Here is a 144,179-nt window from a genome sequence, read left to right as displayed (position 1 = left end):
TCTACAACAGTGTGTGTGTGTGTGTGTGTGTGTGTGTGTGTTTAAATATTTTGGTTGATGAAGGAACCAAGGTATTGGACAAGGGTAGCAATGTGATTTAGAAGAAATGTTCATACTTACATGAAACAAGAGAGAAGAAGAAATGGACCCTTGGACAGGTGCCAGTACCACAGCGCGAGAGGAGCCGTAAGTGGAGCAGCTTCTGGGACCACGGTTATGACTGCACAGTCCTGGGTGAATGCCCTTTGAGATGCTTAGCTTCTGTCTTTCAAGGCCCAAACAGATTTTGAAAGAGCCAGTGAATCCTAAATAGACACGGACAAAGGATGGGGCTCGATAGAAAATTGTTCCTGGGATTCTGCTTTACACAGGTTCGTAGGCTCTCGCATTAAAACTGTAGATGGGACACCTTGTCATCGAGCTCAGGTTGCTTCTGAAAAAAATTCATTAGAGGATGTGAGATGACTCAGCTTTAAATACGTGCATATGAGGATGTGAATTCAATGTTCAGAACCCATATCAAAAAGCCAAGCCTAGTGGTACCCTTATGGTTCCACAGCAAGGAAGGCAGAAATGGCTGGGTCCCTGGAGCCTACTGGGCAGCCAGTCAAACCTTCTTGGCAAATCCCAAGCTAGTGAGAGGCCCTGTCTCAATAAAGTAAACTACCCATTGCGGAATGACATGTAAGGTTGGACCTCTGCCTCCCACATTCATGTGGACCCACACACATGTGCACCCATGCATATATAAACACACATGTAGACACAATATTTTTTGAAGACTAAAAAGTTTCTGTGAAGCAAACAATTTCTGCTATGCTGGCTTAATATAAGTAGAAAATTGGAATTTAGTTACTATGCACTGAATCTGTCCCCTTGCATTTAACAGGCAATCAAATTATGCCTAGTGTATTGTCTTGGTGCTCATCTTTGTCTTGATAGCTATATAGTGATAAATACCCCTGGGTGTTAATATGAAATAGTTTAATATCTCTAAAAGATGTGATATTTTGATGTGGAAAACAAATTATTATGGTAGAGGGTTACTACTGTCTTTTCAAATATTGCATAATGCCCACCCTACCATCTGTGGTTTCACTTCCTTCAGTTAGCTCAGTTATCCAAGGTCAAACACAGTCTAAAACTATCAGATGCAAAATTCTAGAAGCAACAATTCATAAATTGTGCATTGAGTAGGGTGATGAAATCTCACTTCATTCTTCTCTAACCTGTCCAGGACACAAATGATGCTCTTGGTGGACACGTCCAGGCTGCAGGCTAGCTACTTACTAATTATTTATCAGCCTCCAGTCGTCAGGTCACCTGACACAGTATTGGGATGCTAATATTCAGGTGACCTTTCTTCACATATAGATTTTATAAAGTACCAATTAAGGTGTTCAAAACAGACACCCTAATATGCTTACTACCCAAAAAGGGGAAAAAATCAATGAGAAGAGGAGAATGTGTATGCTGAGGTTACTACAATCTCTGCACATTATAAGAATGTATTTTGAGAGACCATATTCATAAAGCTTTTATGACAGCATGTCATTATAAACTCGCTGTTTACATTTAGCTTGTTAACCATGCCTAACAATAAATTAGATGTTACCATGGGCACGCACACAGGAAAGGGCAGGAAATGCACATCTCAGGTCTGTGTGCTTCCTTTAGGCATTTTCCAGATCCTTCCAACAAAGCTGCTAGAATAGGGGAAACTGCTGTATTTGTCTCTCAGCTGCATAATGAGTTTTACTTTATGAAGACAAGTTTTCATTTCATGACTGAATGTTTGAGGATTGTTTTTGCAGTTTTGTCTTTAGTAATTACTATTCCAAACAGTAGTCAAGTCTTTTCTTGAATCCTGCCCTTTTTATAAGTGTCGTTTTATTGGCTACAATTTTTGTTTTGTTTTGTTTTTGGAGACAGAGTTTCTCTGTGTATAGTTTTGGAGCCTATCCCGAAACTTGCTCTGTAGACCAGGCTGACCTTGAACTCACAGAGATCCGCCTGCCTCTGCCTCCCGGGTGCTGGGATTAAAGGCGTGTGTCATCACCACCCAACTAGAACCTAATTTTTCAGCACAGTTCCCAGGTTCTAAACTGAAGTCTAAGCTGTGCCATTTTGTCAGTTCAGTACAATGTGCCTGCACGCTGAAGTGAGCCACGGCTCACCTTCCCGAGCTCTGTCTGCTTACCTACAGAGGGAAGGTCTTCCTGGATGAGCTGTCCTGGTAGGCTCCTCACAAGGTTGACTCCATGCACAAAAAAGACTTTGAATAAACCAGAATCATGTTGATATTTTATCCTTTAGCTTCAAGTTACTTTCTTAAAACATAGCAAGCTTCACACCAATTGGGAACTAAAGTGGTTTAAATAGAAATATCTTTAGTCATCAACACCTTTTATGAATTAAGCTTCTTTTATGGCTAGTTTTTATATGGTGTGTCTTTTATAGACAACACACTATAAATGATATTGATAACTCTACTATGCGTAACCTAACAATACATTCCTAACAAAATGATATTTTGAAAACCATTCTGGGCCAGGGAGACGGATCGGCAAGTAAAAGTGTTAGCTAGCCATAAACACCAAAAGATCTCACTTCAAACCCTTGTGCCCACATGTAAAAGGCTTGCAGTGGAGGTGGGCACATGTCCTCCCAGCCTCTTCCAGTGAGAAGGGACATGGGAGACGGGCATATGTAATCCCAGCCCCCTACAGTGAGAAGGCTCTTCAAAAGAGGAAAATAAGCTGAAAGTCCAAGAGATCATGGGTCAGCTAGCTTGAAGCAAGCTGTTCAGCAAAATGAGGAGAGAGATCATGCCTCAACAAGGTAGAAGGCGAGAACAGACTCCCCAAAGTTTTCCCCTGACTTCCACAGAGGTGCCATGGCATTCTTTCCTTCCTCATCTCAAAAAAAAAAACAACAACCCACAAAAGCCCCCAAATTTTTAATAAAAAAATTAACCAATAAAATTAGGGTTAGTAGCCAGGCTATCTACTGGTATGGAACGTTCACTGGGGGCCTGTCTGGATAGGCCTTTCCTTGGGATCTTTGTTGAGAGTTGCCATCACTCTCTAGTTTTTCCTTTAAAGTCAGCTCTAATCCATTCTTTAGGTTCCAATTTACACGTCACTTCCCTCTAGAAGTCTTCTTTGGTTGCACGGCCTAAAGAAGTAATTGGCAATGATTGAACGTTTTCCCTTGGATTTACTTTTGTGTTATTATTTTCCTTCCTTCCCCACCCCCATGTAACTGACCAGGGCAGTGGATGGAAAGACACAGATTGAACATGGTGAGAGGGTGAAGCCAGCTCCTGAAGGCTTTGCAAGAGACACCCTGTTTACACTATGATGGAAGAGATATCTTTTCGTCTCACCCATGGTAGCTCATGCGACCAGTGTGACCCTTCGGGTAAAGGACAGCAGTTGGTCATTTGAGCCCAGGTTCCTCTCCCCTATTTGTTTTGTTTAATTGCTGCCCATTTGCCAAATCCCATGCTTTCCCTAGGTTGAACTGATTCCTCTCCTCTGCTAAAATACCATTCAGGTTACTAAAAAGTTGTAATTACCTACACCTAAACTCCTCTTAGATAGAGTGCTCCAGGGTCTAAGTCAAACCAGACAGGGATCACCTCCTGTACTTCGGAGCCTCCATCCCCTCCTCAAGCCTATCACTTTGGACACAGACACATCGTAATGAGTCTGTCTCACTGCTTTTATGTTCAACCTTTTGCTCGTATTGCAGTCCTAACAGGTGCGTGAAATCATTGGAAGAAAATGAGCTGTTGTATACATCACATACATGAGCAGGTGGAGCCATTCAACAAGTAAAAGGCTGGTTGTCTTCAAATTCCAAGAAAGAAGAAATAGCATCAGAACACGGTATCATAAAAAGCTGGAGATGTTGCTCGGTACTAACCCAGCATGCAGGAAGCCCTGAGTTCCTCCACCAGCGCTCATGAACTGCTCTTGGTGAGACACGAGTCTCATCCCAGCTCTCAAGGGATAGAGGTGGAAGAATAAGAAGTTTAACGTCATTTTCACATACATAACAAGCTCAAGTAACTAGGCTACATGAGATCCTGCTGTGGGATGATGCTCTTGTACACGGTAAAGATTTGTCACTGGTATTGGTTTAATAAGATGCTAATTGACCAGGCAATTAGTAACCAGGCAGGAAGTATATAGGTAGGGCAACCTGTGACGGACTAGTTTAGTCGGAGCATTGGGATGGATGGGACAGGGTTTTAGGACTAGGTGGGTAAGGAGTTGACAAATCAGTAGTAGTTAAATTTGAAGGGTTTTTTAAAATTTTTTTTATAGGATATTTTATGTATGCTCTTAGCTCAAAATGAGAGGTTTGGTTTTGGTTTTTTTTTGGCTTTTTTAGCAATAGCACATTAGCAGTAGTGAAAAATGTAAACAAGCCTGGCTGTATTTTATTTTATTATGAAACTGAGAGTGACTTAATTAGCATAGGTGTTATTCATTTAGGAGTGAATTATCTTTTTTTAAAGGCTCCCCGAGAGTATTAGGCATATATTTATTAAATCTTTGAGAAAAAATTTTAAATATAATGTATAATTATAAGTAGGATTAGCTATTAAAAAATTATATATTTTTCCTACAGTACCATAGGGCTGTAAGAGTCTTTTGAAAGTCATAATTAAGCCATTTTGGCACTGTGACCAATGAATTTTAATATTGGCTTTTATTATAATATTTTTGTAAACTATTTTTTATTTTTAATTTTTTAGATATTACAAAAGGATTATTATAATTCTATATTTTAAGACCATTATTTTTAATTTTTATATAAGTCTTTTTTGTTTTTTATTAGTCAATTGGTTTGGGGCTTTAATTAAGAATGTTTCATAATTTAATGGCAAATGTCTTGGAGAAAATTTTTTGTTATAGAGACATATATAAGAGTAGGATTTGACATTTTTTAAGAAATAATATAGGATGCTAAATGTGTATTAGAAATGCTTTTTATTTTTTAATAGATTATAATTATTTGTGGTCATTTTAATTATGTTATTATTTTTTAGCTCATAGAATAAAGTATAGATGGGTTTGGAACATAGGCTTATTTTTTTATTTTTTTTGTGACTAACATTGTCTGGGTGGTAAGAACAGCAAGCATAGCAAGAAACATATTTTCAGCAGTAACAATTTTTTTTTTTTTTTTTTTTAGAAACCATAGCTTTTTAAGCTGAGTGTGTGAGCTTTTTAATCTGACCCGAAGTAGGTGGTGTAGCTTTTCAGGAGGAGAAAGTTGAAGCTTTTTAAAGTTTTGTTTTATTTTTTTATTAGTCTTTGTAGTTTTCTTTCTCTTTCTTTCTTTCTTTCTTTCTTTCTTTCTTTCTTTCTTTCTTTCTTTCTTTCTTTCTTTCTTTTTCTTTCCCTTGTTGAAAGGTTGGATGAGCCTGTCTGGGATCTAGATGGGTGACTCAGCATCCTGTGGAAACATATATGTATATATGTATATCCTCTTTTTGAGGTTATTAAGACATTAGGCCTTTTTTAGGTACCTGTTAGCAAATTTTGTTATTTTGTCATAAGTTGATTAGTAATTTTTTTACCCCAATGTTTTTGCATAGGTGTTAAACCTTGTTTGTTGGTATTTAAATGATTTAATACAAATAATGCATGATTTAATGTTTGATGAGAATAATATTGAGTATTCTCTTGTCTTTAAAACTGACTCTTTAAAGTTTGATGTGTTTTTTTTTTTTTTATAATTGTTTGACCTTGAGGATTATATGGGATTTTTGTAACATGTTTTATTTTTTAAATTTTTTAGAACCTTTGAAATGATTGGGACGTATAAGCGGGAGCATTATCTGTTTTTATTTTTGGGGGTTTTTAAAAATACTTTTAAAGAAGCCAAAAGTTGTTGAATAACATCTTTTATTGCTTCTCCTGTTCTGGAAGTTGCGTGAATTGCATGGGAAAAGGTATCAATAGTTACATGAACATAGGTCATTCTTCCAAATTCTGATATGTGCAACACATCCACCTGTCATAATGTTTGTGGCTTTAAGCCTCTTGGATTTACTCCCATTTTCTTTTTGGGCATTATTTATAATTTTTAACTATTTGTCTATCTTGGTTTTATTTGAAATGTGAAACTTTTTTAATGCTAAAGCATTTTGATGATGAATTTTATGACTTTGTTTAGCTTGTTTTGAAATATTATTAATTAAATTATTCTTAGTTAACAGATCTGTTATTATATTTTTTGGACACAGGACCAGGTAGATTAGAGTTTCCTCAGATGTGACCAATGAAAAAAATTTTTGGTCCTTCTTTTGTATTAATTGTTGTAATTTTTGTAACAAAGAAATAATTTTACATTGACCCAAAATCAAAGCTGTTTTTAAGGCAGGAAATAATTGACTATATATTTTAAATTTGTATATAAATTTATCTCTTGAGAATATTGCTGTACAGAAGCTATGACTGCAATAATTTTCATTTCTTGAGCCAAGATACGTGGTGACCTTTTTATTATAGGAGGTTGATTGGGTGTATAAATTGTAGAGTTCTTATTTTGAAGAACCATTTGAATATAGTCAATGTTTCCTCTAAAGACACATCAGACACTTTTGAGGGGAAAATTATTTTTATCATTTTTATGAATTTTAGCAGAGGATGTTGGCGACATGATATTTAATTTGACCTGTATAAATTAACAATGCTAAACTCCAATAATCATCATTTCATAATAATGTTAAAAATTATTGTTTATTATAAGGAATAATAATGTTATGTAGTTTTTTAACATTTGGGGGGTTAATACCCTTTTAGATTTAGGATTAGAATTTTTTAATGCTTTAAATAATATATGCAATTTACCTGTAGTTATTTTAAATTGGGTCATACCCAATTAATATTTTAAAATAATCTTTGAAAATAATATTTTTAAATTATTAAACCTAATAGTTTTTGTGACATAATATAATTATTATATATAAACTTTTTAAAGGCCTATTATCTTAAATTTTATTAGAGGCTATAAAAAGATCATTATTAGGTAATTGCTGTATTATATGTATATGTTTTAACTTTTTTTAGTTATATTTTTATTAGCCAATAACATATCATCAATTTATAGTGAATTATATAAGAATGAGGAAATTTATTTTTAGTAGCTTTTATAGCTTGAGTAACAAATTTTTGACATAAAGTAGGTGAATTTTTTTATCCCTTGTGGTAAGACTTTTTATTGCTTTTTTTAAGGTCTTTGTAAATTACTTGAGGGTAGACTAAAGGCAAATCTTTGGGAATCTTTAGGGTCTAGATTTATTGTAAAGAAACAATCTTGCAAATCAATACCAATTATATAATATCCTTGGGGCACAGCTACAGGTGAAGGAACCCCTGGTTGAAGCGCTCCTGTATCATGCATAGTTTCATTAATGGCTCTCAAGTCTTGTAAGAGCCTCTATTTTTTTACTTTTTATTATAAAAATTGGTGTATTTTAAGGACTATTGAATTTTTTTAATGACCTTTGTTTAATTGTTTTTGAACTACAGATTTTACAGCCTGCAATTTTTTGTTGTTGTTGTTGTTAGGGGCCACTGATCTATTTATATAGGCTGATTTTTTTATATAATGGAATCTGTATGTTCAATGTCAGCGCCCCTATGAAAATGTTTTTAGACTCAAAGAGTCTGATGTAATTAATTTTACATCCATTTTTATAATATCTCTTTCCCATAAGGAGAAGGGTAAAAAACTATTATATAAAAACAGAAATATTTTTGTAGGTATTTATATTTTTATTTTTGTATTTTTACTATATTATTTGTTATTTTTAATCCTAGTAAGGAGGATGAAGTTTTGATAACAGGCCAAGCAGAGGGCCAGTCTTTGCCTGTTATACAAGATCTATCTGTTCCTGTATCTAAAAGGCCTTTTATTAACTTTAATGACATTAAAAGGCCCTTTTTTGGTGATTTTTTGTGTCCATGCAACTATTTTTGTAAAACTAAACCCTTTTTGGCCTTTATGGTTTTTTAGCATAGGGTTAGGCAGTTTTACATAATTTAATAACAATATTTACGCTATTTTTGTTTTTTATGTAACTGAATAGTCTTTTTAATGGTTGAATCATTACTTTTATAATGCCAGGATAATCAACATCTATTACTCCTGCTGGAACTTTAAATTTTTTTATAATTAGAAATTTTGTCAGTGATTAATCCTACTAGCCCATCAGGCAAAGGTCCCTGCCAATATGTGTCCATTAATTGGGTCCCATCTATAGATATAATCTTTTACTACAGCAAGATCCAAACCTGTGCTTTTAGGTGTGGCCCTAGGTAAATCAAATATAGTAAAGCTAGGTGCTTTAGGATTAAGGCTGAGGACCTCTGCTCCATACACCCCCTTTCTTCTTCGGGCTGAGGGCCTCTGCTCTGTACACCCCCTTTCTTCTTCGGGCTGAGGGCCTCTGCTCTGTACACCCCCTTTCTTCTAGGGGCTGAGGGCCTCTGCTCTGTACACCTCCTTATTTCTACGGGGCTGAGGGCCTCTGCTCCGTAAACCCCCTTATTTCTACGGGGCTGAGGGCCTCTGCTCTGTACACCCCCTTTCTTCTAGGGGCTGAGGGCCTCTGCTCTGTACACCCCCTTTCTTCTTCGGGCTGAGGGCCTCTGCTCTGTACACCCCCTTTCTTCTAGGGGCTGAGGGCCTCTGCTCCGTACACTCCCTTATTTCTACGGGGCTGAAGGCTTGCCTCTCTTCTCGTTTTTTGCATCATCAGCTTCTTTGTCAATGACTTAACAAGTTGTCTTTCTTATTAAACTTTGATTTACTTTTTTTTAGTGCTTTTCTTTTCTGTATCTAGGGCATAACCATGGTAGAGCTTTATTTGTAATTTTTGATGAAATGTTTTATTGTTATTGATACAGTTTTTACTCATGTGTCCTGGTTGGCCACACGAGAGGCATACCTCTCTGACTTGGGGTATTTTTTTTATTAAGTCCTTGCCTATAGGTTCTATTGAACATTTGTCCCTTAACTGCTGCAGTATAGGCCTTGCCTTGAACCATTGCTGGTGAGGCATCAGTACATGCTTTAATATAATCTTGTTTCATCCCTGTCTTTTTGATTGGTCTTATAAGCTCTTTGCAGAGGGAATTGGCATTTTCCTAAGCTAATTGTATTAATAACATTTTAGATTCTTCTGAAGGAGGAAGCATTCTCTGCAAAGCTTCTTCTAATCTAGCCATAAAGTCCTCATTTGGTTTGTCTGCTTTTTGTCTAATACCAGCGAAGACTGTGGTCTTGCCTTTTCCTATTGGTAACTTTTTCCAAGTCGTAACAGCTAATTTTGAAACTTCTTTTAAAAATTGTTTTGGTATTTTAGTTGGAGCTTGTAAAGGAGTATATTTTTCTTTACCTGAAGGATGCCCATAGTTGGTTTTGCCCCTCTCTTTAGGAGAGATTTTTGGGCTATATCCCGTGCTCCATTTTTATATTTTGTTTTCCAAATGACATATTGTCCTAGAGACAGGATTGATTTTGCTTTCTGATGCCAATCATATGGTGTTAACCATATACTTCTTATCTCCAGTCCTCCTTGTCTCTTGCATCATTTTCACAAGCCTACAGCTGGAGGCAATGCCCTCCTTCTTTCTGGTTTTTTATTATAAGGAAGGGGAGCAGAGGCTAGTGAATGGATTCTTGGAGGATCCTGATCATGAAAATGGTCTCTTTCTCATCACGCTCATGATATCCAGCTGCCTCCTCTTCTGAGTCCCAATCGTCTTCCTCATCTTTATACCCGTCCTCCTCAGGATTTGCTTTAAGCAAATCTGTCTTACTACCTGTATCATTTTCAGACAAAGGGTTTTTACAAGCCCTTTTCTCTTTCTCTTTGCCTTTAGGATTCTTATTAGACTCCTTGTCTTGCTCTGAAGGAGCTTCCTCAGCTAAAAACTCAATTTCTGGTTTATCAGTTAAAAATTTTTTTATCTGGACCGAAATAGAAAATGCAGGGTAGGGACTTCCCCAGGGCCATGTTCTTCATAATACCTTCTTATTTCTTTTCCAGTTTTGCAGAGAAAGAGTCCCCTCTTCAGGAAACCAAGGATTCATTTTTAAAATAATATCATAAAAGTCATTTAATGAATTTTTAGAAACTTTTTCTCTGCCTTCAAGCATGTGACTCAACACAGAAAGCAACAGGTTTTTACTTTTGGAATGAGAATGCCCTATGACTTTATTTGTTACCTATTTGCCATCTGAAACTTGTGATCTTTTATCAGTGAGCCTGCAGCGCTCTGGCGAGGTCCTATCCTGATTTTTTTTTTTTAAAAAAAGAGGAGAGATAGCTTACCTATCCAGAGAGATGTCTGAAGAAAGCACAGCTTTGGGTGTCACCTGTGATGGACCAGCTCAGCCAAGGGCACTGGGACCAATAGGACAGGGTCTCGGGAATAGGTGGATAAGGAGTCAGCGAATGACAAACAGACATGAGACTTAGAGGAATTGTATCTAAATGTGTCTTTAGTAGGCATGAGGTACATTCTTTATACAGAAAAGATTGCTTGACAGCATGTATTGTTTATTCGAATGGTACAGATTATTCTTAGAATCATTATACAAGATATATGAGAATAGATTTTCATCAGACAGATGTCCCCAGTGTGAGTCTTTGGATGGTCATGCTAGTCATGGTTTGGCATTAGTTTTGATATAAATTTTTAGTTAGGCTATGAATTTATGGCATTTTGAGATAAGGGCAAGTGATTGTGGTTAACAGTTACACAGTTTACAGTCTTTTTTATTTCTGTAATCTATGCAGAAGAAATTCTTCATTTTTTTCTCCTCCATATTTTTAACTCCTTTTTAAACCTTCCCCCAAACCAATCTCAAGAAGATACAGACTTTTATCTCTCTCCTTTATCCTTATCCCATCTTTGCTGAATTTGTCTTAATGACTTAATTAAGTTTGCATTTTGTTTTTCATTTACTAAGCACCAGATTAAACCTGGAAACCTTTTTCCCTTGACTGTTAACCCATCTTCCTCCATTAGCATCAGCATATCGCATCAACATGATGGCAATGGCTCATCAGTAGGCTCTAGAAACTTGAACACACTATCTTCCCTTCCAGAAGAAACCAGACTCTATTCCTTAGAACATAAGCAGGTAATGCCAAAAGTGCAAGGGTTCCGATGCAGGAAGCATAACACACACACACACACACACACACCTTCTCTGCGGGCACTCTTCCTTGAAGCTTGTGCCACATCTTAGGTGAGAGATCACGAAGACTCCACAGGAGGTGGTGTGACACAACCAGACTAGGAGAATTCTGGGAAGAGGAAAGGCAGAGATGCAGTCACCAGCCAGAAGCCGAAGAAGCAAAATGAGAATGCCTTACTGAGAAAGGATACCAAGCTGCGCATGTAAACATAGATAAGAATTACGAGTTAATTTAAGTTGTAAGAGCTAGTTAGCATTAATCCTGAGCAATAGGCCAAACAATTTATAGTCAATATAAGCCTCTCTGTGTTTATTTGGGACAGAACAGCTGCAGGACTGGGCAGGACAAAAACATCCATCTACAAGATCCTATAAAAAAATAAAGAATACATACACATGCATGAACACATACATCACTTGGTTAACTATGAAGTATTCACAGGTAGTATGGACTTAGTTCTCATCAGCTCCTGATCACAATGCTGTCCTTTCTCTCAGCCATTGAGTGATGGACCCATCCCCACAGTGGCATGTCAACTTGTTGCTCCAGCCAAGTGAGTCAGAGATGATAACATCAATTTATTTGAGCCAACAAATATTAGTTTCATTCTGGAAGAAGAAAGTATGATGATAACTTCTCTGAAAGTAAATATATCATTATTTGTACTTCCCTGGATGTGAACACATGAACAAATAATACAGCTCAGCTGTTCTCAACTATTCTTTAGTTCAAGGTTGATCCTAACACTCATCAACACCCTCACAACAGGGTTTACAGCCTGCTGCAGAGCAAGATTCCCAACAATGACAATAAAAGAGGGAGGAAGTGAGGGAGTGGGGAAAGAGAGCAAGAACAGTTTATATCAAGTGCTTCCTGTCTAACTGTTTTTAAAAGCTCCATTTGTTCTTCTCATGGAAATGATGATGTTGCCCAATTAGGGCATGTGCTTATTACCATAAACAGCTCATGACTTTCCATCCGTAAAGAGATGTCATATGACTTCAGTAAGCTAAAACTTGTCTGAAACAAGGGAAAATAAGATGAATATTAACCATGGTTCCAGACCTGATATTTCTCAACATATCGCTTATCTATATTTAGTAATTTTGATTAACTACAGGTTTTGCAGCCCCTTATCCTATTGAATGCTCTCCCAGGATACAGTTGTGTCTCCCCATCATGTAGGTATAGAGCACACCTGACAAATGGAGCTCTGACTTTAAACAGTTAAGTCTCCCAGTTGTCAATGATTTTGTTTTCGTGAGATAAAACCTGCCATCAACCAACACAAGTCTTTTCCTTTAATATGCTCTATAGCTTTCGATGTTTAAGTATTTCTCCATAGTTTAGATTTTACAATGCTCTAAATGGTATGTGTCATGTTTTGTTTTTCTTTATTTTGCTTTTATATTCATTTATTATTATTATGTATATGTATATATGTATATATATATATATAGAGAGAGAGAGAGAGAGAAAGGGGGGTTCCATATGTGCACAGCTTGTACATAGAGCTCAGAAGGTTCTGTCCTTCTACCTTTACGTGGGTTTCAGAGATCATACTAAGATTTGCACTGCAACCTCCCCCTCCCTCTGATTAAGGTACAGCCACATGTATCATTTATCTATGCAGCCAAATGACTTTGAGCTTTCATCTTTCTGCCTCCAATTCTTGGGATTTGTTGGGATTAAAGGTATGCATATTTCACCATCTCCCATTTATGTATTGCTGGGAATTGAACTCCAGGTGTTGTGCATACCAGTCAACCCCTGGACCAGCTGAGCCATATTCCAGCCCTCAAATACCTCAGTTCTGAGAGGTAATAACCTGCATCTTTAACCTAGTGACTAATGGGTCTCAGGCATTTGACTAAGCTATATGTGTATGTATGAGGTCATTTAATCTTAATAACATTCTGAAGTTGGGGATATTGCAACACTTCACAGCTCACTCCCCTTTCCTTATTTTCTTGTATTTTTCTTTATTCTCATTTCCATTACATGTTGGTTTAAAAGTTATTGACATAGAAATAACAACACTGCTCTTACATTGATAAGCAAATTGTCTGTGCCCCCTGGGAAAGCGAAGGAAACCATGTTTCGAGATCACACTCCACCTGCCATTATCTCTGGGAACATGGAAGAGGTGACCGGGTTCCCACCATAGAGCAAACACTAGTGCTAGAGGGACAATTTCTGGTTTATTTGAAATTTCCTGAGGAAAATGCCAAAGAGGTGAGTGTGATTCCTTGATTCCTGTTCTTCCTGCATCAGTCTAAGAAACTAGAAGTTACGGCAAATACACAGGGCAGAAAGAACTCAGCCCAGGATACTGTCACACGAAAGATCAGAGAAGCCACACAGGCTTAAGGGAGACAACATGAGGGAGGTGCTGCCACCCCTGAATCAGACGTAAACGGGTCATCCCAGGAATGCTGGGACTGGGAGGAGGATCCAGCCCTTGTCAGAGATGCTGCTCCGTAGATACACACTAGGGCAGAAGAAGCCTGGCCTCCCCCACTTGTTGCTGCCCTCCCTCCTTCCAGTCTCATTCATTGCCCGAAATTAGCCAAAGCAATGGCATGGAAGCTGAGAAGGTAACCTACCCCATCACCCCACCGTCAGCCCCTCTGATTCAGAGCCAGCAGCACTGGAGGGCTAGATCTGGAAGTAATCAGGCGATGCTCATACCAGGGACTGAAAGCATTTGCATACAGCTCACCTTGCTGTCCTCTGGTTGGTTCATTCTTTCTGCCCCCTCCCTCAGGGTGTTTCTCCGAGCCTTGGAGAGGGCGGTGTTAGTGACCCATTTCGGATCTAAGAGCACAGTTTCCTTATTCTGGGCACTGCAGGCAATCACGAGTCTTTTCATTGACTGCCGCCCCTACAATAAGAAGAATCTGTGACCAAACCTGAGGGCAGAACAAAACCATGGATACAAATCTGAGTGTTTAGAAGGCAGTTTGAGTGCATGTCCATCTAGCAAAATAATAGTAATGTGTTCCCTGACAATGGCCTTAGCAACCAGCTTGTGGTAAAATTTGCAATACAAGGCCTGAGTTCTCTCCATTGGAAAGGGTCTCAAGTCTTAACAGGAAAACAAATAATTATCCCTGTAAATCCATGTCACCATTATTGTAGAAATGAACACACAGTTCTCCCCTTTCCAAAATCTTGTGTGTATGTATATGTGTGTGTGAGAGTGTGTTGATTCAGTGTGTGTCTGTGCGTGGGTGCGTGCGCGCCCACGCGTTTGTGCATGCTCACACAAAAGCACACACATGTGTGTCACTGTGGAGACCAGATACTGATGTCTGGTGTCTTCTTTATTTTTTGAGACAGGATCTTTTACTGGACTGAGAGCTCACTGATTCAACTTTCTATTTCCTGGTAAGAAGCTTCTACAATCTTCGTGTCCATCCCTTTCCCCTCTTAGCAAAAGGATGACAGATTTATATTTCTATGTTGGGATGGGGATCTGAACTCAGTTCCTCACACTAATCTGGAAAGTTTCCTTATTCCCACCATCTCCCTGACCCCTGTCAAGCCCTTTTACAGCAGAATCTGAGCGTTCAGAAGCCAAACCCCTCACAAGGCAATCACCTCCTAAAAACCACACTTGGGTTGCATTGGAAGTTAAATATTGGCATGAATTTCAAAGGGGCAAAAACATTCAAAACAAGGCATCTGCAATAGGATTAAATCAAACTGATGCTTCATTGTAACTAAGAATCTCTTTCACAACCAGACATAATTAGACAGACTTGGTTACACAATAAGGTTAACTAGGAATAAGTAGAGAAAATTATAAACATCTGTATAAATAATCTTTTTAAAGTTCTAATAATTTATTTGAGTAAAACCATTTAGTTTAGAAACAAATGAAAAACTCAATGGTTGAAAGGCAGAAAAACTTGGATATTGAGGTAATTATATTCTGAATTTAATTTCTGTTATTAAATAATTATGCCATTGGAATACTATTTGTCTTGTGCAACCTTGTAATTAATTTCTTATAATGTTGAGAGAAAACAGAACTAGACTAAGCTGTGGAAGTTCTTCTATATCCACCTCTTTCTGAGTCTCCACAATGGAATTGTTGCCCATCATATACTTGAGGTATACTTCATTCTACACACACTTCTATGTTAACATGGATGTACACACATGTTCCTTTTTATTTGAAAAAGGTGAATCATATCACCTTTCACAAAAAAAATCCCACCAAGATTTATGCCTTGATTTAAAAGTCTTGATCTCTAAAAAAATCTCTTTTATTTAACTCTACCACATGTACCTTTTAATGCTCTGACTCTAAAATGCCCCTTATGACATCGGATCCTGTTTGTGCTCTTTCATGGTCCCCTCCCCGGGATACAGTTGGGATCCTAACAGCGACACTCTGGTGACAGAACGCTGCTTCCACAGCGAGGTTACAGAAAACCTTCACTCCCCACTCACTGCAGCTCCCACCATTGCTGCCCTATCTTTCATGCTGTAATGGAAGCTGTTCTGCTAGAGAAGGGGTCCTCCAGACAAAAAGGAACTGGGGTCCTCAGCCCAGCAGCCCATGGGGACTGAACCCTGCTGATGGCCACATAGACTTGGAAATGACACTTCCACAGTCAAGCATTCCCTCTTGAGTGACACTTCATCAGTTCTGTAGAGACTCTCGTACAGGAGCCCAAGGCACACATCCTGACCCACCGGGACTCTGGGGTGGACATACATGCTATTTTATAATAGCGATGTTGAGATGGTTTGATCCTCAGTAGCACATACCTAATACATGGATATTACAAAACTTAATAGCATTTCCCACTGTGTTAACCAGAGCCAGAATCACTACTAGTACTCATCTAGACAATCTTACAATACTTAAAACTTTTAACAACAATCTGTAATAAGCGTATCTGATATTATCATTTTTATCAAAATTCTCTGATGCACAAATTGTGTCCAGATCTTAGAGTGAGGCTACAGAGGTGGCTCCGTAGGTTAAGCCCTTCCTGCAGAAACCCGAGGGTCAGAATTGGATGCCGGGTGAGGGTGCTGCCCAGTCTTTGATTCTAGCACTTGTAGAAATGGAATGCAAAGTGGCTAGCTAGACTAGACAAACAGTAAGCTCCAGATTCAAGCAGGAGACCCTGCATATGTACAAGGTAGCAAGAGCTTGAGGAAGACAAGCGATATCAACCTCTGGCCTACATATGCTTACAAATGCATGCATACCTACACATTTACACATATGCATTTACACATGCATATGAATACCCATATATACCACACACATGCCCCAAAGAAAGGTCTTTGGGTTAGACAGAAGTATACAGACTCACTATGTGAGTACCTGGGAAGAAAAGACAGACAAAGTTACTCCTGCATTTCTGTTGAGTTATATCAGGTAATGGTGCTATTTACAACTTCCATAAATTCAAGCACCTTAATGTTAATAAGATTTTATATTGTGAAACCTATTGCTTATAAAAAATGGATCTGAAGATCATTACGTGTGCATCCCTCATATCTTTGATATAGCCAATAAGGATTGCAATGCAAGACACTCTTTACCAGGAAGAATAATCCATGCATCCACCCTATATGTAAAATACTGTTCATCACTCCTCAAAAATACCTTCATGTGACTGGAAACAACAGGGTCAGAACTACTGGGAAGGACTGACTCACATCTGAGAGGAAGAATGGACTAGAGCTACGATGGTGGCCCAGTGTGTGAAACACTGTCTGTTCGCTTGAGGACAGAGTTCAGATACCAGAACACATAAAAAAGGTCAGGCTGGCGTGTAATTCCAGATCTCAGAGGGAAAGCTGGCCAGCTAGAGTAGCCATAGGGAGAGACTCAGCTTGTAAGCAAAGTGGGGAGGGATAGAGGAAGACTCCCAACACCAACATCTGGCCAGTAGACACAAGCACACACACATGTATGTGTGCCCTCACACATGTTAACCTACTTCCACATATACACACGTACACACATAAAAGTGAAAACAAAACCCAGATAGATATAAGGAAGTGTATATTTCACTCAAAAAGAAAATGCAATCCTTTTCTGAAAAGGGCCGTGCACTAACTATTCATGGTTTGCAGATCATGACAGGGCTTTCACGATGATTCAGTTCCACTGTTACAGCTAATATATAAATGGAAGCTGTGGCCATCTTCTAATAAAAGGCTACCTTTAGTTGGGCATGTGTTGTCCTCCAAGGATGAATATGTGGAAGTGTTGAGATGGTAGGCCTATTTAAAGCAGGGTGTCTGTAGGTCATTGAGGATGTGATCTTAAAAGGAATTGTGAAACCCTAGTTCGTCTCTGTTTTCCTGGTTCAAGACATAATCTATTGCTGTCTCTCACACACTTTCTTCATTGTCATCTCCCACACTATGACACCATCAATTATTGTTATCTATCATATTACACTCTGCCCTGTAGAGAGATCTCTGTACCGCAATTATGCTGATACAGGCATTAAGCCCTTGGCCCACCCCCAAAACTATGTGCAGTGTTTCTTCATAGTAACAATGACAGCAACAACAAACCTGATGAACACAAATTTAATTTACAAAATTACTTGGCAGACAGATTGTCCAAACGCTTGGCTGACTTTGCTCACATGCTTGAATCACCATAATTTGGTAAAGATAAAGGGCTTATGAGGCTGAGGCCTTTCAATCTGGCACCCAATTAAAAGCATGCCCAGATGAGAAAACATCCAGATGCCAAGAAGAAACTCCGCCTCTCATGGTGCCTTTCTACCTCTGCTTCCTGGGTCTACCGAATCGACCCCACTGAGGACAGTCTTTCTTATTTGAATCACAATTTTCACCTGTGTCTATATTTATGAATTTTTTGTACCTCTAGAATTTGAGTTGAAGAGCTGAAACAGAGCCAGCCATATGTTCTTGCATCCTTTGGGTAGTGGAAGAGCCAGCCATATGTTACTGCATCCTTTGGGTAGTGGGCTAAGCACTTGGCCTTGTCTTTTGCCTATGAAGATAACACTCAGGATAGAGGCCAGGACCATAAGAATCAACAGCTGCCTCAATTTGTTAAAGCACTGTGCAAAATAGTATGTTTTATTTTTTAAAAAAATAAGTGTACTATGTAGAATTTTTATTGTTTTCAAAAAATGGAAAAGCAAAATGCTTTTCATTTATTTACATGCTAGCCATAACTACAGGAGTTCAGTGAGCTCTAATTTTCTCCTTCTAATGTCAGGATGCCAGAGGTATAAAGCGGATTCCTGAGAGACAGAACTTGATCAAACAAGACACGTTTGAAATCTTCTTGGAGATTAAAATGCCACAGCTTTTGTCTGAAGCAGCTCCCCATAAACAAAAATAAAGATGAAACCCAAGTCTGAGGAGCTGCAGAAATGGCTGAAAGCAGAAAAAAGCCACTTTCTGGCCCAGCCTCCACTTCCTCCACAACCCAGATGAGTGGGTGGGCCAGCCTTGCCAATGAGGAGCACTGAAGATCTTTAAAGGCTGTGCTGAGAACTCTGGCTAACCCCTTGGCCAGCTCTGCCAGTGAGGAGCATGGAAGATCTTCAGAGGCTGTACCCAGAACTCTGGCTAACCCCTTGGCCAGCTTTGGATCCCCAGACCAAAGTCTCCCAAGGGTCAGAGGATACTGAACTCCACAGGAAAGGGTCAAATGCTAGCTCCCAACCAGAACAGCTTCTGGCCTAGCCCACCATTTCCTCTAATTATGGTTATCTCCCCATTAGGGTGGGAGAATGCTTTAAAATACTTCAGGTTTTTTAGAATTTACCACCAACACAATATCTGATCTGGTAACCAAATCCTAGTTAGCATATTAGTAACATCAAACAGTTCAGAAATTAGGAAGCAAAACACAGTTGCAAATATTCAAGTATGTAATATGTAAGTATGACATTTTGGTCACATGACTTAGTCCCATGAATCTAGTGACAAAGGTTTTAAACTCAAATCTGTAAATGATAATGTAACATCACAGTATTGCGTTCATTAGGACAACATCTGCCTGATTGATGTCAGATCCTGAAAACAAGGGAAACATAGATCTTAGTCATGTGATACCTCAACCATGGTCCACAGTCAGCAGATAACCTAAGACAGGTTTTTGCCACTAAGCTCCCCAAAATATGCTTCCAAATCCCCCCATTTGGACAAAAGGTGAGGAAAATACAGAAGACAATTAGGGGTGCTTCTATCTGAGAGTGAGACACATCACATCTGGATGCCAGAAGCCTGGATGTGTGGCCTTGGAATGTTGTCACCTCCCATCCACTACCTTGAGGAGGATGCAGCCTTGCTAGAGCAGCAGCCACTGTTACCACTACTGGCTTAGATACTAGAAGAGGTTCGAATGTAGTAATTCAAGATTAACTATAGAATGTGCCTTTCTCCATGGTACATGTCAAACTATAAACAATTCATTTGTAATTTGCGGGATTGAGAAAAGTATTCAAGGCCATTGCCCTATGCATTCAGCATGCAGCTGATATCACCCCACGGTGTGTAAGAGTATGCTTCGTATTGGTTATCCCCAAAGCGGTACAATGACATTCTCTCATGCTGTGTGGCTCATGACCCTTGCAAGTCATTAGCTTTTGGGGTGACATATGTTGAAAAAAACAAAGTTTTTCATTTGTATTAGATACGAGCTTGTCAGACAAAACTATTCACTTTCTTTAAGATTTCTCTCATCAACACACACATAATATACATACACATATAATGTAGTATGTGTTGTATAATGTAGTATTGGTTGTATACACACGTGTTAGTATGCAAGCATGTGGAGGCCAGAGGACAACTTCAGGTTTTATTCCTCTTTTGCTGTCTATATACATTTTTATTTCTATCTATCTATCTATCTATCTATCTATCTATCTATCTATCTATCTATCTATTTACTGAGGCAAAGTCTCTCACTAGCCTGGGACTCACCAGGCAGTTTAGGCTACCCAATGAGTCCTGAAAATTCACATGTCTCTACCTCCCCAGGGCTAGAACTACAAGCCTATGCAAGCATACTTGGCTAGCTTTGTTTTTGTTTCTTTTCCCTTTGTTTGTTTTCTTTGTTCATCTTTCTTTCTAGGGAGGATTCTGTGTATCCAGTTCAAATTTTTGTGCTTAAAAGGCAGTCTTCCTTGACTGAACTATCTCCCGATCCCTGCAATCTATGTTCAAGGAGTGAGTAAATCTGATAAATAGAAATGACTAGCTCCTAGTGAAAGAATCTGAAAAATATTCAAGTTCTAAATGCCAGATTAGGATCGTTGTTAGGACTAATTGACATCATGCACACTTAAACATTCTGTACAATATGAGTCTCACAAAACATGTCAGTTGTCGGTATTGTAATTATTATTTTGAATGTCTCGGTTTTGAACAAGCAAAGGTGGGTTTGTGGTTGCTCTTTCTCACCACAGAAGTATATGCTCAGAGCCCTGTGATTATGGGGAAATATTTATAGAAAGAATAGCAGCACAAGTTGTTTTAAGGGCAGCATGGGTAGAAAGGGTCGAGCATTTGGTCACAAGATTTTATTCTGTATAACTCTCCAACAATCTCATTGGATGCAAAGTGAAATTAAAAGGTTGTCTGGACATCACATCCACGAATGCTTGGAAATGAAGAGGATGTGAGCTTGGAAAACAAAATCTAAAAACGTCTCAGATTATGGTCAGGCTTGATATGCCCGATCTGTGTGGCAATAAAACTGCCCCCAAAGCCACAGACTCCCTTTTCCAGGAAAGAAACAGCTAATCTGTTTGGTTTCGATCTCCTACTCAGGGTGTGACAAAATCTGACCCACACTGAGAAAATGCCCCCAGAAAACCTATGTTGTGGAAGACCAGGAGAGTCATTTCCAGCACATGAGAGACTGACAGTAAAGCCATTTGTTGAATGAGTTCATGCTTCTAGAAATACGGCTTAGGGCCTGCGAGACGGCTGAGTGAAGGTAGACAGCTCTTGAGGAATAACACCTAAGGTTGACCTCTGACCCATTGTGAACCACACACACACACAACACAGACTATGTCTTAAATGAAATAAAAACAGCTTGATTTTTACCAGTTTAATAATGTTTGTTTATTTTTATCTTTATTTAAAGTATAGGAAAGAATGCATGATATTCTGCTACAGATAAACATCTCAGCCTCTCCACTTCCTGCAGGCTCTTGTTCTATCCGTGACTCTACTAGCTGCTGCTATGCCAGCCACCTGATGGCTTCTCCTGTTGTGATGCCAATATTGTACTTCCCAGGAACTTAAACACAAATCATAGAAGCTTAAAGCTGATACTGACCTTAAAATAAGCCAGATCGACTCTATCAGAGAGCAGAATCCTGTAGGAAATGGGGAGAAACGTAAGTTACTTTCAATGGTGTTGCAGGAGCTCCTTCCGCTCCTTCAGCCAATAGCCGTTGAGAGACCACGCCCATTGAGGCTATTGGCTGAAGGAGCGGAAGGAGCTCGTGCAACACCATGGGATCTGGAGGATATGGGGATTTATGAAAGAAACAGAAAAAAATGTCAGGAGCCATTTAACCTGCCTAAGAATAACAAGTGTTTATGGTAGCAGATTAATTTATTCCTTCACTGAATAAATGCTGACACCTAAGCTGAGGAAACATAGGAACTTATATTTTACTAAAGATTCAAGAAGAAGTCAAGCTTGTGCTGTAAGTTATTTATGTCGTGTGTGTGTGTGTGTGTGTCATGGAGAGGGATAATAACGCCAGGATTCCTCAACAGTGAACAGCAAGCAAAGTGGGGTTTGAAATATCCACCTTAGCCTCTCTCCTCAGGCCCAGCTTTGGTCTCTTTCCTTTAGTTTTCTTCTTTAGCTCTACACTGAAGTCTTCACACTTGTATATCAACGTGTCATGGATTGTCTCCCCAAAATTACTTAAACATCAGATTTTAACAAATATTCCCATAAGTTGATTTCATAGAATGTTTCTGTCCCTTCATACATTCTACAAAACATCTGTCATTATTGCTTATTGTTACAATTAGATTTCTGCACAAACGAGGAGCAGTGGGGAGCAGTGCTGTCCTCTTCAGAATTGCTTTGATTACCAGTGCCTGCATCACTGTTGCTAGAGGTGTAGATTTGGACGCTCCTTTGATGGGTGCTAGATGAGAAGGAAAACTTTCTGTTTGAGTCCAATCCCACAATGCTCTTTGACTGAGTCTCTCAATTCTGGAGTCCCCTTCTCAGCCATGCCCCCTAGCTCCAGTGACTACACAAATGTCAAATGTCTTCATTTATTTTCATGCACAACCAGCTCCATCAGGACAAGAATGATGTCATCTGAGAACAAAATGAATTAGATCTATTTTAAAGGGCCTGTCACTTAAAAGAGGTTAACGTGTCCCCCATGTGAACAATGACACATTAATAAATAAATATTAGAAATTGAAACTGTAGCTTGGTGGTAGAGCATGTGACTATTTTGGTGTAGAACAGGAAGCAAAGCAAAAGACAGGGCTGACTGGCTTTAGTTCCTTGGGTTCAATCCTAGGCACCCTTAGAAGGATGAGGAGGGGGAGAAAAGGAGTAAGGGGAGGGGGAGCAGAGGGAAGAGAAGAAGGGAGTATGGAGAGAGAGAGAGAGAGAGAGAGAGAGAGAGAGAGAGAGAGAGAGAGAGAGAGAGAGAATGAAAGATGAAAGACAGGGCTTAACTACACTGGTAAGGTGGAGCAGTGCAGGGAAAAGCCTGCCCCTCCCCCAGCACCCAAGCTGAACTGCCTACTGGAAAGGTCTTTTAAAATAGATTCCTGCTGAGTCAGCAATAAGGCAGCCCTAGAGGTGAATCAGCTCCCTCCCTCTCCGCACCTCTTTCTGGGAACCTAAAACAGGTATCTGGGAATTAGACTCTGGAATCTGGCTGTAGAATACTTCTAAATAGAGGGGGAAATCTGAGTTGCAACTGCAATGTTCTGTGAGCTGGAATTCTGGGATGAGCCGTAGGCTGGAGCAGACCGGAGAAAAGCTGAGTGTCCTCACTTCACCCTGTGAGGCCCAACATAAGCAGGACCTGCACCCTATCCTGCCTTCGTTGTAAGAGATACACAGTACCTGTCCCACCCCAAGGGACCACACACTGGACGCCACATGTAGGGTCCAAGAAACCAAATACCATAAAGCCACATAAGTCAGTCGATAAATAAATAATGAAGTAGACATTTCTCAGAAGGCCAAATGCAAAAGGCCAATAAACATATAAAAATGTGTGGCTGGCGTCTTTAGCCTGCAGGAAAATAAAAAGTGAAACTACGCTGAGACCCCATCTCACTCTGGTCAGACAGCTTCTACTGGGCTAGAGGAAGTGGGGGCAGAGAGCTCTTTATCTGCGCCTGGAGAAGTGCCATTAGTTTAACCATTTCACTACGGAAATCAGCATGGGCCATTCTAAAAAAGCCAGCAAACAACAAACAACAAAGAGAGCAAAAGGAAGCAAACTGATCCAGGAGGATCAGATGGCAGGAAATAATCAAACTGAGAGCTGAAATCAACAAACTAAAACAATACAAAGAATCAATAATACAAAGAGTTGATTCTTTGAGAAAATCAACAAAATAGACAAGTCTTTATTTAAACTAAATAAAAAGGCAGAGGTGAGACTATCCAAATTAACAAAAACAGAATTGAAAAGGGGGACATAACAACAGACAAGGAGGAAATATAGAGGATCACTAGGTCATATTTTGAAAACTTATACTCCACAAAATTGGAAAACTTAAAGGAAATGGACAACTTTCTGGATAAATATCACCTCCCAACATTAAATGAAGACCAGATAAGCAAATTAAATAAACCTATAACCGCTAAGAAATAGAAACAGTCATCAAAAGTCTCCCAACCAAAAAAACCCCAGGAACAGATGGTTTCAGCACAGTATTCTACAAGATTTTCAAAGAAGAACTAATACCAATACTCCTCAAATTGTTCCACACAATAGAAACAGAAGGAACACTGCCAAACTCTTTTTATGAGGCTACAATTACTCTGATACCCAAACCACAGAAAGACATTACTAAGAAAGAGAATTACAGCCAGTGGTGGTGGCGCACGCCTTTAATCCCAGCACTCGAGAGGCAGAGGCAGGCGGATCTCTATGAGTTTGAGGCCAGCCTGGTCTACAAGAGTTAATTTTAGGACAGGGCAGCCTCCAAAACTTCAGAGAAACCCTGTCTCAAAAAAACAAAAAAACAAAAACGAGAATTACAGACCAATCTCACTCATGAACATTGATGCAAAAATACTAAATAAAATACTAGCAAATAGAATCCAAGAACACATCAGAAAAATCATTCACTATGATCAAATAGGCTTCATCTCAGAGATACAGAGATGGTTCAACATACAAAATTTTGTCAAGTAATCCACCATATAAACAAGCTGAAAAATAAAAACCACATGATCATCTCTGTAGTATGAAGCACGGGGCCCTTTGTTCTGTCCTGCCTGGCTAGCTTACACCCGAAATAATAACACAGAAACTGTATTCATTTAAACACTGCCTGGCCCATTATATGTAGCCTCTTCTTGGCCTACTCTCACATCTTGATCTAACCCATTTCTATTACTCTGTGTTTTACCACAAGGTTGTGGCTTACCAGGAAAGATTCAGCATGTCTGACTCTGGTGACTCCATGAAGGCTCTTTCTGCCTGCCTTCTTTCTCCCAGAATTCAGTTCTCTTTTCCCCACCTATCTAAGTTCTGCCCTGTTAAAATGCCAAGGCAGTTTCTTTATTCAACCAATGAAAGCAATACAAATACAGAAGGACCTTCTACACCACATCTCATTAGATGCTGAAAAAGCCTTTGACAAAATAAATATCACTTCATGATAAAGGTCTTGGAGAGAGCAGGGATACAAGGAACATACCTAAACATAATAAAGGCAATATACAGCAAACCAACAGCCAAGATCAAACTAAATGGAAAGAAACTCCCAGCGATTTCACTGAATCAGGACCAAAACAAGATTGTCTACTTTCTCCATATCTACTCAATATAGTCCTTGAGGTCCTAGCTAGAGCAATAAGACAACAAAAGAAGATCAAGGGGATACAGATCAGGAAAGAAGAAGACAAACTCTCACTATTTGCTGATGAAATGATAGTTTAAATAAGCGACCCCAAAAATTCTACCAAGGAACTTCTACCACTCATAAACACCTTTAGTAATGTACCGTGATACAAGATTAACTCAAAAATATCAGTAGCCCTCCTTTACACAGATGATAAATGGGCTGAGAAATAAATCAGAGAAACATCACCCTTCACAATAGTCACAAATAGCATAAAATATCTTGGAGTAACTCTAACCAAACAAGTGGAAGACTTGTATGACAAGAACTTTAAATCTTTGAAGAAAGAAATTGAAGAAGACACCAGAAAATGGAAAGATCTCTCATGTTCTTGGGTAGGTAGAATTAACATAGTTAACATAATAAAATGGCAATCTTACCAAAAGTAATCTACAGATTTAATGCAATGCCATCAAAATCCTATAAAAAAACCTACACAGACCTTGAAAGAACAGAACTCAGCTTCATATGGAAAAGCAAAAGACCCATGATAGCCAAAACAATCCTGTACAATAAAGGAATTTCTGGAGGCATCACAATCCCTGACTTCAAATTCTACTACAGAACTACATTATTGAAAACAGTCTGGTATTGGCATAAAAACAGATAGGAGGATAGATGGAACTCAATTAAAGACCCAGATATTAATCCACACACCTATGAACTCCTGATTTTTGACAAAGAAGCAAAAAAAAATATCAAATAGAAAAAAAAGAAAGCACATTCAACAAATGATGCTGGCATAATTGGATATCAAGATGTAGAAGAATGAAAATAGATCCATATTTATCACCATGCATAAAACTCAAGTCTAAATGGATCAAAGACCTCAAAATAAAGTCAACCACACTGAACCTCATAGAAGAGAAAGTGGGAAGTGCACTTGAACGCATTGGCACAGGAGACCACTTCCTAAATATAACTCCAGTAGCACAGACACTGAGAGAAACAACTAATATTTGGGACCTCCTGAAACTGAAAAGCTTATGTAAAGCAAAAGACGTGGTCAACAAGACAAAACAGCAGCCTACAGAATGGGAAACAATCTTCACTAATCCCACATCAGACAGAGGTCTGATCTCCAAAATATACAAAGAACTCAAGAAATTGATCATCAAAAGAACAAATAATCCAATAAAAAAGTGGAGTACAGACCTAAACAGAGAACTCTCAACAGAGAAATCTAAAATGGCTGAAAGACACTCGAGGAAATGTTCAACATCCTTAGTCATCAGAGAAATGCAAATAAAAACAACTCTGGGATTCCATCTAACACCTGTAAGAATGGTCAAGATCAAAAACACTGATGGCAACTTATGCTGGAGAGGTTGTGGGGTAAAGGGAACACTTCTGCATTGCTGGTGGGAGTGCAAGCTGGTACAACCCCTTTGGATATCAGTATGATGATTTCTCAGAAAATTGGGAATCAACCTACCTCAGGATCCAACAATATCATTTTTGGGTACATACCCAAAGGATGCTCAATTGTACCAAAAGGACATGTGTTAACTATGTTCATAACAGCATTGTTTGTCATAGCCAGAACCTGGAAACAGGCTAAATACTCTTCGACTGAAGAATGGATAAAGAAAATGTGGTACATTTACACAATGGAGCACTACACAGCAGAAAAAAATAATGACATCTTTAAATTTGTGGGCAAATGGATGGATCTAGAAAATATCATATTGAGTGAGGTAATTCAGACCCAGAAAGACAAATATCATATGTACTCAGTCATAAGTGGCTTTTAGATATAAAGCAAAGAAAAGCCAATCTACAATGCACAATCCCAGAGAACCTAGACAACAGTGAGGACCCTAAGAGAGATATACATAGGTCTAATCTACATTGGAAGTAGTAAAAGACAAGATCTCCTGAGTAAATTGAGAGCATGGGAACCATGGGAGAGGGTAAAAAGGGAGGGGAGAGAAAGGGAGGGGAACAAAGAAAAATGTGTATCTCAATAAAATCAATAAAAAAATAAGAAAACAACTAGCAGGTCACAGTAACATGTTTAATTCCAGCAATACCAGCAATAGGGAAGCAGAGGCAGGCTGATCTTTGTGGGGTCCAGTCCAGTCTGGTCTACAGAGTAAGTTCCTGGACAGCTATGGTTGTTATATAGAGAAATCCTGTCCCCCTCCCCACCAAAAACAAAACAACCAAACAAACAGAAACTAAAAATAGAAGGACCATATGACAGAACTGTGCTACTTCTAGCTATGTGCCCAAGTCGATACAACCCAGCCCTATTCATAGCATTGACATTTTGGACTTAGCCTAGTTATATGTCAACCGAAAAATGGTTAAAGAAAATGTGATATGTGTATGGGATGGTGCTTTATTCATAAAAAAATTAAATTATGTAATTTGCAGCAAAGTGCATACAACTTGAGATCATTGTCCTAAACAAAATACACCAGACCATATATGGATCATTGGGTTTTTTTATAGATATGTAAGCCACATATAATAAGGATTCCAAAATGCTACAGAGACGTTTACATATCCAAGTACATTGTTGTACTGTTCACAAAGGCCATAACGTGGAGCCAATCTATGTCTGTCAATGGATGAATAAAGAAAATGTGTCATATATACACAATGGGATTTTACTCAGTTATCAAGAATGAAATTATGATAGTCATACAAAAATAGATGGGAATAGAGCTAATTTATGTTAAAAGAAAAAGCATGCTCAAATATAGACTTAAATTTGTATGTGTGTGTATATGTGTGTGTTCAAGTGTATTTGTGTGTTTGTGTATGTGAGTATTGTGAAAGTGTATGTGTGTGTGAGAGAGAGGCTATGAATGTGTGTGTGTGTGTAGGGTCTGAAAGTAGAAAGGGAACCCTGAGAGAAGAGGAAGAGGTCTAAAGGAAGCAGTGAGACTAGGGAGGGTGATGGAATTTGCACTACTTATTATGAAACCAAAAGGGAGAACTATTTTGATGACCAACAGGAGGGGCCAAGAGAATGAGAAAGACAAAAGGAGGAGAGAAAGAACAAAAACAAAGTTAAATGATGTGTGTGCGTGAATATCTCACAGTGAAACCTGTTTGTGTTCTAACCCAAAAATGTAAATTAAGATAATAAATTCAGTGAGCATGTTTTAAAACTCAGTAACATTTCTTGAGCGTTAAGGTGAAACTCCTTTTCCTTTGTCTCGATTCAAAATTAATGCTTACCCATAGAAGACCACTTTTTCAGGAGGCAGATTTTGTTGTCTATGTTATTTAACAATGGGATAAAAGGATTTGTAGTATTTTTTACTGGTGTTTGTAAAAGGTCTTAATTTCATGCCTAAACCTAAGAATCTCACCCTCCGATTAATAATGTCTGCTGTCTATAGACTGGGCTTCTGTCAGACCAGTCAAGCTGTCAAGAAAACCCCGAGACACCAGAACTTCTATCTAGGGACAAGAGGGACATTTGTATCGCTGAGAAAGCTATATACCTGGCAGGATCTAATTAGCATCCTCCAGATAAGAGTCAATATAATAAAATTCCCCTTCAACTTAGGTGACATTTAAGCACCTAACTTTTCCAATGATGTGGGAATTTTCATGTAAACAAGAGAATAGCAATATTTTTATATGCTTCTATTTAACTTCTTACCGTGTCTACATTTTAAAATTGCTAATCATTCTTTGCAACTCAGGTTCCTTATTTCCATTGACAAGATTTACAAGGAATTTGGGTATTTTAAACTCTTGGTCCCATCAACCAAAAGTTATATGGGAGTGAGACATGGATATACAAGAAACAGCACTCCCGGGTTTAACTTGTTTAATGTGTGAATTCTAACAATTGGAAAATCCCACTCAGGAAAAATGCCAGCAGCATATTTGAGTTCAGAAAGCAAAAGCACGCGCCTCCTCGAGTCAGAAGGGCACGTTGTCCTCCTCTGCTTGGCTGAATTGCTCTCAGTACAAACCGCCTCATCTTGCAAACCCAAGGCAAGAGGCACAGGCATTCTTGAACTGTGAATTCACAAAGCTGGACTCCGGGGCGTGAGTGTAGGAAGAGGGAAACAGATTGTGTCGACCTAGGATTGCTGAAGGCATCAACAGAGCAGAACAGGGGTGCTTTGGTTCTCAGGGTCCCTGGCCCTGGTTGTGAACCGGGTCACTGTTGAGAAATACTTCCTTACTCGGCGTTCTGGGAAGCCGGGTGTACACAGTGGGCCTCCGAGGATGTTTTCCCCTGCTGCGCTCAGAAAAGCAATGAAGCCTTTGCAGGGTGCCACCTTTCCAGAAATGCCGCCACCGTGTGGCACTTGGGCGATACAACGGGAAGAGTCCCGGGAAAGGTCATGCGGTTCAACTGGAAGTTAGCAGCTCCAGCAAAATCTATTCCTATACCTCCCTAATTCGTGTTGAGTCATTCCTGTGGACGCAGGACAAACTGCAGTGAATTCTGTGGACATCTTGTTGCCTTTAGGATTTGTGGAATTTCCCTTCACTACACCAAAAAACACAGCAGACTCATGTGGGTGTTGTGCTTACAGGGGGAAAGTGTTTAAAAGCAGAAATAAGAAGCCCGTTTTCACAACTTTATAACTGTGTGATTTATATTTTATAGTCGCAGGTATCACCTTAATAAAGCATGTGCTAGTTAGTGACCTTCAAATGAACAATATTCATAGTTAGTGACCTTCAAATGAACAATATTCATTCATTTTAAGTACACGCACCGAGAGATAACCCAAATGCTCAAAGCAGCTTTGCACTTCTTATTCAAACCCTGTAGAAGATGACTTAGTCTAAATTCATATTAAAAGTAATATTTGGCAAGTAGGACTGACAACGAATACACTGATGGTTTGATCTACCTTGACTCTCAATTACCGTGTGCCTCTTACAATGGAGACGTAATCTAATAAGGAGCGTGTTCTCCGTTTCAGGTAAGGGAAGAAAGGAAGTAATTGAAGAACAATATTAAATATTTAAAGCAGCTCTGTTTCATCTATAATTTTATCTGCTTTTAACTTCTCAGTAAAGTCTTGTTAATACAGATAATAAAAATTGCTTTTCTTATTAAGTAGCCAACTTTATAGATGTTGGAAAATAAAACTCAAAAAAGACAATTCAGAAACTTCAGTTCTGTCTTTAGAGATGATCCAGACTACTGTTTAATGTGTTCAGCTTAAAGATCTCTTACATCTGCCCTCATCCTGATGTAAAGGCATTACAAGTCATGGCTACTCGCCCCTGCAGAAGATTTCAGTAACAGTTAATGTACACATTCTTTAAAATGGGGAGGGGGGATTGGCAACCCCTCCAGTACTGTTAACTGTGAGTCCTGTAAAAAGGCTCCGTGACTTGCCCACGGTCACACAGGGCACTGGTGACTGAGGCCTGAAAGCCCCAGTCTGGCTCCTGCAGCTTCACTGCCCACTTAGGCAGCCTCTGTCTGGGGTAACTCACGCTCTAGTGTTTTACACACTGACACAGTTTATGTGACTATCAGCACCATCACCTCCCAGCTGCCCCAACAGTGCAACAGAGATTCACAGCTCCGAAGGGTGACCGGAGGCATGACTTCACAGGCACGAGTGGAATTTCGGGGTCACTGTGTGGTTTGTCTAAACTACATGCTCCTGCATGTTTGAAGTGTCAAAACTGAGCTCTGCTCTTGTTTTCATTTTATCTGTTACTGCTGTTTTCTATTTTATTTATTTTTTATGTGTGGGAGGGTCTCACTCTGTAGCTCAAGTTGGTCTGGAACACAGCACATAGCCCAGGCTAGCCTCAAACTCATGATGATCCACCTGAGTGCTGGGATTATAAACCTGAGCCGCTGTACCCCAGCCGATCTCAGCCATCAATACAAAGACAAAGTGGTGTGGTCTCAAAATCCTGCCTACAGAAACAGGAGTTTCCTAGTCTTCAGTGAGTCTGACAGAGACAAATGCTTATCCACATGGCCTTTACCTGTAACTTAGGTTGAAAGATTCTCCACCCCAGTTCCTTCCATTCCCATTGATGTTTATCCACTAATTCAACAACTATAAATGAAATTTGTGAGAATGATTAGCTGTTCCCTTCCTTATGAACCTACGTGCCCTTCCATAAATGAAAAGAGGAGTTAACGATGTTGTACATAAGTCATGTTTTCTGTGCTTCCTTTTCTTCTTTCTTTCTTTTTTTTTTTCAACCACAAAACCAGAGGGGGAAGTTGTGGGAGCAGGTGGGCTGAGCAGTGGCAAAAACCTCATGACACATCACTCCGCCTCCTGGGTTGGTGGAGACTGTCTGGAGCAGCCTTTAAATTCTGGGAGGTCGGAGCTGTCAGCAGCAGGACAGGAGGAGCTAAGCATCAACATCCCGGCTTTGCAGTCTCTCGCCAGCTGCATTCTCTGAGGAAGCCAGCCAAGGTAAGCTTGCAGCTGGCCAGGGAGGCCACACATTCTCCCGGCTGGATTCTGTGGGTGAGTCCAAAGAGTATGCTTTACCCGTAGCACTCGTCAGCCAGACTGCGCTGCTCCACGCTTTCTGAACAAGCAGGTTGGATACTCTGCAGGCTTCCAGGTATCTGCAAAGTCAGTTGAACATAGAAGTAAAAAATAAACTGAGTTAGTTCTTTAAAGGACAGAGAAAATTGCTACTACTCACACACACACACAAACACATTGTAAAGTTCTATGTCTCTTTGGAGCAAATTTCTATACCATTTTAAAGTTGCTGGATGACTGTGGAGGCAATTAAAGAAGAATGGTATTATATATTAATTTAAATCATTGATACTGTCATTTTTAATAAGCTAACTCATCTACGTGGGGTGGGAGCTTTCTCAATGTCTTGCTTCTGCACTGGCTTTTAAATCTTTTCACTAAGATCCTTGTGTGATAACATGTAGACTCATTATCACACACAGAAAAGCTGTTGACTGTTCTTAATGTTTTCATTGCAAATGGAAAATCTTAATTTCAAAGTTATTTTTCTTTTACCTTTATAGCATGGTGTTAACTTGTTAAAAAAAAAAGGGTCACATTTGAAATGCAAATTTGAAAAATGGAAAGCAAATTTTTTATCATTTAATTTTCTTTTTGATTTTCCTCCTTGGGAAAAGTACTGCCAGCATAGTTCACTGTTTTAATTACCAAAGTACTGTGAAACTGATCTTAGGTGTGGAGCGCTGGAGACATCACCTGGTGGTAGGATAAGCTCTGAGAGGCCAGACGTACAGTCTGTGTAAACAGAAGCCAGGGAAACTGCACCACCCTTGCCAAGGGCGAGAGATTGAGAGAAAGACTCAAAGCCTACACACTGACGTTTTCTCAGAGATGCAGAAAAGATTCCAGAATTTATCAGTGGCTTGGCAGCAATGTGGTAGTGCAAAGAGATATGCTTATGTTGAACTTGTCAAGATATCAAGTATTCCTCACAAAATATATTGCAGGACCAGCTACAGCCATGAGATTTGCAGTGATTTGCTTTTGCCTCATTGGCATTGCCTCCTCCTTCCCGGTGAGTACAACCAAATCTCAGAGAAAATTCTTGGAAGTTAACGGGCTTTGGCACACTCTCATGTATTTTTTTTCCCTCCACTTCTCTATCTTAAAGGTGAAAGTGACTGATTCTGGAAGCTCCGAGGAGAAGCTGGTAAGCACCTTTAGGTTGATCATTTAACTGAAGAATGTACACAAGCGTTGCAAAGGTTGCTAGAAACAGTACTTTATTTTTCTTCTTAATCAGACCTGTTTGTTTCAAAGTACTTACTGATTACATAGTACAGATGGAGACAGCACCAAACAGGGTATTGTTTTTTAATGAACAAACTCACTTTTAATTAGATTTTTAATATACTAAAAGCGTGTTCCAGGTACTTACATAAACCAGGTCTTAGGACCTTGAGTGACTCTCTCATTGAGTCAGCATGCTTGCCTAGAAGCAGAAAATCCCAGAGGCTGAATTTAGAACACCACTCAGATGTTCGTATGGCCATAATATTTACAATACTGCCCAAGATACGAAGCCCATCATAAAGAGAAAGTCTGTTTGTGCCGTTTAACTCTACTGGGCTTGTCAGCGGATTTTAGATCACATTTCCTAGACAAGAATGAAAACCAAACCAGCATCTGCATTTATTACAATTATTTGATGAACAGCCTTGGTTAACTGCCCCTCCACAATAGGTGAAGATGCACCAGGCAAACCCAGATGGGCCTTGTCCCAACTCTGGACAAAGAGGCATAGAGTTCAGTTCCTGATGAACAGAATAAGGGCCAGTGCAGAGTTGCCTGGGGCTACTGCAGCTTCAGGAAGACAATCAGGGAGGCGTTTGTACACGGGGTGTGTAAATGGGGTGGGTAGACCTGTTTGTTTTCTGACAGACTTGAGAACACAGGTGTTGAGTCATAATTTAACAAAATGGGAAAATTAACATTTCTATGAGAGAGAGGGGGGCAATAATTGCTACTTTAGAAACAGAATAAAAGAAATATTTTAAAAATATAGGAATGCATTTTTAAAAGATATAACAGTATAGTTCATCAAATGGTATTTAGGATATAGTTGAAAAGCTGAAGTCAGTTTTTTTTTTTTTTTTTTTTGGAATCTAAGAAACACAGAAGTAAAAGAAAATATGGAAAAGTGTTTAAGGATATGTCCCTGAAGGTGAACACTAGCCATTTATGTTAAGATAATTAAATCTTTTTTAGCCTATGTATTTTGATTACATATCTTCATAGCACAATTCTTTATATTATAAACGTAACATGTCACATGACAAATGTCACTTATACTGTGAAGTGACCGCGTGTGGCCAACAGAGCTGACCATGGACACTTACTTCCTGAGTTAGCGTAGTCGTTCTCCAGATTCTGTTTCCACCATTGGCAGCTTGGTACAATAGACCTTCTGTGCAATGACTGTAACGTTGTATTTACGGCTGTCTGCTAACCACTGACTCCAGAGCCTATTGAGTAATCAAACTGTGGCTAGTTCAGTGGAGAGATTTAGTTGTCTTGTTTTTTCATCTTAATTTACATTTAAATTAGCTATATTTAATTTAATCTTAACTTACATTTAAATAGCTACCTGTGGGTAAGCTCACCATCTTAGAAAATACTGCCTTAGGGAATTCCTCTTTATTCCTATGGAGAGAAAACAATGGGATCGATAGTAATAAGAGTGTTTACCTGAGAGAAAACCTCATCCATCAAAGGCAGACGAGGCAAACAAATCATTGACCAGTGCTGACAGTCAGGGTGCCTGAGCTTGAACGCCAGCTCTGCCACTGCTTCCTACTAGCACACTGTGGTGGAGTTTCTTCTGTGCTGTTATCAGGGAAATACTGATGTATACCTTGTAATGGACAGAAAGGACTGAAACAGTATTTATAAATCACTTTGAAAGAAGACCTGCCCCACGATTAATGCTATTTGGAGTGCCATTAAATGAATCAATAACAAAAAAATAAGTTATAAAAATGATCTCTGAAGTTTTGCAAGAAAGTGGGAATATATGTCATGCTTTCCCCTCAGGGAAAACCTCATGACACATAGATCCCTGTGTTTATGTTTTAATAACAACAATTGCATACTTTTTTAAATAGCTTTACAGCAAAGATACAGATGCTGTAGCCACCTGGCTGGAGCCTGACCCATCTCAGAAGCAAAATCTCCTAGCCCCACAGGTACTGTTATTCAATTTCTCAAACTGAAAAATAGGACTGGAGCAATGGCACAGCCATTAAGGGTACTGGCTGCTCTTGCAGAGGACCTGGGTTCAGTTCCTAGGGTCCAGATGTCAGTTCTCAACCTTCTGTTAACTTTAGTTCCAGGGGGGATTTTCTGACCTCTTCTGATCTCCTGGGGTACTGCATGCACACGGTACACTAATATAATGGAAGCACATTATATACAGTAATATCATACAAGACGCTTAACACACAAAATAAAACAAATAAATGATAGAACAACAACAACACAAATAAACCTTTAAGCAATAATAATAGACTGTGGCTAACCAAACCATACAGGCTACTTACTGGGATCTTCCTGCTTATAGGTAAATAGGTGTCTAGAAGACCAGTGCACGATTTGTCAGTCAGGCTGAAAAATGTGACCTGCTTTAGACTGAAAAGAATAGCTTTGCATTAGGCAGCTGAGCCTGTAATGTGCATGCTAATGTGTGGCCTTCCTTCCTCAGAATACCGTGTCCTCTGAAGAAACGGATGCCCTTAAACAAGAAGTAAGTTCTCACGTGCAATGGCATCCGCTGTGAAGGGACCTGGAGGAAGTGGCTGCGCCATTCGTTCAGACTTTCAGTCCATTAGCAAGTGTCCTAGCGAATCTCCATCCCAAAGCTTGCTCAGGAAGGAAATGCATTCATTCCTTGTCAAAATGTACAGGTTCTGCAGATAAGTTTAGTGTAACAGAAAGTATCTACTCAAGCCTGGTGCTGGAAACGTTAAGCCTCTTGTAAAGTATGAAAGGTAGTTTAAAGATGTTTTAACTAATATTTGATAAGCAGATCATCAGTGTTTAACAAAGCCATAATTTTATACTTTAAAATGTTGCTAATATTAAAAGATTATTTGGTAGGTCGGTGATCTTTCCTATTTGTTGAGCAAATAAATAAAATTTTCCTTAAGATCCAATTTAAATATACAAATGATCTCTGATTAGGAAAGTTACATTAAAAGAACCATAATATTTGCAGATTTGTAGTTTAGTAGTCTAAACTAAATCTAGATTTGATTTGGGCTATAGTTTGTATTCCCAAACTATATATGTCTTGCAGAGTCATGTATTGACTATCCTTGATAATAAAGAGGCAACTATATATAGAGAGAGATAGACAGAGAAAGAGAAAAAAAGATTTTAATTTCTATATTAAGGTACAGATGATCTGATATCTTGTGGAATTACATTTCAGATAAAAAATCAATCTAGCCATATTTATTCTTATTACCTCATTGAATTTTGTAAATTAATAATGTACACTATTTACAAGGGAAAATGCTAGCGATGTGAACATCATACTTGCTAAGATTGCTTTGAAATTATCTAAGGAAATAACATTTCATTAAGAAGTCAAAGAAGTGTCTCATAATGATATTTCATTTATTCTTGTGCTAAAAAGCAAGAGGCCCATTTCCTCATCTTAAAACCATGAAATGTACTATAATTGCAAAGATCCTGAAAGTAAATTAAAATATTTCAACCAAACTAGCACAGCATAAAACCCGAGCTCTCATTTATTGAGGCATCTTGGTTTTCGATTTAGACTCTCCCAAGCAACTCTAATGAAAGCCAGGACCACACGGATGACGATGACGACGATGAGGACGGAGACCATGCGGACAGCCAGGACTCTGTGGACTCTGACGAATCCGATGACGACGACCATCCTGACGACTCTCACCATTCCGATGAGTCTGATGAGTCCGTTACTGCCACCACACAAACAGAAATTTTCACTCCTGTTGTCCCTACGGTAGAAATCCCTGATGGCCGAGGCGATAGTTTGGCTTACGGGCTGCAGTCGAAGTCTAGGAAGATCCACATTCCCAGTGACCAGGTAAATCCTTTGTCAGACACATGGAATGGCTATGGCGTGAGCTCACTTCTAGGAAACCAGAGTCTACAAATTCACAAGCTGTTCACGGAGCACGGTCCATTTATTTGCAGTCTGCTTTTTGATCTTTGAATACAGAGCATTTTTCCTACTTTGAAGTCTTGTATGCTTAAAGTCTTCCTAATTTTGTCTATCTCACACAATTCTGTCTTTCCAAATCCAGTCTCTAAGCAGTATTGAACAACCATTTATGCTAGTTCAATAACTACTGCAGAGAGATTTTTTTGTGTGAGAGAAATATAATGGTCATATTTGGAAGCCAAGTGTGTGAGAGGAATTGTAAAAATCACAATTATAATGAGCGTGATCAAAGGGTCTGAATTAGACTCAGCCTTGTTATTTACTATTCAGTTTACAAGTTAGCTTTCAATGTCTTGTTCTGTAAGTCAGAGATAATGAGATGATGAGGCTACCCTGCAGGTTTTATTTATCACAGACATAAATGATAAGCCTAGTAGACTAGGAATTGCTGACATGATGATGACAGGCAAAGTACAAAGTACATGCTAGGGCTTTTTCTTCTTCAATCAAATATTTAAAATATTCAGAGCAGTTTGACCTGAAAGTTGGAGATAAAGGATTATAATGCTCTTGTCCTTGGCTGTTTGTGTAATTCTTCCATTTGTTCTGGTTCAGTTTTCTGACGAAATAGGTGAGGAGCTCGCCTCCCACATGAAGAGCAAGGAGTTGGATGATGTCCTCAAGGTCATCCCTGTTGTCCACCGTCTGAGTGCGCCCTCTGGCCAGGGCAGCACTGGCAAGACCAGCCATGAATCAAGTCAGCTGGATGAACCAAGTGTGGAAACCCAAAGCCATGAGCAATCCCAGGAGGATAAACAGAAGGCCAGTCATGAGAGCACTGAGCTGTCTGACGGGATTGACAGCAAGGAAAGTTCCAGAGCCAGCCAGGCACATCAGAGCCATGAGTTTCACAGTCACGAAGACAAGCTAGTTCCAGGCTCGAAAAGCAAGGAAGATGCTAACTCTCTGAAATTTCGCATTTCTCATGAAATAGAGAGTTCATCTTCTGAGGTCAATTAAAAAAGAGGCAAAACCACAGTTCTTTGCTTTTAGTTAAAAAGGAAAACAGGAAAAATATTAGGGCTAAGCAAGAATATTAACTGTTCATTTCTCAGTTTAATGGGTTTGTGTATGTGGAGAAGGAAATAGCTAATACTTGGGGTCTTTAGCTTAGTTTGTTGCTTCATGAAAAATCCTTGTAACCTAAAAGCTTCATCCCTTTGCCTCTGTTCTCTCTGTAGAGGAAATGCAAATGCCCATTGCACCTTAATGATTGTTACTCTTTTAATAAAATGTATGTAGACACAAGCAAAATGCCTTTACATGGTTAAAAGAAAACCTATGCCAGCCTATGTCACCACATCCTTTGTTTTTATAATTAGTGTATATTTTGTTGTGATTATTTTTGTTGGTGTGAATAAATCATATACCTTGAATGTAGCAGGTCTGGTGGTGTCAACTATTTCTTACTGGTTTCTCACAATTCCTCTGCAATTTCTAAAAGTACTGTTTCAATGAACTTGCCCACTTTAGTGAAAGCCACTTAGGGTTTTAGCGCTCAGTGGAACAAGGGCTACTCCCTGAGAGTTGTTAGTAGGCAGAACCACAAGGCTCTTCTACGGAGTATTCTTACCTAATCATAACATTCACCAGCTAATGTAAAAGCTAATGAAAGCCTGGATGTAATCAAGTCTACTTTTCTGCTTTCTATCATTATCTATTAATTTGCATAGTAAATTTGTGGCTTTCCTGCCTTTCTGTAGGTCTTCTAGCTATCATTCTTAGGTAAGAAGCAATATATATTTTTAATTAAAATAATTTAATGAGGTGAAAGCAAATTTGTGCTGAATTTCATTCAGATGTGAAATTTCAGAAGGACTAGAGTGGTACACACACCTTTTGTCTTTAAAACTAGATATCCCATAGATCTAATCTACATGGGAAGTAGAAAAAGACAAGATCTCCTGAGTAAATTGGGAGCATGGGGACCTTGAGGAGGGTTGAAGAGTGGAGGGGAGAGGCAGGGAGGGGAGCAGGGAAAAATGCAGAGCTCAATAAAAATCAATTTAAAAAACCTAGATATCCCATCTGGAACTCATGAAAACAACCTAAACACCCTTCAACTGATACATGAATATTATTCAGCTTTGAAGAATTCAGTCATGAAACTTGCAGGTAAACTAGAAAAGATCACATAGAGGGGGAAATCCAGACCAAGAAAAACAAACACTGCATGTTCCTACCTGTAGTTCCTAGCTCCAAATCTTCAGATGTGAATGTATAGTCAGAAGTAACTGCAGAAAACAGAACAGAAAAAAGGTACAGCAGGTTTCAGGGGAGCAGTAGAGATGAGAATAGCAGGGTATAAGTGATCCAAAGTGGAAAATGAATGAGCTTTGATTAGGGAAGGGGTGAGACAAATACAGAAGAGGAAAATAACAATGAGTTATCTGAAAAGGCCATAAGGAATCATATTATTATCTACCTAGCTAAAGTTACATGTAATACATATATGTCTATGCATATATATATAAATATAGTTTAAAGAAAGATTCCCATCTGGCTGACAATGCTCTCCACAAGAGTTATGGGATGTCTATCAAAACCACAAGGCCAATTATGAGATGCCTTCTTTTGAGTTGTTGGTTGCCCAAGAAATCCCCAAAACATTATAGGCTATTGTTGTTGCCCTTGGTTGCCTTCCAGAGGTTGAAGATAAAAGTCCCTATTGTTGGCGATATTGTTGGTGTTCTCAGACATAAGACCAAGAGGGTTGGAATTGGATCTGACCTGAAAACGTCCTCCCTGAGGACTGACTCTCATGGCCAGAAGGTGCCATGCAAGCTTCCTAGGGAGGGAAGCAACCAATTGTCATACCAAGCTATGATGCCTATGAACAAAAACAACAATCAACACGACATAATTCCAACTAAGGGTGCAACAGTGGCATGCATATCTTGGCAGCAACCAATAACTCTCTACTTGGACTTAAAACCCATTCTATGAGAAGGAAATCATGCCTCATACTAGAAATTTAGCCAGTTAACCAGGGCTAGTGAAGCCATGGATCTTTTAGGAGAACCTACAACTGCTACTTTACTAAACCAACATAATCCCTAACTACATTCTAAATATTTGTCCTTAAACCCACAGATAATTATAAATTTCTCTTTTCATCAAAGCAACATCTTCTTGGTACAGATTAAGACCTTATGGAAAACACAACTGATCAAAATGAAGAAAAAACATAAGATATTTGTCTTTCTGGGTCTGGGTTACCTCACTCAATATGTTGTTTTCTAGATCCATCCATTTGCCTGCAAATTTCAAGATGTTATTTTTTTCTGCTGTGTAATATTCCACTGTGCAAACGCATCACATTTTCCTTATTCATTTTTTGGTCAAGGGGCATTTAAGTTGTTTGCAGGTTCTGGCTATGACAAACAATGCTGCTATGAACATAGCTGAGCACATGTCCTTGTGGAACAGTTGAGTAGTATCCTTTGGGTATATACCCAAAAGAGGTATTGTTGGGTCTTAAGGAAGGTTGTTTCCTAATTTTCTGAGAAATTGCCACACTGATATCCAAAGGGGATGCACCAGCTTGCATTCCCACCAGCAATGCAGGAGTGTTCCCTTTAGCCACAACCTCTCCAGCAAAAGTTGTCATCAGTGTTTTTGATCTTGGCCATTCTTATAGGTGTAAGATGGAATCTCAGAGTTGTTTTGATTTACATTTCTCTGACGACTAAGGATGTTGACTATTCCCTTAAGTATATTTCAGTCATTTTAGATTCTTCTGTTGAGAGTTCTCTGTTTAGGTCTGTACTCCATTTTTTTAAATTGAGTTATTTGTTCTTTTGATGAACAATTTCTTGAGTTCTTTGTACATTTTGGAGATCAGACAGACCTCTGTCTGATGTGGGGTTGGTAAAGATTGTTTCCCATTCTGCAGGCTGCCGTTTTGTCTTGTTGACTGTCCCCTTTTCTTTACAGAAGCTTTTCAGTTTCAGGAAGTTCCATTTATCAATTGTTTCTCTCAGTGTCTGTCCTACTGGGGTTATATTTAGGAAGTGATCTCCTGTGCCAATGCGTTCAAGTGTACTTTCCACTTTCTCTTCTATGAGGTTCAGTGTGGTTGACTTTATGTTGAGGTCTTTGATCCATTTGGACTTGAGTTTTATGAATGGTGATAGATACTGATCTATTTTCATTCTTCTACATGTTGATATCCAGTTATGTCATCACTGTTTGTTGAATATGCGTTCTTTTCTCCATTTTATAATTTTTGCTACTTTGTCAAAAATCAGGTGTTCATAGGTGTGTGGATTAATATCCAGGTCTTTTATTCAGTTACATTGATCCTTCTGTCTAATTTTATGCCAATACCAAGCTATTTTTTAAACATAAAGCAAAGAAAACCAGTCTACAAATCACAATCCCAGAGAACCTAGATAACAATGAGGACCCTAAGAGAGACACACATGGATGGATCTAATCTACATGGGAAGTAGTAAAAGACAAGATCTCCTGAGTAAATTAGGAGCATGGGAACCATGGGAGAGGGTTGAAGCGGAGGAGAGAGACAAAGAGGGAAGCAGAGAAAAATGTATAGCTCAATAAAATCAATTAAAAAAAGGAAAAAATAAAGTACATACCAATTTTTTAAAAAAATGTATATGAGAATAGAATTTACACACATATATCTTCAAGGATTGTTCTGAATGACAATGGTGATATTGTGCTAGAATAAAATTATGGTGATTAAAAAATGCAGAAAAATAATTGACTGTGTGATAGCCAGGTCTAACTGATACATCTCGAACACAATTCCTGCCCCTTAGACTCAGGGATCATAGAGGAAGAGAGGGTGGGAAGACGGCAAAGACCAGAAGACCAGGAAATCTGCCGTGAGAACGTGTGTCCTAGAAATGTCAGAGAAGCTACATCCATGAAGCCTCGCCATCATGGCAGCCTAAACAAGACCTGAACAAGGACAGCACTAACAGACACACACACAGAAGGGGAAATGTCATGGTGCCTAAACTCTAAATGAAGAACCACAGGCCACTAAGGAATACAGAAAGCAAGAGAAATCTTCATCCCCAGGAAAGGCCCTCCAAATTAATTATTCAACATTAAGGGGTCAGTCTTGAAATAATAGACATATAAGTAACATTATAGGTTTTGAGCAGATTATACTTATACACACACACACACACACACACACCACTCCTATTTAAGAACAATGCAAGAAATAGAAGCCATGAGTAGTTAGAGAGAGAGAGAGAGAGAGAGAGAGAGAGAGAGAGAGGAGGGGTGGCAATAAGGGAAGAGCTGGAGGGAGGAAAGAAGAAGGGAAAATGGTAAAAGTGTATTTTAATTTCAAAATTAAAATTTCTGGACACCAGAAAAGTATTTGAATAAAAAGATAGGTAGCATTTTTATAGGACTTTTAAATCTTGTAAATATGTTGATTTCCTCTGAGTCATATAAAAATGTAATATGATTTCCATACAAAAAACAAAACTAGGGACCTGGGTTTGGTTCCCAGCACCTATACCAGGTTGGTCACAACCACCTGTAACATGCCTTCTTTTGGTCTCTGAAAATACTGCACATATATGGTACACATAAACATGCAAATACACATGTACATAACATTAATTAAAAAATAATAAATCCTAAAAATCCATAAGTAACAAATAAAATCAAACATTTCTTCTAGAGCTATGCAGGCTAACTTTGAAGTTTATCTAGAAATTAACACATTAGAATATAATGAAAAATTTTATTTTTTTATTTTTATTTTTTTTTTTTGGTTTTTCGAGACAGGGTTTCCCTGTAGTTTCTAGAGCCTGTCCTGGAACTAGCTCTTGTAGACCAGGCTGGCCTCGAACTCAGAGATCCGCCTGCCTCTGCCTCCCAAGTGCTGGGATTAAAGGCGTGCGCCACCACCGCCCGGCTAATGAAAAATTTTAAAAAGAAATAACAGCAATAAGGAAGGAAGGATTTGTCCTAGTTGCTCCCCTGCACACACTCATACATATACACCATCCCTGTGATACACACACACACACACACACACACACCATCCCGGTCATACACACACACACACACACACACACACCACATGCCAACCCTGTCATACACACACACACCATCCCTGTCATACACACACACACACACACCATCCCGGTCATACACACACACTCCACACACACACCATCCCTGTCACACACACACACACACACACACACACACACACACACATACACACACACCAGAAGCACTGCAGGACTGGCATACAAACATTCAGGAAAGAAAACAGTAAGGTCAGACATTAGCCCAAATGCATGTGGAAAATCACTGTACGATAGAGATGGTGCCCGACACCACTTAGGATACGAGACTACAACCCCATACCGCTTGTCCTTGCAGATGCCAGAAGTCAATGACAGTGACTCATAGCTGCCTGGTGTATTGCTTCCCTTGGCACACCATCGCAATCAGCCCCTAAGAGTCACGGTCTGTTGTGTCATCCCCACACGTCATGGAACTGAAGCAGCCTTTTCTGTTAGCACACACTGAAACCCAGGGGCATCTGCATCTTATACCCAAAATGACATCTGTGAGTGCTGGCACAGTTCCAAGACCATTCTGCTTCTCCGTCAGACGGGGGCAGAAATCACACAACCAATTCGAACAGGGAGACTATAATACAAAAAGTAATTATCAGAAATAAGGAGTTGATAGAAGACAAAAGGCAATATTAATGATAACAACAGGGATGGGGTGCCCACATCAGGGACAGTTTGTCCAGAAGGGGCTCCTCCCTACAATTCTTCAATAGAAAGGTGGCAGATGCAGTCCAGCAGAGGAGCAGACGAGTTTAGTGGGTGACTCCTGGTCGGGGCTCGTTGGCAACTGAAATTGCCTAACAATGTGCTTGTGAAGGACTTCAACACACTGAGGCCGGCAGGGCGGCTGAGGGAGAAAGACACTCCTGTGAGCTCTGCTGGATGCTCTGCGGATATGGGCCTCTTGCAGCCTTGCTCTAAGAGCAAGAACAAGGACACCAGGGACAGCAGAGTGAGCCAGTTCTGCAGTGTCCCTCCAGTGCCCTCTATTGACGAAGTGCCGCTGTGCCAGCTGGCAAAGCAAGAACGTTGCAGATCAAAGGCAATGGATTTGATAAAAGGACACTAAGCTGATAGCTGGACAGGATCGCCCGGGAAAGGTTAATTCTTGCTCTTGGCCAAGAAAGGTACAGAATGATCTGCAGCTTCCTTTTCTGTTAAAATGAAAACAAACACCTGAAGACGAGATGAGGTCATATGCACAGAGCCGAAGAGCAGACTTGAAGGGGTCTCCCGCGGGCCAACAAGCAAGACAAGGAAAGGGCTGTGGCGGCAATGGGTTTTTGAAAGCTGTATTGGATTAATACAAGCTGTATTAAATCTTAATGGATAGAGTGATACTGTTATAAATGAGAATTTGAGGCCCATAGGCACCTACTTAACTATTCAGGTTCTTGTGTCCCTGGGCAAAGAACTGGACCAGAGGTACGTGGTTAAAAATAGAAGTAGACTTTTTATTAAGAAGGGAAAAACATTCCCAAGGATGAGAGTGTGCTAGTGAGCCGAGAAAGGCATGTTCTCCCAAAGAACTGGGGTACAAACTTCTGAATCCTTTTAAAGAGCATTCTCTCAGTTCCTGCCTCTCATATCTTTGAAAACAAAAGAAATTTCCTGGGTATTTTTGTCTCTACTCTCTTTCCCTAATACTTAAAGACAGAGAAAATAAAATAAAAACTCCTCTTAGCAGGCAAATGCCCAACTAACAACACGTGAAGACAGAATGATAAATTTAGAAAAGACCATTTCATACATCACACCGTAAGAACTGACTCAGGAAATGGTATCTAATGGATGTTAGGCTCATTGCACAAGAGGTGACTTGTCTAAATACAATGCATCAGTTCTGAAAGAAAGAGGTTGCTGTTAACTGAAAAAGTGTGATTCTCCTCATTTTTGCCTAGCATTCAAATTCAGCTTCACTAACACATTCCTCCTACTGTGATGAAATACACGCATGCAGTTTTTCCCTTACCCAGCACACGCAAGGTCATAGGTTTATTCCTCAGCTCGCCCCCCTCCACACACACACATTCCTGCATACATAGGAACATACAGATAAACTGATTCTCAATGCTGAGGTGTAAGAGCCAGCTGGAAACACACTTAAGGTATTGGCCAACCAGTGTTTCAATTGATATAGTTTCTGTGTGATTATTTCAGGTCTGAACGGTCAGGGTTTTGTTTTTGTTTTTATGAACGAGTGGCTTCTGTCTACAGAGGGTTAGTCCACAGTCACCATGGCAGGGAATATGGTGGCAGGTAGGTTTGGGGCTGAGAACTTACATTCTCATCAGTAGCCAGCAGTCAGAGAGAGAGGCTCGGCCTGCCATGGGCTTTTGAAACCTCAAAGGCCACCCCCAGTGACACACCTCCTCCAACTGAGAGCCCCAGGCCCCCACAGATTCAGTGAGTCTGTAAAGTATTTAGCTTTAGCACAACCCTGAGCAGCCTGGCTCTGGGTTCAGAACCAGGGAGGGAAACACACCCTGAAGATGGAGCCAGAGCCAGGTGAAGACACACTTTGAACCTGAACCTAGTGCCAGAGAAAAGTCCCCAGACTGTGAATCTAGGACCAAAAGAACGCACTAAGCCTAGATTCAGAGCATACCAAAGATATTTGCCCTGGTCCCAAGATTAGAGTCAGAAAGATAAAAAGAACCAAAGGAAGAAACACAGTTTGGCCCCAGAATTAGAGCCATCGCTGCCCCTGACACAAAACCAGCCAATACCTGAGCAAGGGAAATGGACCAATCACTAAGCCCTTAGAGTCTTGGAATTCTTCTCAGGCAGTTACTGGCAGTTGGGAATTCCCCGCCGTCCTGGAAATCCTCTTATATCTTAGGGGACAACCAATCCCACGCTTGGAATTCTGGAATTCCCTTCACCCCACTCAGGAGCAGCCAATCACAAACCCAGGGGCTCAGGGTCTCTGCTATGCTGTTCCTGTCATAGTTGTTGCTGCAGCTGCCTCTTTGGATATATGGGGGAGGGGATCGGATTAACTCGCAATAAAGACTCTGGTTCTGCACCAGATACAGTCTCATAGTGATGTTCTGGGGACCTGAACTTGGGATGTAGCACAACAAGGCCACACCTCCTAACCCAATAGAGCTGATGAGAGAACACACGTGCAGACATGTGGACCTATGGAGGCTATTCTTGCTCAAATTACCTCATTCCATTCCCTGACCCTCATGGGCTTGCAGTCATATCATAGTGCAAAATGCATTCAATCTGACTTCAAAAATCCCCATAGTCTTCCACAATCTCAAAAACATTTTAATGTCCAAATTTCACATCTCTTTTGAGACTCAAGACGATCTCTTAACTGCAACCCAATATAAAAGAAAAAGGCAAATCACAATCTCTGCCTTGGGTAGGGTTACAATTCCTGCAATGAAACACAATTAGCAAAAGCAGCTTGTGAAAGGAAGGGTTTATTTGGCTTACTTATCCAGATATCATAATCCAATGGGGGAAGCCAGTGCAGGAACTGAAACCAGACAGGAACCTAGAGGCAGCAGCTGATGCAGAGGTCATGGAGGGTGCAGCTTACTGTTGTTCCTCATAACTTGCTCAGTCCGCCTTCTTATAGCACCCAGGATCACCATCCGAAGAAAAGACCCACCCATGGTAGGCTGGGCTCTCCCACATCAATCACTAATTAAGAAAATGACCTGCAGGCTTGCTTACAGCCCAGTCTTACAAAGAGACTTTTTCTCAATTGAGGTTCTCTCCTCTCAGATATATCAGTTTGTGTCAAGCTGACATAAAACCAGCCAGCATCAGTATCTACACAAATACATCTCAAACCAAATCTTAAAGTCACAAGATCCAAGACCAACATCAATTGAATTCCTGTATTCCAAAAAGGAGACAAAAATCAAAAGTGAATTCCATTTGCCATTACCATTGTTCCAAAGAAAATTCCATAATTAGGTATCCTCACCTCAGTGAAATGTGTGCAGAAACTTAATAATGAATGTTGTAAGAAGAAAACCAGAGAGATATGAAGAGTCAGTATAGTAGTCAGGCCAGTTCTCCCCAAATTTATCTGAAGATCAACACAATTCTTACTTTGAACTCAGCCAGAATTTTTGTACATATGGTGAAACTTATTCTAAAATTCACATGAAAATATAAAGACCTTAAGACTCACTAGTACGAATAATAAATACAATATTATTATAATTTTACATAATGTAATATAACAGAAAAATAATATTATTGTAACTAATAGCATTTTAATATTATTCTAATTATTTTAATATTCTTTTAACTAACGCTTGGTTTGTGCTCAATAGCACCACTTCTCATGGTCTTAAGCTTACTACACAACAGCAACGATCAAGGCCATGTGGTGTTGGCCGACAGACAGAGGTACAAGTCCTGCAGCAGACTGGAGGCTGAAGAAGTAGGTCTTGATAAATGGGTGCAGGTACTTTTGACAGTGGAGTAAAGTCACTGCAGTGCAGAACAATTGTCTTTGCAACAGTGTTGGAGCAACCGAACATTCATAGGACAGAAAAAAAAAGCAACAGTAACAAGAAAGATGGTGTCCAAACTCTCACACTTCACAGAAAACACAGAGCAAACAAACAAGGAAAAACCAAACCAAACCATATATACTCCAAACTCCAATATATATATATATATATATATATATATATATATATATATATATATATATATATGTATATATCCATAAAATAAATTAGAAGAGAATATTCATACCTCAGACTAAGCAGTTTTCTTGGGCTCAATACCAAAAGCACAATTCATAAGAAGAAAGAATTATTAAGTTGGGCCTCTTCAAAATTTAAAACCTTGTCCTGCTACTAGGATGAAAATACATTACAGACGGGGTGAAAACTTATCCATTACCCATCCTACGAAGGAATCTAGAACACAAGGGCCTAATTCTCCGTCTGTGCAGCTGCCGTGCCATGAACCACTTCTCTCACTACAGGACAGCACGTCTCGCTCGGCATTCTTAAGTTCCGAGTCTCCATGTCATGTCCAACTTTGCCATATTCACACCCAATAGTTCGATGGAACGACTTACAGAACTCAAGAAGACATCTATGTGTACTGATTTGCTGCAGAAACCGCTAAATGGCATGGGCACATGGGGAAGTGTGGGGAGGGTGGGTATGGAAAGCTTCCCTGGAGCACATACACTGGAGTTTCTAAAAGATGTCTTATTGTATAGTCAGGATTGAGTCAATCATTCGTCAGTGCCAGTTGAATTGTCCCCAGAGCCTCCACCTTCCTTAGAGGCATAGTAGCACAGCTGAGAGTTCTGATCCCTCCCCATGATTGGCTGCTCTGGCAGCAGCCCTATCTCGAATCTCTTCGGGAACCCCAGATAAGAACCATCAGTATTCAGTAATATTCCTTGTCAGAGTCAGGGTCACTACAACTGGGATGGACACCATGACCAAAATCAACTTGCGGAGGAAAAGCTTTATTTGGCTTATACTTCCACACACTGTCTGTCAAAGGAAGTCAGGACAGGAACTCAAACAGGGCAGGATTCTGGGGGCAGGAGCTGATGCAAAGGTTGTGAAGGGGTTCTGCTTACTGGCTTGCTCCCCATAGCTTACTCGGCCTGCTTTCTTAAAGAATTTAGGACCATTAACCCAGGGATGACCTTATCCCAAAGTGGGCTGGGCCCTCCCTCATCGATCACTAATTAAGAGAATGACCTGTAGCTAGATCTTAGGAGGAGTTTTCTCAATTGAGCCCCCCCCCCACCTCAGATGACTCTAGCTTGTGTCAAGTCAAAACCAGCCAGCACGCTCCTATCGCCGAGAAGAGCCCAGTGTTTTAGAAGCTGTGTTTCATGAATTACAGACCAGAACTGATTTTTCATTATTAATATACTATAGTAAAGAACTCTAAAGAGTTAAAATTTTAAACAAATTCAACAGTGCAAGCAGAAAATAGACAAAAGTTCTGCCCTTTGGCATTTCACCAAAGGGGATCTACAGTTGGTTAACACATGGAAAGACATTCAGTGACATTTGCAAATATTTGGGGCTGTAACCCAATGGCCCAGCATTTATGTGCCAAGCATGTGCAATGCCCTAGGTTCAATCTCCAGCTCTGCAAAGAACACACACACACAAAAACCTACAACAGTACTCAACCATGAAACACCTATAAGAATGACAAATATAATACTAAAAATTAAGACGATGTCAGAGGCTGTGGAGGACTGGAGAGAGTGATCATGCAGAGCTGCTGCAATGTAAGATTATACTTCTTCTCAGAAGTAGTTTGAGCATTGATGCTTATGTGCACTTTCCATATGACCAAGAAAAAATACCAGGACAGTTGGGAGGTGGTGGTACACAGTTTTAATCCCAGCACTTGGGGGGCAGATGCAGGCGGATCTCTAAGTTCGAGGCCAGCCTGCTCCACACAGTGAGTTCCAGGACAGCCAGGGCTACACAGAGAAACCGTACCTTGGAAAACCAAAAAAGGGAAAGCTATAGCTTCAGAAAGTACTGACTCAGGGCCTCAAATGGTATCAAAACATCTTTCTCAGCATTCTTATTTTGCTTTTTTTACCATGCAGAGTTCTATGACCTACCAAAGACAGAGAATCAGAAATCCTCAGAGTTAGACTCTGGGATCTGCATTTTTAAAACAAGACGATTTCCTGGAAGAATGTCATAAATATTAAACGTTGGTTAAATGTTTCACTCCTGTGGCAACCTAATAACAAACTTACTGCTGGCACCGACAGCCCTTCTGACTCATCGTAGCTGTGATTGTACTGATGGACGCTAAACAAGCCCTGTGTAAAGTCTGCTGGGCCTCAGAAGGCTGGGATCCTTGCTCTTGTTGGGTCCAGAGGTATTTGAAAAATGATGCAATACACTTTGGGAAAGTCTGGACTGGTGAAAGTATAGCTTCAAGTCTTTCAGCAAGCACGCCCAAAGAGTGCTAGTAACTTATTATATATTAGAGCTAGTTAAGATGAAAGTCTTACACAGTAGTTGAAATAGCTCTGTTCTTAGTTCCACCTTGAATAAAGGTACAGATGATAAAAACAGTACTCGACCAAACTAGGAGATGGCGCAGGACGAGATATCTGTTTTATGGCTGGATGAGGTGCTAGTTTGGGAGAGTGTTGGAATTAAGGGCATGGTGGTGCACACCTGTAATCCCTGAGTTCAGACAGTGGGGGCAGGGGTATCAGGAGCTCAAGCTACATACTGATTTTGAGGTTAGTGTTGTGATATTTTACTCTTTTCACTTTTGGGGGGCCACCACCCAGCTCCCAAATAAATCACACATGGAGGCTTATCCTAGCTATGAATTCCTGGCCTTAGCTTGACTTGTTTCTGGCCAGTTTTTCTTAAATTATCCTGACTACCTCTGGGCTTTTTTCTTTCTCTATTTCTGTATACCTTACTTTACTTCCTTCTCCGGGACTGGCTGGGTAGCTGGGTGGCTGGCCCCTCTTGTCCTCCTCTCCTTCTCTTCCTCCTTTCTCTTTTCTCTATTTATCCTCTCTGCCTGTTAGTCCAGTCCATCCTTGCTCCTGCTCACTATTCAGCTCTTTAGTAGACCATAAAGTATTTTAGACAGGCAAAGAATAACAGCTTCACAGAGTTAAAAAAAAATGCAGCATAAACAAAGATCACACACTTTCAAATAATTTTCTAGAACATGTCAGCTTGGCTATGTGAAATAAGATGGTGTGCATTCGTACGCGTGTGTGTGTGTGCATGTGTGTGTGTTCTATGATAGCCTGGCCACCCTAGCATTAATTTGGCTTTGGTTTGTTTCTGGTGCTCACATTCTGTGTGAAGAACTTTTAGTGTATGTGCTCTTGGCTCCACTCTCCCTGAGTGAGTATCAACACATTGGCTGCCAGCTTGTCTGGACTTAGAATTATAACACAAATCCAGCAGGCAAAAAAGGTTTCCTTTTTAATACTTGCTGAAAAATAACCCACATTCTGGCTTGAGTACCACTGACCAAATTTGGCCACTGTACTCAATCGTCAATACAATCAGGGGTAAAGGGACTGGACACTCTGATTGGCCATGTTCGAGTGCCTGACTCACTTTTGGCGTGCTAAAGATGGTGCCAGCCACCTCTGAGTCACATCCACACTCAGAATAGGGGAGAATTATTGCTGCCCAGAAAGTCTGGCTACCACTGTCGCTCAGAAAGAGACAGGTTGCTGAGCTACAGACACCAACCAAGTAAGCCATGGTCACTACTTACCCTGGGCATGCATTTGACTTAGGAAGATGACTGACAGAGGGTACAAATGATACAAAAGTTTATATGGACTTGTCGCTAAGGAAGGCGCCAGGAGAAGTTGGTAACTGAGTGTCTGAGTCTAGAGAGACCGTAGTTCCTGTGAAGTATAAAGAGGGGACGAGAGCTGGCGAGATGGCTCAGCGGTTAAGAGCATTGCCTGCTCTTCCAAAGGTCCTGAGTTCAATTCCCAGCAACCAAATGGTGGCTCACAACCATCTGTAATGAGATCTGGTGCCCTCTTCTGGCCTGCAGGAATATATGCAGACAGAATATTGTATACTTAATAAATAAATAAATATTTAAAAAAATAAAGTGGGGATGAGAGCTATTTGAAGGGGCTTCCAGGTTGTCTGTTTTACAATTTGTAAACGGATTTACATCTTATTTTTGCTTCCCTGGTGTCCAGCATGGCTCTCAATGTCTTGGGAGCATTTGCTAAAAGCTTGTTGAATTTGTGAATATCCCATTGTTAGCATTCAGTCTGAATTCCAAAGAGGATCTAAAAGTGGAATTAAACTTCATTATTCTGAATGGGAAACTGAGACAGAGAGGTTAGGTCACTAAGTTAGCTCCTGGCAGACGCAGGCAGACCGATCTAAACCCAAACCAGACTGAAGAATGCTACCAATCTGTGCCTTGCCGGATGTGAAGTAAAATGAGAAATAAACTGAAGTTTAAAACAAAGTATTTCTCCTTATAATGGCCCCAATGTCAGATTTTCTGCTAATGATTTCAGATGTTGAGTGGTAACAAGTTTACCCTACAATGTTGTTAAGTAATTCCTTGGGGGAAGATGAGGGAAAACAGTGTCTGTTTGGTGAGTTGCTAAGCAACACCACACATGCCAGGAACTCTTTCTGGATTTCCTACTGAAGGTGGAGATGTCCAGCCCAGTGTGTACTTGGGTCTCTTCCTGTCTTACCAGTTCTCACTGGAAAACTGAAGTGACCCAGTCAACAGGTCTCCAACATCAACAGTGCTGGCACTGGGTGCACGGACACCTGCTGAGTTATTTACCTGGGCTCTTCTTAAGGCTGCTGCTTGCATGTTTCTCTGATGTCTACAGCAGCACTCAGACTAAATGTGGGATTTGTACTGTGTGTCCCCAGAAAAGCCCACGACAAACATAAGAAAGCAAACAACATCCATCCCCTATAGTATTAGATTATTGAAATCTTTAATACAATAGGATTGTGGAGGCCATTCTGTCCACAGGGAGAACAAGCAACAACAGCCTCAGGCCTTGCTTGAGCCAACACCAGTTGCTCTGTAAAGGATAAACCCATTAAAGTAAACACTGGAAAGAATGAAGACATTGGAGCAGGAAATATGTTCACTGAGGGGTCCTGGGCTCAGGAAAGCTATGACTAAAGTCAGATTCAATTCAAAAGGGGTCAAGCGCTGTTTGAGTTATAGTTCATCAAAACTGCATAGATTCTCTTATAATTACTTTTAAGGTAAACACACATCCAACTCTAAGCTACTTAGATACATTTTCAAGCAGCCCGGATTACTTTTAATGGTGAGGATGTCGTTTTCGGGAGAATGTTTCCCATTTTTTTTAAGTAATTGACACTGTAAAAACACACAGAACTATTACTAAGTTTATGAACTTGGTTATTTGTTTATCAGCTCTGAGACCTTCCATGATGTGGTCCTACTGCTTTTCCTACCCATTCTCTCTTGTGAATCCCCTCTTGACTTGGAAACTTCCATTTTTTACTAGATACTAAATAACAGTTCCCCTTCTGCCGTTATTTAGATTCAGAGTGAGTATCTCTCCAATGAGACTGTGGCTCCATGAAAGATCTGCCTACTCCATCCTATCTAAAATCATATTTTTATCATGCAGATTAAAAACATAGAATTGGACATTCAAGGTAAACAAAAAGTAACTGAATGAGTTTGGTTTTTCTGTTCTTCCCTGAAGAAGGCACTTTTCTCACCCATGCACTCCTGCTTAAAGCAAGGAATTTCACACAGACTAGCAAGAGATGCCAGGGACAGATGAGACAGACATACGCTCAGCAGTGGCCTACTGTCTTCTAGTTGGGAAAAAATTTTGTAAACCCGAGAGGCAGGATTTAGCACTATTTCCGTTTTCACAGGCACAAGGAATGTAACTTCCCCCAGGCTGTGCAGTCATCTGCTTCTAGGTGCTGATGATGAATTAGTGGGGTGTAAACCTAGCCTGGAGCAGCCATGAAGTCATCTGTTTCTAGGGTGCTGATGATGAATTTGTGGGGCGAAACAAAGACCCAACAAAGAAGGAGAGCACCGCTAAAATTTCTTCTAGGAGTGGTTTCTGGGTGATGTCATCACTGGGGCTGCAGGCTGAATTGTGTGAAAACTCTTTCATCTGAAACATAGCGTTGCTTCTCAAACTTAGGGTGCCAGAAGCCTCCAAGGAGATTTTTGAATTCCAGAGTAAAACTAGAATTTCTGAGTCAGTAAGATTGGTGTGGGGGATGCAAGGCCTCTATTTCTAAGCACCTTAAGTGATGGCTACAGTTCTTTGAATCACATTTAAAAATCAATGCACTGGCCAGGTGGTGGAGGCGCACGCCTTTAATCCCAGCACTCGGGAGGCAGGAACAGGTGGTTCTCTGTGAGTTCAAGGCCCGCTTGGTATGCGGAACGAGTTTCAGGACAGGCTCCAAAGGGAAATCTGTCTCGAATCCCTGCCCCCTTTTCTCTCCCCCCAACCCCCCGCCCAAAATCAATGCACTGAACCTACTTTCTGGTCGAGTCTGTGCTTTCTCCTCATACCTGGCTTCTTTGGGAAGAGGCCTGTTATGCGCCTATTCTGTTAGCACTCTGCAGGTGGGACAACTCAAAAACTGCCTCTCCAGAGGGAGATTGCTGCGCCTTTCTTTGTTAGATCCATCTTCTCTTGAGACCAGGGTCATTATTACACTCTACTTAACTTACCCAGTTCTTAATATTACATACGGGAAATACAAACAGGGTCAACAAATAATGCTGCACAGATAGATGCACGATAGGCAAACCATTCCAGAAAAATATTGTAGGGCCCATTATAACTGAAGTGTGTGTACCCGGGCCCCAAATCATATGTTGAATCCTAAGCTCTAGCATGTCAGGATACGACTTGGTCATTGGGTCTTTCTCATAACAACGAAATTTAAATCATACAGTTATGGTTGTCTGTAACCACTATGATGATGATGAGGAAGAGGTGCAAGAGGAGAAAGCATCCAAGGAAGGATAAAGGGGAGACACAGGCAAAATGGGCCGTCAGCAAGTCAAGAGAGACCTCAGGAGAGGTCAACCTATTTTGAGAAAACACATTTGTATTGAACACAGCGTGAAGTAGGTTGTGATAACAAGCCTAGCAAACAAATCTAGGATCAGATCGTGCACATTTGCTGAACTACAGAAATTAAATGTTATCATTTAAGCTAGAATCCCATTGACTCCTTTATGCATCAACGTGGCTGACCCTATAATCTGGAAACAGTGGGGACGCGGGAGAATACAGGGGCCATAGCACTTCTGAAGGCTTCCAGTCCGGTCTTCTCCCCGAAGCTAAGGGGAGGCTGGATTAGTGTTGGAATGACAGAGGAGAGGTGGAACTGACAGGAATCATTTGCTCCAGTGTGGGATGACACCGCTATCAGTGGGAATTAAAAGTGTCCAGTGGTGGTAGCTCACACCTTTAATCCCAGCACTCTGGAGGCAGAGGCTGCCGTATCTCTGTGAGTTCGAAGCTGGCATAGTCTACAAGAGCTTGTTCCAGGACAGGCCCCAAAGCCACAGTGTAAACCTGTCTCATAAAACAAAAACAAACAAACAAACACACAAACAAAAAGTAGAGGGTTTATCAGAGAGACCTTTGAGGGGGAGAAGTAACAAGAAAACCCTTGAGGGACTTGAGCAGAGGCAGATGAGAAATGTCCTAAGAGAAGCCTTAGAAGTGAGGGGAGAGATAGGAAGTCCCAACCAGGGATGTGAAATTTAAAAGAGATGGGGACACCATGGAAAACCGAGTTTGGAGCAGCAGGCTTATCATGAACCAACTGCAGAGCATTTGTTGGATGTGTCAGTTGGGCATAACAGAGGAATGAAGAGCTAAACCTAAGGCCTGAGGCAGGATTCCGTTCCCCAGAGCCTAGTTCTGGGTAGGAAATGAGATAATGGTGCAGACATCAGCAGTCCAAGAGCCCCAAAACCTAGTCCTTCAAATCCCCAGGACTTCTGGAGAGAAGAGGCAGGGGAAACCACCTAATTGACAGGAGAATCAGGAGGATCTGTTCCTGTTTTTAAATGAAGGGTAGATTTCTTTGTGCGCCTAGACTTCAGTTTAAGCAAGATTTCACGAGTCCACACTATTCCACGCGAAGGTCTCAGTTTTTACACTCCTCTTTGCGCCTTGGTAAACCTAGGCGGGGGATGGACAGGGCCTAAGCATTATCTCGAGGTCATGCAGGCTTGCACAAATCCAGGCCTCCTTTTCCAGAGGAGCTGGCCTGCCAAACACTCCCTCCTTTCGCGAACCACCCCATAGGAATGTGGGCGCCGCTCTGGACCCTGGCTCTACTTGGAACGCTGGCCCGGGGTGCGCGGGGCGTGCGCTGGGGGCCAGGGCCATTTCTCCCGGCCTGAGGCCAGCCCAGGCGAGGCCCGGCCCCGGGAGGCGGGCCGAGGGGGCGGGCGGAGGCGGGGAGCAGGCGACGGACCCCGGGAAGAAAAGAATATGGCTCCTGCGGCCGAGGGCAGCGTCGCCCCGGGGCGCGCTTGGCGCCAGTGACCGCGATGGTGAACTCCAACCGCGTGCAGCCGCAGCCGCCCGGAGATGCGAAGCGCTCGCCCGCGCCGCGAGCTCCGGGACCCGGCCGGCTGGCTGCGGGAGGCGCGGCGGTGGGGGGCGGCCTGGCGGTCCCCGGAGGCCTCCGGGAGCAGCGGGGCCTGGAGATCGAGATGGAGCGCATCCGGCAGGCGGCTGCGCGGGATCCCCCGGCCGGAGCCTCGGCTTCCCCATCCCCTCCGCTCTCGTCGTGCTCCCGGCAGGCGTGGAGCCGCGATAACCCGGGCTTCGAGGCCGAGGAGGACGATGACGACGACGAGGTGGAAGGGGAGGAAGGAGGAATGGTGGTGGAGATGGACGTGGAGTGGCGTCCGGGCAGTCGCAGGTCGGCCTCCTCCTCGGCTGTGAGCTCGACGGGAGCCCGCGGCCGAGCCCTGGGGAGCTACCGGGGCACCGGGCACCCGAGCGGGAGGAGGCGCCGGCTAGAGGACCAGGGCGCGCCGTGTCCCAGTCCCGCAGGCGGCGGGGACCCGTTGCATCGCCACCTCCCGCTGGATGGGCAGCCGCCCCGAGTGGCTTGGGCCGAGAGACTGGTGCGCGGGCTGCGAGGTAAGAACCGGACCGCGCCGTCCAGTGAGCGCGGGAGAACTGCTTGCCAGAGGCCTCGAACCTTCGTCCTCCACGTTCCCGTCTCCTCCCCGAGCTCCCTCCCTACCTCTGCAAACTCAGCCTGGCTTCCGGTACCCAGCATGGAATTCCACTGCTCCTTTGGTGCGAATTCGTCGGGCGCCTCCCCCCTCTCATTAGGAGCTAGCACACTTTGGAAAATAGGAGAAAGCCGTTTTGGGGGAGTATCTGGGGCTTGTAGTGGACAAAAAGAGAATATTCTAGTGCAACTGATGATATTTGGAACTATGTGTTTGTTAAATGTCACAAAACGAGGAGCTAATTTATTCCAGCTCCCATGATTTTCATTTGGCGGCGATGCATGTCCCTTCAGCCAGTCTAGGAAGGAACCAACAGTGCTACCCAAGTTTTGAGAGTGATGACCTTTTAGATGGGCACGATTGGTTGAGAGGGTAGTTGTTGCTGGAAATAACACAGTATGGTCTTTAGAAACGCATTTTTGACCATTTCTAACTCTAGACATATTTCTTAAACACTTGCAAAGAAAATATTACCCCCACCCCGCGTGGGTTTAAGGACTGAAAGTATGTTTCAAAGTAATGTTCTCCGCCATGGCAACAAGATGATTGCTTCTCCAGATACCAGCTGGTTAATGTGTCAGCGTTCCCTGTGTACAACTCACCCCAAGGCTGGAGAGGACGCAGATTTTCCAGTAGCACATTGAACCCCATGTTCTCAATGTTTTGCCACCAGAGGCATCCGAGGAAAAGTTTCACCAACTCTCAGCCACCTAGTTAAATAACTCTCCAACTTTTAAGCGTTCCCTCCTGGTATTTCTTGTTGTCATCACCCCCCTCCCCACCCTCTTCTTTGTCTGCAGTTCTCAGTGACGTTGAAGCAGTGTGGTTTAGACAGGTTAGGCCTACATTTAAATCCTGGTTCTCCTACTGTTTGACCTTGAACCTGTCATTTAACTGCTCCAGTCCTTGAGTTTGAGTTTTCTTTCAGAAAAGAAATGTCCAGTGTTGAAAAGAACTAAATGAGCAGACATCTAAAACGGGCAGCACGTTCTTGCTGCCTTGTGCTTCGTGAATATTACCCGTAATGAAAGTTCACTTAGGCCCTGCTTTTACATATGTGTGCTAGTTAATGTGATGTGGGGCATGGTGAGAAGCAAAACATCCCTTTGAGGTAACTTTAATAGATAGAAGAGGGAAACATTAAAGTTTATTTTAATGTCTAGAACCCTGTGAAACAGATTCCTTTCTTAAAGTATGTCAGAAGTGCTTTTAAAATGAATTCACCAATGTGAAGTACACATTTCTTGTAAATTAATAGATAATGGAAAGTCACATGGTTTTAAAATCAGCTTGAGCGATTGGTAATATACTTAACTTTGAACTGAATAATGGGAGACAATGAAATAAAAGTATACTTTTTTATTGAGGATATATATATATATATATATATATATATTTCTTTAAAGGAAGAATTTCAGTAAACTCACAGTGAGCCATACATAGTTGATCAGTGTGAACTTTGTCGAGGTCCTGAGAGAGAAGAGAACTGGAGAGGCCATGGCAGCTGTGAGTCCCTTTCCAGGGTCTTGCCCTGTGCGTCTCTGCCTCTCTTCCCTCAGTAATACCTAATAAACTCTAAAAATAATGATGGTAATAACAATAATAATAACATAATGGGATGGTGCCTCTATCAAAGGTGTAATTCACAAGAGAGCAAATGAGAAATTATTAATTACAGAAAATTTTGAGCATTTTATTTCTGTTAGGAAGAAATGTAGTTGACCTCTTGTGGCTTATTAAGTAAGCCCCAGGTATTAAATATTAAGCATGAAGACGGCGGGCTCCTAGCAGCTATGAAAGAAGATAAGTTTTAGTAGCGTGTTGCTGTTTCCAAAGAACGGAGCCCAGAAATGTGCGCGATAACTAACAGTGAATGAGACACGGGTTGTGGGATAACAGTAATGAAAACTGCGTATATAACATGTAAGTAATCCCCAAGGATTGGGACAGAAAGTGACTTTTGCTATATTCACAGATAGTGGGGATTATTAAAGGAGTTTAGTGAATCTAGATTGTCAGGTTCTCCCTGTCACTCCCCCCAGGAATAGTAGGTGAACAGCAAACGGTGTTCCCTGTGCTTTGGGCAGTGGGTGGACTCACCTCCTTAGCAGTGAGGAGTTGCAGGACTGTTGAAAGCCTTGTTCTGAGGTACACGGCATCTAACTGGGCAATTAAACGGTATCTCTAAATATTAAGAGGCAGTTGAAGGCTTCTCAGCTGCAGCTGAGCGTGCTAGATGAACGGGACTTGGCAGCTTGGCATCCTGGATGGCTCCCAGAGGCAGGTAGCGAGGCAGGGAGACATCAGCCAGGCAGGTGTGGCAGGAGGCCAGTGAAGAGATGCTGGAAGCCTGAACCAGTAGAAGCAAAGCACAGCTGAATGATTCCATGGCAGTGCCCCAGATTCCACCTTGGATACCACCCTTGCTTTGACTCCTGCTGCACCGGCAAATTCTCAATTCACATAACTAACAGTTCTGTCAGGAGGGCTGAAAATGTAATAGAGCCACATATCCAGCAGGGGAGAAATGGATTTTTGTCCACAGCTAGCAACTCCTGTCACATATTGCTAGAGCACAAATGAACACGAGGATTGCTTTTATTTTCCCTGAAACGAAGCTTGGCACTGACGTGCACCTTTTGATTAGTGGCTGCCACTGTTTTGTCTCACATTTAACTTGTGTTTCTCCTATCTTCCCTTCTGATGTCTGCAGAGGGGCGAATTCAGTTATCGGGAAGGTTATTGAGGTTTATAAAAGTCTGAAGGTGGCCGTACCAAACAGTACCACCCCAAAGTGATAACCAGTATGACTCTCCATTCCGCTTGTGATCATGGTGTGCTGTGACTGACCCGGCCTGGTTGGAGTCTCGAGAATCCACTTGTGCTTCATCACCAGCCTAGGTTATCATAGCTGTGAAGTTTTCAAGTGCGCACAGGGGACCTTTTGCCCCTTAAGGGATATTTGGAGATATTGGGGGCTTTTACAGGTGGGGGGAGGAGCACATGCGGAGTAGAGAGCCTTGTCACTTCTTAAGTGACAATGAATACCCACTGTGCTTAGCATTGTTTTGTCCTCGGGGTAGATGTTAGCCTCACACCATCTTCCTGATGGGGGAACCAAGGCTTTTATAGCTTAAATGACTTCCCCAAGGCCTCAACTTTTAGGTCCCCCCCCCCCACAGGGTTTCCCTGTAGTTTCTAGAGCCTGTCCTGGAACTAGCTCTTGTAGACCAGGTTGGCCTCGAACTCAGAGATCCGCTCAACTTTTAAATATTGGCACCAGGACAAGTACCTGCAGCGCTCATACCTGATTTTAGCCAGTCATTTTTCATATTTCCCTGCTTTTTAAATGTTGACTCATCAGGACATTTAGGATTAACCATATCAACTACTCCGGATATCCAGATCCCTAGTTTATCTAAAGTAGAAGAACCTTCCTCTTTTAAATTGTGCCAAAGTACGTGCAACATCACATTTACCTTTCTGGCCACAGCTGGGTGGGTATTAGATATATTTTTAACAGCGTGGTTCTGTTTAGCTATTTCCTCCCACACTCCACTGCACGTGGACTCAGAATCGGCCCTGCTGTGTGGCTTATTTTGTGTAGCCCATTTTCAAGCTCCTCCCTACAACAGTGTGCATCCGAACTTTGTTCCTGTAGATGACTGATTTCTATTTCATTGTGTGTTACATTTTGCATATTCATTATTTAGTTGCTGGACATGGTTTTTTATTTAATGAATATAATTTTTTAATATATTTGATGGGTAGGCTGTGCCCCCAGAAGACTAGTCTCCAACTGTCCTTTGTAGTGCTCCTTCTTCCCTGCTGTGTCGGTTGCCCCTCCAGATACTCCCATCCTGGAACCTTCCTAAGGGCCAGAGCCAGGGTTTAGCCAGAAAGATAGGGGAGTGGCTAAGCCCCTTCACTCGAGGGTATCAGTGTAGCCCGTGACACGTAGGACAGGTGTAATTCTACCCTATCATAGGGTAGCCAGTCTTCCTCCTCAGGACGGCGCGAATGGTCCTAATTCTGCTCAGCCTGCCTGGTAGAGGCCAAGAGACACCCAGCGTCCAATCATGACCGAGGCAGGAAACAAGATTTTTCAGGTCCCCATAATATTAACAAGGATATCTGAGGGCTGATCTTGGCCTTCAGCCCCAGATGCTGAGTAGAAAGACACATCCAATGGGAGGAGGGGTCTATTCCTTTGTTGTTTTCTTTTTTCCCCACCCTTCACATGGGGCTATGGGGACTTTCCCTTGGTCTAGATAGCAATGTCCTAAGTTTGATCCCCAGAGCCCATATTTAAAGAACTGAGTGTGTGGTGGCGACGTGGGCTTGCAGTCCCACCACTGGGGAAGCCAAACAGGGCCATTTGGTGTAGATGGAACGGCGGAGCTGTGTCCCGCCACCCGGCTAGCTTTACCCAAAATAATTACACGGAAACTGTATTAATTTAAATACTGCCTGGCCCCTGGCCCGTTATCTGTAGCTTCTTATTGGTTGATTCTCATATCTTGCTTTAACCCATATTTAGTAATTTATATAGCACCACGAGGTGTGGCTTACCAGGAGAGATCTTAACCTGTGTCCATCTCAGAGAGGAGAAGCATGGCGACTGCATATGGCATCTCCCCTATCTTTCCCAGAATTCTGTTCTGTTTACTCCGCCTACCTAATTTTCTGTCTCTTAAAGGTCCAAGGCAGTTTCTTTATTAATAATGAAAGTAACACATAGACACTCCTCCATCAGTTTGGCTCATTTGGTAAATTCCTGACCAGCAGGTGGGATTCTGTCACAAAACCAAGGTGGGCAGTGTATGGGTGGTTTTGTGTGTCAAATTTACACAAGCTAGAGTCTTCAGAGGACAGAGCCTCAGCTGAGGAAATTCCTCCATAAGATCCAGGTGTAAGGCATTTTTTCATTAGTGATTGATGGGGGAGGACCCACTCTAGGGTTGCTGGTCCAGGGTTCTATAAGAAAGCAGGCTGAGCAAGCCATGGGAAGCAAGCCAGTAAACAGCTCCCTTTCACGCCTCTGCATCAGCTTCTGCTTTTCGGATCCTGCCCTGCTTGAGTTCCTGTCCTGACTGCCTTCCGTGATAAACATCAGTGCTGAAGTGTTAGCCAGATAAACCCTTTCCTCCCCAACTTGCCTTTTGGTCATGGTGTTTCTTTGCAGCAAGTGAAACCCTAACTAAGACAGATGGTAGAGGAGAGGCTCCCGAGGTTGTCCTCTGGCCTCCTGGGCTCCCACATTCCGACGCGGAGACTTTCCCTTTAGCTTTAGCCCACACCTCCTTCCCTCCCCTCTTCCTCCTCCTTCTTTCATGTGCACCCACCTTTTGAACAGTTTTCCTTCTCAGTGCTGCCTTTGTCTTCTGGGGCTTGCTGGGTGTCCTGAAGTTGCACGGGTAACAGAAGCATGTTGTCAATAAACTCACGGAGAATCTCCCCTGTGATAGATCTTAGGCATGCGTGGATGAGGTCCCAAGTCTCAGACTGCTCAGATTCAAAGTCTAGTGAGGGAAACGGCTTCAAATACGCAGTTACAGTGCCGAGTCCTGGGTATGGGGGGATCTCAAGGAAGAGGTAGTCTGTCTCTCCCTGTGGAAGTAAATGAAGGTCTTCCTTCATAGGGATTCAAAGTGAGCCACACTTTGAAGTGGGGAGGGCAGATTCTGTCAGGGAGCAGTAGTAGGAACAAGGCTAAGTAGGCCTGAACGTTGCAGTAGGGAGCTGGTTGGTTTTCCTGTAGGGATTTGGAGTTATGGGGACTTCAGACATGACTAGTGTAGCCATACACAAGACTGAAGAGTGTAGAGGATCCTGGGAGTGATGGAAAGAGGGTGACCAGAATTGCATCTCAGCATCCAGGCTGTGACTTTACAGGCCTAGATTAAAGACAGAGTCACAGCTTCAGACTTGATGTGGTGGTGCATGTCTGTCTTCCCAGCACTCAGGAGGCAGAGGCAGGAGACACAGTCCAGGTTCAAGGCCAGACTGAGCTACAGAGTGAGCCCCTCTCTCAGCGCATAAAACAATTACGGAAGCAACTCCATGTGGAGAAGGATGCAAGGAGAGCTGTCTGTGAGATGGGCCTCAGATTTTTTGTTTGATTCTGTTTGCTCAAATAGAAAGAAGTTTCTAGCGAGAAAAAGGAGCATTTATTTGGGGCATGTAAGTCTGAGCCATCTGTGTAATGTGCTCCTACCTGTCAACTCATGAACCAGGAAAGTAATCTTCAGCAGGACAATGAATCTGAGGGGCCCTTGTCTCCTAATGTAGACCTCTCTATATATCCAGTGTGGGGGCGGGGAATTAACGATTTTAATATTTAGGAGGTAGGTAGGGTGATTTAGAAAAAGTAAATACATGACAGTAATAGAGATAAGAAAGGGGAGATGTTTCTTTTCCTTTTAAGGACTTGAACTAAATTGCCATAATTCATTGCAAATTTGACTTGAGAAAAACCTGACATAGTTTTCGTCTGTTTTTATTTAAAGGTCAGAGAATGCCATTTACATGAACTTATGTCTATTCCTTAGCGCATGGCTGTCTATAAACCATTGGGAATAATAAAATCACTGACTACGTAGCAGTAAAGGTGCTAAAGAGACTAGCAGTCACCATGTGGACACTGTGGAGCTGGCCTCCAGAACACTACCCAAAGACGGAATGGTCATACCGAGGCCGCCGAGCCTGATCCTTGACTGCCGCATTAGCCTGTCCTGTACCTTTCCATGTCATCTAAATTTGTAAAAAACCCTCGAATATAATAGGCTTGCAATGAATAAACATTCCGCGGGCTGCATTTCATCCGTGTGAGCGAATGCCAGCTCTTGGCAGCAGCAAGCCTGGTCATAAACTGTGTCCAACTTTCAGAGTGTGAAGCCTGTGATGAGTAACATGGTGTCCGTGAAGTTTGGATGCTTATTTTTTAAAAGGAAGTAAAGGAAAATGGAATATTTAAGTTTAATAGAGTAGAGCTCTTGTGTTGTTATAAGGCCTAAAAAGTGTATCAACCTTGATGATGACCTCATTTCCTCCATGTAAAGACCCTTATGCTGTTCCCCTTTCTCCCGTGGATTGTTTCTGGCTCACGTGTGATCTGAATTTGGGTTAATGATGTGGGTAAAAGTCTAGATTGAACTACAGGTAACATGGGGGAGCGAGGTTTGTGTCTGTTAATAGCCTAACTGGAAGGATTGAGAAGTTAGTGTTTGGGGGAAGATACTAAGGCTCTCCCAAGGAACCAGCATTCTGACTTATCCACACTGTTCATTAACAGGGGTTTGGACAGCCACCATGCTGCCTGCTGGCAGAATCCCAAACCAGTAATTCTCTCCAGCAATCTCTCCGAGGGTTACATCATCTCTCCTTCACCAGTCCGACACTTTCCATCTGCTGGAAATACACAGCGTGGTTGCTGAGCGTAGTTTTTCCCAAAAAGAAAGACAGAGGAGTCGCGGAACAGCTGCTGTTAATTTAAAACCATATTAATTGGCTTTTAAAACACCTGTTAAGCATAAACGGGCTAAGCGTGGTCAGTGGTCACTGTTTCTTATAGGACAAAGGGGAGCACAGAGTGACCTCTCTGCCACTGTGTTAGAAGCTCAGTAGATGTTTCCAGATGGAAATGATTAACAACTCGGATTTTGCACTGTCACAACGTCAGAGGTGGTTTATCCTGTGGTCACACCATCTACTTAGCCAGGCCTAGCAGGGAGGGTACCAGAAGTATCCTTTACCAACCAGAAGGAAGAGCTCTGTGATGCACACAGTTGCCAAGTCTTTTAAATTGCCTTAATTTCCCATCCTCCTAAACTTTTAACGAGATTTGCTAATGGTCCTAGAGGCTACAAAGATGGCTGAGTTGCCTGGGATCTTGTACTTTTAAGGAGGGTTGGGCATGGTGTATACTAAATAATTCACTTCCGAATCACGTGCAGTTTGCCTGCCTACATATTATGTGTTTGTATTTCCCTGTGAGAACTGGCGTGCTATTAATTTCATTTTCCCTTTTGCCACTTGTGAAATGTCTTAAGAAAGATGACCTTGTTGTGTTTGCTTTTCCTTGTTTTAAAGGTCTCTGGGGAACAAGGCTCATGGAGGAGCGCAGCACTAACCGGGAGAAATACCTGAAAAGCGTGCTTCGGGAGCTGGTCATTTACCTCCTGTTCCTCGTAGTCCTGTGCATCTGTGAGTACATGCTTGCCCTCTCTAGCGAGATGTTCTGAGGGTGTTTGGCCAGTCATTGCCACAATGGAGGAGAAGTATGTGAGCGCCAGGAGGTCAAGCCAGCAATTTTCTTCTCTGTGGCTTCTGGTTCAGGTTGGGATTTGGTGAAGTCCCCTGCTGGCCAGTTCGTTGTTAGTTGTGACAGATTTCAACATGAGTTGCACAGGAAACCTGCTGTCTACAAAAATCCCAGGCGTAGGGTTTGGATGTTAGCTTCCGTGTCAGTGAATATCACACGTCCATGCTGAACTCTCAGGTGACAGACTGCTCATGGCGGCTCCTGCCTTCCAAAGTCCCCTTTAGGATCCTGACAGTTTGGGTCACTGCTTTCCTTAAAGTGCCTTATTTCTCCCAAGTCCTCAACAATCACTAGACTCTAAAGGAAACCTAGCTGACCTAGTTCGTGTCCCTCCTCTCTTATTCCAGGATGCTCATGCATTCTCCAAGAAGAGAGGGGGAGGGAAGCCGTAGCTCAGAGCCCATCTCAGTTCTTTTCTTTTGTTTGTTTGCTTTCCAGTCCAGAAAAGTTATAGGCAAATCAGATATCCTGAATTGAAGCATGTTGAAGCATGGCTTTTTAAAGAGTGTGTGGTGTGTGTGTGTGTTTGCATGCATGCATGCATGCATGCACATGCCAGTGTTCTTGTGGAGGTCAGGGGACAACTCTGTGAAACCCTTCCTTTCCCTTCCCTTTTCTACGGGTTCCAGCTTGAACTCAGGCCATTAGGCTTGCTTGGTATATGCTGTAACTGCTGACCATCTTGCTGGCCTGGTTTCTGTTATGTCTTCTCTGAGGCTTTTTATGGGTACAAGGAAGCCAGTCTGTGCCATCCCCATACTCAGGCTTTTTACTAAATTCCTAAGAAGAAACCTACCTCTTCCATTGTAGACTGAGAGATGCTTAACAGCTGACAGCCACATAGAAAAGAAAACCATCACTTTTGTACGTGGAGAGGATCAGAATTTAATCCATAACTTAATAATGTTCTTTGGGTGGAAGATTGGAGAGATGACTCCAGTTAGGAGCAGCCTTTCCTTGTGTGTACCTTCATCCATTTCCTCATTTATACTCCCTATAATAGGCTGGAAGTGAAAAAGAAAAAAGGAAAATATTTTCTCAAGAGTATAATTCATAGGAGAGAAGACCCAGGAATGTTTGCTTAGATAAAAAGAGTCTAAATAAGTTTCATGTTATTACTTTCTGTTTTAATGACCCATTGTTTATTCCTGGTGCTTGGTAGATGTGCCACATTTATTAGATATTTAGCTTAATACCTGCTATGAAGATAATGGTCCCTCTGCAGCTCTGAACTGTAAGCACCTCGGGTAGCAAAGTGCAATGCGCCAACAGAAAATCCACAAAGTTAAAATAAATAACCACAATCAAGCTTAAAAATGATGCTAGTTTGTTTTTCTTTCTCCTTTGGGAGAAGAAAACTTTATTTAGGAAACAACTTTAATGAGATATACCTTATATGGCTTAAGATCCGTCCACATAAGCGTCTGATTTATTTTTCTAATGCACGGAGGTTTAACCTCCATGATCCAAATTTAGAGCATTTCTATCGTCTGTTCTGATTGTTTCAGTTGTTGGCTGAAGCCTTTTTCCCATCACGGTCTCTCAGCTTTTATATCACGGCATTCTGCTGACTTGGGGAGCTGTATCTTTTGACTATCATCACCTGCCTTTCCCGCCAGCCCTGGCAGCCACCATCCTGCTGCTATGAGCTCAGCGTATTGCATTCCTTCTGTACACAGTGCGACCTCTTTAAAGACATGCCTTCTAACACTGAAATGCGAAAGCTGGAACAATGTGCACATTACACTGAAGTTCAGGAAGCAAGAGATGGGATATTCCAGACTTTCATGTTCGGAGCCATTGGAGCACAGAACACCAAGGTTGGGTTTGTTCCCAGCACAGAAATGGCGCTTAAATATTAAACCACACTGGCTTCTGCATGAACCTGTCCATTAGAATTACTCAGCATCTTCAAACATTACATATGCGAGGGTAATTCTAATGCGAAGTACGTCTAGAATTTGAGCCATTATCCACACTGAGCATCGTTGCCGAAACAACCTAAAAAATATTATAGCTTACCAGATTTATCTAAAGCAGAACTAAACAATTTGAAGAAAAGTAAGATTTCAGATAGAGTAAGTTTGTGAGAGAGGCCAAAGAAGTAAACCTAAGACCGAGAGCTTTAGAAAGCTTACTAGCTTACTAGAGATAGACAGCCAGTCATGTGTTCTTTTTATTTTTAGAAATCTCTGTTGTTTTCACCATTTCACTATAACCACAAGTTTGTCTGTTTTTTTCCTACCAACTGCTACATTTTTTTTTTTTTTACTAATTAAGATTATACTTTTTAGAGAGAACATTGGTGTAAACGGTTTCTGACTCAACCCGTCTGACAGTATCTGGCAGCAGACAGGACAGTCATTGGACATTTCTTGGGCAGTGATAGAGACTGAGTCACCCAATCAGAGACTGAAGATGGTTTCTAGGCTTCAACTAGGGTGACAACAGTTTCTTGCCAAGGCTGAGTTTTACAAGGAAGAGTAGGCTTGACCTAGAATGTTCCGGAGCCTTACTACTGTAGGGCTAAGCAGAAAGAGGGTCCTTGTCACTAGAAGACAAGGTCAGCGCAGGAGCCAGGTCCAAGGAGAAGCTCCGTGGTATGTGCTGCAGTGGGACCCTCCTGTTTGTGCTATGACTCTGGGCCCACTCTGTCCTGTGTTTGACTGGTCCTCTGCATCTGTTCTTGAGTTGAGGGGCATCTAGGTTGTTTCTGGTTTCTGGCTATTAAAAATAAAGTGGCTGTGAACATAATCGAGCAAATGTCCTTGTGGTATGATTGAGCCTCCTGTAGGTATAAGCCCAAGGGAGGTATCGCTGCGTCTTTTAGGTACATTGATTCCCAATTTTCTGAGAAATGGCCGTATTTATTTCCATAGCGGCTGTACAAGTTTGCACTCCCACCAGCAATGGAGGAGTGTTCGCCTTGCTCCACACCCTCTCCAGCGTGAGCTGTCACCTGTGTTTTTTTTTTATCTTAGTCATTCTGACAGGTGTCATTCTTCCTTGCAATTTCCTGGAGGTTAAGGTTGTTAAGCATTTCTTTGAGTCTCTTGGCCATTTGGGATTCCTCTATTGAGAATTATGTGTTTAGATCTGTGCCCCATTTTTAAGGGGGATTATTTGTTATTTTAATGTCTAGTTTCTTGAGCTCTATATATTTTGGAGATCAGCTCTCTGTCCGAGGTGGAATTGGTGTAGTTTTTTTTTCCCATTCTGTAGGCTTCTATTTTGTCTTGTTGACCGTGTCCTTTGCTTTTTGTTTTGTTTTGTTTTGGTTTGGTTTGGTTTGGTTTTTCTAGACAGGGTTTCCCTGTAGTTTCTAGAGCCTGTCCTGGAACTAGCTCTTGTAGACCAGGCTGGCCTCGAACTCAGAGATCCACCTGCCTCTGCCTCCCGAGTGCTGGGATTAAAGGCGTGCGCCACCACCGCCTGGCTCCGTGTCCTTTGCTTTACAGACCTTTTCAGTTTCATGAGGTCCCATTTATCAGTTGCCTTTCTTCGTGCCTGTGCTATTGGTGTTCTGTTCAGGAAGTTGTCTCCGGGGCCAGTGTGTTCAAGGGAAGCCTGTGTTTTAATGTAGTTTGTTCTTACATCTTTTGGAAAAATGGAAAATGAGGGGTTAAGAGAAGAAATGGCAGGTGGGATATGTATACATGGTACGCAAACGCACTCTCTCTCACATGCACGTGTGTGCTCACGTGTGCGTGCACACAGACATTCATACCTATGCATTGCCTGGTATCGAATAACTGTGTGTTTATCTTCCGTTCCAGTCTCCATCTGAGTTTCTTTCACACGGTAGTGTTCTGTCGCAGTCACTTAGCGTGTGAGGAGCCCCTGCCGGTGGACTTCCTCCACTGGGAGTGGACAGCAGCGTAACTGACTCGTTTCTACTCCAGTTCACACTGTGCGGATGTCTTCCTTCACGTACATCCCTTCATGTGGGCTCCACAAAGAGCTGCCAGTGTTACTGTGCTCATTTTCACGTTCATGCTCAGGAAGGTTAGTTAATAGCTGTTCAAGATGTGGGGCGGCAGCCGCCTCTGTTGTGAGCCCGGAGGCAGACCCTCTGTGGGGAGCCTGGCTGGGGGTCTCCCCCAGACTGTCGGATGTTGAGCTGCCGCTGACAGGGTCTCACACCCCTCCTGCTCTGGGTATACTGGGTCAGCCGTATTTGGGCACAATTCAGAAATAGTTCATGGTGGCTGAGTAATTTTTTACCTTCAGTGCTAGAAGCATCATCTCCTGATGTCCAGCAGGGGGTGCTACACAATAGTGGAATTTTGTTTTCCTCTGAGCAAAGCCATGAAAGCTAATACTGATCTTGAGAATTTCAGCAGCAAACGCCAGTGTCTGGTCTGAAGAATAAAGGGAAACAAAGGAGACGCCTTTTGAAGGCGTCTATACCATGTTTAGAGGTTACAATTTCAACCTATTAACAAATAATATCCAACAGCAGCTAGTAGGTAAAACACCCCAAAATGTCCTATATTAACCAGTACCCCCAAAGTTTCACACTAATTGAAAGTAACCAACTAATCATTTATTTGACCACAAGGACTCTTCCACCTCACTCGTTTGTGTCTCCTTTGCTCCTTGTATTGACTGGATTCACAGGCATTGCGCCTCTGTCCATCCCTCTGTGTGAGGTGAGGTGGACAGACAGCCCCTCTGTCCATCCCTCTGTGTGAGGTGAGGTGGACAGACAGCCCCTCTGTCCATCCCTCTGTGTGAGGTGAGGTGGACAGACAGCCCCTCTGTCCATCCCTCTGTGTGAGGTGAGGTGGACAGACAGCCCTCTCTGTCCATCCCTCTGTGTGAGGTGAGGTGGACAGACAGGCCCTCTGTAAATCCCTCTGTTTGAGGTGAGGTGGACAGACAGCAGACTTTCTGAGGACATATGAGTCCCTCGTTTGGAGGAAGAGGTCACTTCTTGTTGATACTCGTGTCTAATAACTGTCCCATTGGATGGATTAGCATTCCAAATCCTTAACTAAGACCAGTCTGGTGTTGGAGTAAGAATTTGGCTGAAGAACATTGTTCTTATTCTATATATATTAAATCATAGAAATGCAGGTGAGGGACTGGAAGTTATTTAATATACTCTCTGCAGAACTGCACAGACTGTGGGTTTTCTGTTAATTTCTTGCTTAAGTAGTTGTTTGAGATGAACTCTCAAACATGCTCATATTGCATCATTATCACCTTCATTCTTTTTAAATAATCTTTTTAAATAATATGCTGCTTGACAATAGGACAAGAGAGACAGACTTATCGATCATTTAAGCAAAGTTAGTTTAATACAAGTTATTACAGAATCAAGAAATAATCATCTGCATGTTCATCACTGTGCCCGAAAGGTGCAGAAAACACATTCCTCCTTCTTGAAGCTTTTTGTCTTTAGCAGAGCATAGGAATTATTGCATGTTACACCTGTAGTCAGAATAACTCCAGCCTAAAACGGGACTTGCTAAAGTGCTAGACGCTTTAATTTTCATGATGTGTACACGGAAGCAGGCATGCCATGGTGCACCTGTGGAGGGCAAAGGGCTCGAGTGTTCTCTCACCTTTACCTGGATTTCAGAAGTTAGAATCAGGTCTCCAGGGATGTGTGCAAAGTGCCTTTACTTAAGCCGCCTTGCTGGCTCAGAAGTCCCCAGTTTCTAATAGATGTTTGTAGCAGACCAGTTAGAAAGGAAAAGTCACCAGGACTGGACATTTCTTCACTGCTATCCTTGCACTAAGTAGGTTTTAGTTATTTTAAATAAAGCAGGGTCTGAAGCTCGTAGAGTAAAAGCAATGACTCAGGAGGTAAGAAACACGTCCAGCAATGAGAATCTCTACTCCTATGAGCTGTCTTTGTGTCTCCTCCGTGGTCTCTGAACGCCGATAGTGGGGGCATTGAAGGTGCGTGGTTGATCGGCAGTTATGATTCACCAGACAAGCTTTAATATATATAATTCAGTTTTAATAAAGGAAAGGAAAAGGAACTTACAAATCCAAGGTTCCAGCGAGGAGGGCAGGAAAACAAAGAGCAGGCAGGCCGCATGCCCGCAAGATTTTATAAGTCAATATTAGCCTAAGAGGGACACGCCTTTAGACCAAGGGGGACACGCCTTTAAACCAAGGGGGACACGCCTTACAAAACAAGGTTTTGGGCTAGGCTTCCCCTTCAGGGCATCACTTGGATTGCAGTGTTCATACAGGATTTGGTTGGCATGTGGGAGGCACATAGCAATCCAATAAAGCAAATTAAACGAAGGGGCCTGTAAGGATGTGACAGGTTAAGGGGCCAGCAGAGGAAGGGGCCAGCAGAGCCCCTTGGGAAAGATTATTACTTGTAGGCATAGTGACCATGGAGGGAGCAGTATAGCTGTCGGTAAGGATTCTCCAACAGCTGTGGCCAAGCTAAAATATCCTTGCATCCAGATGATCAGTGGATGAGCATAGGGCGCAGAGATCTCAGGTATCAAGTCAGTAGAGGTTAACCCCAGGACTGTGAGATAGTAGAGGTTAGCCTCAGAGCTGTGGGTCAGTACAGGTTAGCCCCAGAGCTGTGAGATAGTAGAGGTTAGCCCCAGAGCTGTGAGATAGTAGAGGTTAGCCTCAGAGCTGTGAGTCAGTAGAGGTTAGCCTAAGGGCTGTGAGATAGTAGAGGTTAGCCCCAGAGCTGTGAGTCAGTAGAGGTTAGCCCCAGAGCTGTGAGTCAGTAGAGTTTAGCCTCAGGGCTGTGGGTCAGTAGAGGTTAGCCTCAGGGCTGTGATTCAGTAGAGGTTAGCCTCAGGGCTGTGGGTCAGTAGAGGTTAGCCCAGAGCTATGGGTCAGTAGAGGTTAGCCTCAGAGCTGTGGGAGGGCAGGGATGGAGAGCTGGTCTGGGAGAACGAAGAAGGGACTGGGGGTGTAGGGGAACAGACAGTCAAACACAGACTCAGGAGATGCCAAGGCTGTGTCGGGTTCTGAACCCAGCAACCTCAATAGCTGCAAGAGGTCATCTAGGGGACAGTAGGAGGTCAAACAGTACACACGTCGGAAATAAGTTCAGTACTCAGTATTTGGCCTGTTTTGTTCCCCACAGGCCAACATCGATGCTCCCTATTTCTTATGTAAGCAGAGACATAGGATAACCTAGAGTTTTGGTGGGAGAGGAAAGGCAAAGGGGAGAACTGACCTTATGAGCAGGAGCAATCCTCTTGGAGGCTGGCGGCTGTGCAGATGTGTGTTTAGGCTCCCCCTGGATGCTCACTTGGTTCTTTCTGTGTTCCAGTGACCTACGGCATGATGAGTTCCAACGTGTACCACTACACGCGGACATTGTCCCAGCTTTTCATAGACACCCCAGTGTCTAAAACAGAGAAAGCCAACTTTAAAACTCTCTCCTCAATGGAAGATTTCTGGAAGGTATTTATTTACAAGTGACTAAAATTCCTTCCTTGTCTCGGAATATTGTTCACTCGGCGTCGTAATTTCCATTCATGAGTGTCTTCAGTGAGTCATATAGAGTTCCTGGCCCTTTTGGTATTCATTGCGAACATTGGAAGCACTTTGCACAGATGTTTGACATGTTTATTAATTCCTAGAGCAATCTTATCGGGTACATACTAACACACGTGCCCCAGTTTGAAAAATGGGGTAGGTAAAATTCAGGGTGCTTACCTTTGTATGGTCACATGGTTGGAGAATAAAAGACCTGGATTTTTTTTTTGATTATGATTTCTGCTTCATCCCAGCTTTTTGTTCATGCAGTCATTCATGATTCTGTAAATGACGGCTGAGGATGTTCTCTGACACAGGTCCCATGTAGGCCGCTTGAGTGGTGTACACTGCTTTACTTTTAGGAATTCGTGTCTTTGTTGATAGTGTATGTGCCCTCAACTCCCAGACTATGTCCAGCTCCTAGTAAGACATGGACACATTTCAAAGGTCTCCTAGTGTAAAATTCACCTTGGCCTCCCCCTTAATTCTAAGCTCCAGCTAGCAGACAATAAGCCGTGAGAATGGTGACTAAGCCAGTCCAGATGGCGTGGTGCTCAGAACCTAGGAAAGCTGGAGAGGAAATTTAAACGGAAGTTATTGTTTCTCCCAGAAACAATATGGGAAATTCCTATTAAACCCTGGTCCCAGGCATAGAGAAGGTAACCTCCTTAATATGTAAGAATACTTGTTGTTAAAACCCACAGTTGTGCAGTACTGACCTTGGCCCTGCTCAGTGTGGCCGGTCTTTGTGGATGCACGGAGAAAGACTAGATCTGCTCCCCGTGGAGGAAGAGCCTTTTGAACGTGAACCTTCTCACCTGCACCCTTTCGTGATAACAAAGGCCAAGCCCCGAAGATAAGGGGCGGGGCTGAAGGACTCCACGAGTAGCAAAATAATCCAGGTAGAAAAAAGATCCAGCACGAAAAGGTTATTGGCACCCTTAACTTTTCATTCCAGAGTTATGGCTATGTGGGATGCTGTCTTTCTAGGGGAAAGTGAAGTTAATGGTCTTTATGTATTTATGAAACATGCCCATCTCGGTCGTTAGTCCCGGCATGTTGATACTGTGTCAGATGCTTGACCAGAAAAGCGTGAGTTTCCCAAATGTGGGAACAGCTTAGGGAGTCCTATGCAAGGGCCCACATCTGACAAATGACAGCAAGGTCCAAGCCCAAATATTTCTGACCACGTGGCCTATATGCTATAGCTATATGGGCTCAAAGACTTGGTAATGTTTCAGTTCTACACATATTCCAGGCAGAAGCCAGCTGGCCTCTGAGTGGACCCTCTTCAGAATCCTTTGTTTTAGTTTGCAGAAGGCTCCTTCCTGGATGGGCTCTACTGGAAGGCGGAGGCGGGTAACCACACGCAAGCCGATAACCGAAGCTTCATTTTCTACGAGAACCTGCTGCTAGGAGTGCCTCGTCTACGCCAGCTCAGAGTCAGAAACGGATCCTGCTCCATTCCTCGGGACTTGCGAGATGAAATTAAAGAGTGCTATGACGTCTACTCTGTCAGTAGTGAGGACAGGACTCCGTTTGGACCGCGAAACGGAACTGCGTAAGTGGCTGTGACGTATCCCTCGAATAGTCCTGGGTCAAGCTGACCTTTTCTCCTTGTTTTCTCTGACCTCTCTTCCCCTTTTTGTTTCTACACAGACATTTCAAAAAGACTGAATTGTTCGACATATAACCCAGGAAAAGGAGGAGGTCTGAGCCTTTAGAGGGTCTAAGATGCTTCGGTCTTATTTCTTTTTAGGGCAAACAGGATTGTTCCTTGACTCATTTTAGTAGTTCTTAGAAACATGTCTTTGTTCAGAGTGTGATTATTTGAGGTGCAGACTTAAGGGTCCTGAAGAGATGGCTTGGTGGTTAAGAACACATACTGTTCCTGTGGGCACAGGTTTGGATCCCAGCACTGCTCCCAGGGGGCCTGCAACCACCTGTACCTCCAGTTTCAGGGAAGGATCTTACGTTCTCTTTTGGTCTCTGTGGGTGCCAGCTTGCATGTGGCACACATGAACACACAGACTCTCTCTCTCTCTCTCTCTCTCTCTCTCTCTCTCTCTCTCTGCTTGCACGTGGCACACATGAACAGATTCTCTCTGTCTCTCTGTCTCTCTCACACACACACATACGTACACACAGACACACACACACACACACATAAATAAAATGAATCTTTAAAATAGATTTCTCCATCACCTTGTTTACATTTTGTTTTATTTCTTTGTCTCCTTTAATTTATTTTTCCTTATGTTTATTCTGCACCCTCCAGAATATGATTGCTGGCATGCAGATTCATAATTCCTTTTCTGGAATGTCACTTTGTCCCACACCATTGATAAGAGACATTGATAGATCGACTCTATGCCAGACCCTATTCATAGTTATATCTTATCTCCACCCTACAGAATCCCTCTAAGGCAGGTTTCCTCTCATGTCATAAGAAACAAGGGAGAGATAGTGAGTGACTTAGTGCACGTGTCCTTCTTGTGTACAGTTTTCACTGGGGCCTTTGAGGGATGTAAATATCAATCAGTCATCAGAAAAGGTACAGTGGGAACATGGTGCCAAAGGTGTCTGCTCTATGGGCAGGCAGGTCAAGACTCTTAAGCTCAAACACATTGGGAATAAATCATTTTAATTTACTTAATTTACTAAGCATCAGGGCCCTCCTTACCAAACTGAGGCCAGTAACTGTGAGGGTTCACTAAGAAAACAAATAAAAGCGTTTTTCCCTGCGATCATTTTTACATATTTTATCCCAGCAGGCAGCAACTATCTTCTGCTTTGTGACAAGGCTTTCCCTGGTTTGCCCTGTTGTCTGTTTGATTAGGTGGATCTACACGAGTGAAAAGGACTTGAATGGGAGCAGCCACTGGGGAGTCATTGCAACTTACAGTGGAGCAGGCTATTATTTGGATCTGTCCAGGACCAGAGAGGAAACGGCTTCTCAGATTGCCGGCCTCAGGAGGAACTTCTGGCTGGACCGGGGGACCCGAGCCACTTTCATTGACTTTTCAGTGTACAACGCCAACATTAACCTGTTCTGTGTGGTCAGGTGTGTGTTGTGGGCTGTAGCCTTCCTATTTCTAGGTAGTTACCTGTATATCCGTTTCTGGAAATAAACTGGAGAAACCCATCTTGCAGCTGGCTAAGGGGGGGTACCAAGAATCAAGGCCGCAGGTTTGGTGAGATGGATATTTGGAGAAGGGGTTTAAGATCCTGAAGTGCTATGATTTGAAAAGAACCTTAACCCTGGTCAGGTGTATCTCTTTTCTAGACTCTATCCAGTCAAAGCACTGTAGGGAGGTTTCTGTTGTTGAGTTGCTTGTTTTTACCGTTTTCTTCAGCCATTATAAGGATGGCTGCCCTCCATCACCAAGTCCTCTGGCTACCAAACCTTGGCTCCTCTCCCTGAGTGTCCCCACTTTTGTGGTTTAGACTCGTAAACGACACATCAGGCTCGAGGCATGGACGGTGCTGCTGCCATGGCCACTGTTGGAGGCTGTGACAAAGGTTCTGTTGCCTTGTCCCACTCTGCGTCCTGTAAGCTGCTCGGGGCGTATGGTGCCAGTTCCTGTTTCCAGCTATTCGGATGTGTCAGAGAACAGATCAAAGAGCCCTGCACTTGAATGTAGTGGGAGCTGCAGGCAGGCCTGCTTTGCATCCCGCCCGGCTCCTGCGTGGTTAGCTTTACACCCGAAATAACACAAACTGTATTCATTTAAACACTGCCTGGCCCATTAGTTTCAGCCTCTTTCTCACATCTTGATTAACCCATATCTAATAATCTGTGTAGCACCATAAAGTGGTGCCTTACTGGGAAGATTCTAGCCTACATCCATCTTGAGCTGGAGCTTCATCGCGTCTGGCTCAGAGAGGAGAGGTATGGCATCTGACTAACTTCCCAGCATTCTGTTCCGTCTACTCCACCCACCTAAGGGCCGGCCTATCAAATGAGCCAGGCAGTTTCTTTATTATCCAATGAAATCAACTCAGACAGAAGACTCTCCCACATCACTTGGAAAGCTTGCATTCAGCAAAGATAAACAAAAGAAACAAGTCGTGTAGTATGGTAAATTGTAAGTACCATTTAAAACCAAGGAATAGAGCAAGGCAAGAGTTTGTCCATGTTCACTCTCCATGCCACACCAGCACCCCAAGATCACGCCCATCAGTCACCTGCATATACATTTCCACAGGAAGTAGGAACGGATTCTCATAATACTAGTGTTTTGTAATAATTTTCACATTAAATTCAACTCTGATTTAACAGGTAATTAGGTTTTGCCAGTGTTTGTATTTATCAACTTTTGCTGAACATAATACTTCTTTAAACTAAATAGATCATTTAATTAGAAATGAATGAGATGAATGGGAGTTGATTATAATTGCCATTAAGCTTTTCATAACGATCCCAGTGTTGATTTGAAGAGGAAGTAGTCAGGCTACTCTGGCTCATTAGAAAACGTTTGATTTCAGGATGTCTTAAGTTTGTTGTTTTGTTTTTTATCTATTTACTTATTTATTTATTTATTTATTTATTTATTTATTTCCACATCGTCCCTAGAATTCTAAGATGGCCATCAGGGCAGTTACTCCACTCCTTTCTAAGTCCCCAGGTGGTTAACAAACCTGGAGCCTCAGTGGGGCAGAGGTGCTATGACGCACAGGGGCCTCTTGCTTCCCTCTTGCTCACACTAAGGCTGAAATGAGACCCATTGCCTTTAGAATGGTGCTCGACATCAAATAGGAAAATTGACAGTGAGCTGACAGGATTTCCCATCTTCCAGAGTCCTGACTTTGACTTGGGCTTGAGGTTTGGCCCCTGTTCTGTGGCGGAGGACATTGTGATGCCAGACACATGATTAAGGAGACATTCTACTTATGCGGAGGTAGTTCTAGTTATTAAATCACTGAGCCATCACACTGTGACACCTGCACAGTGGAATTTGTTAAGAAAAGTCCGCAGCTCAGTTAGAGATGTAGTAAAAACACAAAACAAAAAAACCCAAAAAATAGTGGCTAACTGTATTAATATAAAACAGGGACTGTCCTGTTCCAGACAGCAGGTGGGTATTGAGTCATAGACAACCTTTTCAAGGGAAAGCAGTTAGCAAGCTGAAGAGCTCATTAGATGTTATATAGTTGCTGAATAAATGAGCGACTCCAGCATTTTATAGTTCTAAATGCATGTCCTGTGTCCACACAGGTCATCCCTGTTTCCCAGCTTGAGGTAATTTGTTGTGGCTGTGGTTTTCACCTCACAGTGCAGGGACAGCGCATGCTTCCTTTACTGATTCTCCCCCACATTGCTATTTTAATTGTTCTTTTTGCAATGCAGATTACTGGTGGAATTCCCAGCAACAGGGGGCGTGGTGCCCTCTTGGCAGTTCCAGCCTGTGAAACTGATCCACTATGCCACAGCCTTTGATTTCTTCCTGGCAGCCTGTGAGATTATCTTTTGTTTATTTATCCTTTACTATGTGGTGGAAGAGATATTGGAGATTCGGATTCACAGACTACACTATTTCAGGAGTTTCTGGAATTGTCTGGATGTTGTGATTGTTGTGGTAGGTTGGAAAGAAATGTAGACATTACCGCTATCCCTCACTTCCTCTGTGGCTCCTAACTTCCCTGATGTCTCTCTTTGATTTTCTCTCTGTATTCTAAAAGCTTGTTCATTTGCAGTCTTTCATCTCAGTGTTGGGGATCTTGATATTTCTAGTAAGAATTCTAATTTTTTCTGTTATATTAACTTCTGTGTTACACCTTTTTATGTCTCATTTTGTATGAGGAACCTTCCTGATTATTATGTGGATGTTTTTATTGAACTCTGACTTAATTGAACACATAAGTAATTAAATTGGTCTTTGATATGTCATATGAGATTTGTAGGCTAAAACTATGGGGAAATTTTTTGTAATAATACTTTTATGCTAGTGAAAATTGAGGGTTTTTTTTTTTGCAAGTATCAATTTATGACAAGAAGAAACAGTCTGAAAATCTTTGTGTAATGCAGAAAACATCCTGTAGTTTGGAACTCCTGTCACACAGTCTAGAGGAAACAAAATTTAAACTGTATCCATCAGCCACATCCTTTGCTTTCTTCCAGAGCCCTTGGTATAAAAATTCATTTTTCTAAGCTTTTCCTTTTTCAATAGCATATAAACTTTTGTCTTCTTGTATTTTTAAGTTCATAACAGTATGCCTAATTATCATATATTTAAACTGTCTTTGACACAGCTGTGCCACGTTCCATTGTGTGTCCGATTCCCACTGTCTCACCATTCCACAGAGCTCTCTTGACATCTCACGAGGACTGCATTACCAAGGAGCAGTCTCCTGTCAGCCCTCTCCCTGACAGCATTCTTTCCTCATTCCAAGTTAAAGTTGCTTCACAGTTGTGACCCATTTATTAAGTTTTTATCAAGTATTCTCCACTAGAATTTGTTGGTAAAATACAGAGCATGTTGTTCATGTGTGAAGGAACAAATACTTAAGACACAAGAGGGAACCGTGTGGGCGTGCACTGCGTGGCAACAGTGGCATTAGCACCAATGATAACAACAGTAGGAAAATGGCTTAGGCTTTAAGACCAGTGTGCTTGGCACATGCCCAGACGTCTTATAGTGAAAGGTTTGTTCCAGCCACTGGCTCTCTCCTTTGATTGGCCCCCTCCTTACTGAGTTGTGTACTTGTGTGCTTCAGAAAGCGCTTCCACTTGAAATAGAAGTCCTTTCAGAATGCATGGCCCGAGACCCACCAGACGCTGGTGCCACCCCCCCTCATGGTGTTCTTGTTATATCACGGTTATGCATGGCAGGGTAACTACTTGAGCCACGTGTTACTGAAGTATTAAACCCGAGCAATGTTAGGAAAAAAAAATCAGTACTAAAGGAAAGGAGAGGCAACAGGTGTCTAAATTATTGTTCAGAATATTTCTCTATCAGTGATGGCAGAGTACAGACCACACACTTATTACATTATTACTTATTACTTATTATTACTTATTACTTATTATTATTACAGACACACACTTATCGAATTATTCTACAGGACAATGCTTGGAACCAGAATGTGAAAAATTGCCTTTTGGCTTATATATAATTATATTCAGGTCACGGAGAATAGAACTGTCAAAAAGCAAGTGCTATATGGAAATCAATTTCAGATTTCTTTTAAAACCAATACTACCAAAATTAGTCAATATTGAACATTTTAAATCTTGAATGCTGGTCAGTCAAAAAGTTAACTGTACCCTGATTTACTGAATGTGTCAGTAGGTATAACAGGTATAGCCATGGAAACAAAAACATGCATAGAATTTAAAGGAAACAATTTAGTAGAATTCTAGCTTTTAACATTCAGCTATATTTCTATTTACTATATAGACTGTAAACATGGATACTACATGTTACAAAAATACTTTTAAAGTCTATCTAGCAAGGAAAGTTTCTAGTATTATAGTTCGGTGGTTCATGTTCATATTTCATATCAAACGGGTTTGCTTATCGCCTATCCATACCAGTAATATGCTTTTAACCACCCACCTACCCAGAGATGGTCAGGTTTCCCCTCCTCCACCAGTGAACTGCATCACACACGCTCTGGAGACCTCTGGGCATTAGTTGCTGATATAGAAGTCAAAAGTGGCTTTTTTTTTCTCTCTAGAGCGATAGCATTGTGCAAACATCTCTTTGAAGGCTTATCTCTTCCAGCTTTTAATTTTACTTTAATCTAAGTGCTTCCAGTACTTAATTCAGACACTTGGGCTTTGATCAGGTTCATCCAGGTCTTCTTTGGAAGCTTTGCCGCCTACATAGAGGGAGAGGCATCCCTGCTGGCGCACCTGGGTCAGGAGTGCTCTGAAAGAAGACCATGGGTTTTGTTTTACCCAGGTGAAATTTAAGTCGACTTTAAAATTATATATACACTCAATATCTCGCAATCACACTGATACGGTTCCTTGTGTCTTTCTGTTCTGTTTCTCTGGCAAGTATACTGAAGCCTCCAGGCTTGGGTCAGTTAGCTGGCCGCTTGTCCTAGCTCATTATCTTTTGGAATTACTGGAAAAAAATACTTTAGTGTTGGGAGCAGTGAGACCCCAGATCCTGAATTTCTTGTAAACAACTTGTTTTCCCCTGTTCTGAGTGCCTACAGCTGCTCTGAGCATGAGACCTTCAGCAGTTCCTGATGGCAGGAGAGTGGTTTCTGGTGGGTTTGGCTGGGGCGTGACTAGCTCTATATAATCCGCCCCTGAACAAAATAAAGAGGCATTCTTGGGGAATTTAAGGATGACCCGTGTCTCTGTCTGTCTGTGTATGTTTCTGTATTTTAACCTCCAGCCCCCTTGCCCGAAGCTCGCGAACTGAGTAATAGCGCACCTAGCGCAGACACGGGGGCACGGTGCGCAACACTTTAGAAGTCTAAATCCAAATAATGTTGTTGGCTTGGCTTCACTGAGTGAAAACAAGTCATTCATTCAACAAAGATTCCAGATACTAAGCTGTGCTCTATCCAGGTCTTAGACACAGAGGTACACAGGCAACCAACCCTCTGCCCCTCTAAAAGTCATGTTTTGGTTTGGGAGGGGAAGGCCTTTTGTTGATAGAAGTGGGAAATACAAAAAATGTGAGTGTTCAAACAACATGTGTACTCGCAAAAACTCTCCTTTTCTCTTTCCCTATTTTGAAAGAAAACTCAAGGAAAGTCAGTGTGTTAAGGTGATATTGTTTTTGTTTGTATTAAAAACATCCTGATTGGATGATAAATGATCTGAGAGTTAGATAAGAGATTGCCGGATTTGCTCAAACAACAGAAGGGCTTCTTCACCCCTTTCTCCTGACATAGTCAGAGCATCCCAGAGTGTAAAGCAAGTATGAAGATCAGCAGGAGAAGACATAGGGCTCAGTACAGAGCCTTCCTGTGTGAGAAACAGGATTGTGAATCTGGTTCTTTAGCTGTGATGGGCAGCTGGGAGGAAGAAGGCCTTCCCTTTTGCATGTGAGCTTATTTTTGTATGATCTCCTCTGTGTACATACATGCACATACCTGTGCACATGTTTTCAGTTGATAAGGGAATGTCGGCTGTATGTTGTTTTCGTATTTTAGCGGATGACTTTGATGAATGCTATTAGGGGAGTGATATGGCCAGGCCTCCAATCCATATGGAAAACTAGTCATTTCAGGGGGATTATCTGTCTCTAAAATGATGTAGTAAATATAAACTTCTTATCTTCCAGTTATCCATAGTGGCTGTGGTAATTAACATTTACCGAATGTCAAATGTAGAGGGTCTATTGCGGTTTCTCGAGGATCAAAATACTTTCCCCAACTTTGAGCATGTGGCATACTGGCAAATACAGTTCAACAATATAGCCGCTGTCAATGTATTTTTGGTCTGGATCAAGGTAAGTTATATATCACATTCTTCATATATACACACACACACACACCCACACACATATAAATCACACGGGCCATTCTCTTTGGTGAGGTTGACCTGGCCGGGTCAACGTGGCCAGGTTGATGTGACCAGCCAAGGTTGTTGAATAGTTTACATCACGTAAATGGTGGCTTCTGTGAATCTTCCTGTAACTGTGGATGAGATGACGTTGACTGCTGGATTCTTTTCAGATCTGAGGAAGCTCTGCCTAGCTTCCCCACTCGTTCTCTGTGTAAATGGCAGGGCGTCTCATGGACAGTGAGGCCGGATTCTGGACAGACAGAAAACGTCAGCCATTTTGAGTTAGCTGCCAACTTTCCACCAGGCCAGGTTCTGAGACTGTGCCGTGCAAGCGTTAACTCCCGGTCACATGTCCAGTGCGCATTTAAACGAAGATTTTAATATAATTGAAGCTTCACTTCCCCTGTCCCCATAGCCACATTTTATCTATGTGCTGCTAATGGCAACTGTTTTAGGACCATCACAGCAGGTTCTCAGAAGCAGCTTCCAGAGAGGGTACTTACCAGCAGCGCTGACACTGCAAGGCCTGGGGCTAATCAAAGGCATGGACCTCACATTGCATTTCTCATGTTGTCATGCCCTGACTAACTGTGTAGGGTAACTCTGACATGGCAAAGATGCACCAAAACTATTTTCTGGTATATTTTTTGTTACCTTTTTTCCCCTCTTTCAGTTTAATCCCTTGGGGGACAGTATCATTGTTTATCAGTCACATTTAAGCTTGTTTTTATTGTATTGTAACTGACACAGGATGTGAACAACATGAGGCAGAAGCTTTGCTGTGCTCACTGTGACATTCCCAATCCTGAGGACAGTAGCTAGCATGGGCTAGATACTCAACAAATGCTTTATACTAATATATTGCTAGTCCTAAAGACAGTACCTAGCATGGACTAGGTGCTCAAATACTTGACACTGTTACTTTCCCAGCCATGGGGACAGTAACAAGCATGAACTAGGTACTCAAATACTTTACACTGCTACCCTCCCAACCCTGAGGACGGTACCTAGCATGGGCTAGGTGCCCAACAAATACATTTTATAGTAAGATAGATGTTCCTAGAGTTGAAAGAGACAAAAAGTAAATAATGTCTCCCCTGTTTTTTTAAGTATGATAAATGTAAATTACATAATACCATGTTCACCCTTTTACATGCTTGCTTCAGGAGCATGAAGTACCCAGCAGTGTTGTATCTATGACTACTGCACATCCCCAAACATTCTTGCAATCCCAACAGGAAATGCTGTATCCCAACTCATCAACTTTCCATTGTGTTAATGTCCCAGTGAATTTGACTGTTCAGAGTACCTCGAGTAGATGAAGGCGTACAACGTTTGAGGTTTTGCATCTGCCTTATTTCATTTAGCACACTCTCAGAGTTCATGCCGTATGGCATGACACATCACATTCCCTCTTATGGTAGAATAGTTCCATTGTATGTGTAGAGGACATTGTACCGCCCGTTCATCTACTGCATTGTATGTGTGGAGCACATTGTACCGTCCATTGACAGTTCCATTATGTGTGTAGAGCACATTGTACCATCCATCCATCTACTGACGGTGTTCCTCTGTTACAGCTCTTCAAATTCATCAGCTTTAACAGGACCATGAGCCAGCTCTCCACAACCATGTCTAGATGTGCCAAAGACCTCTTTGGATTCACCATTATGTTCCTCATTGTTTTCTTGGCATATGCTCAGTTGGCATACCTTGTCTTTGGCACTCAAGTTGATGACTTCAGTACTTTCCAAGAGTGTATGTAAGTATCTATGAAATAAAACAGAAAAGTTTTTTTCTATAAACGTATGAAAGTGTCAAATAATATTTTTAAAATTTATTTTAGGATAAGTTCAGTCAGAGCTGGCATAGCATTTCTACTAGCAAGCAAACGTTCTTGTCACCATCTGACTAGCAAATGTTCAGAATAAAGACACGTTGACCATCTGACTAGCAAATGTTCAGAATAAAGACACATTGACCATCTGACTAGCAAATGTTCAGAATAAAGACACATTGACCATCTGACTAGCAAATGTTCAGAATAAAGACACATTGACCATCTGACTAGCAAATGTTCAGAATAAAGACACGTTGAAACCTTCTTCTATAAGCGTTGTCCCAGCAAAGGGCATCCAGTGTTTGGAAATGTGGATTCTTAGGGAAACAGCCTTCAGGTAGGGAGACCGAGTGGGACCGAGTGGGACCGAGTGGGACCGAGATCTTCCCAACACCCAGCCCAGGTGGGAGTTTTAAATGGCCGTTTACAGGGAGGTGCACACGTGTGGAATGCTTAGCCCTGGGTTCCACCCTAGGGGTCTGTCCTCTCTCCCCTCCCTTCATATAAGGAGGCCATTTGCCTCCATTGTCATTCCTCTTGAACAGTGTTGCCTTGTATCTTAAATTTCGACTTCTAAGCGATAAAACACATTTCTAATATTGTAGAGAAACTAAAACCAGTTTATAAATCTTCAGTCTTTTTCCAGTGTCCCCAAATATATCAAAAAAAGTCATCAAAACGAAACAAAAAAAAACCCCAATATTCTGATTGCCGCATGTGCCGTTCAGAGTTACTAGGTGGTGAGGGAAAGAGTGGATCAAAACTGTGGAGCTGGTGTGGCTTTGGGAGGGGTCCCTAGTTAATCTTGCTTGTTGACGAAAGCCAGGAAAGGAAGTGATGTCCCTGACAACGTCTAGCCGCTGTGACCTCACTTTCATGACTGTGACAGCGATGGAGCTTTGAACTCCACAATTTTGTCCATCTTTCAATATGCATGTTTTCATCATTTTTTCGATATTTATTTATTTATTAGGTATACAATATTCTGTCTGCGTGTATGCTTGCAGGCCAGAAGAGGGCACCAGACCCCATTACAGAGGGTTGTGAGCCACCATGTGGTTGCTGGGAATTGAACTCAGGACCTTTGGTATAGAGCAGGCAATGCTCTTAACCGCTGAGCCATCTCTCCAGCCCCGTATTCATCATTTTTTGTTTAAAGATAATTTAACTTCAAGGCAGGCGTGACCATTACAAAGATTTGAGTTACCTGGTTTACCCAGATGATTGTGTATTCTTGCTACACAAATCATCTACTAATCAGATTTAGTACTGAGCAGAAATGACGTATGTAACATGAAACCATGAAACCAGATTGTGTATCCTTGCTATACAAATCATCTACTAATCAGATTTAGTACTGAGCAGAAGTGACGTATGTAACATGAAACCATGTTATTCTAAAAGGCTTCATCAACTGACAGTAGAAATGACAGACTTTCCCAACGAGCCGACAGTTTTCAGTTTCTTGGCAGCGATCTCACACTCCCCAGACGGTCCCAGCGTATGACATCGTCTGTGATAAGTGTGCATCCACACCTGGACCGGCTGGATTTGCATTGTGTTCTGTTTTTCCCGTAGCTTCACTCAGTTTCGCATCATTTTGGGCGACATCAACTTCGCAGAGCTCGAGGAAGCGAACCGGGTTTTGGGGCCACTTTATTTCACTACTTTCGTGTTCTTTATGTTCTTCATTCTTCTGGTATGTATATGCACGCACATGTATTTTACAGTGAGGTGATTTAAATCACCACCGTCTCCTTTCTCTCAGGCGTGACCACCTATCATTTTTAAATAAATACATGGAAAGCAGAAAAATGTTGATTTTTAGAAAACCTTTTATGTTCATTGATCTACAGTTTTCGGACATATTGTTTTTCCCGTGGTCTTTCAGTCATCTATATATGTGTGTCTAGCCATTATAAAGTAATTACGAGTGCAGGTTTATCAAGTTCCTAAGTGGCGCTTTGCCTCCCCAGTGGGACCTGCTTGCCTGCTTACACAGTACGTTGTCTCTTACTGCCACCTTCGTCACTTGCTGGTGTGATTTCTGTTCCCCCTTTTCTTTGAGAAAATAGGAATTTACAGAGCAACTTAGAAGTAGGACGTCAAGAGTCATTTCAATTCTTTAAAATACGTTCTGTGTACCTCACATGAGTAGATGATAGAATATGGTTTAAGTAAGTTGATTGTTAAAACTTGAAGAGCTCTTCAGAGTTCTACACAATAACATAAATGTTTTAAAAGTAGAAAACTATAACTCTTCCATCTGTACATAAATGCACTAATAGTTTGTAGCTTTTTATTGTCTCTTTGTAAAATATGTCAAAAGGTGTGTTCTGACTTCTGTTATGAAACATTTTGACCAAGCTCAACTTGAAGAGGAATAGGTTTATTTGCCTTACATGCTACAGCCCATCGTGAACACAGACAGTGTAGCAATCAGGGCCGGACCCGAGGCGGGAACTGAATGACACAGATCTGTGCTGCCCACTGACTTGTTCTCATGGCTTCTTCAGCTTGCTCCTACAGCCCAGGACCACCTGCCCAGGGGCAGTACTGGCCACGGCCCTCTCACACCAGTCACCAATCAAGAAACTGTCCTGCCCCCAGACTCGCCTACAGACCAGTCTGAGGGAGCCGATTTTTCAGTTGAGGTTTCCTCTTTCCAAGAGACTCTAGATTGTGTCGAGTTGACAACAGCTCACCAGCATAGCATGGTTTTGTAAGTGACTTAGTGGAGAAATACTGCTTCAAAGAGTATGAGCGCAAAACCTAATTAGTGACTGCGTGATTATTCAGCTTTGGTAAAACGGTAAACCAAAAAGGCATGTGTCAGTGTTTAGATTACTTTCAAAATGTATCTGAGTCTTATTCTTTGTTTTACGAACAGAACATGTTTTTGGCCATCATCAATGACACTTATTCGGAAGTGAAATCGGATCTGGCCCAGCAGAAAGCGGAAATGGAACTCTCAGACCTTATCAGAAAGGTAGGCTATGCCCTAATTCCACAGCTGTTTTCCTACATACAAAGGAACATTATTTTAATCAGCTTTCCAAATCAACGCTGATTCCCTGAAATTATTTGTAGGGTAGATCACCTTACTTCAGAGATAAGTTAAATGTTTTCTTTGGTGGGAGGCTTGATAGATAGGTTAGGACTTAAATTTTGAGGATCCTTTTATGATCTGAATTCAATTTTAAAATGATCTTTTTGTTCTTACTCAGTCCCCCATAGTCTTGAGTCACACAAACTGAAAGGGGTTGTGGCACAAACATTTAATTCTGCCCTTCTGTCTAAGTTAGCAATTGAGCTGAGATGGAAGGAAGGCAGACACTCTCCTCTAACCCTGGCCTTTCTGTGTAGTTAGCAATTGAGCTGAGATGGAAGGAAGGCAGACACTCTCCTCTAACCCTGGCCTTTCTGTGTGGAAGACCGAAAGGAAAGGTTCCTAGTTCCAGGCCACAGCTTGGAGTTCCTTGTAATTCTTAACGAGGAGGGAAGGGTAGAAAAGTGCTTTGTTCCTCTCTCTGTAACTTCCTTTGGCTTAAAATTAAAACTTACATAAAAATAAATATATGCATAGACACCTTCCCATCCCAATAGGGTGAATACTGTTTTTCTGTTCAAACCTAAGCCCTGTAGTGTGTGGATTCTGTTTTAAGCGAAAACTTCAGCTTCATAAAGTCCCTTGGACAGAACCTAAGTGCCTGTTGTCTTGGGTGTTCTACCACAGTTGATGGCGTTTTGCTATTTTTTAGTGTGAGCAAGAGCACTCCACACAGGAGACTTCTGATATTCAAAAAGTTCCATTATGGCATGGTTACATACCATCAGGCCCCCAACCATAAGGGCTCAAATTTATTTTATCACAAAATATTGTGGGACATGGTGCAGTTTGTAGAGGTAACATTCGAACTCTACTGTTAACTGTTTAGTCTACAGATGCCCACCTAAGTAACAGGTTGTGATCCTTCATTCTGTTCTGATTGGCCACGGGACAGCTCTGCTTTAGTTCACATACACAAAGCATGCGGCCTCGCCTTCTTGCCTCTCTGACAAATCCGTGTTTTCTATAGGAAACGAGAAGGGAGCTGCAGAGGTGTTTGGGTGGTTAAGAGCACTTGCTGCTTTATCAGAGGATTGGCGTTTGGCTCCCAGCACCCTCGTGGAAGCTCACAACTGGCTGTAGCTCCAGTTCAAAGATTTTGTCACCCTCTTCTCACCTCTGTGAGCACCCACAGGCACATGTGCATAATACACACGTGCATGCACACACATAAAAAATATTTCGTAAAAGTAAACAACCTGACTGAGAAAGAGAGAGACATGGTTGCTAGAAGTATTAGCTTACTGTGGGAAGGTAGTCTCAGCTGCCGATTGAAGGATCCAGGTAAACAGCTAAACAGTTTAGCGAAGATCTGTTTATCACAAAATAAATAATACACAATTTAATGAAAACATGTTAGAGGGAATGACTTGCAAATAAATGTCATGTTAAAGTAACTCTTAGGAGGGTGTCGCAGTGAGGAGACAGCATGGCCAAGGCAAATTGTCAGAAAAGCATTTAATAGGGGCTTGCTTAGAGTTTCAGAGGCTGAGTCCGTGGTCATTGTGGGAGCATGGCATCAGGCAAGGAGGCCTGGAACTGGAGCAGTAGTTGGGAGTTAACATCTCAGAGGAGAGATAGAGATAGATAGAAAGAGAGACTGAGAATGGTTTGAGCATTTGAAACCTCAAAGCCTACCCACCCCCAGGTTCACACCAACAAGGCCACACCCAATTCTTTCCAAATAGTTTCACCAACTGTGGACCAAGTATTTAAAGATATGATTTGGTGAGAGCTGCTATTCAAACAGAGAGATTTTTTCAGTAATAAATGAGAAAAAGAAAAAATGTTAGGAGCTGATCTGTTTGTAGAGAGGGTGTGACAATTCACCAACAGAGCAAGAGTGTTCAGCTCACACTTAAGGGTGTAATAATTCACCAACAGAACAAGTGTGTTCAGCTCACACTTAAGGGTGTAATAATTCACAAACAGAACAAGTGTGTTCAGCTCACATTTTTGTTCAGAATCCTGGATACGTTTACAAAGACATTAAAGACTTGTTTACCAAGCTCATAACAATATAAGTTTCCTTGCACTCAGTAAATATTGGACTTGGTTTTATGTTTCTATAAATATAAAACTGAATATAGAATTATAAATAAATAATTAATAAAGTTCATAAAACAATTAATTTTGTTCTTGATTATTCAGTCACTTTACACAATTCAGCCTTATAGCCCTGCTTATCATACCAGAGTATGTCTCTCTGCTTCACTTCTGCAGCACTGGGATGAGCCCAGGACTCCCACATGATTAGCTAATACTTATCAGTGGAATATTTCCTTAGCGCTGCCTCCAGTTTCTTGAAAACCCTCAGGCTTATTTCACTGACTTAAAAATTGTTTTTACCTCTTAGAAAATTCTTTGCTATTCTATGAAAAACGAACAATCCATAGCTTCTCCATAATCCCTTATATTCTGGGGAGTAAACAGCTATAGAATTCAAGGTGGCTTACATTTGAAGTATAAACATACATATTTAACTTTATATTTCAAATGTAACTTTTTATTTCAAATGTAAACATACACATACATATACATACATATAAGGAAGAAATCTTTAGTTCCTGATTTATTGAAAGACCCTGAGTTCTGCAAGTTTTATAGAAAACTGAGATTACATTTGTTACTCATTCACCAACACATTTTTCTTGAATTACCATCTTCTACCAAGGGCTGAACTTTCAATAGTTTCGCTGTAACTGACAAAATTCAAAAGGAGAATAAACAAAATCATGTCTTTTTTTTTTTCTTTTCAATAGGGCTACCAAAAAGCACTGGTCAAACTAAAACTTAAAAGAAACACTGTAGACGACATCTCAGAGAGTCTCCGGCAAGGTGGGGGCAAGTTAAACTTTGATGAACTTCGGCAGGACCTGAAAGGGTGAGGGCTGCACTGTAGAACCTGGGCGCGCCTACTGTACATGTTAATTTGCTGACAAGATGTTGTTTCTGCCCCAAGTACTGGTAGAGAAATGTTTGTCATTTGGGGAAGCAGGTATCTTTCTGGAGCATGCTGTATATCTCCCTTCCTTCTGCATTCTGATGTTTCGATGTTCAGGCTGGACCATGGACTGAATAAATTCACCTTAGTCCTCTCAACGCTTTCAGGAAAGGCCATACTGATGCAGAAATTGAGGCCATATTCACTAAATATGACCAGGATGGCGATCAGGAGCTGACGGAACGTGAGCATCAACAGATGAGAGATGACTTGGAGAAAGAGAGGGTGAGCACTTGAGGGGATGCCTGGACTCAGTAGCCCCATGTTCTAGTCCTTTCTCTCCTCATCCTCTCTCCTCACAGCCTCAACCTACACACTGATAGTCTGCTTATTCACCTTGTTTATCCCTGTTTTAAAATGTCAATCCATGAACTAAAAACTGGGAAACCGATCTGGAGCACACTAGTTTTCCTGTTGGTAAATTTTTTTGTGAGGTCTTGGTATGTTGGCCCCTATTGGAAGACTCCATATTCTTCAGGAGGACCTGGACTTGGAACACAGCTCTTTGCCGCGTCCCATGAGCAGCAGAAGTTTCCCTAGAAGCCTGGATGACTCGGAGGAGGAGGATGATGAAGACAGTGGGCATAGCTCCAGGAGGAGGGGCAGCATCTCCAGCGGGGTTTCCTATGAAGAGTTCCAGGTGTAAGTACAAAGGTTCCCCCGTTTCTGTTGACCAGGGCTGAAGTGAAATGACATGGCTCTCACGGCGTTAAACATTTGCCTCTTTTCGTGCTAATGTCATTTCTTTAAAATAGGTTTTAGGAGTATTTTTCTTTTAATAGTAGATCAGCATTATAAGAAATTAGGGAAGCAGAGATAAACATTAATATCCTCTTTGTTCCTTCCAACCAAAATATCTTTTTTTTTTTTTTAAAGTCTAAGTCCCATTTTATTTTTCCAAGGTGTTTTCTTCTGTCTCTACGAAGCCACTTTACATGGGCTTTGGTGGGGGTCGTGGTGCAGCACCAGCAGGTCTAAATCGTGGTGGGTGTGTTCGGTCCTTCCGAGCTTCCCGAGATCGATTCCTGACCACCTTGCTATGAATAGCACAGCTCACACAGTAATGCAGCTTGACATAGAGTTTGGGGAGCACATAAGCGTCGAAGACACCTGCTTCGGATATGTCTCTGACGGCAGCCGGTGACGATGTTCCGAATGACGAACTTCTTAATGGCCTTGTCCTTGGGCACACAGCGGGCGCAGTTAGTGCAGCGAATTGGCTGCACGTGGCCGCGGCCCTTTGTGGCACGACCGTTGTTTCTCCCTTTTTTGGTCATCTTGGAGCAAAGTCCCGGAAGACCAACCAAAATATCTTAACAAATTTTAGAGTCCGTGTGTCCTTTTACATGTATGTGTCAGTGCTTTTACATGTCTTACGGCCTAACACATGGTCTGTCCTTGAGGACATTAGACAGCTGTCAGTTCCTGTCCTCTATTTCCCTGTTGACTTTATGCTTGTTTACTTCTATCTGCTTTGGAGAATGAGGTAATCACATCTCTATTAGTCAATTATTCATTCCTCCCTTTAATTCTAAAAAGTTCTGCTCAGTGTTACATGAGGCTGCTAGGTGCATACATGTTCATAACAAGAAGTCTCGGTACCTCAGGCCTCCTTTCAGATATCTTTATCATAAGTGAGATGTGTTGCTTTTCTCATGAGAACATAGCTTAGTGACATTCTTCGTACATTATAAACCCTTATTTTTCTTGTTTTCATTTTTTCCTTTGTTTTTATCTTTCCTTCCTTCACTGTGTATGTCTACATGTGTAGCTCTAAGTTTATCCTACTTACAATTTTCTGAGTGTCTTGAATTTGCAATGTTCCTTGTCAAACCTAGGACCTAGGGAAAGTATTATTTGAAGAATTATTCAAGCATTTTAGATGTCATATGTTCTCACTTCTCTTCAGCTGCCTTTTTGATAAGTGGTTTTCATTTGTCATGTGTTCATGAGAAAATTTCCAGACCTTCAGAAGGATTGAGTTTTTAAAAATAATTTTGAATAGCTAATTCTCTCTCTCTCTCTCTCTCTCTCTCTCTCTCTCTCTCTCTCTCTCTCTCTCTCTCTCTCTCTCTCTCTCTCCTTTTCCCCCTGAGACAGTGTTTCTCTTTATGGTAGCCTTGGCTGTCCTGGAACCCATTCTGTAGACCAGGCTGGCTTTGAACTCACAGAGATTGGCCTGCCTCTGACTCCCGAGTGCTAGGATTAAAGGCGTGCACCACCACCACCACCACCTGGTCCTTGTTAGTATTCTTTACTATCCTTGGAAAAGTTGTCTCCAGGGCGTAGTCAGTGGCTGAATCCTAAGGAGAGGGGCCAGGGAGGGAGAATTCAAACTGTTGCCATTTGACATATTTTAAGACATATAAATATTTGTATTCAAAATAATGAGATGTTAAAAGAGCACACTGTTTTCTAACAGTTCTGTTTGCTTATAATTCTATCTCAGAAAACATGATGCAGCGCCATTTCTGGTGTCACCTTAGAAACCTACTGTATAGGTGAATTATGATTTATTTACATGATCTCCTACTAGTTGTTTACCATAGCCACTGTTCAGTGCTGTGCTATTAAAAACCAACTCTGTGTATGTGAATACATTTGTAATACAAAATTACATATATGAAATTTCCTTTAGAATTTTTCCGAAAAATGGTACTTGTGAATAAAGGCTTTTAAAGCTTCAAGCACAATTTTATTGGCAGGAAGAATGGAGGTTATCATCCCCACAAGCAGCCTGAAACAGTTTAAGTCTTGCAAATACTTAGAAAGTATTTCGTGCTGTCATGTTATCTTGGCATTTCCATGGACAGAGTCCTGTGGGCTGAAGGATATGGAGATGTGACTTCTGTGCTCGCTGTCGCCCCCTGCAGGCTGGTGAGACGCGTGGACCGCATGGAGCACTCCATAGGCAGCATCGTGTCCAAGATCGATGCTGTGATTGTCAAGCTTGAGATCATGGAGCGGGCGAAGCTCAAGAGGCGAGAGGTGTTAGGGAGGCTGCTGGATGGAGTGGCTGAGGTGAGCAGTCATGAGCTTAGGACGCTGACTGGTGGACAGGTCTTTATTGACAGGACTGGGGGACAGGTCTTTATTGACAGGACTGGTGGACAGGTCTTTATTGACAGGACTGGGGGACAGGTCTTTATTGACAGGACTGGTGGACAGGTCTTTATTGACAGGACTGGGGGACAGGTCTTTATTGACAGGACTGGTGGACAGGTCTTTATTGACAGGAATGGTGGACAGGTCTTTATTGACAGGAATGGACACACGTGACACTTTTCACTTGGAAATATTGCAGAGGAGCAAAAACTAAAGTTTACATTTACATCATTCACAAATACTGTTTTTCTATTCACTTTTATTTTCAGGATTTTCCCCCTTAAGCAGAAACATTCTTTAGTTCTGTAGAGCACAAAGGTAGTCATCCCATTTTGTAACTCTTAACCCGATTCCTGTCCTCCTCCTTATATAATCTTAGATCAAACAATCTGGAGGCGTGGCTCTTGATACCCCTGTTTGAGAGTGCTCCCAGCAGTGGAGCAAACTATTAAGTGAACAGTTATTCCACCATCTCTCAGAATTGTTATTGTGTTCTGTCTCCACCTCCAGTCTTACATAACTGCACCATATTTTACCTAAAACTCAGTTGCATTGTGGAATAATTTAACAGATAGCATGCCCTGGTTTCTGCTGTTTCTGTAATTTCTTCGTTAGGATGAGAGGCTGGGTCGTGACAGCGAGGTCCACAGGGAACAGATGGAGCGCCTGGTGCGGGAAGAGCTGGAGCGCTGGGAATCGGATGATGCAGCGGCGGCACAGACAGGGCACGGTCTGGGCACACAAGCGGGACTCAGTGGTCAGCCGCACCCCAGAAGCTCCCGGCCTCCTTCCTCCCAGTCTTCAGAGGGCCTAGAAGGCGGAGGCGGAAATGGAAGTGCCAATGTTCACGTGTAATAATCCGCAAGTGTTTGCGTGTGTGTTCCTCAGACACGAAGAGGTTATGTCCAGTATGGCAATGTTAATTACAATATTTATATGCCCGGCTACATGAGGCTGCTGGTCTTTATGACTAATTGTTATAATTTTCTGCACTTTAATTTATTTTACGTAAACTTTACCCATGGTTCAAGGAGGATTGTTTTGCTTTTTCTCATGTGAGAAATCTAGATGTAAATATTGAGTTCAGAAAACAAAACAAAAAAAAATTGAAAATTATGCCCAGTAGCTGCCCTGTCCAAGTCTTCAGGTGACAATGAAGAAGCCTTTAAAAGTTGTTCTGAGTTCATGTCCAGTCCCTGCATTTAGCAGTGGCAGCCCTGGACAATGCCTTAGGGAAAACCAAGCATTTCTTTTCACTCACATGGAACTGCAGAAATTACTGCGCTTCCTTCTAAGAAAGGAGTCTTACTTCACCAACCTTTCTCGGGTGAGCTTTTCTCACAAACGGAGTAGGAAAGAACTCCCGAGCAGAGTCCGGATACGGAGGCACTGCTGAAATGTGTATCAACAGTTGGCATCGATATTAAGTGCTGTCCCTTTTTTGCTATTATATTCCCAGTTTGTGGGACTAAGCATATCATTTATTTTTTTGTATTATTTAACTTTTGTTGGACACTTGGTAAGAAAAGCCGAAAGGATAAATTATAGGATGAAAGGTAGGAGAATTGGAAAGAGTCCTAATCTGTCACTAAACTTGACTTTTCAATTCTTTGTTAGCATAGAAATTTCTCCTGTGTGCCTCATTTGCAGCTGAATCTAATATTAAGATAACTAATGAGTAAGACAAACTTAATATTTTCGTATGCAGTGAAAGTTTTAATTCAGCAGATATGTACATATGAAGCAGTACTTTAAGGAAGTTCTTTTTTTTTTTTTTTTTTTTTTTTTTTTGGTTTTTCGAGACAGGGTTTCTCTGTAGCTTTGGAGCCTGTCCTGGAACTAGCTCTTGTAGACCAGGCTGGTCTCGAACTCACAGAGATCCGCCTGCCTCTGCCTCCAGAGTGCTGGGATTAAAGGCGTGCGCCACCGCCGCCCGGCTAAGGAAGTTCTAAAATGCATAAAAGCTTTATAAAAGTAAAAGTTTGGCTTATGTTTTATCTAAAATATAGTTCTCAAATATTCTTCATTTTATGTTTCAGAATGAAAACATACAATGCAAATTTAGTTCAGTTTCATGTAAGGGGCCTCTAATATTAAGGGGTTTTCCCTTATTAGAAGGGATCAGCTAAATGTTGCATATCAGCAATGGTTTCATTAGGCAAGGGTCTCTCTAAATCGATGGGAGAAATCTATTTCTCAATATATGTTGCTGTTGTTAAAGACTGGGTTTCACTGTCTAATCCTGGCTGGCCTCAGACGCACAGCTCTGTTCCTCCTGCGTGCTGGGATTAAGGACATGTGTAATCACACCAGGCTAAAATGATTGTTTTGAAAAGTGCCGAGTAACCTGGTCTTTTGAGAGCCAAGGACAAAAGCCACGCTGGTTGGCACTCAGCAGATAGAGACCAAGTAGAAGACTGCCCTGGACTTGTGCTGTTCTTGAAATTCTCCAGCATTCATTTAGTTCATCAGACCTGCAACAAACTGCTGAGCAGACAGACCTTTCTAGAAGTGTCTACAGAAGTGAAGCTTGTTGAATTTCCATAATTCTGATGACTCCCCGTCTATTTATCCTCTTTTAAATATGCTATGCTAATGTTTTTTCCCTGGGTATTGAAGTTTGCAGTCCAGGGGTATATTGTATGTATGTATTTACATATGTGTATCATGTTGTTACATGTAAACAAACTTCAACTTGAAGTGCATTCATTATGTGGTATCCATGTGTATTGACCACGTGCCATATATCTGTTATGGTCACTGGAACATCTTTATATGATGCTTGTTATTATACTGTTTCTCATTTAACTTGTAAAATTTTGCAGAACTCTTTTTTCCCTTTTCACATATACATTTATATATTTTTCTACTTTGGTCCTGGGAAGTTCAGTCCCAATCTCTTTTCTATTATCTTCCCCTCTGTAATAGGTATAGTTAAGATATATATCCAAGGTTCTTCTGACAATCAAGAATTTCCTAACTGTAATAATTTGTACATTACTTAATAAAGACTTGACATGGTCCCAAGGTATAAAAAAAGTGTCTGCTTCCATATAAGAAAGAGTTGCCTTTTATTGTGGCATAGACCCTGGAAAAGTACCTTCTTTTCTGTGTCCAGCAAGGACACAAGTAACACGTTTCTATGCTTTTTACACTAAATAGGCATTTAGAGGCTCCCAGTAAACCCATCTCACAGTCTTTTTTCTTCTTCCTCTCAGAAGTATAATCCAGGAGAGAGACTTCAGGACAGGTGACATTTAGGACATACGGGTCATAGGAATGTCAGAGTGTGAGAGACAGAGCAGGGAAAATGTCAGCAGAGGGTGTGTTAGTGCACTGTTGATGTTACTGGCTGCTGGAACACAGAAGCAGCGTGCTGTGCACAGTTCAGATTTACTCCAGCCTCCGAATGGCTGTAATTCTCCTGTACGAGTAGGAAACAGAGCAACCCTTCACGAGCTCTGGGTAAAGGGAAGCGTGTAGACCCGAGAGCTGCCACTCACTAGGCACAGTCCACGGGATGTGCCACAGAGGGCTTGCCTGCGTATGGACTGGGTAGACCATGCATGGTTCAGTCCCACGCTCTTGTCCCCTAGATACAATGCAGACAATGAAGGGACTTGTTTCATAGGACTTTTTCAATCACCCATATAGTGGAGGAGAAAATAGCACTTATCTTAGTTACTCTTCTGTTGCTGTGCTAGGATGGCTATCATGACCGAGGCATCTTTTAGAGAGTTTATTGTGGCTTACAGAGGGTGGGGAGTGTGGCAGCAGGCAGGTAGGCATGGCGCTGGAGCACTAGTTCACAACTTACATCTGGTTAATAAATATCAGGCAGAGAGGTCTCCATAGGAATGGTGTGTGCTACTGGAACCTCAGTGACCACCCCCAGTGACATAGTAACACCTTTTAATCCTTTGCAAATAGTTCTACCAAATGGAGACCATATACAAGAAACCATGTGTGGCCAATACTGCCCAAGAATCTACCACTTGCCAGGTAGTGGTGGCGCATGCCTTTAATCTCAGCACTCGGGAGGCAGAGGCAGGCAGATCTCTGTGAGTTAGAGGCCAGCCTGGTCTACAAAAGGGAGTTCCAGGTCAGGCTCCAAAGCTACAGGGAAACCCTGTCTTGAAAAACCAAAAAAAAAAAAAAAAAAAAAAAAGAAAGAAAGAAAAAAAAAAGAATCTACCACTTGATACAGCTCCATACCTCATCTGGCCAGAGGACTTGACATTGTTTGTGCTCAGTAATAACCACTGCTTCTCGAGTCACAATAGCTAATAAACGGAAACAACCTAAATGCCCTTCGACTGATGGATGGGCAATACAAATGTGCATATACACAATGGGATTATATTCAGCTGTAAAGAAAAACAAAATCATGAAATTTGCAGGTAAGTATAGTTCTCACCAAGCTGAAGGCATTAAATGGTTACCGGAGGAAGGGAAGTAAGTAATCCCCCACCCAAGTTCATGCATGGTAGGAGATTTAACTAAATGCAGTAGGCCACACAGAAAAGAGACATGAGACTCTGAGGGGCACTTAGAAAAGGGCAAGGAAGGGGAGGAGAATAAAAGAGGGTAATGAGGGAGACAAGGACTAAAGAACATCGTGTATGTGCATGAAATTACAAAAGAATTTTTAAAATTATAAGATTTCTGAGTGCTATTTTCCTGAAGAAGTGAGATTTAACTTTAAAAAAAAAAGTGCTCAGTTTATTTCACAGTGGAGAATGGCATCTAAATAAAAACAATTGCCGAGGGAATGTGCCACTTACGCAGTACCTACTGGTGTGTGCGAGGTGATGTGTTACCTCCTGGTGATGGCGGGTTAAAGGAATAGGTCCCTGTCTGTGCAGAGCTTACTTCTGAGACAAAAAAAAAAAATGAAAACAATAAAAAACTTACTAATGTTCAGGAGAAAAGATGCATATCTTACTTGATTTTATGCATTGTCTTTTATGACAAAGTAGTTGGATATACATACACATATATGAACCATGTGTGTGTGTGTGTGTGTGTGTGTATATATATATATATATGGCACACTAAACAGATAGCAATAAAAATGGTAATTTTCAGAGATAATTTCAAAAATGAGTTCAAATCTTAATGTGTTTAAAACTTAATGCCTAGCTGGGCAGTGGTGGCGCACGCCTTTAATCCCAGCACTTGGGAGGCAGAGGCAGGCGGATCTCTGTGAGTTCGAGACCAGGGTCTACAAGAGCTAGCTCCAGGACAGGCTCTAAAGCTGCAGAGAAACCCTGTCTCGAAAAACCAAAAAAATAAAAAATAAAAAAAAAATAAAACTTAATGCCTTTTTACATTAAAAATAGTTCTAATCTAAAGAAAAAAAGAACGTAGCTCTCACCCTTCATCAAAGAACCTTCTTTCATAACTCATGGAGACCATGACAGAAAACCACAACTAGTCAATAGCCCAGTTCCCCCATTATAACCGGCAGTAGCTTTGTAAAATACGTTCATGTTTCTGTAATGATGTATGCGTCCTTCAGATTAAAAAAAAAAAGAGTCTTATAGATAGGTTTAAGAGTTTGGTCGGGAGCAAATGTTGACAGCAGTGTCTACGCTGAACAACCACTTTCGTCGTGCTTCCCCAGCTCGTGGCCTGTGTTGTAGTATGGACTTGCAGAAAGTTCAGACTTGCAGAAACTTGCCAACTTGCAGAAAGAAACTGACTGCTCCCTTAACACACCACCAGGTATCGTCCGTCAGTTAAATCACCGCATCGTTTCCCGGAAGCTCTCTGGATCGTTTGAGTTTAGCAGTCTCCTTCATGAAACGGCGAGGGACCACACAGTCACCAAGGCGACCCTGGTGTCCTCGGCTGCCCAACTCAGCCACAGCTTAACCGTGGTCCGGCCGCGCATGCGCCCAGGGCACGCGAGGGAAACCGCTGTCGCTCGGCAGTGACGTCAGCCAGGTGCCGGGCAGCTCCGGCCCGGCTTCCCGCGAGCGTCGCTCCGTGGTGCGGGCCGCATCTGGTTGGGTCTCCGTCGAGCGGGCTGTGGTGGACGCCGGGCGGCGAAGGCCGTTCCCGAGCCGCGGCTTCGAGGCGGTTCCCGGTGGCTGAGGCAGCAGGGCACGGGCCCGACACGGCCGCGACCGGCGGCTGGGGCAGCAGGGCACGGGCCCGACACGGCCGCGACCGGTGACGTGGGCCGGGCGAGGAGGTGAGTTCGGCGGGCGGGCGGGCGGGCCAGGCGGGGGCAGCGGCCTCCATCCTGCTCGGCCTGGACGCCCACCGTCCGCGAAGCGCTTAGCCGCGGACCGGGCCGTCGCGAAACACGCAGGGAGAAGCCGTGGACTCCGAGTCTTTCCCGGACGAACAGAGGCCATTAGCTCTGGTGTCCTCAGGCGCTCTCTGAGCCTGGGCGTTTGGTGGCTAAAATGCCCACCCGACGGGCAGTAGGCGGGGTCTGACAGTGAGCTTCGGAGAGTTAAACTGTGTCCCAGGTGCAGTAAAATCAGGAAACGGGAGCGAAAGGGGTGAAGAGATTGAAAACATTACCGGGAATGGTTTCAGTATTTCTCTCACTGTTGTATTAAGTACTTTTCTGCCCTATTCTGAGGCTGCAGAAATGCTGGCAACCCGGGTGGCAGCGATTAGTTTAGATTCAAGGAAAGGACGGGGTACCAGGCTTCTAGGAGTGTGTATCGCGGTCTCTGGGTTTGCATTGACCCTCAGACATTTTAGCACTTGTAGTAGCTATTTTCAGGAGGATCACATTTGTAAACAAAATCAGACTATGAGCTGTGTTAAATTAACACTGAGCATTGTTGTTAATTCTTCGCCCAGTGAAAGAAACGTAGCCAAGGTGTTTAGACAGGAGCACTGGTTGTTTACAGTACTGAAAATACTCAGTGTGTGCTTTTAGCAAACGTTAAGGTCTGTCTCCTTGGTATGCCCAAACTTTTGGCAGAAATGATTCTTTTGGATGCTTTTCAAAAAAGTCTTAAAGACTCATACAAGTACACACATGCTTCATTTACTCTTAACAGTTATTTTGATACCAGCAAGCTCTGTAGTTCTAAGAGTTCTTAACACACGGGGGACGACTATTTTAGGGTCAAACCTCCCTTTGACAGGAGTCACCAAAGACCATCAGAAAACACAGATATTTACATTACGATTAATAAAAGTAGTAAAATTACTGTTATGAAGTAGCAGTGCAAATAATTTTATGCTTGGGGGTCACTACAGCATGAGGAAGGTTGAGAACCACTGACAGAGAGAGGTAAAAGACAACACAGAAATTAAAAGAAAGCACATAACAAAACATACCAGGACAGTGAGCTGAATGGAAGATTCTGGTATAATGAAAATAAACCATGTAGGCTTGTTGGCTAGGTTTAATTTCCACCACTGCCAAAATGGAGGTGTGTGTGTGTGTGTGTGTGTGTGTGTGTGTGTGTGTGTGTGTAAAAAACATACCAAATACCTATATATCAGAACCAGCTGGATGGAAATAAGGAAAATATTAACTTGGCTGATAATTTAAGGGTTTTCTGTCCTCCTTCCCTTTCTCTCCTCTCACTCAGAATAGATCTAAAACCAGCCATCTAAACCATGGCAAAGAAGTTTTTACCATATTGTTGCTCAAAATTTTAAGACATTTTAGTTTGTGATTTTTCATATTGAGAGATTAGTTTACTTCCTGAATTAACTCCTGATGTTACCCAAATAATTTTCAAGTTAGTCATAATGCTGTCACCTTTTATTGAACAAATTCAGAAAAGAGCCTATATTTCATAAATATACTGTTTGGTAATGAAACTAATCATCTTAAATAATAATTTCTCGTATTGGAAGCTATTTTTTAAATTAGTGTATTTCATTTGTATGAATGTTTTGCTTGTGTGTGTCTATGTGTACCGTGTGTGTGTTTGTGTGTACACACCACATGTGGGTTTGGTGCCCATGGGAGTCAAAAGAAGGCATTAGATCCCCTGGTCCTGGAGTTACTGATGGATGTGAACCGCTGTGTAAGTTCTGGGAACTGAATTCCCATCCACTATGAGACCAGCCTGTGTTGTTAACCACCCTGCCATCTCTCCAGCCCTTGAAGCTAATTTTTAAAATATTACTTGGTAAGTGTGTGACATATGCATGCATGCATTTGCAAATGTGCTCACCCACAAGTTCCTTGCCAAGATCAGAGGTCAGTTTCAGGTGTCTCACTTTCCACTTTTCCCTTCTGAGATGGGATCTCCTGTCAACAGTTTAGGCTGGGCTGGCTAGCTAATGAGCATCCTGGGTCTGCCTATCTGTACCCATCTCTGTTTCCCAACTGTGGGGTTATAGATGTGTGCTTCTGTTTTTCATTTGGGTTTTGGGGATCCAAACTCAGGCTCTCATGCCTAAGCAGCAAGTGTCCACTGAACCATTTTTTAAAACCCAGATTTTACTTTTGGTATTTTGTGTCACAGCACTTTTAGGGATGGAAAAATCAGAAACTTAATAAGTAATTGAAATTCTGAGATGACTTTTTTGTTCTTAAATTAGAATCACAATCATCTTCTGGCCTTTGTTCTTTGTAGCAGTCAGAATTTTATCCACAAATTGGAAAGAAAACAAAATTCCTGTTTTCAGCATGAGTTTCTTGATAACATTGCCACAAAAGATCACTGATATCTTACCTAGTTTGTATAGTTACTGATCTTAGAACCTGGTGGCTGTTTCGAAGAGTATCTAACTTGGTACCATAAAGCATTATTACTAAGCAACTGCTAGTCATTTCTTGGACAGTGAAATTATTAGAAAGGTACCAGGGTTGGACACCACAAGGTGACTCTTTTTTTTTTTTTTTTTTTTTTGGTTTTTCGAGACAGGGTTTCCTTGTAGTTTCTAGAGCCTGTCCTGGAACTAGCTCTTGTAGACCAGGCTGGCCTCGAACTCAGAGATCCGCCTGCCTCTGCCTCCCAAGTGCTGGGATTAAAGGCGTGCGCCCCCACCGCCTGGCTACAAGGTGACTCTTTTATAATCTATTGTTTTAGTTTTGTGTTTGCTTACATTTAAGTATGTGCACCACATATATGTCAAGTGCCCTCAGAGCCCAGAAAGGATGTCAGATCCCTTGAAACAGGTTAGAGGTGACCGAGTCTCCATGTGAGTGGTGGGAATTAAAACCAGACTCTGCAAGAGGAACAAGTGCTCTGACCTGCTTTGCAGTCTATTTCCCCTCCAAATCATTTTTAATAAAGGACATCTCCTGTTCTTGCATTTTCACCGGTAAAATTGGGCTGTTGTATGGACTAAGATGGTGCATAGGGTTATGTTTAAGAAAGATAAGCAACAGAGTTTGTGTTGTAAGCAGGCCGCTTGTTAGTTCTCAGCTGCTCAGCCCCGAAATAATCACACAAAACTCTGTTATTTAAATCACTGCTTGGTCCATTAGCTCTGGCTTCTTATTTGTTAATTTAACCCATTTCTAGTAATCTGTATATCACCACATGGCTGTGGCTTACCGGGTAAAGTTCTATCTGGCTCCAGTGGGGCTACATGGCTTCTCTTTGACTCTGCCCTTTCTCCCAGCATTCAGCCTAGCTTTCCCTACCTACCTCTATTCCCTGTGCAGGCCCAAGACAGTTTCTTTATTAGCCAGTGGTATTCACAGCATGCAAAAGGGAATCCCACATCAAGTTTGAATATTTTACCAGTAATGTTCTATCGGTACGTACTGTCTCAAATCTGGAGTTTTCAGTCCAATACAAAGTTTACTATGCATGAGTTCTGTAGCTGGGTAGCTGCTTCTTGGTTCCTGGCCTCCCAGACCCAAGTAATCACACAGAAACTATTTTAGCTTAGGCGTCTTTCTAGCTAGCTCTTACATCTTGAATTAACCCATTCTTATTACTTTATATTTTATCATGAGGCTTATGGCTTACTGTTAAGGTTCTTGGGAGTCTTTCTCCTTCGGCAGCTACATGACGTCTCCTTGACTTCACCTACTTTCTCTCTTTATCTTTGTTTGGATTTCACGCCTGGCTTTATTTTGCCCTGCCATAGGCCCAAAGCAGATTCCTTATTAACCAATGGTAATAAAACATATTCACAGCATACAGAGGGGAATCCCACATCAAAGCTCCACTTCATTTGTCCGTCCTCAGCTTCCTTCCCACCCAGATGGCACAGATAAGAGGCTTCTTCCGAGATCTCTGCTCAAGCCTAGTGAGAGTGTTCTGTGGTGCCAGTTGTGTGAAGATCATTTTAGCATAGGGTTAACATAGCAGCTTCCTTTTGCTCTGTCAACTTTGATGTTTCCTTTATGTTCCCCCATTTTGGCAACTCGTTTGTTTTTCTGAAAACAGTATTAATCAGCTACTGTAAAGGTAAAATTTAATCGACTCATGGTGAGAATGAACCTGTCTTTGTTACTGGCCTGATCTGTTCCCACCTTGGAAGAAAAATGTTTGACAATGTCCAAATTCTCATAGGATATTGGAGCAACAAAGAGGAGGTTATGCTTTATTTGTCCTTTTTTGTGACAATATCTTATTATTAATTATTTCACCTTTCGTTTTTGTGCAGACCAAAGTGGTATAGAAGGAACTGTTGTCAACGGGACTTTCCTGGAATCGAGCGCTGCTCTCAGTTCTGCCTCGAGGGCAGTGTTTTCAACCTGTGGGTCTAGACTCCTGTGGAGTTGAATAACCCTTTTACAGGGTCACCTAAGGCCATCAGAAAACACAGATATTTACATTATGATTATAACAGTATCAAAATTATAATCACTAAGTAGCAACAAAAATGATTTTATGGTTGGGGGTCACCACAGTATGAGAAACTGAAGGGTTGCAGCATTAGGAAGGTTGAGAACCACTACTCTAGGGGATGGATATTTATTATCTCAAACTGGGTCAGCATTACTTTGGTAGGTGTTATACTACTGAATAACACCTAAGGAAAAATATAAAATGATCCAACAAGTACCAAGCAAATTTAGTTTGTATACTTAATTTAAACCACGAAACAATTATTTTTATAGTCATTAAACAATTCAAGAAAAATTAATTTGTAAAATAAGCTTTATTAGAAAGCTTCATTTAAGCATAGTTATCATCTTTTTTTTATAAATCTAATTGTTGATATTTTAGAGAAGAAACAAAAGTGGATGAGAAGGCTTAGAATAGCCATGGTTAGAATTGTAATGAGTTCCTCAGTTAAGACATGTAAACATAAATTTCTGTGCCATCCGGTTCTGTAGCTGTTCAGTCCCAAAGAAACACATAGAGGCTTATATTAGTTATAAACTGTTTGGCCTATTATCTCAAGATTATTATTAATAGCTCTTACAACTTTAATTAACCCATAATTCTTGTCTGTGTGTAGCCACATGGCTTTGTACAGTTTCTCAGTAAGGCATCCTCATCCTGCTTCCTTTGCATCTGACTGGTGACTGTGTCTCTCTGCCTTTCCTCTTCTCAGAATCTCTTAGTCTGGTCGCCCTGCCTATATTTCCTGCTACTGATCAATTGGTGTTTTGTTAAACTAATATGAGTGACAAGTCTTTAAAGTGTACCAGAGCATTATCTCATATCAAAGACAGTTTAATATTTTCTATTTTTTATATTCTCATTTTAATTGTTTGGATAGGCATGTGCTATACATTTTTCCTCCACTCCCTTCCCTGTTTCCCTTTCATCTTCCACCCTCCTCACTGCCCTTCACACTCCCAGTTTACTCAGGAGATCTTGTCGGTTTTATTGTATATAGAATTTTAAGATATAAACTCTGGCTGACAGTGTTTACCATCACCAGGAGGCTTTTATAATTGTCTATAACCATGGTACTGGAGAGATGAATTAAAAGTTAAGAACACTTGATCTTACGGAGGAACTGGGGTCCTTTTCCCAGAACCCATGTAGCAGGATCACACCTACCTGTAAGTCCAGTCTTGATGGATCTGACACCCTATTCTGGCCTCCTTAGGTACCAGGCACATATATGGTATACATTAAGGCAAGACTTATGCACATAAAATAATAATTTTTTGAAAATAAATTTTATGTAATTTTTGGTATTTATATTAACATACTATCAAAGCATTTGCTTAACCAGAGTTATAAGCCAGATTTAACCAGAGCTGTAATCACTTAAAAGACATTAGAATAAATGTTTATAAATCTTAACTCTTTTAAAGTGTAGTTTTCTCTAACCAATCTCAACCTTATGTCAACAGAAAACACAACATAAAATCATTTCCTGTTTCATTTCTTGCAAATTCTATTAAAAGCAAATCTGTGTTCAGAAAGCTAGTTTTAAGTGTAGAGAATCAAATTCTCATATATTAGTTCATCAAAATTTTATCTCTTTAGAAAAACTTAAGTACATTTCTAATTATAGCAAACTAAATTATACATCTATTTCCTTCAGTAAAACATTTTGTGAGGACTGAAGAGATGGCTCAGCAGTTATGAGCACTGGCTTTCCTGCTCTTGTAGAGGTCCTTAGTTCAATTTTCAACAATCACATGGTGGCTCACAGTCATCTGTAGTGGGATCCTCACTCATCTGGTCTGTACAGTGCAGACAAAGCATTCATATATAAAATAGATAAACTCTTATACATTCATTTTGTGCAACCCTTTTGTGATATGTTCAACTTGTTTTTCATTATTTACTCAAAAGTAGATTATGTTTATAAGCATTTATTTTTCTTTTAGCCTTAGTTCTTATTTATAAATTTTCTGCCTCTCCACACCCCATGATAGGTTTCTCTACTGACGTAGTAAGCCAGATCAAGCTGAATTGAAAAGGTATAACAACAGAATTTTTTAAACAAAACAACTTCCAGACAGGTTCTCCGTTCCCAGAGACTGAGGCTGGAGAAGCTGCATGTCAGAACTAAAGCAGGGAAATGATTAGGTTGTAGGTGACAGGTGATGATATTTTCGTCACAAGCTGGGTTTGTGCCCAAGTGTGGTCAAAAGCTGAACACTTTAGGTGGGGACTTGGCTGGCTGGCAACTTCAGCGGATGAAGCTGTCTTAGCCATCAAGAATGTTTACCTGGGCTTTCCTTTGTTTAGAGATTGTCTGAGTGGAAGGGGTTTAGAGAGACAGGAATGGGGATTCTCGGACCATTCAGGAGCCAGCAGGAGGTTCCAACAGAACAGTTCAGTCTTTAATTTACATTTTGAAGCAATGCTTACATTTGGTGAATTTAGATACAGTTATATATTTTTGTTACCAAAATAATTCACTTTACATCTTTTGCTGTGTTTCTCATTGAAATGCAGCTACTTTATTTTTATAGTCTTTGCCATTAAATTGAATGTTCATTAGATTTTTTTGACTGTCAGATTTTAGTAAGGACCTATGAAGAAAGCTATTTAAAACTGATTTTCCTCATACCAACAATTTATGAAAGCTCATTTATTAATAGAAATAATTATTTTCCTGTCATGGAAATTAAGGAGCCAAGCGTGCTTGAGTATGTATTTAGCCATTGATATTTCAGTATTTCATCTTAGAGCTGACTTAAATATTTTATCTCTGTTACTTTTTTTCAGATAGAGCAGTTCTTTTAGCATCTGGTTTTTAAATGGCCTGCTTTGTTCCCCCATCCCTTTCTCTTTTTCCTTGTTCTCACGTTCAGCATTTATATTCTATGTAGGTCTACCTGAAATAGCAAACTCCAGTTGACCTTAAATAACAAAGTTATCTTAATAACCAGAGTCAGCAGAAGAAAAATAAAAAGCTCTTTACATGATAACCATACTAACTGTAGCTTAATATCTTAGAGGTGTTCACAAGAAAAAAATGAAATTGAATATACTGGTCAAATAGAATACTAAATTAGATGATGGAAGCAGAAGAGAATTTTATCAGAAAAAGGGTAACCTATCATAACAACGTAAGTTGGATGATTTTAAAACTTAAAGGAAAAACCCTGTCTGAAAACTGAGGTACCTTTGGGAACTGCCACTCAAGGTACATTCAGGAATTCCATGGCCAATTTACTTTAAAAACAGCCTCTTCCTTTTCACTTGCTAAGTCAGCATACACACTCCTAAAACACCTCTTCATCTGCAAGTGTGCAAGATTAGCCTGTCTACTCTTGCCAGTCTTTGTCTGCTGTAGGCTTTCAGATTTTTACCCACCGGACCTAAGTTGGGTAAGAAAAAGGTTTTCAACATTAGTGAGATATATGGAGGGACTAAATAGCTTCTCTAGGACCCCTAAGACTAGATTATATAAATATAGTAGCATGAGAGCCACAGTAAGTATGGCTCTCTCCTTCATAAAAGTAGAGAGATTGAATAAACTCCAGGATATAGTTCTGCTAAGACCAAAGAATAGAGCAAGAGAGTTGAGTGTGGAAAGCAATTCATTATCCTAGTGAAGCCAGGAATTTGCAAGCACAAGGGGGCAAATGGAATGTCTCTTGGAGGCTGAAACCACTCAGGCATGAAGTTTGAGGTCACTGAGTAGGACACGTATTTGGCACTGGTGTTCCACACAGTGACAGACTCCCACTGAACTTGAGTTCCATTAGAGAAGTGGAAAGGAGAGGTGTGTTTGTTTTCATCATGAAATAACAGATTACTACTAAGTATATTAAAACAGCTGTGATCAAGACTTACCAGAGACCTAACAAAAGTATCAGCCATCTGAACTCAACTAAAGAATCTTACCTGAATATGCTTCCAAAGTCCAGTTATAAGAGGAATAAGTTCCATTTGATGTCAGAACTAAAGCCCTTAGGACTTATGCCCGCTTCCTCCAGCTTCTCCAGGCTTCCAGCATTTTTCCCTAAATGATTTTCCCTTCCCTTTTAGAACAAGTTGAGTTATTCTGAAACATGGAATTTCTCTAACTTCTAGCTTCTGCCTTTAAAGGAGTTTATGTATTAAATCATGCCTATCTTTATAACCTCACCTTTAAAGGAGTTTATGTATTAAATCAGGCCTAGAATTGCAACCTCACCTTCATAGAGCTGGCTGATTTAGAACTTAAGTTGCAACTATAAAATTCTTCTGACCAGTCTCCCTATTAGGGTTTCATGAAATGGACTGTAATCTTGGAGGTTGGGGAGGACCCTGGTAAGATATAAATGACTGCTGAGGAGAGTACCACTAGAGATAGCAAGTTCAACACCAGCCAGTATTTTTAGCAATAAACTCACCGGAAACCCCAGTATGATTTGTAGTTCATTTATTACAATTTTACATTAATTGAAAGTAATCTTAATCATTTAGTTGTCCTTGGATTCATTGGGTCTTACTCCTTCAAGCTCTCTTCACCCTTCTATTGACTCTAGAGCAGTGGTTCTCAACCTTCCTAATACTGTAACCCTTTAATACAGTTCTTCATGTTGTGTGACCCCCAACAACCATAAAATTATTTTGTTGCTTCTTCATAGCTGTAATTTGGTTATTGTTCTGAATCATAATCTGATGTATGTATCTGATAGGTTATGTGCTATGTGACCCACAGGCTGCTAACTGCTGCTGTGTGTCTACACAGTGTCCATTCCTCTTTGGTAGTTTTGTGAGCAAGATACCTGGGGCTACTGTGAGCTCTTCTGCAGGGACAGATTCACTCTAGGCTCTTTTGTATCATTTTGCCTCCTCTTTGGTTCTGTCAGTGTGAACTGAGAGTGTTTGTGGGTTAGGTTAGAAATTTTCACACGGGATTTGATTAGCAGACGCAGGCAAATGGGTATTTCTCAACTTCCAAAAGGGAAAAGATGATGAACCAAAGTGATGTTTAAAGCAAGTTGAAGGAAGACACTGTGTTAGAGATGTTGTAGAGTTAAGGGAACCAACTGGGAAGGAGAGGTACTCGAAGTTACTACCACCAGGTTTGGGGCACCAGAGAAGAATGTCGTGGTGTAGCTGCAAGGGAAAAGATTTTCCTGCAGCCATGGCCAACACTAGAAGTATGATTATTCTATAGAACTATAGAAGTGGGAAAACTCAACTTCAACCTCCCCTAACCCACAGAAATCAAAGGATCCCAAAGTCACCAAATAGTCATTCTTAAAGATCAGAACCAAGAGGAATGGTGAATCCACCCTGGAAACCCAAAAGGGTCCCCTACTATCTGTCAGAAGAGTCAGCAGATGAAGCACAGGTTCCACCTGAGATAGATAACAAGGTTTATATGGGATTCTGAAGCCAGCTGTAGGATCTGCTGACAAACCTGTCGGAGTCAGCTCTTTCTCATAAGCCAATATGAATAATCCACAATCAGATCATGATACCTAGAACATTGATGGGGAAAGGAGTTGAGGCTGAGAGTAGACCTGGGTAGGTATTTGCTCCTTCACCACCAGCAGCTCCCCTCATGGAGGCATTTGGCTTAGGGAACTTGTGAGCTTTGCCTTTGGACTCTTATTTGACTCTTCCTTTGTTGCAGTGGCCTGCAGTGTGAGTGGCTGAGGCCACAAAGACACCCAGACAGCAGACTGCACCACTGTGCATCCAGCACTCCCAGCTTCCGGTTCCTGAATCAGCAAAAAAACTCAACCTTAAAACCCTTTCTTCAGAACACTCAGCTCCCAGCATTCGCCGTGGGCGGGGTTCTCCTTTGACCTCGCACAAGCTCATACTGCACACCTGGGGCTCTGTTACTGCTAACGAGAAGATGGCGATGCCCGCGGCAACGGTAGTGGTTCCCACTGAGTGGATCAAGAACTGGGAGAAATCTGGGAGAAGCGAGTTTTTGCGTTTATGCCGGATTCTCAGTGAAAGTAAAAGCCGCGACACTTTGGCTTGTAGAGATTTTCAACAAGCTCTCTATGAGTTGTCATACCATGTCATTAAAGGAACTTTAAAGCCGGAACAGGCATCCAGTGTTCTCAGTGACATCAGTGAATTTCGTGAAGATATTCCACTTATTCTTGCTGACATATTCTGCATATTAGATATTGAGACGAATTGTTTAGAAGAAAAGAACAAGAGAGATCATTTTACACAGTTGGTATTAGCATGTTTATATTTAGTTTCAGACACGGTTCTAAAGGAACGCTTGGATCCAGAAACATTGGAGTCATTAGGCCTTATCAAACAATCACAGCAGTTCAATCAGAAGTCAGTTAAAATCAAGACGAAACTCTTTTACAAACAACAGAAGTTCAATTTGTTAAGAGAAGAAAATGAAGGTTATGCCAAGCTTATTGTTGAATTGGGGCAAGATTTATCTGGAAATATTACTAGTGATTTAATCTTAGAAATTCTCAAATCTTTAATAGGTTGCTTTAATCTAGACCCCAATCGAGTTTTGGATATCATATTAGAGGTGTTTGAGTGTCGGCCAGAACACCATGATTTCTTTATATCTTTATTAGAAGCTTACATGAATATGTGTGAACCACAGACATTGTGTCATATTCTTGGGTTCAAATTCAGGTTTTACCAGGAACCAAATGGTGAGACTCCATCATCTTTGTATACAGTGGCAGCAGTACTTCTGCAGTTTAACCTTATCGATTTGGATGATCTTTATGTACACCTTCTTCCAGCTGACAGTTGCATTGTGAATGAATACAAACGAGAAATTGTGGAAGCTAAGCACATTGTCAGAAAACTTACAATGGTTGTATTGCCTTCTGACAAAAGTGATGAACGAGAGAAAGAAAAGAAAAAAGATGATAAAGTAGAAAAGGCACCTGACAATCAAAAACTTGGTTTGTTGGAAGCCTTGTTAATTATTGGTGATTGGCAGCATGCACAGAGTATTATGGATCGAATGCCGCCGTACTATGCAGCGTCACATAAAGTAATAGCCCTTGCTATTTGCAATCTTATACACATAACTATTGAGCCTCTTTACCGAAGAGTTGGTGTTCCTAAAGGTGCTAAAGGCTCACCTGTCAATGCTTTACAAAACAAGAAGTCACCAAAGCCAGCAGAGAGCTTTGAAGACTTAAGGAGAGATGTATTCAGTATGTTCTGTTATCTTGGTCCCCACCTTTCTCATGATCCCATCTTATTTGCAAAGGTTGTGCGCATAGGCAAGTCATTTATGAAGGAATTTCAGTCTGATGGGAAGCAAGAAAATAAAGAGAAAATGGAAGTCATCTTTAGTTGTTTGCTTAGCATCACTGACCAGGTACTACTTCCATCTCTTTCTTTGATGGATTGCAATGCGTGTATGTCAGAGGAACTATGGGGAATGTTTAAAACATTTCCTTATCAGCATAGATACCGCTTATATGGCCAGTGGAAGAATGAGACTTACCATAGTCACCCACTTTTAGTAAAAATTAAAGCTCACACAGTAGACAGAGCCAAGTACATTATGAAGCGTTTAACCAAGGAAAATGTGAAGCCTTCAGGAAGACAGATTGGGAAACTGAGCCACAGCAATCCAACCATTTTGTTTGATTATGTCTTGTCACAAATACAGAAATATGATAACTTAATAGCGCCTGTGGTGGACTCATTGAAATACCTCACTGCGTTGAGTTACGATGTTCTGGCCTACTGTATCGTTGAAGCGCTGGCTAACCCAGGAAAAGAAAGGATGAAGCACGACGACACCACCATCTCAAGCTGGCTGCAGAGCCTGGCTAGCTTCTGCGGTGCAGCTTTTCGTAAATACCCGATTGACCTTGCTGGTCTTCTTCAGTATGTAGCCAATCAATTAAAGGCAGGCAAAAGTTTTGACCTGCTTATATTGAAAGAAGTGGTTCAAAAAATGGCAGGAATAGAAGTTACAGAGGAAATGACAATGGACCAGCTAGAGGCTATGACCGGTGGGGAGCAACTGAAAGCTGAGGGTGGATATTTTGGCCAGATAAGAAACACTAAGAAATCCTCTCAGAGATTGAAGGATGCACTGCTGGACCATGACCTTGCCCTTCCTCTCTGCTTGCTTATGGCCCAGCAGAGGAATGGCGTGATCTTTCAGGAAGGCGGAGAGAAACATTTGAAGCTTGTAGGGAAGCTGTATGACCAGTGTCATGATACTTTGGTACAGTTTGGTGGATTTTTAGCTTCAAATTTAAGCACAGATGATTACATAAAGAGAGTACCTTCAATTGATGTACTGTGTAATGAATTTCATACGCCCCATGATGCAGCTTTTTTCCTGTCTCGGCCAATGTATGCGCACCATATTTCATCAAAGTATGATGAACTTAAGAAATCAGAAAAGGGTAGTAAACAGCAACATAAAGTTCATAAATACATTACATCATGTGAGATGGTGATGGCTCCTGTCCATGAAGCAGTGATCTCCTTACACATTTCCAAAGTCTGGGAAGATATCAGCCCTCAGTTTTATACCACGTTCTGGTCTCTGACAATGTATGACCTTGCAGTTCCACACACTAGCTATGAACGAGAAGTCAATAAACTTAAGATCCAGATGAAAGCAATTGATGACAATCAAGAAATGCCTCTAAATAAAAAGAAAAAAGAGAAAGAGCGCTGTACTGCCCTTCAGGACAAGCTTCTTGAAGAAGAAAAGAAACAGACGGAGCATGTGCAGCGAGTTCTACAGAGACTGAAATTGGAAAAGGACAACTGGCTCTTAGCAAAATCTACTAAAAATGAGACCATCACAAAGTTTCTCCAGCTGTGTATATTTCCTCGTTGTATTTTTTCAGCAATTGATTCTGTTTACTGTGCACATTTTGTTGAGTTGGTCCACCAACAGAAGACTCCAAATTTCTCCACACTTCTCTGCTATGATCGAGTTTTCTCTGATATAATTTACATGGTTGCTAGCTTTACTGAAAATGAAGCTAGTCGATATGGTAGATTTCTTTGCTGCATGTTAGAGACGGTGACTAGGTGGCATAGCGACAGATCCACCTATGAGAAGGAATGTGGAAACTATCCAGGATTCCTTACTATATTACGAGCAACTGGATTTGATGGTGGAAATAAAGCAGATCAGTTAGATTATGAGAATTTTCGACATGTTGTACATAAATGGCATTATAAACTAACCAAGGCATCGGTACATTGCCTTGAAACAGGTGAATATACTCATATCAGAAATATCTTGATTGTGCTCACAAAAATACTGCCATGGTACCCCAAAGTTTTAAATCTGGGACAGGCTTTGGAAAGAAGGGTACATAAAATCTGCCAAGAAGAGAAAGAAAAGAAGCCAGATCTGTATGTACTAGCGATGGTCTACTCTGGGCAGCTGAAAAATAGAAAGTCATACATGATACCTGAAAATGAATTTCATCACAAAGATCCTCCTCCAAGAACTGCTGCTTCAAGTGTACCAAATGGACCTTGTAGCGGGCTGCCATCTTCCATAGGAAACACGTCTAAGTCAGATGAGAGCAGCACTGAGGAGACTGACAAGTCAAGGGAAAGGTCTCAGTGTGGCCTAAAAGCTGTCACTAAAGCCTCTAGTGCCCTACCAAAAGGGAGTTCAAACAATGGAAACAGCGGCTCCAACACCAAGGCTGTTAAGGAAAATGACAAAGAAAAGGGGAAAGAGAAGGAAAAAGAGAAAAAAGAAAAGACCTCAGCTGTTACTCCAGAAGTTAGGGTACTTTGTAAAGACAGTAAAGAGAAACCCAAGGAAGAGCAGCCAAATAAAGATGAGAAAATAAGAGAGACCAAGGAAAGAATGCCTAAATCTGACAAAGATAAGGAAAAATTAAAGAAGGAGGAAAAAGCTAAAGATGAGAAGTTCAGGATCACTGTTCCTAACATAGATTCAAAATCCACTCAAGAAAGAGAAAAAGAGAAAGAGCCATCAAGAGAAAGAGATTTAGCAAAGGAAATGAAATCAAAAGAAAACGTTAAAGGAGGAGAAAAAACAACAGTTTCTGGGTCCTTGAAATCACCTGTTTCCCGAACAGATAATGCAGAGCCCGAAAGAGAAAAACGTCGCAAGGTAGATTCCCATCCTTCTCCATCCCATTCTTCCACAATAAAGGACAGTCTCAACAAACTCAAGGAGTCTTCAGCAAAGCTCTACATCAACCATGCTCCACCACCGTTGTGCAAGAGTAAGGAGAGAGAAATGGACAAGAAAGATTTGGACAAGTCGAGGGAAAGATCCAGAGAGAGAGAAAAAAAAGAAGAAAAGGACCGGAAAGAGCGGAAAAGGGATTATTCAAACAATGACCGGGAAGTGCCTCTAGACTTAGTCAAAAGGCGGAAAGATGAAAATGGAATATTGGGGACATCAAAGCACAAAAGTGAAAGCCCCTGTGAGTGTCCTTATCCAAATGAGAAAGACAAGGAAAAAAATAAGTCAAAATCCTCAGGCAAAGAAAAAGGTGATTTCTTCAAACCTGAAAAGGTGGATAAAGTATCCAGTGGGAAAAAGGAGTCTGGACATGATAAAGAAAAGGTAGAAAAGAAAGAGAAATGGGACAGTTGTGGAGATAAGGACGAGAAGAAGCATCATAAGTCCTCAGACAAACACAGATAATGAAGACTTTGAGCCAAGAGTGGGCAGGCCTCCAAGCTGAAGGGCTCCCAGCAGAGGATGCCAGAGCTCTGGGTCACTCTCAAAACTTAATTACGAGCTCCTGGTGCTGTTCATCTTATGAGAATCTGCGTTACATCAGAAGATGAATATGCATCCCCATCCTCTTGAGACATTGCAAAGTCAATGGTTTTCAGAACATTATTTTCACCTCCAGGCAGTTTCTTGCAGCAAGATCCCTGTGCGTACATTTTTTTTTTCTTGAAATGACACCATCCAGAAATAGCATTTATGAAATTTTCACCAGCTGATTCTTGGATCACCCTTGGAAAGGTAAGTTCATTGTTTCCTAGGCTGAATACCTTCTTAAAGGGCAGGCTTCATTTGTGTATAATGTAACTGACAACATTGGAATGATTGTTACCTAACAGTTTTGGCTTCTTGCAAAAATTTTAATTTCAGTTTGTAGGAAAGATCTTTCTTATATGTGTAAAGCACAACAGCAGTGTTTTCCTTCAATGTGCTCTTAAATCACAGTTTACCATCACAGTTTACCTTACCAAGCCTGCAAGATGGCTCAGTGGGCTGAGGTCCTTGCCACCAAGACCAAAGATAGAATTGAATTGGATCCCTGGTACCCCTGTGATGGAGGGAGAGAGGGAGAGAACTCTGGTTCACACAGATTGTTCTCTGACCTATATACACCTTAAATAAATATAATTAAAATACTGTAGTTTCTTTTGCCCAGAAATTCTCCTGATGTGACATCTTCATCTTAGAGAACTTGCTTCTTATGCTCCCACTCACAGTCATGGACACTGATCTTTATTGGAACATTACTTTTTAAATTTAAAATTGAGATTAATTTACCCTTTTGGAGCACACAGTTTGGTGATCTTTAGCACATTCACCACATTGTGAAATCACCACCACTGTCTAGTCTCACAAGATTTCTCTTGTCTGCAAAAGAAGCCCTAGGTGTATTAGCCTCCACTTTCAGATCTGCTCTTCCTCAGCCTCTGGAAACTGCTGATATATTTTCTGCCTGTGGGTTTGCTGATTTGGGTTATAACATAAATGGAATCATGAAATATTGTGGCTTTGTGTATGGGTTTTTTTATACCTCCGTGTTTAATGTGTACTTATAATCCATTTGTATGGCTATATGTTTTGTTTATCCATCTATTGATTGATAGGAATAATAATTTTTAAGTATTAAACTTAAACACTAGTGTATCCACAGTGAAAGTGGATGACACCAGGATTATACTTAGTATGAATTCTCTGTAGAAATGATACGTAATTAAGCCGGGTAGTGACGGTGCACGCCTTTAATCATAGCAGTTGGGAGGCAGAGGCAGGTGGATCTTTTTGAGTTCCAGGCCAGCCTGGTCTGCAGTGCAAGTTCCAGGACAGTCAGGGCTACACAGAGAAACCCTGTTGGGGGCAGGGGAAGGGATGGCATGTAGATTATCAGTGTTTCATACATGATGTTTTTCTAAGGGCAATTTTAGTGCTCTGGTTTTAAGAAATACGTGAATGTATTTTTATTGATAAAAGTTAATGACTTAACTATTTGAAATTTGAATGAGAACATTAGACAAATAGAAATTATATATCATATGTTAATGATCATGTTTTAAATTTAGGTCACTATTCATTGTTTGAGAAAAACAACATGTAAAGTAAAAGAAATGTGTGTGTGTGTATAATTGAGTCAACATGTTTTACAATAATTTTTGTAATACAGCAAATATTGTATTTTAATATTACTTAAAATTATATCTTTGTAGGAAAAAGGAATTCTCTTTTCTTCAATGGAAGACTTCTGGGAGGTATTTGAAACTGACTGAAAGCACTCATTTCTCCTGGAAATTATTCATTTGCTGTCTTAAATTAATGCACAGATTAAGAATAATCTAGGTATTATTTCTTTTTCTTTAGGGCCTGCTGTGCGTTTGCCAATATATAAGAAGTAGGCTATGGTGCGTTGTTGAAGTTACTGTTCTGCCTTCAAAGAGTGATTTAGTACCAGTTATAGAAAATATCTTGCAGGTGCCTTGCAACTCTTTAGGTCTTCAGAGATTCATTACCTATTTAATCTCCATAGCAAACTACAAGGTAAGCAGCGCCAATTCTGTTTATAAGTGACTCAAATTAGATACATAATGTTTAGCTATTTATCACCACATAGCTAAGGAGCAAGGGAAAGGGATCCTGTGTGTGCGTCTGAGCAGCCTTCTCTGCTCTACTTTATTACTCACTCTGTTTAATGACTTAGCAGATACTGAGTCTCTCCATGAGGTAAGGCATAAAAACGACAGATTGTTCTCTGTTCGTTCATTTACCATGTTTTTACATAAGATGGTGACGTGTACCTTCATTTCCCAAGAGTGCCTGGCAGATCTTTCAAAATCCGCAGTTTTAAATCCACTTCAGTCCTCTGCCTAGTCATTAAAGAACCAGCAAGATTGACACCTTTACTCATGTTTACTAACCTTAGTCTCATCTAAATAATTTTGGCTTGAAGTTTGATTTCTCAGATGCTAATTTTGTTACTTGGGGTACTTAGAATATAGTTTTTCATCTAATAGATTAATCTCTTGATAAAGGCAAAGAGACCACATGACCAAATCACATGCCTAAAGCTCCTCTGAACAGTGCATAAAATGTGTGACCAAGTCTTGAGTATGTAAGTCCTTTGGGGACCATTGATATCCCAACTGCAGCGTGAGCATGTAAGTCCTTTGGGGACCATTGATACCCCAACTGCAGCGTGAGCATGTAAGTCCTTTGGGGGACCATTGATAGCCCAACTGCAGCGTGAGCATGTAAGTCCTTTGGGGACCATTGATACCCCAACTGCAGCGTGAGCATGTAAGTCCTTTGGGGACCATTGATACCCCAACTGCAGCGTGAGCATGTAAGTCCTTTGGGGACCATTGATGCCCCAACTGCTGCGTGAGCATGTAAGTCCTTTGGGGACCATTGATACCCCAACTGCAGCGTGAGCATGTAAGTCCTTTGGGGACCATTGATGCCCCAACTGCAGCGTGAGCATGTAAGTCCTTTGGGGACCATTGATACCCCAACTGCAGCGTGAGCATGTAAGTCCTTTGGGGACCATTGATGCCCCAACTGCAGCGTGAGCATGTAAGTCCTTTGGGGACCATTGATGCCCCAACTGCAGCGTGAGCATGTAAGTCCTTTGGGGACCATTGATACCCCAACTGCAGCGTGAGCATGTAAGTCCTTTGGGGACCATTGATACCCCAACTGCAGCGTGAGCATGTAAGTCCTTTGGGGACCATTGATGCCCCAACTGCAGCTCCTTGTCTGGCCCTCAAAACACCCATGTCCATCTTATAATGCAAAAGTACATTGTCGTCTCCAGGTATGCCAGTTCTAGTTCAAAATCTAAAGCCTCGCACTCAAAGCTAAGGTTTACCTCTGTAAAACTCAAAAATGTGTTGTGTTCTTCCATGATAGACTAGCACAGATTAAAATCCCATTACAGAAGAGAACAGTAGAAAAATAGCAAAAACACCTGAACCAGAGCAAAACCAGAATCCAGGAAGACAGACATTAATACTATAGCCCCATGTCTGGGGTGTGGTGCAAACTGGTAGTGAGATTGTAGACCCTCAGAATAGGTCATAGCCTGCCTTCTTCATAGTATTTTCCTTTAAAGCCCATCTGGCCTCATTGTGGGCTCTGCTCATTGTCCACAGGTTTTCTTATGTTCCATATTCCTGGCATGTCCAAGTTCTGGACCTCAGTTGGCCTAGCTACACTCTCGCAGCTCCATGTGTCATTCCACTCTCTCAGGAGCTGCTTGCTGGGATCCAACCTTGATCCTTCATTCCCTAGACTTCCAAGGTTTCCTTAAAAATTTAGGTAAAAGCTAGGATTTTCTTTTCACAATCTTCTCATTTTGAAATTTTAATAATTGTAATGGAGGATCTGGGTCATTTTGTCTCTCAGACCCAGACAGGACCATATGAAGGCTTAATCCAGCCCTATCTTAATCTGCCAGTGTCTGAACGTTGGGTGAATGTTTGGCTCTGATCTCCAGCAGATCTGCAATACTGTGATTGAATGAGCTGCCTCCAAGCTGCTTCTGGCAACAGAATTCATAGACCAATTGGAATGTCCCCTCTCACCAGAGGTGCTCTGCTTTTACACACGTGAATATGAGGAGTAGTTGCTCTTCTTCCTTCAGATCTTTCCAGGGCACTGACAGTGGACAAGGTTATCTGACCAGAGCAGTTTGCACTCCGTGTACACTGAGCCTTCCCCCGTTATCCGAACATGGCTAGATTTGTTCCTCTTCGCAGAGGTCTGCCCACATTTCTCAGTTTGATCCACCTTTTCATTTGTCTATCCCATGGACCTGTGTCCAGTCCAAATTCACAGCCAGGTTCCCGGGTATATGATTCTCAGTGTGGTCACTTGTCTAGCTGGGTGCAGAGGCTACTGGGACCACCAATCCCCCTGCTCCAGCCATAGGGTTTGATGAGGTAAAAATCCTTGGATGTGGTTCCCCACCTTGGCGCCCAAGCTAGAAAGTGCAGGGAACCCCTCCTCAGTGTTGGCTCTCTGCGGAGATCACACTTCTCATAGATTGTTTCTGCAGCACCAGATTCTGTATCTGCCTCTTGCCAGGGTTTTCTTTCTCTTTTTTGCTTAAGACCCTGTTGAGCAAGATTCTTCTACCCCACCTGCCCTGTCACCAGGTACAAAATCGGATTGTTTTTCTTTTACAAATAGAAAGTGTAGTACTTCTGTATTTTATTACAAAATTCTCTCTGATTTTGTACTCCTTTTTCTTTCTGTACTACCCTCCTGTCCCTGAAGCCATCTGCCTGTGGTTCAGTCTTTCTTTCTCTAGGAGCTGCATGAATGCACTGGATAGCTCTCATCTGCAACCTTCCCTCTGTTAAAGTCACTTAAAGTGTGAGCTGCTGAGGACTCATTCTTTTTGTCTGATATAAAACCTGTGCTTCTCTAGTTTATGCTAATGATACTAAGTTCATATTGTACAAGGGCATATCTGCAGGGGGCTTGTCCATTTTGATACCCTTGCTTTAAATACCTTTTGCATTGATGAAGGTACTTATTCTTAGAATTATTGAAGACAATCACTCAGACTGTTTTAGAGTGGGCCTCCTGGTATCTTTTATCTCTGCCCTGAGCAATTGTTGTGGACAAAGTCTTCTTTTTAACCCTATATCCTGATTTCTGTGAGGATATCTAGATCATTTTATGGAACCTAATCTATACATTTTTTGTTGACCAAGATTATGTCAACTACCCAGTATATACTCTATTTAGCATTGTTTAGACAGAAATTTAGTAAAAGTCAATTTTATAGAAAAGGTATTAAATGATCTCAAAAGCTGTTTTTTTTTTTGTTTTGTATTGTTTTGTTTGTTGTTAACGGTGTTGATCTTCTAACACACCTTTTCCTAGTTCCTAGATAGCATAAGCACATCCTCAATCTGCGGTGCCGTTTCCTATGTACTACTTCATCGCACATCATTCCTAAGAAAAATGTGTGCAGCTCCTACTGTGTGCCAGACCCTGTGCGCAGATAACCTCCTCTTCCTCACAGAAGGCCCCTGAGGTAAGGATCGTCACAGTTCACATGGAAACACAGACTGAAGATGGGGCGCCTTTCCTTGTGCATTGTGCCATCTGGTCCCCGAGTCACACACCAGGGAAGGTAGCCGTGGAAACTGTGCACAGACATCCCTGGTGTGGGTTCCTCATACTTCTAAGGACTAAATTGACATTCCTAAATCTTGAGGCCTTTATTTCTGAAGGCCAGTAACTCTTGAGGATTCAGTAAAAATCACCATGTCGCTGAAAAATCACCATGTCGCTAGGCAGTGGTGGCACCTTTAATCCCAGCACTTGGGAGGCAGAGGCTGGTGGATCTCTGAGTGTGAGACCAGCCTGGTGTACAAGAGCTAGTTCCAGGACGGGCTCCAAAGCTACAGGGAAACCTGTCTTGAAAAACAAAACCAAACAAACAAAAAATCACCATATATATATTTACCCAGAGTGAAAAAAATTTTATGTTAAAAACCTTAATTTACCAGGAAGCAAGTATTTATAGTTGATACAAGACTTAAGTGTTCTGATGATTTTACCTGTTTCTATTGCCTGTTTTTGTTTTTTTGTTTGTTTGTTTTAATTAGTTGATCTACACAGGTGACACTGTGTAGAAAGTGGAAGGAGACAACAGGAGTTACCACTGGAGAATAGTCTCGTGGGGCAGGCTATTACCTGGGTTTGTCAGAAGAACCAGGGAGGGAACAGATGCCCACATTACTAGCTTCAGAAAAACAGCTGGCGGAAACACCCAGTCAACTTTTAGTGATTTTTCCCTGTGCAGCACCAGCATCAACCTGTCCCGAGTGGCCAGGCTTATACCCTCCTGTCTCTGGCTGGCTGTCTATAGACATTTCCTATTCTGCGTACGGGCTAGGGAAAAATACCCGTCCTGCCACTACATAGACAAAAAGTGTTAAGGGTCCAGGCTGACAGCAAGGTGAGAGTTGAGGCTGCAGGATTGATAGGATAAGAGTATTTGGCAAACAGATGGAAGAATATTGTGATTTATAGAGAACTTCAAATCCAGGGTGCTGAGGATGCAGCTCAGTTGATAGAATGCTTGCCTAGCATGTATAAAGCGTGCACAAATCTGTCTTCATCCCCAGGACCACTTAAATGGGTCATGGTGGTCTCTGCCAGTAATACTGTCCCCGGGAAGTGAAAGCAGGGGCTCATAAGCCTTAGTCCTCAGCTACTTAGCATAGGTAAGGCCAACCCAGTCAACATGAAACATTGTCACAAGCACATAAACAAAGAACATTTTAAGTAGAGGCGAGGCTGTAGAAGTAGTTCCGGCTGTAAAGTGCTTACTGAGGAAGCTTGTTGATCCAGGTTCAAGCCCCAGAACCCACAGAAATAGCCAGGCATGGTAGGACACACTTGTAGTCCCAGCGCTGGGGAGTGTAACCAGAGACTGCGTTTTTTCCCAGCCCCCCCAGACCTGAATAATCACACAAAAACTGTAGCTAAGTGTGTATAAGGGGGGAAAACTGTGAGTCAAATAATCCCAGGCTAACTCCAAAAGATTTTAATATTATTCTTTATTGTAAGGGAAAAACACACGGAACAGGAATGGGAAGTCCAACTTCAAGGTGTGGAGTGTGGGAACGAGAGAGAGAGAGAGCTGGGCAGACGGGTGGTTTTCTCTGGGTACCCAAAAGGTCACACCCCAACCTTGTCCAGGCTCTTAAAGGTCATTGACTGAAGGTTCCCCATCAAGAAACTTTATTAATTACAACACTTTTTGGCCTCTTAGCTCAGGCTTCTTATTAACTCATATGTTAAATTAACTCATTCATATTAATCTGTGTATTACCATGAGGCTTTGGCTTATTGGTAAAGTTCCTGTGTCTTTCTCCTTCAATAAACATGGCATCTCCTTGACTCCACCTACTCTTATCTCTGTTTGGATTTCCTGCATGGCTTTACTCTGCTAAGCCATTGGTCAAAACAGCTTTATTCATTAAGCACTAAAATGAACACATACACAGAAGGACATCCCACATCAGGGGAAGGGGGTGGGGTGGGGATAGACACAGAACAGAAGCTCTGGCACTTACTGGCCAGCCATCTTAGCCTGTTTAGCTAGCCTCAGGTTCTACTGAGACCCTGTCTCAGACAGTAAGATGAATAGCCCCTGAGGAATGACATCTATGCTAGACCTCTGACTTCTGCATGCACCCATACACATGAACATGCAAGTGCTCAAAACAAAAAACCTAATCCAGTTCATTCCAATTCTAGAAATGTCACTTTTTCTCCTAGCAACTGCCATTAGCCATTGCTGGATGATGAGTACATTCACCCCTGTTTCTCTGCTTTATCCATGCCTCCTTTCCCTCTTTTCTCCATTCACAGTTGACAACCAGACTTTCAGGACACAGTCAGAGAATTGAGGGAATTGGTAGATTCCCAGTTGCTTGCTTATGCTTAAGAATCTCCCAAAACACAAAGTTCTTTCATAAACTTTGATGGTGTTGCCATGACCACTCTGGGAGGCAGTGAGGAAACAAACTTCACTAGCTTCTCTGGGAACTCTTGTTTGCTGATGCATTTATCCTATGCTTCTTAGATATAAAGTATTTGTGTGGGTACTGTTCTTGGCTCTTGGGACATGTCAGTGGGAAACACAGACCCTTCCCACACAGCTTGCTTTAAGATGGATGGTGGATGGGCAGTAAACAAAATAAACTGTGTTGTACCTTAGATAAAGAGTGCTTCTACAAGAGAGCAAAATGTCAAGCAAAGCAAGGAAGATTCACAGTTAACATAGGTTATCTATCCTGTTGTAATACTTGAACATCACTCACATGGATTACCTACACATACATTATCAGTCAGTATAGTCTCATAATTATGTATGCTTTCAGAAGTTTTCACATTAAACAGCTCTGCTTTAATATCCAGATGGAACTACTAAGATGACTCACAGTGCATTGAAATTACTGTCAAGCTTTTTCCAGTGATTCCTGTTAAAACCCGAACAGGAGGACGATAGGCAGCCAAGTGACAAGACCAAGCCAAGAGTCTTGAGCGCCCCTCACGTGGAGGGTTTTAGGGCGAGCACAGCCAGGGCAGGTCGTCCACTACTATACAGTTTGTTGGTTTCTGGATGTAGTTGACAGATACAGAGCCACAATGTGTCTTAGGGTACATAAGTCACTTTCTTCTCTTTTGAGTTCACTCTGAGGCTGTCACATGTAATGGTTGAAAATACATTCCACAAGTTAACTAGTAAAGAAAGAATGGAAGATTTGGCAGAAGAGAGGAATTCTCATTTACCACAGCTCCTATCTTGATGACTACTGTTAGAGCTTACATGGATTCTGGAAGGCCAGCTTCTAGGTGTGCCCACTTGTCCCAAAATGGAGGCAATGGTAATACTGATGGAAAAATTTAGAAACTGACAAATTCTGCAACTGGGAGTTTTATTTTGATGGTGAGATGTTGCCAAATTCTGCAGCTGGGTGTTGTATTTGGTGGTGAGACGGTGCCACTGAGTGCTTCATCTCACTGTCTCAGTAGGCCAGCTCTACAGTGGGAACCTTTTAAGAACAACTTCCCGTTAAATTACAGCACAGAAGATAAATGCCGCCATTGTGGCTGTCAGCCGTGTTTCAGACAATGCAGGCTTTGAGGACTGTGGACTCTGAAGCCCTGGGAAGGGGAGGAAACTATCCCGGAGGCAAACTTTGTGATATGATGTTGCTCACGGAATGAGTGATCCAGTCCATACTTTGTATATCAAAAGCACAAAGAAGTGAGGAATGGGAGTGCTGCAAGAGGACTCCTGCAGCTGAAATTGGGAGAGACGGGCGGGGTACTGAGCAGGGTTGAGGGAAGCGGGAGCTGAGAGAGATGAAAGAGGAAGGAGAATCTACTAAGAAAAATTGTTCAGAAATGCCACAGTGGTAGCCTAATACCGCATATGCTAGTTTTCAATCCATTTACATGTTTGAGTCCAAGACTTATGTTTTCTTGTTTGTAGAATGTTACCCAACTCCTAAAAAGTCTTATTTGTTGATTACTTTTTATTTAAAATTATAATCAAAGGATAAGTTAAATATATACACACATACTTATTTTATTTTTATAACCTAAGATACATACATATGTTTATTTGTATATGTGTATGTAGCTCTTAGGGTCTGTACACATCCTAAGAAGGAAATAATACTTAAGGGTAGAGAGCCTTATGAAGTCTTAACTTCATCCATAGCCCATCCTCCTATGTGGACCTAATGATGATTTCAACAGGTTGATGTAACTTGTGGTGGCAGGGTGTTTTTGCCGTCATTGTTTGTTTTTTAAGCCTTGTAATAGAAGGACAATAGATGGACTGCCTTTCCCGAGTCTATCTAACCATTGCTGTGATTTAATTATAATGTAGAATGCTGGTTGAATTGCCAGGCAGTATGGTGTAAGGTGATCTGCTACATTACAGCTTTTGATTTCTTCTTGGCAGCCTGTGAGATTTTCTTGTTTCTTTATCATATATGTTATCCACAGCTTCTCATCCTCTCCTTGTGCCAGCCTCTTTACTCACTATTTTGTTTCTTGTGAATCGAGTAAATCTACATGCATCATGTAAAACCGTACAACACTTGGCTTTTTGTGATACATATATGTCAATTGACATGGTTTTAAAGTCACATCTATTTCTGCTATGATAGAATTATATTCAAGTGTGAGTTTAGACCACATTGTATTGTCCGTTCATCTTATAATATTGTCTCTCTCTTTTGCAGCTCTTCAAATTCATGTTCTAACAGGACTATGAGCCAGCTCTCACAAGCATGTAATGCTGTGCTGAAGACCTCTGTAGCTTTGCTGTTATGTTCTTCACTGTTTGTGGCACACTCTCAGTTGGCATAGCTCGTCTTTGGCACTTAATTGGATGACTTAAGTGCCTTCCAAGAATACTTGTAAGTATTTGTTAAGTAATATAGAAAAATTTAATTGTTATTATCTTCTCAGTAATAACTATTTGTGTTTGTTATTTGGCCACCTTGTATTAAAAATGATTGTTTATAATAGGAATGATGATGTGTTTCACAAACATAGCCCAATCAAAGAAGTTAAGAAAATGTGGGGTGCTGCTGATGCTCAGGAAAGCAGTCCCCATGGACCAGGCATTACGAGCATGCCTGTAAGTGGAGACAGGAGAATTAGAAGTTCAAGATTACCTCTTTCCTCTACATAGCAGATTCACGGTCAGCCTCGAATACCTGGGAACTTGTCTCTTACATACAGAAAGCAATTCTTGATAGTGAGGTGTCATGAAATAGATAGAAAAAGCCAGCACTGTTGAAATGGTCGACATCTTTTTAATGTTCAGTGAGAACGATTTTTATTATTTTTTTTTTTGTTGTTGTTGTTGAAGGTGTGTACACACTAGCACATATACTAACATGGAAGTCAGAAAACAAACTTGCAGGAGTCAGGTCTCTCCTTGCACTATGTGGGTTCTGGTCACAGTGCGGGCAGCAAGTATTTTACCCCGGGCCACTCTGCTGCACTGTAGGTAGGGGCTGTGGAAGCTCAGTTCTTTAATACTTGGTCCTAGGTCATCCTGTCACAACAAAAGACCAGCAGTTTATATTTTTGTACCTGTTGACTATTATTTCCATCGAGTTTCAATTTCAGATAATGTAATGAGCAAAAGGAAGTTTATAATATTTAAAGATAGATGGTACAAGAATTTCTTAGAGTCTTTTCCCAGTGTTTTCATATACACAAAGAACAGCAGTGGTGTGAAACGCTCAGTGCCGTTCAGAAAGAGTTAGCAGCCAGGAAAGGAGATTTGATTGCATGGCTTTAGGTTAAGTGACCTTGGTGGGAAAGGGGACGGAGTCCTTGGTTAATACTGTGTTAGATAGAAGTTGGGAATGAAAGTGATTTCACTAAGACCCAGCTTTGGCAACACCTAGTCTCCTGGGCCTCACTTTGAGTGAATGTGAGAATATTAAATCTTTGAATACATAAAATTCTGGCCATCCTTTAGAAATCTTTCATTTGTAAGAAATGTTTAACTTCAATCCTAAGGAGACCTTGTGAAGATTTGTGTACTTTGTTTTATCCAGAGTATACATTTGATTCTAGACCCGATCATGACCTAGACCAATTAAATAACATTTTGTTACCAGGTAAAAATTACATGTAATCTGAAAACATTCTACTAGTGCAGAAGGCATTGATTGATCCAAACAGCAAGAATATTTCCAAGGTCAATAATTTCCTTCTGTTGTACAGTGGGGAAGTCATCCTTAAATATTACCTTGTTGCTTAATACACTTTGTTTTCTACATAGTCCCACATGTTTGGGAACTGAGCTTTGCAGTTGTTAAGGAAGTTAATCGAGTTTCAAGACTACATTATTTTTCTCCCCTCTGGCCTTCTTCTTGCATGTGCACTGTTGTTCATCCTGAGAGGCTCTGAGTTCAAATCACTGTCTTTGTCTCTTGTGCACAGTACTCCATCTTTCAAATAGAAATCAAGAAAGTAGGATGTCAGTTTTGAGCCTTAATGCTGTGTCTTTCCTGTGATTTTTTTCATTTATCCAAGTTACTACATATGCCTAGTCAATGTTTTTGTTTAAAAAAAAAAGTTGCAGGTGCCTATTTGTAAAGGTGCCTTAAATGGAGATTTTCCTGGGCACAGGGAATGCTGACAGCACTGTGCTTGTCACTGGCTCACCTGACTTTGTTCTTCTTTTCCTCTCCCCTTCTACTGTTTGTGCTTTGAATTAACAGGGCAAACTGGAGCTGGGTACTAGGAGTGGTATTTAGTGAGTTATTTACATGTCAAGAGTAAGGTACTTTATTCTAACTTAGTCAGTTCAAATTTCACGTGTACCAAGAGCTTGCAAAGAATCTATCTACCTACCTACCTACCTATCTACCTATACTTTAAATTGTAGTAAGAGCTGCGGGCTGCGTTCCTTCTGCCCAGCTCCCGGCCACCTGGCTAGCTTATGCCCCGAAATAACAGCACACAGATTTTATTCTTTTAAACACTGCTTGGCCCATTAGCTTCAGCCTCTTACTGCCTAACTCTCACATTTTGATTAACACATATTTAGTAATCTGTGTAGCACCACGAGGGGAGGCTTACCGGGAAGATTCTAGCCTACGTCCATCTTGGGTCGGAGCTTTATTGCATCTGCCCGAGGCATCTGCCTCACTCCCAGCATCCTGTTCTGTCTACTCCACCCACCTGTGTTCTGACCTATCAGGCCAAGCAGTTTCTTTATTAATTAACCAATGAAATCATCAGATAGATAGAAGACACACCTACATCATTAAATGTCATAATAAATGGAAATTACTTTCAAAATAAAAAAGCTTTGATTCTCTTGGTTTGTTTTAATTTGGCACTTGTTTTTCTTTTTATGGCATCATGATTGAGACAGTCTCACTATATACTTCTGGCTGGCCTGAAACTTGCTACATAGAGCAGGTTCCTCTCAAACTCACGGAGATCCACCTGCTTCTGCCTCCCAAGTGATGGAATTAAAGTTGTGTGCCTCTGTGCCTGTCCCCAGCCTAACACAACTATTTTATATTAACTAAGATTTTTTAATTAAGCTATTTCACTTAATTTAGATGGTGTGTATGTTATCTAACATTTAAGATTTAATTAAATCATCCTTTAAAAGTACCAGCATATTGTGTGTGTGTGTGTGTGTGTGTGTGTAATCTAACATTTAAGACTTAGTTTAGTGAGAAATCATCCTTTATAAATACCAGCATTGTTTCCATAGTCAGCAGATTTGGAGAGATCCTTTGCAAAGCATTGAGTGATATTTTTAGTAATTCACCCTCGAGTTCCCAATTGACAAAACATTAGAGATCTCTCAGTAGGGCTGATAAGCAGCATTTGCTGCATGCAAGCAATGGGTAGTTGTTATCGTAACTCTTTCAAGTATCTTATTAAAAAGAACTTACCTACCTTGATTACTCAGTACATGCTGCATGCAGAATTGAGGCCTTCAGTGTCCCTGGTACAGTCAGTCCTGCACTGCTTTGTAAACAAAAGTCTTTTGTTTTTTTTGTTTTCTTCTTTTTAGTGCTATTGTCAACCTGGGGCCTCTCTTCTGCTCTGGAAAGTGCCTAATTCTAAAGATGAATTTTTGGTGACAAGGGTGTTGCTGACCCAAGTACTCTTAGAAAAGCACTTTTGTTTGGAGTCAGAAATCTCTCTGAAACATGCTGTGCGGGGAGAACTGTGCTCCATTAGCCCGCTCTCCTTTGTCCCTGCTGGTGAAGTCACTGTTTGGTTTTGACCAGGGATGGTAATGAGCTGGTCTGTGTCTTAATCATCTTTAGGAGGGACCGAGGCAGTCATCACAGAGCATGGCCAGAGTTGACACCAAACACTGAGTATGACCTTCAGCAGGTGATGGATGGAGTCTAGTACAGAGGCCCGAGTGGATCTCATGCCCACCCTGACTGGTCTTCACTTCCCATCCTTCCCATCTCCTGTCTCAGCTTGCATGCAGTGTTTGTATTGTTGGTACTTCAATTACAGTAGGGTTCTTTTTTTTTTTTTTTTTTTTTTTTTTGCCTTGTGCTTCAACTATATTGTATTTCTCAGGACCTGCTATGAAGCCACAAAACAAATTACTGACTTCTGGTGGAAGCATATTGTCTTGGCTGTTCATGTTTGTGTCTTTTGTACTTCTGAAGTTACGATGTTTGAAATTTTTCTTGGTGTTGATATCTAGTCTTGTCTTTGTTGGGTGGCTGTTCCAGTCTTTGGTTACTGTTGTCCTATCTGGATCCTAGGCAGGGTGTGGTGGTTGTGGGTCCCTAGTAGAGAGAGCTTCTGCAGGTCAGTGGGTGGCAGAGGGAATGGAGATGGGCTAGAGGCAAGGCCACATGAGAGTAGGTTAGGGCAAAAGCTAGGGGCGTGGGTTCTGTACCAGGAGGCCGAGTCCCCAGGGATTGGACCTTTAGCAGGAAAGGGCTAGAAGTGGTCCCAGTGATTGGTACTGGAGTGGGAGTATGGGCTACTGAAAACAGGCTGCTACAGGAATAAATTAAGGCAGGACTGTAATGGAGGTCAGGAAGGATAGTGAGAATCTCCTACCTGAGTCCCAGGCCAGTGTTGCCACTGAGGGTCCCTGGTGAAAGTGTTTTTAGGAATAGGCAGCTGATGCAAAGGCCTAGAAGGGGGGGACTAAGGTCTTACACGCTAGGAGAGAGCTAAGCTGGGTTTGCCTGCCTTTGTTTGCTTGGTTTATTTATTTATTTTTTAATGATTTTTTTCTTTTGTTATATGACCTTAGGAAAAATTTTAGGGCATTGGAATTTTCATTTTCATAGAAGTTTACAAAAATTGGTTCTTAAAAGATACATGGGCCTAGAGAGATGGCTCAGTGTGAGTAAGAGCACAAGTTGTCTTCCAGAGAGCGCAGGTTCAATTCCCAGCACCACATGGCAGCTTACAACTGTTCATAACAGTTTCAGGGGATCTGGCACCTTTACACAGGCATACATGCAGGCAAACACCATTGTATATGAAATACAACTAAATAAAAATTTAAAAACACTTCTAAGGGCTGCAGACATGACTTGATAAATAGTGCTACTGCATAGGCAGGCATGAGCACCCAAGTTCAGATTCTGAGCAGCCACATAAAAATCAGGCAGTGAGATGGAATGGGCAGATGCCAGGACTCGCCAGCCAGATAACAAGCTCAGGGTTAGGGAGAGATCTCTTCAGAGCCATAGTGACCTATGGCTTCCACATGCATGTGCACAGGCAGTCCATCTCACCTGGCATATTTATACTTTATGTGCACACTGCACACACATACCACTTCTTTAAAAATAAAGCTTTGGATAGTTGTTTCAATGGGAAGACAACAGACATGCTCTATTCAAGAAGTCTTCAGTTCATGACTTTAAGGCATGTATGTAATATTTTTACCAGAGTAATGGAATTAGAGAACATTATTTTCATACTGCTTTGCTACTTAATATACATTGTGAGTATAATCTGTTTCCTTAAGTGTATTCTTACAGTATAATTTCTGGTATCACCTTAGAAGCATGTTGTGTGGATAAACTATATTTAAGCAGTTTCCTAGCTATTGATCTTTTTCATGTCATCATTCTTTAAACATTAGCACTCCAAATGAACACCTTTGTAGCCAAAGCACTTCACATATAAAAAGTGTTCTTTGGGATTTTTTTTAATGTAGTGTCTGACTGTAGGGGTGTGTACATTTGAAGACTTCAGATAACATGTTCACTGGTGAAGATGTAGCCCTTAATTCTCTCCAACCAGACCATGACTTTTTCTCTAAATGCTGAAACCACTTAGAAAGTGTTTCAGATCATAATGTTAAACAGAAAAACATTACTGTTTGCTTGTTTCTCTAAAGACAGTATAGCAGCGAACCCTGAGTAGTGTGGTCCTCTGAGTTGTGGTCTCCTGCAGCCTGGGACGACATGAGCAGAGGAATGGAACATTCCATTGCAGTGTGGTGTCCCAGTCCCAGATGTTGATCATAAGGCATGAGATCATGGAGCTGGAAGAGACAAGAGGTATGGAAGACTGCTTGATGCTGTGGCCACGGCCTTAAAAACTGCCTGTTGGTGAACAGGGTGTTTTGTTCTATGTAGATTTGCTAGTGACAGTTTTCTTTGGTAATACTGAAGAGTGACTTAAGGGTAGGCCCTGTTCCCAGCAGTGATGTTACCCCAAGACCTTAGCACAACTGATGACGTGATGGAAATGCCAATCAGACCTTGGAACCTGGTGTGTAAGCAGCGACACCTGACAAAATTAGAGCAAAGACCTAATCCATCGAAGTCTACAGTACATCCCATCTAGGCCTCTGGCTAATTGGGGTTTGGGGTCTGTCAACTCAGGATGTGGTTTTTGTACTTAAAAGTCCACGCTGAGAAAGGCTCAGGACTACACTCTGGTCCTGAAAACCCAGTGCAATTGGTATCAGGCTAATAAAGACTTCTGTTGCTTGACTTTGTCCGAGTAGTCTTCTTTGGTGGATACCTCACAACAGTAGATGGCCATTTGACTTTATTTTACAGGCTCTTTGCAGTATATTAGAGCTTCCAGTTGTATGTTTTTATGGGATTCCTGTGTGTACAGATGTGTGTATATGTTTCTTGTGCTTTTTCTTTGGCTCTTTTTCTTCTATTTATTTTGTTTTATTCCAGTTTGTTTGTTTTTGTTTTATTTATTACCATCCTTTAGATGCTTGTTTTCTAAGGAGAGTCACAAAGGGTGTGGATTCAGATGGGAGATTTGGGAAGGGGAAATAGTAATCAGAATATATTGTAAGAAGAAAACCTGTTTTCAATAAAGAAAAATAGTTTTAAAACGTTTTAAAGACAGTCACAATGTTGCTTTCATTTACTTTGTCCCAATTTTTTGATCTTTTTTTTGAAAGAGAAAGCCTTAATTTAATTCTATGAAATGTCATAGTAGTCACCTTCTATAACCTTTGCAAAGAAAAGATTTTCTTCCTCTGAGAGCGCAGACCAAAGGATGATGTGAAAGTATGGCTCCTCATACCCCACCCTTTGATTGTCAGGGACCAAGTTGATGATGGGGAAGCCTGGCTCTCCATATGTGACTGTCATGCTGGGACTCCAATGACAGGATTGCTAGGGACTGCTGTTTCTGTTGAGTCTTTTCTAACTGTAAATGTTATTTGAGCCCAGATTTTCTAAGACAACTTCTGTGTATGCATCACCTGAATGGTAACAGTTATTTTTCTTCTTTTTTAATGATGGCAGACAGGTGGTGACAGAGAGGTCACAGGGAGCAGATGTCTGCTGGTGCCGCACCAATGGTAGGAGTGTTGGAGCTGATGATGCGGCGCCCCCTTCAGGTCAGCATCTTCAGATGACAGTGAGACCCAGAAGTCCTCCCGCTCCTTCCAGTCTGCAGTGGACCTAGAAGTCGGAGATGAAAATGGAGGTGCCAGGATCCACATGTGGTAATCCACTGTGTGGTTCTGAGTGGATTTGCCATAACAAGTACATGATTTATGCCTGATAATCATATGATGCTGGTCTTTATAACTAATCATTAATCTTCTGCACTTGATTTTATTTTCTATAAACTTTATTTATGGATGGAAGAAGGAAGACTTCCTCACATGACAGATCTAGACTTTGAAATATTGAACCAAGAAAAAAAAAACAACTGGAAAGTATGTTGAGAAGTACGCCCAATTGCTGCCCTGCCTAATTCTGTTCAGGAGACAATGAAGTAGCTTTTTAAAGCTGGAACTGCAAAGACTCCTGAGTACACTTCCAGCCACAAGTCAGCATTGCCATTCTTAGCCGGTGTGTAGAAGGAAAGGAGGGCATTTCTTTCCATGCTGCCGGAACTATGTGGTTGTGCATGTCAGGCGCCCTCTACTGGTAAACTTTAAACCATACGGATAAACCATAGTGTGGCCATGTCCCCATTGTGCTGGAGTTTGTATCAATAGTTAAGATGTTAAAACTACGCTCTTTTTTTGCCTACTTTCTCATAACTGATATCTGTGGGACTAGCTGTATTTCTTGGTTTTTTGTATTGTTTAGCTCTATAAAATGGCCCCAGAAGATCTCCAAATAGTGTCTCTAACTACAACAAAGGAGAATTGTATGGTTCCTTAAATTCATACTAAGTTTGATTTGGGACAATTTGCTTAGTGTGAATGTTTTCATGTCTTTTTCATGTCTCAGTTTATTTGAAACTCAATATTCAAAGCTCTCTAGTAGAACCAACTTATTAAATGTTACTTTAGTGTATAGTGAAGTGTTCAGTTAAGAAACTGTTCAAGAATGAGACTTTGTTTTGAAATTCATTATGAATCATAAAGCAAAAGTCATAGTTTTTCAGAGACATGGTCTCAGATATTTTTGGTCCGGTATGTCAGAATAGAATTTATAATACAAAGTCTGCTTTAATTAAAAGACTTTTTTTGCTGCAAGTCCCATCTGTTCTCAGAAAGCATCAGGTAGAGTTTGCATTAGTAGAAGAGGGAGGCTTCTACTGACTCTGTACATGTCTGTTCTCAACTAGAGGGGATGGTTTTCCTCTGTGTGTCGTATGGGCCTCTGCCATCTGAGGGGATAAGAAGGATACAGTTGAGGACGGGTGATTTACCCTCAGCTCTAGAGGCCAGTAGAGAAACCCTATTTTTAGTGCTTGTCTTACATTCTTGTATTAATTACTAGACTATATCAGTCATGTCTCCAATGAAACAGGAGCCGACAAGTCAGTTAATGAATGAAACATCTGATTTTAATGGGATTTTCATATGTTTCATCTCCATCTCTTCTATGAGTATGGTGAACAAGTGCTTCCTTCCTAGGTGGTAAAGTTTATCTTCCATGCATATTGAGTTTATATATTTATCATGTATACCTGCTGTTACATGAAAACAACTTTCAACTTGAAGTGCGGCCGTTATGTGGTATCCATGTTTATTGATCATGCGCCACATATTTACTGCAGTCCCTAAAGAGTATTTATGATATATATTATGTACTGTTTTATTATAATATTGTACAAAAATTCTTTACTTTTACCCATGAGTGCCATCTCTTTGTTTTTTGGTTTGTTTGGGTTTTTTCTTCTTGAGTCAAAGAATAAAAGTTTAATCCCTTTCCTCTACCTTGCCCTCTGTTGGTGTGAGTAGGAAGTGAATTGTTCAAATCTCTGCAATTAGAATTTCAGAAGTAGGGGATTCTGGTCACTTGACTTAATAAAGATTACATATATAATAAATTTGTCTATTTTTTAATTAAAAGCAATTAAGTTTTCCCTTTATTAGAGTATTAGTAATAGCCTAGACTGTGACAATGTCTGTATGTGTGGGATGGGGCACACAATGAAACAAGCCTGCATATGATAGCAAGTGCTTGTAACCAACCAGCAGCATTGCTTGAGGCTGTTACTCAGGTGTCTTACTCTTCAGATCCCTTAGAGCTGCAGCCTGAGACAGCTGAAGGGCAGGTACCTTTGGGACGGTGGATGATAGTGGCTGAGGCAGACTGGAAAGGGAGGTGTACAGAGGGTGTGTTGTCAAGGTGGCTAGCACTGCAGGCTGTTAGAACTGTAGTTTCTTTTTGCTATTCTGGGAAACACTAAAACACACAGTTCAGACATACCCCGTTTGAGGAAGTGGGTTTCAAAGCTATTCTGGGGAGAATGGTAGCTATTTCATGCAGTAATCAGAAGCCCTTGGTGACGTGTGATCCAGAAAAGAGCTGTAGCTGAACATGATGGCGCCTGACTGCAGTCTCAGCTCCTGAGAGGTAGAGGCAGAAGGATCCACAGTGTAGGGGCAGCCTGGGCTACGAGACTGGCTGAAGAAAAAGTAGAGAAAGCCGTAGCTGAAGATGGGTAGATATAGACTGAGGTGTGTGGCACAAATGGTTTGGACACAGGGCCACGTTGTCCTTAGGTGTGGCATTCACAGTTGGCTTCCTGGAACACAGCGCAGACAGTGTGCTGTGCACTTGGAACTGCCTGGCTTTGTAGTCCACCCAGAGCCCACGGAGAAGCTGGAAGGAAGCATAGTGAGAACACTGTGCTGAGGTTCTGCCCCGACAGTGTTTACTAGCCATGCGATCATGTCAGGACACCTGGTTTACATGAGTCCTCCTTTGTCATCTTCAACTTCGGAAGATGAATCCATACCTTGCCTTTCCTGTGGTGTGTATGGTCAAACTGAGCTTTACACAGCAGAGAGAGGGAGGTCATAGGTTCTTAACATAGCGCCTTGCTCCACAACAGAGTGGTCTTTGTTGAATAAGCAAGAAGAAAAAGATTTCTGAGCAGTTTTAAGTTTTCAAAGGGAAATTAAAGGGACATATATTGTCCAGTGATAACTAAAAGCTTTAAAGGCTCTTCTAAGTCATGACACATATTTCACAACTGCAGTTTCGGACTCCCTCTTCCTCATGTTACGTCATGAACGTGCCATATGTTACTGTGCATAGTATACAAAGTATATAATGTGCAAAGTACATAATATAAGTTGTATTATGACCGATTGTGTCCACATTTTAATAATAAATTATGAATGTATAATTTATAAGAAATAAAACACGTTAACCTCATTCCTGGTATTGAACAATTAGTGTTTTTTTTTTTTTTTCCTTTTTCATTCTCCAGACTTGGTTTTAATGTTTTTGTTCACTGGAAATAGATATTAAAATGGCAACCCCAGCTTGCTTCTTAGGTGCATTTGCTTGTAATTTTTCCCAACCTTTTACCCTGAAGTAATGTCTGTCTTTGATGTTGAGGTATATTTCTTCTTTGCAGCAGGATGGATCTTCCCTTTGCAGGTAACAGACAGAGTCTGTTGCCCTTGAGAGGATGTGTGTCAGCTCTCCACCCAGGAACCTTTAGCATCGCAGTATAGCATGCAAATCCAGGGAACCCTGAGTGCAAGCTTACATTACATAGGTGGGACTGCCACTGCTTTTTTCTGTATTGAATCTGTATTGAATCCTGTATAATAGTTTGTCCTAAAAATTCATACTACAAAGGAGGTCAAAACAAGGTAAAACTCTCAAATGTTTCCCGAGGATTATCACAATTACATAACCTTAGCCTCAGTCATTTATTTCTGTTACTTTAAAAACATCAAAGTTTCACCTTCACACTCCTCAGCAACAGAACTAAAGTTATTTTCTGTGACAATAAAGAGACCTAGGACCAGATGACCATGAAGGGGATTGATGACCCCGGAGCCCTTTTCCTTCTCCACTCAACTCAAATTTGTAACCCACAGCACTGACAGTGATAAAGGATGCCCAGTGAACATTGCTGATTGATGATAACACCCTCATAGTTTCACCAACAGTTGTAATTATTAGAGTCAGAAGCACAGTAGTTTTTTTTTTATTTTTTGGAGAAGACTAGCTTGCTAAAGTCAATATGATACAAGTATTAAACAGTATTTTGTCCAGATTTCCTGTTAATATAAACTATTCTAGTTTTCTACACCTCTCATTTTTTTTTTTTTAATGAAACCTATTTTGGGTCCAGAAGTACTTTTTAAAGCTTTTGGGGGCTTTATGTGACTATAAATTGCCCCACATTGGAAGCCATTTTGTAACTGGAAACTACTTTTGTTCCCATATGCCTTGACCCAAATAATCCCACAGAAAATATGTTAATTACAATACTGATTGGCCCATGTACTTTTAGCTACCTCTTACATCTTCAGTTAACCTATTTTTTATTAGTATACGTATTGCCATGTGGCTGTGGTGTTACCTCATTTTCTGCATGTCTTGTGGTTGGCTGGAGTCTGACCTGACTGCCTTTTTTTCCTCTGTATCTCTGTTCAGATATCCGTCCTGGCTTTACTCTGCTAAGCCATTGGGCAAATATCTTTATTCATTAACCTATAAGTGACAAAAAAAAAAAAAAAAACCCAAAAAACAGGACATCCCACATCACAAGTCCCTGGAGGGGAGCCGTCTTTAGTCTGTAAACACCTGGACTGCAGGAGAAAGCTATGGTTGACACTTAATTTCTGCACAACTGTCAACACACTCAAAGGTGGCTTTGCTGTCCCTCTGAGCTCAAGGCCCTGTCAACACACGCTCACTCGGGGTTTCCTCGACTTCCCACACATCACTGTCTCATTGCCCTAAGCTTTATCTATGTGCAGTGAAAGATTAAGGAGTAGAGCTCTCTCTCTGTGTGCGTAGGAGGTTGATCCCAAGACTACCTTCCAAATCCCTGCCCTACATACACCAAACATTTTTGTCTCTTAATTCCACAATAGCATTTTCTGGAAACAATCTAAACCATACATCTATTTCAGATCATTTATAGAATGCCCAGGATAGCTAATACACTATAAGTAATGTGTAGTCTTATGAAACAATGACACCTATTCAGCTTTGTCAAGTTTTGATCTATAGTCAATTGAACCTTCAGATTTAGAGCCTGAAGACATGGAGAGCAGACTTCCCTACGCTGACTATACTCCTTATACCACTGCCATGTATCCCATAATACACCTGGATATGTGGGGACCAGTAGCTCATCCGTGGATAGCACATTCTCCTCTCTACTGCCACACAACATTTGTTATTTACAGTAGTTTGCATTTAAGTGTTAGCCCAAATTGCCCCTCGGTGGTGCTACTGACAATGTTGTAAACTACAGTCTGAACTCAGCTCAGACTGGACCCTAGCTGGGTAAACAGAAAAATTGCTAGCAGATAAAAGACTAAAATCAGCATTCCTCAGAAACTTGTGAAGTGGGTTTCTCTTTGAAGGAACTATTACATCCCTTATTGCTGACAGGTTTATGTCCTGCCTGGTCCCAGTTCCAAAGAAACACAAAGGCCTACATTAATTATCAGCTGGTTGCTCAGGTTTCTTTTTTTATTTTATTTTATTTTTGGTTTTTCAAGACAGGGTTTCTCTGTAGCTTTGGAGCCTGTCCTGGAACTAGCTCTTGTAGACCAGGCTGGTCTCGAACTCACAGAGATCCGCCTGCCTCTGCCTCCCGAGTGCTGGGAAAGGCGTGCGCCACCACCGCCCGGCTTGAAATCTTAGTTATGATTGTTTTTAAAATAGATTTTGTGTCTTGAGATAAGAAATCTGTAATTCCTTTCTTTCCATCTTTGAATGTAGCAATAAATTTTCATATTATTAATGATTGCTAATTGCAGTCTGGATTACTGTTGTGCCCACATCTTGAGTCCCCCAATGAGACCACCAAGGAGCTGGTTGCTGATGCAAGCACCCAAGGGTCTTTTTTGGACAAGCTCGAGCCTGGTCCACAACCCAACACTTAGACACAACAGACGAAGGGAATGTGGTCCCCAACTCCGGGGAGGGTGAGTTTTAAAGGAAAACACACACACACACACACACACACACACACACACACACACAGGGCATTACATGTGTTGGTGTTTCAGGATTGGATTGTGGTATGGGGCAAGTGGATTTTTAAAATCATTGGTCAAGCTATTGGCTCAAAACCACAAACTGCCTACAGTATGTCTGCCAGAATATCTGGACTTGTAATTTTTATTACCATGTCTTCTGATTGACTATGTCTATGGGTTTGTTTAAATTTTGCTGCCACAGAACATTCTGATTTTTTTTATTAGGAACTGAATTCAAACACTTGTGACCAGATGTCTTAAAATGAGGCCCCTTTTCAAGATGGAGTCTGTGAGGCTAAGTAGATTTTTCTAGGTCCTCACATTACTTGTGAACCTCCTTCTATATTCTCACTTTAGGAATATTTGATCATGTTTATTGACATGCCTAGAAAGTTGCAATTTAAAGTTTGAATAACATTTTTTGAACAAGAGAGGTTTCACATTCTTCCAGCCATGTCTGAGTAGAGCACACTGACGTGGCAGAGGTTTAGACCCATAGTTTGTTTTCTCCTAATTCCCAAAGCCTAAGCTTCTGGATCTCGAGGCACAGGGTTTAGAGCATGCCATTGTTCTGAGGCTCCAGGTTTGTCTGGTGTTGGAATGCTAATTATTTCCCTCAAGAATAACAGAGCTTCTGGCAGCTGTGTTTAGCAGGTTTTGTTTTCCTGCCTTTTCTGGAGTTGACCCTGTACTTGGGAGGTTTGGATGTGCTGATGGCAGGAGGGAAGCTGGGAAGGCATTAGGTTAGATTCACTGCTGCTGTCCCTCAACCCTGGCTGCTTTGGTTGTTATCAGAGCTCTGCACACAGCTGCTCCCACCCTGTCTGCTTTAAGGATGCTCCTGCAGGAGGCTTGCCTGAGCAACTGGACCCTCACAGGCAGGAGCTCCCCACCCAAGATGTCAGCTCTTAGAAAGGAAATCTGGTTGTGTTGACGATGGCATTTTAAACTGTTTCACATGCTCAGTTCTCTAAAGGTCTAACTTTAAAGCAGACACTGATAACTTGTGAAATGAGACATTCAAATTTCATTGTATTGTTTTTCCTTGGAAGTCTTAAGCTGCTTTATTACTGACTTGGTGTCCCTAACTACTGTCCTTTTGAAATCTACGTTTTCTTAGAGTTTCACTTATTTTCTTTCTTTTTTATTTATGTGTTTAGTATTGTGTGTTTACATGTCAGGATTCCCTTGTAGAGCTGAGGGGACAAATTGTGCCATCAATTCTCTCCTCCACCCTTGTGTGGGTTCCAGAGACAGAGCTGTGTCGCCAGGCTGGCACTGCTGGAGCCTTTAGAGCTCTTCCCCACTGAGCTCTCTCGCTAACCCTACCTATTATTTTCTAGTTGCTTCTTTCAAAAACTGTTTTTAGATGAAGACTTTCCTTTTAGAAGACGTATTAAAAACATTGAAGCTCTTCACTGAGGAAGCCTGGGGAATCTCCCTGAGAGAAACGTGTTTGCAGCTTTCCCCAATTTTGTAACTTCCCTTAGTTCGGGACTCGGGTTTGCTGTGATTTTTTCTGTGCCAAGGATGCTGAAGAGAGTTTAAAGGGAAAGAAAGTGTAAAAACTATCCACAGAGAGAGGACTGCTCTCCCTCAGTCAGCAGAGTCACCCCTGGCCTTCCTGCCCTCCAGCACCTTGGCTAAGTTAACAGGGCTTTGAGTTCTTTACTTTCAATTTCATTTCTGCCGTACCACGTGAATTTTTTGCAGTGTCTGTGTGTGTGTGTGTGTGTGTGTGTGGTGGGTTGGCTTATAATAAGAGCAGCATAGGAAGCCAGAGGCAGGAGAGCAAAGGCAAGACAGAGGCAGCTGAGAACTGTTCTTGCACCTGTGGAATGGGGACCAGATATATTTACTTTTTCTTCCTTTAAGAAGCAACTGATCCTGGAAGCTGAAGTTAATTTCCATTTCCAAGAGGCAACTGAAGGACATTCGGGAGAGGCAGGTTTGTGTTGTCTGGTCTGCAGGGCTGTGGCTGGCTTTAGGTGTAAAAAGCTCAGGTTCTTTCTTTTGACAAGAGATAGATGTGAAGCGGCAGCCTGACACTCCAGTCCCCGCTGCCCTGCCAGCTTCAGCTCAGGCCACTGGCAAGGCTCTATGCACTTTGTCATGCTATTGATTTATTCTCATACATGGGAGGACGTTGCCGAGAACCTGTGACGTCACCTGTTATCTAGATGCTCAGCATTCTGTACATTCTCCTCAGCATAATGTCCTCAGGCTCATCTGTGTGGCAGTGTGCAGTAGAATTCTGTTCTTTTCTCTGGCTGAATAACATTCCATCGTGTGGGCTGTCACACTCTGTGAATCTACACATCTGTGGATGATCTGTTGGTGAGAGATTGGGTTACATCCACATTTTGGATACTGTGCTTATGACTGCCATGATCATTGGTGTTCAAATGACTGTCCAAATCTGTATCTGTGTTGTATGTAACTGAAACAGAGTTCTTGGATCAAAGGTTACTGTTCATCATGTAAGAAGCCAAGACTGTTCTCAGTGAGGTAGCATCATTCTCTGTTCTTAGCTGCAGTGCACAAGTATCTAAGTGATCTGAATTCTGGTTCACATTTATTTGTTTTTGTTTTGTGTGGTAGCTGTTCTGGTGGGTACAAAGTGACGTTTTCTGGTTTTAAGTGGCAGTTCCTCAGTGTTTCTGAAAGCCATGTCATAATGCAGACTGGGTTTGAAAGATTGTTGAGCAAATAAATTGAGGTCTTAAGATAGCCTCATTCTTGGAGGCAGAGGCAGGCGGATCTCTGTGAGTTCGAGAACAGCCTGGTCTACAAGAGCTAGTTCCAGGACAGGCTCCAAAGCCACAGAGAAACCCTGTCTCGAAAAAACCAAAAAAAAAAAAAAAAAAAAAAAAAGATAGCCTCATTCTTGTGTAAACTGCAAACACAAGCAAAATCAAGCAAGTGATTTCAAGTAATTATTTATGTTACCCAGAAGCAAGACTTAACCTCAGTAAAGTCTAAGAAGCCAAGTCACACGAGATCACGTGACTATCGACGTTTACAACAGTCTCCAGATCCAAAAGACAGAAATCTCGTAGCTCAAGTTTCTTAATTTAGCTCCCATGTCTTCCTATCACACATGTTGCTGTGGGAACATAGACACTTTATCTTTCAGCCTCGTACTTCCAAGTTTGTACACTGCATCTTTTCCAAATAAATTCTTTATAATTTTAGCATTGTCTTGTACAGAGTAATTAGCAATATTGAATGTTTTCTCATGTGCTTATGGCCATTCATAAATCTGCTTTGGAGAAATAAGAGTCCAATGTTCTGCCCAATTTAAAATTGAGTTGTAGAGATGGCTCAGCATTTAAGAGCATTGCCTGCTCTTCCAAATGTCCTGAGTTCAATTCCCAGCAACCACATGGTGGCTCACAACCATCTGTAATGGGGTCTGGTGCCCTCTTCTGTTCTGCAGTCATACACACAGACTATTGTATACATAATAAATAAATATTTTTTTAAAAATTGAGTTGTAACTGTTGAGGTTTAAGATAGTAATCTTATATCACATATTTAATGTACAGTGCTCACCCTTTGGTGCACAAAAATTCCTAATTTTGCAACATGGATTTTATCTATGTTCACCCTGTGGAGACTTTGATATCACATTCAAGAAATAATCTGCCTTTGAAATCCAAGTTAGGTAAAAGAGAGAGGAGGTTAGCCCCAGGCTAGCCTATTACAATTAAGGGCTGCCTTGCTCCCTGCAGACACAATCTGTCAGGAGGGGGGTTGTCAACAGTGAAAAGTTAAGTGAACACACATGTAATTAACACTGTTTATGCATTTGGACATCTCAGTGTGTGTGTGATTCATGGGTGTGTTCCAAAGCTCCTAAACATTTTCAGCCACTTTAAATTTACAGAGGGAACAAGTGCTTAGAACCCACTGCTCTGCCATTTTGCTGGGTCTTTAAGGCTTTGCAAACTCACTTACCTCATTGGTAGTGCAATAATCTGTAACCTGTAGGCACTTACAGATTGTGTGAGGTAACATGCTAAAGGCATTCATTACAAGGCTTAACATATTGAAGGACTTTATGAAGATAGCCCTTGTTTGGGTTTTATTCCATTGAGGTCAATCTTCATTCATGCTAAATCTTCTTTAGAACTGTGAAAGATTGATAGAGAATGTCCTCTGTAACTGCTTGCTGCCAATAGGAAATGTACAAATGTCATCAGCCCTAACTCTCCTTGGGCTTGGGTAACACTGAGGCAGAGAATGGCTTTTGTATTTTTCTTGCAGATTGTTCTAGCTTGGCAAGTTGCTATGGCCAGACCACAAATGATGGCTCCCATTTGTCTGGTGGAGAACCACAAGGATCAGCTGTCTGTGAACCAAACAGCCATAGATATTCTGAACAACATTTCCCAGCCAGTGGTAGTTGTAGCTATTGTTGGATTGTACCGTACAGGGAAGTCCTACCTGATGAACCGTCTGGCAGGACAGAATCAAGGTGAGTGGCATGCTGGGAACTAGCCAAAGGTGTGACTGTCTTTTTGCCATTATCTTAATTCTGATTCCCAATTAAAACAAAGGAAAGCCAAATTCCTTTCAACACATCTACCCTCTCATGCTAATTTGCATGTGTAATTACTGCTCGACAAAAAACTGTTTCCTACATTCTTTATTTCCATTCCATCAAGGAAACTCTCACCCAGGAGTGCTCAAGACAGGTCCTTTTCTAATGCCCTAAGCAATGGGATCTTGTGTGTTGGTCTCTGGTCTCATATATCAGGTTTTCTTTCTCAATAAAATATTTCCACCAGGGGGGAATTTCTTTGAATACCTAAGACTTTAAACATTTGTGTAGGGCTGGAGAAATGATCTAGGCTGCTCATGAAGAGGACAGGATTTGGTACCCAGTGCCCATGTGGTCACTCAAAATTCTCTGTAACTCCAGCTCTGAAGGATTTGGTGCCCTTATTTGGCCTTTATACATTTGGGGCATGTGCATGGCGCACTCACATATGTGCAGGCAAAATTCTTATAGTCATAAAATGAAATCAATAAATCTTAATAACTATTCATTTATAAACAAATCTTTAAAAAATTTTAAAGGAATTTATATCCTTTTATAGCTGTACACTCCTGTTTGTTTTGCTGGTTTTCTTTACAAACTTTGAATATTAAAAACTATTCTAACAATTTCCTTTTTTTAAAGTTTCTCATTTTTCTCTGGTGTGTCTCTGACACGGAACCCATACTATTTCCCACAATTTGTAAAAAAAAAAAATACCTCTTTTTTGATTGTTTTTGGCCAAACTACTGATAGTTCCCCTGCCTCTGTCTCCTGCCTTCGGGGATGGCAGGCAGGTGTGTACAGCCATGGCTGGCTCAAAACCCTCACTGCCGCCACCAGAGGGCGCCATGTTCTCTTCGTGGATGCCTCTGTTTCCATTTGGAGCTCTTCTGAGGCACCATTCTCTTGATAAATGCCCACTATAGCTTGACATAGATGACCTATAAACTAATATATATTTGAGGACAGATGAAGCACCATTTTGACTGTTGAGATTCACCGCACTGCCAATTCTACTGCTTACATCTGATTTTCGTGTGCATTGTTCTCTTCTTTGCTTTTCATGGCTGGGTCTGAAACACCGGAGAGAACTACTTGATGGGGAAGGACTCATCTCAACATGGTTTCAGAGATTTCACTCCCAGTGTTTGGACTTGTTGATCCTGGGACTCTGGTGACATCACAGAGGCAGCTGCATGGAAGACTGGTAGCAGAGATTGAGGAAGGGACTGGGAAGAGTTAAGACTTCTGTATCCCCCATCTAGGCTTCAACTCCCAACCCTTCAGAATCCAGGATGGTGCTGGCTTCCATGAACTGAATTCTTAGCCTACGAGGCTTCCGGGCACTGATGTTTTAGCACACGAGGCTCTGGGCACTGATTTTTTTTAGCACACAAGGCTTCCTGTGCAAGACATACATAAACTGACCCTTACTTCTCACCTCTCCCCGCAGGCTTCCCTCTGGGCTCCACTGTGCAGTCTGAAACCAAGGGCATCTGGATGTGGTGTGTGCCCCATCCAAGCAAGCCAAACC

General features: G+C 41.5%; 4 protein-coding genes and 1 pseudogene across 11 annotated transcripts in view; 4 read left to right on the top strand and 1 right to left on the bottom strand.

Moving 5' to 3' along the window:
* The first annotated feature begins 31,641 nt into the window (after positions 1-31,641).
* Spp1 (secreted phosphoprotein 1) lies at positions 31,642-38,407 on the top strand. 2 transcript variants are annotated; one of them, XM_038343231.1, is made up of 7 exons: positions 31,642-31,737; positions 32,763-32,830; positions 32,927-32,965; positions 34,920-35,000; positions 35,516-35,557; positions 36,596-36,889; positions 37,583-38,407. In XM_038343231.1, exons 2-7 carry the CDS (start codon positions 32,777-32,779, stop codon positions 37,985-37,987), a joined length of 915 nt encoding a protein of 304 aa, XP_038199159.1. In that variant the 5' UTR covers positions 31,642-31,737; positions 32,763-32,776; the 3' UTR covers positions 37,988-38,407. The 2 variants fall into 2 exon arrangements, with proteins under 2 accessions (XP_038199159.1, XP_038199168.1); XM_038343240.1 differs by lacking the exon at positions 31,642-31,737 and adding an exon at positions 31,809-31,891.
* A 17,704-nt stretch (positions 38,408-56,111) lies between these two features.
* Positions 56,112-94,956, top strand: Pkd2 (polycystin 2, transient receptor potential cation channel). Of its 3 annotated transcripts, none has more exons than XM_038341392.1 (15): positions 56,112-56,770; positions 64,960-65,073; positions 72,459-72,592; positions 73,978-74,228; positions 75,507-75,731; positions 78,018-78,246; positions 81,919-82,086; positions 83,723-83,904; positions 85,561-85,681; positions 86,873-86,971; positions 89,854-89,975; positions 90,203-90,320; positions 90,574-90,737; positions 92,969-93,116; positions 93,816-94,956. In XM_038341392.1, the coding sequence occupies exons 1-15, from the start codon at positions 56,170-56,172 to the stop codon at positions 94,053-94,055; spliced, it is 2,916 nt and encodes a 971-aa protein (XP_038197320.1). In that variant the 5' UTR covers positions 56,112-56,169; the 3' UTR covers positions 94,056-94,956. The 3 variants fall into 3 exon arrangements, with proteins under 3 accessions (XP_038197320.1, XP_038197331.1, XP_038197311.1); XM_038341403.1 differs by lacking the exon at positions 93,816-94,956 and adding an exon at positions 93,210-93,799 and having other exon boundaries at positions 92,969-93,155; XM_038341383.1 differs by lacking the exon at positions 93,816-94,956 and having other exon boundaries at positions 92,969-93,798.
* Positions 91,027-91,372, bottom strand: LOC119822315 (annotated as a pseudogene).
* A 4,208-nt stretch (positions 94,957-99,164) lies between the features above and the next one.
* Positions 99,165-135,298, top strand: LOC119811481 (THO complex subunit 2-like). 4 transcript variants are annotated; one of them, XM_038325414.1, is made up of 8 exons: positions 99,165-99,399; positions 109,590-114,914; positions 116,375-116,416; positions 116,526-116,702; positions 120,054-120,207; positions 124,949-125,125; positions 130,591-130,753; positions 131,972-135,298. In XM_038325414.1, the coding sequence occupies exon 2, from the start codon at positions 109,818-109,820 to the stop codon at positions 114,582-114,584; it is 4,767 nt and encodes a 1,588-aa protein (XP_038181342.1). In that variant the 5' UTR covers positions 99,165-99,399; positions 109,590-109,817; the 3' UTR covers positions 114,585-114,914; positions 116,375-116,416; positions 116,526-116,702; positions 120,054-120,207; positions 124,949-125,125; positions 130,591-130,753; positions 131,972-135,298. The 4 variants fall into 4 exon arrangements, with proteins under 4 accessions (XP_038181342.1, XP_038181347.1, XP_038181360.1 ...); XM_038325419.1 differs by lacking the exon at positions 130,591-130,753; XM_038325432.1 differs by lacking the exons at positions 130,591-130,753; positions 131,972-135,298 and adding an exon at positions 128,528-128,723.
* A 4,543-nt stretch (positions 135,299-139,841) lies between these two features.
* The window catches only part of LOC119810706 (guanylate-binding protein 6-like), an 81,677-nt gene continuing 77,339 nt past the window's right edge, over positions 139,842-144,179 (top strand). For both annotated transcript variants that reach the window (XM_038324326.1, XM_038324331.1), the window contains exons 1-3: positions 139,842-140,047; positions 142,369-142,579; positions 144,099-144,179. The exon at positions 144,099-144,179 is cut by the window's right edge and continues 47 nt beyond it. In XM_038324326.1, the coding sequence (XP_038180254.1) occupies positions 142,393-142,579; positions 144,099-144,179 (268 nt within the window). In that variant the 5' untranslated portion in view covers positions 139,842-140,047; positions 142,369-142,392. The remainder of the gene's footprint in view (positions 140,048-142,368; positions 142,580-144,098) is intronic.

This window comes from Arvicola amphibius, chromosome 1, assembly GCF_903992535.2.
Source record: "Arvicola amphibius chromosome 1, mArvAmp1.2, whole genome shotgun sequence".
Lineage (NCBI taxonomy): Eukaryota > Metazoa > Chordata > Mammalia > Rodentia > Cricetidae > Arvicola > Arvicola amphibius.
This window is presented reverse-complemented; position numbering and strand designations above follow the sequence as displayed.

Bases quoted from the DNA above. Each gene is read 5' to 3' on its own strand.
- LOC119811481 (XM_038325419.1), top strand. From the start codon at position 109,818: ATGGCGATGCCCGCGGCAACGGTAGTGGTTCCCACTGAGTGGATCAAG.
- Spp1 (XM_038343231.1), top strand. From the start codon at position 32,777: ATGAGATTTGCAGTGATTTGCTTTTGCCTCATTGGCATTGCCTCCTCC. The intron at 32,831-32,926 runs GTGAGTACAACC...TCTATCTTAAAG, and splicing joins GCATTGCCTCCTCCTTCCCG to GTGAAAGTGACTGATTCTGG. The intron at 35,558-36,595 runs GTAAGTTCTCAC...TTTTCGATTTAG, and splicing joins CGGATGCCCTTAAACAAGAA to ACTCTCCCAAGCAACTCTAA.
- Pkd2 (XM_038341383.1), top strand. From the start codon at position 56,170: ATGGTGAACTCCAACCGCGTGCAGCCGCAGCCGCCCGGAGATGCGAAG. The intron at 75,732-78,017 runs GTGTGTGTTGTG...TTTGCAATGCAG, and splicing joins AACCTGTTCTGTGTGGTCAG to ATTACTGGTGGAATTCCCAG. The intron at 90,738-92,968 runs GTAAGTACAAAG...CGCCCCCTGCAG, and splicing joins TCCTATGAAGAGTTCCAGGT to GCTGGTGAGACGCGTGGACC.